The sequence below is a fragment of the Acanthochromis polyacanthus genome, chromosome 16 (genome assembly GCF_021347895.1).
Source record: "Acanthochromis polyacanthus isolate Apoly-LR-REF ecotype Palm Island chromosome 16, KAUST_Apoly_ChrSc, whole genome shotgun sequence".
In the NCBI taxonomy this organism is placed as follows: Eukaryota; Metazoa; Chordata; class Actinopteri; family Pomacentridae; genus Acanthochromis; species Acanthochromis polyacanthus.
The window spans coordinates 37,119,638-37,262,649 of NC_067128.1; the positions used below are offsets into that span (position 1 = coordinate 37,119,638).

A 143,012-nucleotide genomic window follows, 5' to 3' on the forward strand; every position below is an offset into this window, starting at 1 on the left:
AAAAAGTGTTAATTCTATTTTTGTTTTTTACAGTGTAAATGTGACTTTTTAAAATAAATAATATCAGTAATTTAACCAAACAGGTAAGATCTGGATTTTAAAAAAGCCTTAATAAAGATTTTTATTTTTTTTAACGATAATTTGTGAAAAACAAAAAAAAAGCAAAATAATTCATGACTATTCATAAATATACAGACTTTTTGATTTTTTCTTTTGGTCAACATATAAGTAAAATAATTTTTAAACCATTATTTTATTAATTATTTTAATTTAACAAAAATGGGAAAATCTGTTAAAAATATATTTGACTGATTTTTTTAATCTTTAAAAGGATGTCCAGCTGCAAAATCATGGAGAAAGTGCAAATAACATGAAGTATAACATAAGTTTTAACTGTTTCCATAAATCACGGTTTGTTATTGGAATTAAGCAGATTTTTCACTACAGATGATTCTAAGCAGCTGCAGTCCTTTGGTTTTCTGAAGCTTTAATTTTACTCCAATGTTCTCTTTCTGCTCTTCTTTCTGTCTGGTCGGCTGATTGGAGCTTTAATTTGACTCTAATGTTCTCTTTCTGGAGGCTTCCAGAGGTGCAGGTTTTGCATTTTCCTCCTTGTCGTGCAGAGCCTCCATTATGTAAAACATGAGCTCATCTCTGCAGCTTTGTCTTCTCCAGGATTAATCACGTTTCCATGCTGTTGTCCTCTCATTTGCAACCTTCCGCCTTCACCGGGGTCCACAGCTGTCGTCGTTTGTTTGCAGAGTTGAGCTCCAGAGTTGAGCTCGGTTCATCTGCAGAACAACGTGACTCAGATGTTTGAGACAAAGCAGCAGCGATGGCCTCATTCTGCTCCAATCTGTCCGTCCATCTGCTTCTTCTCCTCTAATGAGCTGAACACTTTCTCTCTGATTCATTGACGAGACGCTTCGTGAAACTCTGCGGCAGCGTCTTCGACACAGATTTGACCAAAGCGACCTCCAGCAGAGGAAACCAGCGCTCAGATCCTGTGTGAAGGTGTGAAAATCACACCCCAGCCTCTCTGCAGCTCATTTTAACCTTTAATCATGTCTGAATGCAGAGAGGCTTCAGAAATCAGGAAATCGGGTCCTGCTGTCAGATTCTTGGTACATTTTTAAATATTTTATTATTTCTTCATTTAAAATGCTTTTTTTTAGAGATTTTTTGTAATATTTTTTATATGATGAAAGATTTTTTGTGGGATGTTTTTAAAGTAGCCCAGTAGACCCACCGTCTACAGGGCAGGAAATGAGGGCCGGGTGCTACGCCAGCCAGGCAGTAAGGGGGTGTCTAAGAGGGTAAAGGTTAGGGTTAACCCTACCGGTTAGAAGGCTAGATATAGTTGGACTCACCTCCACAGCACTGGTTTCAGAACCAGAACCCTGGAGAGGGGTTGGACACTCTCCTTTTCCAGAGCTGTCCAGGGTGGAGGCGTTGGTGGGTGTGGGTAAACTCATGAGCATCCGTCTGAGCAGCGCTTTGTTGGAGAACCAGAGGGTCATAAACTCTGACTGCTGTCTGTTCTTAGCAACTCAGAGTATTGGGCCTTCTTGGAGTCTCTGGGTGGTTCCCGGAAAGGGGACCACCTGGAGACAGTTCTCCTGGAGGACTTCAATGCTCATGTGGGCAATGATGGAGAAACCTGGAGGAGATGATTGGGAGGAAAGGCCTGATCTGAACCTGAGTGGTGTTTAGTTATTGGACTTCTCTGCTAGTCATATATTGTCCATAACAAACACCATGATGGAGCAGAAGGTTGCTCATAAGGTTACCTGGTACCAGAACACCTTAGACCAAAGGCCCATGATGGACTTCATAGTTGTATCATCAGACCTGCAGTCGAATGTCTCGGACACTCGGGTGAAGAGAGGAGCAGAGCTGTCAGCTGATCTCCACCTGATGGTGAGTTGATCTGATGGAAGGCTGCTGGACAGACCTGGAAAACCCAAACCTGGAGTGAGGGTGAACTGGGAACATCTGGAGGAGGACCCTGTCTGTGGGGTTTTAAACTCCCGCCTCCAGGAGAGTTTCTCCTGCATCCTGGGGGAGGTTGGGGACATGGAGTCTGAGTGGTCCATGTTCAAAGCCTCCATTGCAGAAGCAGCTGTTAGGAGCTGTGGTCTGAAGGTCACTGGTGAATGTTGTGGTGGAAACCCAAAAACCCGCTGATGGACACCAGCAGTGAGGGAAGCTGTCAGGCTGAAGAAGGAGGCTTTGTAGGCCTGGTGGGCTCAGGGGTCCCCTGAAGCAGCTGACAGGTGCCGGTCAGCAAAAAGGGCGGAAGCAGTGGCAGTTGTGGAAGCTAAAACTTGGGTGTGGGAGGAGTTCAGAGAGGCTTTAGAGAAAGACTTTCATTTGGCCTCAAGGAGGTTCTGGCAAACCGTCCAACACCTCAGGAAGGGGAGGCATCGCTTTGCTCAGTCTGGTGGAGAACTGTTGACCCGTACTGGGGACATTGTCTAGTGTGGAAAGAGAACTTTGAGGAACTCCTGAACCCGGTAAACATGTCCTCTGTGGAGGAGGCAGAACCTGAAGACTTGGGGGGGATCTACATCCATATCTATGGTAGAGGTTGCTGAGGTAGTTAAGAAACTCCTCGGTATGGATGAGATCCTCCCTGAGATGCTGATGGTTCATGACATTGTTGGACTGTCTTGGCTGACACGTCTCTCTAATGTGGCCATCGGGTATGGTACCTGTGGAGTGGCAGACCGGAGTGGTGGTTCCCATTTCCAATTACCGGGGTATCACACTTCTCGGCCTTCCCTGGAAAGTTTACTCTAGGGTGCTGGAAGGGAGCCTCTGACCGACTGTAGAACCTCAGATTCAGGAGGAGCAATGATTCCATCCTGGTTGTGGAACGGTGGATCAGATCTTTACTCTTGCAGAGCTGCTGAGGGAGTTCAACCTGCCAGTCTACATGTGGTTTGTGGATCTGGAGAAGTCCTACAACCGTGTCTCCTGAGGTTCTCTGTGGGGGTTCTGAGGTACCAGGGTCTCTGATAGAAGCCACTCGGTCCCTCTAGAACTAAAGTCCTCATGCTAAAGTCAGACTGGTTTCCAGTGGGTGTTGAACTCCTCCAAGGCTTGTGGCACCTCCAAGTCCGAGTCCATGGTTCTCGTATATATATATATATATATATATATATATATATATATATATATATAAATGGTTGTATTTATATAGCGCTTTTATCCAAAGCGCTTTACATGATACGTCACATTCACCCATTCACACACTGATGGTGGAAGCTGCCATGCAAGGTGCTAATCACGACCCACCAGGAGCCTTTAGGGGTTAGGTGTCTTGCTCAGGGACACCTCGACATGAGCACGACGGGCCGAGGATCGAACCGCAACCCTCTGGTTGCGAGACGGCCACTCTACCCACGAAAAATACTTTGTAAAAACAAGAAGTTGGTTGCAGCTTTCATTTTTTCTTACAACTTTTTGGTGGCCCCCCCCAAAGTATCTGTTGTACCACCTGTGGCCCCTCACTAAGAATCATCTAGATTCACTCCTGGGAAACCTGTGCTCAGATCCGGTGTGAAGGTGTGAAAATCTCCCCTCAGCCTCTCTGCAGCTCACTTAACGTTTAAAAGACTTTCAGAAATCCTGTCCTGGTGTCAAACTGAGTTTCACACTCGGTTTGTCTGCAGGAGAAAAGCTGCAGACTGTTTCAGAGTGTGTTCCAGATGTTTTCTTCTTGTTCCATTGGTTTAAATCGTCCCAGAAACCTTCAGGTGAAGCTCCTCTCTGTCACCTGTGTGACCCGTAAAGCCTCTCCGTTCCTCGTTGTTTATTTTGACGTTCAGCTCACACTTCTAAAGGCAGGAAGTGGAATATTGGAGGGGAAACCTCCACCCACTGAGGCTGAGAAGCTGCAGGTAAATAAAGCAGCCGTGCAATGAATGGGGTTCCTGATCTCACTAACTGCAGCTGCAACTCGAGACATTCATTGTGAAAAGGTCTGACAGTGACCTGAGAGGGAATCTTTCTCTGCTCGGCTCTATTTTTAGTTTGGGGAGACACACAAACCCTCAGATTTCATTTCACTCCATCTGCAGCATCAGATCGTCGTCTGACATTTCCATCGTCTTCTCTTTCATTTGGAGATGACATCAAGTCGACGCAGCATCAAAGAACATCCGGAAAAACAACATTTTAAACTCCATTTCTCATGTTATTTTTTACACAATTTACCTGGTTTGTTTCCTTGTTTTGTATTAATTAACACGTTAATGAAAAAAAGACTAAAACTTGAAAGGAATCTTTTTTTTTTACAAATGGTAATTTGTTCTTTTTCAGTGTTTGAACCCACACTAGTTTTATTGCATTTAAATATATCATTACTTTACAGATATTTCCCATCATTTTCCCATTTTTTAAAATATATATATAGATATAATCACAGACATGTCTTTTATTTTTCCTCTGACAGGCCTCAGCTTGTTGTTGATGTCAGATGAGTTTTTGAAAATATTTTTAGACATTTTGTGTAAATTCTTTAATTTTATGTAATAATATTTTGATATTTTACATTTTTTTAAATATTTTTTTGTTCAGTATATTTTTGATATTTGAATGCTGTTTGTTTAAAAAAATCTTTTTTAATTTGTTGATCAAAAAGCTTTTTTAAAAAGGGATTTTTCATATTTTTTTATAATATGATAATTTTTTGTATATTTTAAAACTATTTTTACATTTGTTGATAAAAAAGTTTTGTTTTTTTATTTTTACATTTTTTCACATTATGATAGATTTTTGTATATTTAAAAAATGTATTTTTAATTTGTTGATTAAAATATATTTTTGAGATTTTTAATATTTTTTCATTTTATGACAGACTGTTAGATTGCAAAATATTTCTTCATTTGTTGATTTCCAAATTTCTTTAGAGATTTTTTCACATCATGATATTTTTTGGTATGTTTGTTTTTGTTTGTTGTTTTATTTTTTGTTGTTGATGTTTTTACTCCAGCGTTCACTCGCTCATATTTCAGACGTCGATCTGAACTTGTCACTAAACACTGAGGCCAGGTTACTGCATCTTTTCCTCTTTTCTCTGCTGTTATTAATGATGACACCAGACCTCCCCCGGCCTCCTCCCTCCTCCTGCAGCATCAGATCATTGTTTGACATTTGCTGCTTCGTCTTCTCTTTCTTTTGGAGATGAGATCAGGCGAGCGCAGCATCAAAACCACGTGAAGCGCTAAAGTTCACGCTGCAGACCGGCTCTCAGATAAACACTCGGCTCTTTCCTCTCTGTGGTCGACATTCTGCTTCACACATAGTAGGAAAAAGTGATGTCAGCGCTGGGCGTGCTCAGTGTGGGCTACATGGGCTGGTCCCTAACCATAGGGCATAACCTTTACAGCCTTTACAGAACACCACACTCTCCTGGGTTGTTTTCAGTCTCCACCTCATGCTGGTTTCTGCAGGTGTTGAACAGACAGTAAAGCTTTTAAACTGCTTTTACATCGAGCTTTTCCTTCACATTAATGACACATAATCATTAATGCAGATTGTTTTTGCTCACTTATATAAATTAAATTTTTATGGTCATAATCAGGCATCAATATAAGAACAAGAACTAAACTTCTGACAGATTCAACCAGCTCTTGGCTTCTATTCTGCTCTTTGCTGATGAAACCAGAGCTGGAAAGTACCCGATACTCTAATACTAAACTCTACTACTAATTAAGGTAGTCCTACTTTTATTTAGCATTTCCATGCTGTGCTACTTTTATTTAGTCTTTTTAGTCTTTAAAAGTCTGTCTAACTTACAATAATACATTTATTAATGATGTTTGTTTTCCCATCAGTAAAACAGACATTTTCGTTCAAATATCTGTATTTTTGCAATTTAGAAAATGTGCAGAATTCCTGTGGAAACTTAAGACGGTGGTTTTAAATATTATATTATGATTGTTTTAAGAATTCTAATACATTTTTATATTTGTTTGGTATTTCTACTATATTTTAATATGTTTGATTTTTCTTAAATATATGTATTTTTAATATTTGCGACTTTTATTTATTTTAGATTATTTAAAATATGTCTTGATAAAATGATTTGTTATTGAAAATATTTTTGGATATTTTATGTTTGATTTTTCTTAATTATATGTATTTTTAATATTTGAGATTTTTATTTTGTTTTGTAGATGACTTAAAATGTGTTTTATGAAACCTTTTGTTTTTTAAAAATATTTTTTATATTTTAACATTTGATTTTAAAAACTTTTCTTTGAAGGTATTGATTAGTGTATTGATTTAATATCAGGATACACAAATTGAAACTGCAGCCGGAAATTACGTCACAAAGCTTGTCTGAAAGCAATTTTTTTTTAATTTAACGATTTTATTGTTTAAAGCCTGTGAAACACCTGAATAAAGCTAATGTAAGACTTTTTACATATGTTTCATTCTTTTTGAAATTAAATGAAAGCTAGCTGATGGAGGCTAACTTCGCCCAGCGAGAGGCTAACCTCAGTAGCGGCAGCAGTCGTGATGGCAGCCGGGCGGTGAGACACATGTAGCCGCAGCAGCAGCAGCAGCAGCAGCAGCAGCCTGGGAGCCCTAAAACAGTGACCCCGGGGCGGACAGACGACACACAAGCACCATGTCTCGCCACAGAAATGTTCGTGGTTACAACTACGATGAAGGTAGTTAACTTAAACTAGTTGTTATTGTCAGTTTACGGCAAGGCCTCATTAGCTAGTTAGCCGCTAAACCCGCTAGCCGCTGAGCTAAAACTCACTGTTGAGCTAAAACTCACTGTTGGTTGTAGCTAAACCAGCTAGCGGCTAACGCTAGCTGGTTTAGGTGCTGGTGTGGCACTGAGTCCAAAATAAATGATTGTCTGCTTGTTGACAGCAGCTGTCAGTGTAATGTTGCTATGCTAATCCTGCACGTGACGTGTCAGTAATTAACAGTGAAGCTAATGTTTACTATAGCTCAGGACAGCTACCCAGCTAGCATGCTAACTATCCAGTATTACAATCTATGACTTTATTATCTAAAGGCTACATCGGGCTACACTGGTATTTCCTGAGCTCACTGGCCTCTTCAGTCTCAGTTAATTAGTTAAATAATTGTATCAATAACCTCACAGCTGATCTACAGTTTGTTGTGTTTGTAAAGTCGCTGACAGGGCAGAGTGGCAGCTGTCACAGAACTCCACTGTTTTCCACGTGTGTGTTTGTTCGGGTGAAACAAAACAACCAGCTGAAATGATTTATTTATTCCAGACTTCGAGGATGATGACATGTATGGACAGTCTGTGGAGGACGACTACTGCTGCATTTCACCAGCAACAGGTTGGTCATCGGCCGGATCCATGGAGGCCAGTTTAAACATTAACAATCTGTGTTTATTTATTATTTAGATGTCATTAGAGCTCTAATCCATTCTAGTCCAGGTTCCACCTTCAGTCCAGTCTGATCTCCAGTAAAACCAGTAAAACCACAGCATAATAACCTCTAAATAACCACAACTCCTCATGGTTCCTAATGTTCACATTTAAGGAATTATATTTTTACTAAACATGAACAACCTGAGGGCTGCACAGTGGGCTAGTGGTTAGCACTGTTGCCTTGCAGCAAGAAGATCCCCGGTTCAAATCCCAGCCTGGGCCTGGGATCTTTCTGCATGGAGTTTGCATGTTCTCCCTGTGCATGCGTGGGTTTTCTCCGGGTACTCCGGCTTCCTCCCACAGTCCAAAAACATGCTGAGGTTAATTGGTTATTCTAAATTGTCCGTAGGTGTGAATGTGAGTGTGATTGTTTGTCTGTATATGTAGCCCTGTGACAGACTGGTGACCTGTCCAGGGTGTCCCCTGCCTTCACCCGAGTCAGCTGGGATAGACTCCAGCACCCCCCATGACCCTAGTGAGAATAAAGCGGTGGATAGAGAATGGATGGATGGATGGATGAACAACCTGAAATTTATGAAAAAAAATAAATTCAGTTTCATCAACATTCAGCCTCAGTTTATTATTTCCACATTACAACTTCCAGATCACAGAGTGTCTACAAAGGAACACAACATTTAGTCACCTGGAACTGAACCAGGTGACGAAGATAAAAAATCAGACAGAAAAAGACAAAAACAAGAGAAAAATATTACAAAAATGAGATGCAATATGACAGAAATGAGACACATAGCGACAAAAAATGAGACAAATGACAAAACAAAAAAGATTTTAAAAAATGAAACAAAAATTTTACATAGTGACAAAAAATGGAATAATGACAAAAATGAGACAAAAAATGAGAAATTGACTGAAAAGTAGATGAACGACAAACAATACACAAAACAATGAATTAAACAAAACATAAATTGACAATAACAAGAAAAATTGAATTTGTTGATGATAATTTTTTTTTAGATTTTAATCTTTATTTCATATTATGATAGACTTTAGGCATATTTTTATTTTTTGTAATTTATTGATAAAAAATATTTTTAGAAATTAAGATTTTTCATATGAGATTTTTTGATAGATTTTTCAAATAATTTTTTAATTTGTTGATTAAAAAATAGTTGTTATTTTTTAGAGAATTGTAATCTTTTTTCATTTTATAATAGATTTTTTGTTATATTTTAAAAATATTTTTTGAGTTTGTTGATTAATTTTTCAGATTTTGAATCTTTTTTCATATTAGGATAGGTTTTTGGTATATTTTTGATATATGTTTTATTTGTTGATTAAAAACATTTTTTTTAGAGATTTTTAATATTTTTTGTATTATGATAGATTTTTTTAATAGATTTTCCAATAATATTTTAAGTTGTTGATTAAAAAAATCGTTGTCTTTTGTTGTTGTTTTTTTTCTAGAGATTCTTAAAATATTTTTCGGATTGTGATAAATGTTTGGTATTTATTTAACATATATTTAAATTTATTGATTGAAAATATATTTTTAGAGATTTTTTAAAATGTTTTTTTTCATATTCTTACAGATTTTGTGGTATATGTTTAATATACGTTTTTAATTTGTTTATTAGAAAATCTATTTTTGGAGATTTTTAATATTTTTAATATGTTAGTAGTAAATAAAGACGTGTTTGGTTTTTGCAGCGAATCAGTTCATCTACTCTCGTCAGGAGAGACAAACGCCGAAGGAGCAGCCTCTGGAGGAGGAAGAATACGAGGATGAAGATGTTCCCATGTCTCCCACCGTCAGCCTCCACCTGGACCCTCTGGATCAAGGTACGAATGTTTTCTTTATAATTTACAGATGAGACGATCGGCTCCTGGATGCTGAAATTTGATCAGGTTTCACTTACTTCCTGTCCAACATCATCGGTTGGGTTTGTACGAATAAAAGCTGAGCAACCCACACTATTTCTGCTGTATTTAAATCTGCAAAAAAATCTTTATTTTACAGATATTTTCCATCATTTTCTATGTTTTCACAGTTTATCAGCGTATAAAATCACCTACATGTCTTTTTTTTTTCCTCTCCAGCTGACAGGCCTCAGTTTGTTGTTGTGGAAATTTTTTTAGACATTTTGTGTAAAATCATTTATGTTTTGTAATAATCTTTTGGTAATTTTCATGCTTTTTATTAGTTTATTTTTACATACGGTTGGTTTAATATTTCTTAGATATTTTAATGTTGTCTTATATTTTTTTGGAAATTTTAAAAAATATTTGTAATTGATTGATTTAAAAAAAATCTTTTTTAGACATTTGTAAATAATTTTTGCATATTATGATGGCTTTTGGTGTATTTTTAAAATATTTTTTAACTTGTTGATTAAGAATGTTTTTATTTTAGAGATTTTAATGTTTTCATATTATGATAGAGTTGTAATTTTTTAAAATATTTGTTCATTAAAAATATATTTTTATTTAGAGATTTTTTATATGTTTTAATATTATCCTAGATTTTTTGGTATATTTTAAAAATGTTTTTTATTTGTGGATTAAAAAATGTCTTTATTATAGAGAGTTCTTCAATATAATTTTTCGTATTATGATAGATTTTTTGGTATATTTAACAAATATTTTTTAATTTGTTGTTTTCAAAAAGATTTTTAGAGATTTTTATATTTATTCATATTATTATATAGGATTATATAATGTTAGATTTTTAAGCACATTTTAAATAAATATTTTTGTATATTATTTGATTTTAAAGCAAATATAATTTTTTTTACTGTTAATGTGTTTTACTCCAGTTGTCTTCCAACATGTTTCTGATTCTTTTTGATTCTTGTGCTTCAAGACGTCCTATTGAATTAGAAATGGATTCATTCTCTGTTTAATCTGTATTTTTCTTAAATCTTCCTCCAGCCAAACTGTACTCCTGTCTGGACCACATGCGGGCCGTGCTGGGAGACGCCGTTCCGGACTCGGTTCTGACTCAGGCCGCCATCAGATGTGGCTTCGACCCTCAGAGGGCTCTGGATGTGGTTCTGTCTGAAGACTCTAAAACGGCTCCGGTCACCAGGACCACGACCGAGGAGAAAACTCCAGCAGCGAAGGAGAAAACGCAGCTTCCTCAGAGAACCAAACCGGAGCCTGAGAAAGGTGCGCTGAGACCCACATAGATGGAACATGTCAGCTGTAGGAACAACCACCGCAACCAAGAGAGCAAAACATTCATTTCAACATTTTTTTAATCGGCGTAATAGTTTAAATAATAATTATTGTTCATGGAATGTTTCCCACAACATGTTAGCAGAACCTGTACGTGATGTTTTTGTCTTTTCTCGTCTCATTTTTGTCATTTTGTGTCTCATTTTTGTTGTTTTCCGTCTTGTTTTTGTCATTTTGTGTCTCGTTTTTGTTGTTTTCTGTCTTGTTTTTGTCATTTTGTGTCTCGTTTTTGTTGTTTTCTGTCTTGTTTTTGTTTGTTGTGTCTCATTTTTGTCATTTTCTGTCTTGTTTTTGTCGTTTCCATCCTCCAACAGTGTTCCTAAAGAACGGGTAGATCAAAGCTGTGTCCTCTCTTCTATTTTCCATCTTTCCTGATTGAATGTCTCTCTCTACCTCATATTATCAGGATCAAACTCATTCTTTGGACTGTTTTCCATCAGTCAGCAGTAACAGCTAGCTAAATATCTAGCTTCTACTGCTGAGAAAAAGGTTAGAAAACAACAATAAAACATGGAATAACAAGCTGATTATTGATCAATATGCAGCATTTTTTAAGCATTTTGAAACCCAGATGTCCTCCAGTTCTGGAATGATTCAAAAACATTTTGTTACTCTGCCAAGGAACGGCGGTGAGGTGGAGTTATGTGACGATCGGCGTTGGCTTATCTGTGTGTCTCTGTTAGAAAAATTAATCTAAAACGGAGTAATAGATTTGGATGAAATTTCCAGGGAAGGTCAGAAATGACACAAGGACCACCTCATTAGATTCTGGCAGTGATGCAGCTTATAGTCTGGATTAGTTACAGATTTCTGTATCATTGCCAGATAGCGGCACGGCGTCACCGTAACCATGACAACCAGTGAACACGACATCAGCTGATTGTGATCCTACTACAAATCCACCTCTGAGGACTTATCAGGACTTATCCATCAGAAATGATCCAAGGAACAGCTGATTAAATATTTATTTAGGTCACGTGATCCGGTATCTGTACATAACATACACATGCAGAACACACGCCTGTGGTTTAGTTTGTGGGTACATCTATATTAAAAGGACACGTTCTATGGTTTCTGATCATCAATAAACAAATGCTGCATATATATATATATATATATATATATATATATATATATATATATATATATATATATATATATAAAGCCGCGTTTCCGACAATGCCACATTGGGGAATGAGCAGCCTTGGAGGAGGACTGCCTCTCAAAATGACTTGAAAATGATCCAGTATTACAAAAGATATTCCTGAAATGATCTAAAGCGATTAAAATTTGCTCAGAGTGACATAAAAATAGTCTAAAATGACTGGAAAATGATCCAAAATCAGTCAGAATTTTAGCCTAGCCACACTAGACAACCCACGGCAACGAATTTAATTCTCTGCCAGGGTGGGTCTAGTTACCCTCCATAAGGCTCAAGGTTGGATGCTCCTAAAAGTGGCCGATGAATCACCATGAAGTGTAGAATCAGAAGGCGGGCGTAACTAAGTGACGACAGAGGCGTGACGATTCTGACAGAAACAACCGGAAACAACTAGCCTAGCCGCGCTAGACAACCCACGGCAACGAATTTAATTCTCTGCCAGGATCGACAACAAAAACGACAACAGTCGTTGAGCTCCATTAGCACCGACTCTGAATAATCTTTCTGTTAACATGTCTGTAATATACTTGAGCTTCACCCATTGACTGTATAAATAAGGCTTCACCGAACTACCGCATCCTCTGATTTCCGGCGCTCTAGGAGCCTATTCGTTGCGCTGATTGGTTGTATACCTACCCAATTGCTGCAGAGTGATTTGATAGACAACCTTTTAGCCCGCCTCCCTCCCTGTCGAGCGTGCCTAGACCCTTGTGTCTTCAGAACATGGGTCTAGCGTGGCTAGGCTATCAGAATCTCTCTCAAATTATTAAAAATTAGCCAGAATGACTGAAAATTTGCAGAATGCCACTGAATTTGTCCAAGATGCTGTAAAAATCATAGGTAAATGCCTTGAAAATGATCCAGAATCGCAGAAAATTTTTCCAGAGTTACACAAAAGTTGTCAGAAATGACAAAAATCCTTCCCAAAATGACTCAAAAATTGACTGAAATTACTGAAGTCTGTTCAGAAGGAACTGAAAAAGATTAAAAGTGACTGAAAACTAAATGGTGCCGTGGTTTCTGATTATCAGTAACTAATAAACAAATGCTGCATTTATAGAAACAAATGCTGAATTTCTGACACATGGGGGAATGAGCAGCCTTGGAGGAGGACTGATCTCTGAGGGCTTTTCCTGTTCTTATTGTTGCTTTGTTCTGGAACAGGTTCTCAGTTTCACTGCATGAATCTGGAGCTGTTTCCTCCAGAGGACACTGAACAAAGCTGATGTTTATTCCTGTTGATTAGTGATGTTGTACATGTGTGACAGCACTTTCAGGTTCAGTGTTTTAACAAAATGCCTTCTCTCTGCTCTTCTGTTTACGGCTGATCCGTCTGGTTTCTGATCTTCCTCCTCATCATCCTCGCCTGGCTTTCGTAAGGTAAGGAGCCTTCCTGTCACACAACGCAACACTCAACTTATCTGACCTTTTATCAGCACGTAACGCAGTTAGCAGCCGTACCGGTCTAGATTTAAACCCTGCAGGTGTGAGTCCAGTTAGTGGTCTAAAGTTAAACCCTACAGGTGTGAGTCCAGTTAGTGGTCTAAAGTTAAACCCTACAGGTGTGAGTCCAGTTAGTGGTCTAAAGTTAAACCCTACAGGTGTGAGTCCAGTTAGTGGTCTAAAGTTAAACCCTACAGGTGTGAGTCCAGGTGCCGGGCCTAATTTAAACCGTACAGGTGTGAGTCCAGGTATCGGTATCGGTACCAGTCTGGCCCAGCTCATGTCTGAGCACGAGCAGAAGGGTAAAGTGGGTGGAGCCAGCTGTCCTCCATCCCTGCTGAGTCGTCTGTCTCTGGGGACGCTGGCGTCTCTAAACGGTTCTCAGACTTCGGCTCCCTCCAAACTTTCGGTTTCTCTCAGTAACCTGCAGCTGAGCAGCCCTAATGTCCAGACCCTGAGTCCTCCTCCTCCCGGGTTTGGACTTGGATCAATCCTGCAGAACTCTCAGCCGTCAGCTGATCCCAAGGGAAGCCTGTCATTGGCTGATCTGATCCAGGAGCACTCCCAGTCCAGCAGCGTCTCTCCTGTCCAGAACCAGACCCTGTCCCTGTCCGATCTGGCCTCTCAGCACCAGAACCAGAGGGACCAGGGGACCCAGAAGACCCCGGCGTCCTCGGCTCGGCCTCAGAAACCCCCACCTGGCGTCTCTGCAGAATCCTCTGGCAGCTCATCTGGGTCACCACTGTGCCTCGCCTCGCTGCTTTCACCAGTGAAACCAGAGCACAGCGAGGCGGGAAGTACAGCTCCACGCCACAAACCAAACCACCGAGGCCCCAAACCAGGTCAGAGCATGGATCTGAGCGCGCTCATGGCCCGGCAGACGGACGGAGACCTCCCCTCCCCGACCTCCCATGCTCCCCTCCGCCTCACGTCTTCTGTTTTTGCTCCACCGTCGGTGTTTGCCGTCAGTTTGTCGATTCAGAGCCGCAGACGGCCAAGGAGGACGAAGCTGAAGGTCCAGGAGACGGGCTTCCAAAGATCACAGGAGCAGCTCGGCCCGCTGTCACCCATCCAGCCTTTCTGCTTCGACACACCGTCACCTGACGACGTCGTTCGAGCGAATCAGAGCAAAGCTTTCACCAGGTAGACTGATTAACGTCGCTTCATTCTGAGCGAATCAGAGCAAAGCTTTCACCAGGTAGACTGATTAACGTCGCTTCATTCTGAGCGAATCAGAGCAAAGCTTTCACCAGGTAGACTGATTAACGTCGCTTCATTCTGAGCGAATCAGAGCAAAGTTTTCACCAGGTAGACGGACTAACGTCGCTTCATTCAGCAGCAGCATCAAAACACTTTCAGGAGAAGATTTTACTGAGAATTTCGTCTTTTTTCCAGCCGAAACATAAAAATAATGCCATGTTTTTTGCCTTTACTGCTGCAGGACGTTGTTTTTGGTAGCTTTGGTTTTAACGGGCGGTTCTGGCTGACTTTGATAATATTTCAGTGAACTCCATCGACCCGTTGGATTGATCACACATCACTGACGGTTTGGTTCGTAGAAAGAAAACCCTGCCGTGTTCGGTTTAGGAACTTTTCTGTGATGGGACGAAGCTGAAGGTCCAGGAGACGGGTTCCTGAACCTTCGTTCGGACGTCTTTGTCACATCCAAGCTTGTTGCTTCGACACGCCGTCGCCCAAAGCAGATCAGCGAATCGGAGTGAAGCTTTCACAGGTAGACGGGTTAAAGGACAGACTGTTGTCGCTTCATTCAGCAGCAGCATCAAAACACGTTCAGAAACTCAATGAAAGCAGGTTTTACAGCACGAGTCGAGTTTTACGAAGAATTTCTTCCATTTCTAGTTTTTTTTCAGCCGAGACATAAAATTAATGACGTGTTTTTTGCCTTCTGTTTTTTTTTAGTCTCTTCGTTTTTAATGGACGATTCTGGATCATTTGGATCATATTTCAGTGAACTCCTTCTCCATCACACGTCACTGACGGTTTGTTGTTTCTGCCTGAAATTAAACCATATAGTCATGTTTTAGGGGAGGATCTGGCTCATCCAGTATTCAGTCTGTCTTGAACTCTTAAACCTCTGGGTCCTGGCTTCGCTCTGAGTTTACAGACTCGTCTCTGCTGCTTTTACTTTTCTTTTTAAACTTCCGTCCATCCAGCGTCATGCCGGCTGCCTCTCTGGTGAATCTCTGGTCCTGCAGATGAGCTTTATCTCCACCGTTTGGGTTTTTATTGCAGCTCGATCCGGTTCTCCACCAGCACCGACGTGTTAAACCTTCTTCTTAGTCGGACGTTTTCAGAGCTTCGGTCGCTGCTTGGAGGTTGTTTTAAAAATGAAAACGCACAGAAAGCTGAGGCAGAAAAGTCAGGATTGTAACCGATATGTACGTCTGATACAGCTGAGAATAGAAAAAAAGACCGAAAGAATCGCATGAAAGTCCAGCTTAAATTTTCAGTTTATGATAAAAAAGGTTAAGAGTCCATAGATCAGGAGGCTGCTGAAGATTTTAGGTGGGATAATTACAGAACCTTTGTGGACCAACAGAACGACAGCGTTTCTACAGTATTTCTGTTTATTTTTGACTCACACTCAGTATTTAGTTGCTCTGCTGTTCAGTCTGGCAGCTTGGAATCGACTGACAGTATTTTAGGAACTTTTTAAGGTATTTTTGCTGTTTTTTTTTTTTTACTTTTTAAACTTTTGTACGCTCCGACTGCCTGTGACTTTTTAATTTTTCTACGACCGCAGAGTAACGCGATCACAGCAGGGAAATTTAAAGTGTGAGTCTCTCTTCTTTCTTTTTTCTGTGTTTTTTGGCGTGGCCTCTTTTCTGCGCCGACATAATCGAGGTTGTCGGCGTGCAGGTGTTCTGCAGCGATTGGAATATGGATCAGTTTAACCATTGTGCTGGTTTCTCTGCTGCCTCAGTTTGAGGTCGACCCTCTGGTTTGGAGGACACCTGGAGATTTTCCCATGAAGGGAACCAGAGCATGCAAACAGACGCTCAAATGCACCGACAAGTGGCTGCTTTTAGCTCTTTCATACTGAAGGAAAGGGTTTAGTTTGATGAATAAAGCTGTACTGAAGGGAAAACTGTGGATGTGATTTACGCTGGGTGTGTATTTGACACTGCCAGACGTTCATTTGTAGATTTTCAAATAAAGATGGTTGAATTTATGTGCTCTGAATGTGCATCTGTTTAGGCGTCTCCTCTGGTTTGTGTGTGCAGAAACATATTTTCAGGTTTGTCGTGTTATAATACAAAGCAGCTCTATTCCTTATTGTATATTAAAAAATGTGCACGTCTGTTTAGTGAGACAAAGATGCTAAAATGCTGCATAAAGGTGCTAAAAAACAAAAAACATGCTAAAATGACAGAAAAGATACTAAAACAATACAAAAACATGCTAAAATGACAAAAATTACACAAAAAGATACGAAATGATGCCAAAATGCTAAAATGACACAAAAAGACGCTAAAATGGAACAAAAAGACGCTAAACTGACACAAAAAGACGCTAAAATGACACAAATAGATGCTAAAATGGAACAAAAACACGCTAAAATGACATAAATAGATGCTAAAATGACTCAAAAAGACGCTAAAATGACTCAGACGCTAAAAATGACACAAAAAGACGCTAAAAGGCCTAAAAAAATATGTTAAAATGACTCAAAAAGATGCTAAAATGACTCAGACACTAAAAATGACACAAAAAGACGCTAAAATGACACGCTAAAATGACACGCTAAAATGACACAAAAAGATGCTAAAATGACACAAAAAAATGCTAAAAATGACACAAAAAGATGCTAAAATGACACAAAGGCTTGCAAACTACACGTTGCACACGTTGCGTTCGAGGACCGTAGGAAAGTTAATAAATCAACACTCCTTCCTGCTGTTTACAATTACAAATGACCAAATTAAGACAAAATACAAGTGAGAAAAAGGAAACACAAAACGTCAGAAGTCAGAAAAAAACAAGACAAAAAAACAGTACAGTATATTACAAAAACGAGACAAAACAACAAAAATGTGAAACAAAATGACAAAAACATGAGACAAACGACAAAAACAGACAATAAATCTGAGAAAACAAGAAAAAATATATAAGAGGCACAAAATGGCAGAAACGAGACAAAATATTACAAAAATGAGATAAAACAGAAGACAGTTTTTCTGTTAAAGTTACACGACATACGACAAAAAATGTACAAAAACGAGTCAACACTTAACAAAAAGGAACAAAACGACCAAAAACAACAAATAAAATGAAACAGTGACAAAAATGACAAAACATGAGACCAACGACAAAAATCAGACAGTAAACAAGAAAAATTAATACAAAAATAAGATGTAAAACATTGAAAATGAAACAAGCGACGCAAAACAAAAAGACAAAATTTGACAAAAAAGGTACAAAGCGACACAAAAGAAAAAACTACAAAAATAACCAACAAATAAAGCGAAACACAAAACAAGTCAGACAAATAAGACAGCGAAAACAAGACAATATAATACAAAAACCAGACACAAAACAACAAAAAGGAGAAAAAAACAAGTGTCAAAGAAACACGAACGATGAAAATATAAGAAACAAAATGACAAAAGTCAGACAAAAAACAAAAGTAAGACATGACATGACCAAAATGACACGAACAATATGAAACAAAACAGACATAAAGTTAGATAAAGTTACAAAGGGACAAAAACGAGTCAAAACTTGACAAAGAAGGACCAAAACGACAAAAAATAAACAATAAAACACAAGCAAGATAAAAAGGAAACAAAATGACAAAACGAACAAGACGACATGGTCATCAATATCCCCCCCCACATGTGATGTCTATGAGTCTATATCCAAAATATTGATCAAGGGCCATAACTCTGTTAAATATTATCGCACAGGTCTCAGTTTCGAACTTGATCAAGGTGTCCATGGTGTGAAGCTACACACTAAATTTTGTAATCCTAGCTGTAATAGTTTCCGAGAAAAGCTGTCCCCTTCATCTCGGACGGACGGACGGACGGACGGACGGACGGACGGACGGACGGACCTATATCCCCCTTTTCCACTTCGTGGAGGCGGTGGATAATAAACTGAAACACAAAATGAAAAAACAAGGAAAAAAACCAACACACAGACAAAAATTTAACACAAAATGATGAAAACGTCTAACGGCAAAAAAACAAAACGACAAATTATCACAAAAACGAGACGCAAAACGACAAAAATGAGACAAACGACACGAAACAAAACAAAAAAAGACAAAAAATTTGACAAAGTTTCAAAGTGATAAGACACAAAACTACAAAAATTAGAAAAAAAAAGCAAGAGACAAAGAAACACAAACAACTAAAATATAAGAAACAAAACAACAAAAATCAGAAGAAAAAATGACAAAACCAAGTCATAAAATATGACAAAAATGAGACACAAAATGGCAAAAGAACAAAGAACAATCCAGTATTTTACTTTCTGATCAAAACAACTTGTCATGGTCTGGAAATGATTTTAAATTTATAGTTTTACTAATTTACAATCTGCAGTTAATGTCTTCTCTGTAATTTTCCACTTTGAGGGCCGGAGTGGACCCTCTAGAGGACCACTTTTGGCCTCATGTTGGACACCTCTGGTCCAGCAGCAGCTCTTGGTCCTCCAGCGCTACTGAAGCCACTGTGTGGGTTTGAGCAGGAAGCTGCAGTCTTGGAGAAAATGTCAGCCGATCGTGTCGGTGTGACACCACCTACGTAGGAAAATCTGATCATGTCTCTCAACTTTCACAGCTTTTTGTCAAAGGCTGCCACAGATCAAGTCGTTTGTCTGCAGAGCTGCATTTACATGTTGCACAAACACTGTTGTGTTGTCAGACGGTACCAACACTGGAAAATACTGTGTTTTCTTATCATGGTCCAGAGGCAGCAGGTGCATGAGCAGGCACTGTGTTAAAGGATTCCACAAGGGAAAATTTGACTTTAGTGGAAAAAAACAAGTCTGTACTGCCTTTAAAGGCAGGTTACATCCTAAAAAGGCTTTAAGAATCAGTGATAAGGCAGTAAGACACACAACTGACACAAAGAGATGCTAAAATGACACAGACAAAAAAGATGCTGAAAAGATGGGAAAATGACAAAACAGACTAAAAAGATGCTAAAATGACAAAACAAATGCTGAAATGACACAATGAGACACAAAACTGACTAAAAAGATGCTAAAATGAAACAAAAAGATGCTAAAATGACAAATGAGTAAAATTCAAGAGTCTGTGCTGCTTTTGAAGACAGTTTGCATTGGAAAATGCTTCAAAAAGCAGTGCTCGGACAGTAAGACACAAAATTGCCAAAAAAGATATTAAAATCACAAAAGATGCTAAAATGACACAAAAATGGAACAAAAAAATTATGTTGTAGGTTGTATATATTAGTAGTGTCTTTATATAACTTATATTGTCTTTATGGCTGAAACCGGGACCAGTGTCCAATTTCGTATTGTTGCATGTGCAAATGTGGAATGATATTACAATAAAGAACCTTTGACCTTTAAAAATTGAAGAAAAAGATGCTGAAATCACACAAAAGATGCTAAAATGACACAGAATGACACAAAATATGCTAAATGTTAAGATGCCAAACTGACAAAATTGATGCCACCACCGTGCTTCACATCATGATGCCGCCACCACCGTGCTTCACTGTGGGGACGACATGTTGCATGTGCAACAGACATCACGTTTTTCTCGATGGCTGAACAGTTGACCCCTTAAACTTCAGTGTAATTTGCATAGGAATTTCAAGAATGTCCGACGGCTGCAAACGCGATTATACAAACACTATACGCCGATGGAAAGCTTAGATTCTCATGAATCCGCCGGTATAAACCACTTTCAGATGTGATTACCACAGCGGGTGAGAAAAACACATTTGTCCGACAAAAACAAATATTCATCCATCCGTTCTCTACACACGACTTCAACGCACACAGCGCGACTCACATTTCCGGGTTCATTATTACACACAAAAAAAAAAGATTCCACAAAAAACGGCCATAATCCAACCTTTTACTTCCAGATGACACAAGCCAGTAAACTATTTTGTCCAAAACATGTCCTGAAGTCGGTATAAAATCCCCGAATCGGTCGTTTTCAAGGAAATGCACCTCGCGATGCCCGTCCAATATTCCCTGTATTTTTCGTCACTTTTTAATTAAAAATAGAATATTAGCGATTTTTTTGTACTGAAAATGGCTGGAATTGACTGCAGCTTAAAGGGTTAAACTTCAGTCTCATCTGACCAGAGCTCCTTCCTCCATACATTCTGGGAGTCTTCCACAGCTTTTTGCAGACTCCAAACACGTCTTTTTATTTTTCGCTGAAAGTAATGTCTTCTTCTGGCCACTCCTACATAAAGGCCAGCTCATGTTGTGGTCCTATGGACAGATCCTCCAGCTTCTCCTTCAGGGTTTCCTCTGGTCTCTGTGTGTTGTGGTGCCGTGTTATTTCCATTTGACTATGATGAATTTGATGGTGCTCCTGGGAATCATCAAACATTTGGACATTTTTATAACCCAACCCTGACTTGTTAGGAGAGTTCCTTGGTCTTCATGGTGGTGTTTGGTTAGCGGTTTGCTGAGGTGTTGCAGCCTCTGGAACCTTTCAGAAAAGGTGTGTACCTACTGACGGGTCATGTGACAGGTGGACGTCATTCCACTGATTATGGGACTTCTGAAGCTACAGGGTCCTCATTTTACGATGTCCTCAACCTACGGCGTTTTGTTGTTCCGTCAACTGGTTACGTGGAACTAGTTGACGAGCAGAGCGGATGAATACGTCATCATGCAGCGCTATCAGACGGCTTTGTTTCCATTCTCTGGTTGTACTCCACCTTGGATCGTGCTACTTTCACCAACTTTTGTCCTTCATTATGGCTCCCAGCATAAGTCAGACTCTTCTGATGCACGGAAGAAAAGGAAAGCCGTCCCCATGGAAGTAAAATTAGATTTGGCAGTGGAACATATTCTGATATCTTCTCATAAAATGACTCATGCATGCATGAAAGTCATTGTTAATCATGACTTCTCTGAAGAACTGATATTGTGATAAACGGCTTTGGTTACGTTTTCACCGGAATTCTGACTTAAAAAGGACCTCCTGTGTTTGGTTCCGTCAGAGCTTTTGAGGGCCTTCATAACAAAGGTTTTTTAAAAATTATATAGAGATTATTTTAAAAACTGAGACTGTTTTGTGCAGATCCATCAAATCAAATTCAGATAAAAATCATTTAAATTAGAGGTTGTAAAAGTCAAGCGTGGGTGGATACTTCTGGTAGGCCTATATTTAGACAGAAAACATCCAACTCCACTTTATTTTCCACCGTTTTCAGATCAAACTGTTCATCCAGAAAATAATCAGCAGTGAAATCAACCGTTAACAATTTGACCAAAAGCTGAGCAGAGCTTTGAGGGATTTTTATCATGAAGCATCACAGCTCTTGTTTTTCAAGTTTTACATAAAATTCTGTTGAGACTTTGAGCTGTAAAGGTTAGATCTGATCTATGGAATTTATTTATTTATATCCACAGTTTCTGCTCTAAAAACTGGAGGTCAATCCTCTTTATCCTTTATCCTCTTTCTTGTTGTTTTTTGGTCTTGTTTTGATACATTTTTTGTCAGTTTGTCTTGTTTTGGTCAAGTTTTAGTCTTTTTTGGTCATATTTGTCTATTTTTTTGTGTATTTTGTCTAGTTTGGGTCATTTCTGTCTGTTTTAAGTCACTTTGGGCTGTCCTTCGTCATGTTTGTGCTCTTCTTCTTGTTTTCTGTTCTTGTTTTGATCTAATTTTGGTCGTTTTTGTTCGTATTTCACAGTTTGTGCTGTAAAAACTTGAGTTAAATCCGAGGCGTATGATCAGAAAATGTAGTTCTGTTTAAAGTGTAAATCAGGTCGACTGTCTGCTGAGTAGGTGGAGCTCAGGAGGATTTTAGGGTCTGAGTCATCCTGAAAACAGGTCAGGACATCCTTCACACACTTTCATTCATCACTCAGCTTGCAACCCAAACAAAGCTCCATCAGGGCTTTATCTTCTCCTCAGGATGGACCTGAACCACACCTGGGTCATTCCATCATTTCAACCAGTGGTCCCCACCTGACCCTCTGAGATTTTGCTAAGTTTTTACATACATTTAGTACATTTATATGATGGGAAAATCCAAAGTTTGAATGCTTTATTGTCATTAGTTTCAAAGTTATGGCCATTTGAAGTAGGTAGGGGGTACCCTATTATTGCAGCCAAAATTAAGACTTGAAATTTTTGACCATTTTCAGACTTCTATAACTTCTGAACAACAAAAGATAGAGATCTGACATTTTCAGAATCATTTCACAGTGACCTATAGTCCTCAGAAATGTGAAAATATTTACTTTATATTTATAATTGCATGTTACAGAGAATGACAAAGTTGCAATTTTATCCATCATGAACTTCTAAACTGCTACATTTGTCCACCCATTACACAAAAACTAATCATCATATCCATTAGAGATTTTATGTGGTATCATTTGGCTCTCTAAGGATTGGATCTGTGTAAAATGAAAGTGCTATGGTATGTAATGCATGAAATATGAAGAGCTAAAGATCACAAATATCTGTCCGACCTTCGGATTCAAAGGTCAATATCAGCATGTGGGATAGGTGTTGTCAAAAAATAAGACATCATGTGAAATTACAGGAATTTCCCTAAATTTTGACACCAAGCACAACTTGCTTCTATAAACCGTTTTATGTATAATGTTGACCTTTGAACCCGAAGGTCAGACAGATATTCTAGATTTTTAGCTGTTCATATTTAATGCATTACGTACGGCTTGTGACGGAGACGGCCCGAATATTTGGATCCATTCGTCTGGTCTCCCGGGTCCAAAATTTGCCTTTGTTTTGTCTTCAGTTAAACTGAAGAATTCCCAAACAGAGGAGGTCTTCAGCCTCTTGTCTTGTGTTTATGCAACGAAGTGAAGCGTGACGTCAGAGTCGGCAGCACCCCGGCCATTCAGGTGGTGGTAAGAAACAGGAATGGAGGAGCCGAGATGAGCTGAAGTGGGCCGAAGGGGAAGGAAAGACAGTAACGCTGCATATTCAGTGACGTCCGAAGGGGCGGGTTGGTGGGGGGGTATGTGGATATCAAAATTAATATCCGGATACCGCCGTAGCGAACGAATATTCATATATTCGGGATATTCGGGTCCAGCCCTAGTTCGAACAAGCACTTTTAAACAGACATAAATTGAAATTAAATTTCCTGATGAAGCTGCACGATTCTTACGGTGCGTTCAAGGTCTGTAGGAAAGTTAAAAATCCATTCATTTTCCCAGCTTTTATAGTTTCTGGCTGGTAAATGATGCCACTTTGGAGACTTTCAGAGAGAAACCATGACTTTGAGACTCATTGTTTTTGGACTCAGATGGTGAAACAGGATTTCTCTTCTATTTTATGACTCATCCAGTTATTCAGCCACAGCCGGCTCGTCCTGCTGCCGATTATCTGCAGAGAATTCATCCACCAGCAGCTACTTTTTAAAATCATTTCTGTCTTTGCAGCATGAAGGATGCCAGTTTGTAACTTCAAACCCAGTCTTTGGTTGCAAAAGTGAAACTGAATCTTGAGTGTTTTCCCCTTTTTTTCCCCACCACATCTTCAGATGTTTCTCGTCTTTTACAGCCTTTAGCGGCCTCAAGTGGCAACAAGACTGTCGATCCAGTCGAGTTTGGTTGTTCTGATGACTTTATGAAGTCTTAAATTAGGTTTTTTATGCATTAATCCTTCTTGATGCAGTTTGTTGGTGTCTCTCTGTCAGAAATGAAGTCGGTTAAACTCTGCAGACACACAAAAGGATGCAGAATGACTTTAAATTGAGACAAGACCAAAAAATAGATGCTAACTACAAGAAGATCCAGAAATACAGTTAAATATAACAAAAAGCGACTAAAGTATCTCAAATAGAGGGAGAATAAAAACATATTAATGGAAAATAGACAGAATCTGCATAAAAAGATGCAAATCAGTCTAATAAACACGTGAAGACCAAAAAATAGATGCAAAACATTTCACTAAATGCAAAATTAGGGCTGCAAATAGCAGTAATGTTCACTGCAGGTTATTTTCTGGATGAATTGATCTGTTTTATGGACTCTTAACATGTCAGAAAATGTCTAAAAATGTGGATCAGAGTTCCCTCAAATGTCTGGTTTAGTCCAAAGATCTTCAGTTTACTGTCACAGAGGACAGAAACCAGAAAATATTCACATTTAAGGAGCTGGAATCACAGAATTTAGACTGATTTTAATCCAAAAATGACTCAGACTGATGATTAAAATAGCTGCTGATTAACTGAACTGAGTTTTGTGACCAGCAGTTGAACAAAAACTCGTTTTAAAGTCATCTCCTTTGACTTCAACACTCTTCCCCCCCCCCCCCCCTCCTGCTGTATATGGGTGTGTTTGGACAGGGGAGGGTTCTGTTTGCATATCCGGGCTGACGCCTCTGATCCGGGCCCCAGTTGGGCCCTCGGGCCGATCAGTCCTGGTAAGTCCCTGGATGAGAGGACGCCTGGTGTTTACATGACAGTCCAAACAGAGTGAACAGATCCTGCTCAGCGGGTCTCTTGTTGCCCCGAGGCTCGACTGCCAGGAGAAGGATTGTTTGCTGAACTATTAGAGCAGCGTGTCCGGTAGTTCCAGGAGCTGTTAGACCTCAGGTTAGATCTGATAGAACCATCCAGGTTAGATCTGATAGAACCATCCAGGTTACAGGGTTCTCACCAGGATTTTTTTACAGCGTAATGGCAGGTCCTCCTGCATGAGCAATAGCCTTCATTAAATCTCGCGAGCGGCCATCCCAGATGTCAGCCAATGAGCATCACGCAGGTGCTCCAAATGCTCGTGATTTAGGTCACTATTCACCATACATGGCATCACGGAAACAACCGAGACATGCTAATTGTAACCCCGAGATTGGAAGAGACTCTTAATTTTAGACGGGAACGGGTCAATGGACAGGAAAGTACGGCTGAGGTGGAGAGACATAAATTAACCTAGATAGGCACCCAGTTGATAAAAACAAACGCACATGGCGTTATGTCAAAATAACTCTTTCACAGCGCCAACTGCCCTAATAAAGAAGTTTTCTCACATAAATATGTAAATATTACACAAGCAAATGTGCTCAAAACACAATACCACAACTTGAAAGGCAGCGTAACGGCCCTAATCACAGCGTAATCTTTTAAACTGACATGCGCTGGCGAGAATCCTGGGTTGGATCTGGTAGAAATATCCAGCTTAGATCTGACAGGAACCGTCAGTTTACAATGCTGCCACCACCGTGCTTCACATCATGATGCTGCCACCACCGTGCTTCACATCATGATGCTGCCTCCACCGTGCTTCATCATGATGCCGCCTCCACCATGCTTCACGTCATGATGCTGCCTCCACCGTGCTTCACATCATGATGCTGCCTCCACCGTGCTTCATCATGATGCCGCCTCCACCATGCTTCACGTCATGATGCTGCCTCCACCGTGCTTCACATCATGATGCTGCCACCACCGTGCTTCACATCATGATGCTGCCTCCACCGTGCTTCACATCATGATGCTGCCTCCACCGTGCTTCATCATGATGCCGCCTCCACCATGCTTCACGTCATGATGCCGCCACTACCGTGCTTCACGTCATGATGCTACCTCCACCGTGCTTCACATCATGATGCTGCTTCCACCGTGCTTCACGTCATGATGCTGCCACCACTGTGCTTCACGTCATGATGCTGCCTCCACCGTGCTTCACATCATGATGCTGCCTCCACCGTGCTTCACACCATGATGCTGCCTCCACTGTGCTTCATGATGCTGCCTCCACCGTGCTTCACATCATGATGCTGCCTCCACCGTGCTTCACATCATGATGCTGCCTCCACCGTGCTTCACATCATGATGCTGCCTCCACCGTGCTTCACATCATGATGCTGCCTCCACCGTGCTTCACATCATGATGCTGCCACCACCGTGCTTCACATCATGATGCCGCCTCCACCGTGCTTCACATCATGATGCCGCCTCCACCGTGCTTCACATCATGATGCCGCCTCCACCGTGCTTCACATCATGATGCCGCCTCCACCGTGCTTCACATCATGATGCCGCCTCCACCGTGCTTCACATCATGATGCCGCCTCCACCGTGCTTGACATCATGATGCCGCCTCCACCGTGCTTCACATCATGATGCCGCCACCACCGTGCTTCACGTCATGATGCCGCCTCCACCGTGCTTCACGTCATGATGCCGCCTCCACCGTGCTTCACGTCATGATGCCGCCTCCACCGTGCTTCACGTCATGATGCCGCCTCCACCGTGCTTCACGTCATGATGCCGCCTCCACCGTGCTTCACGTCATGATGCCGCCACCACCGTGCTTCACGTCATGATGCCGCCTCCACCGTGCTTCACGTCATGATGCCGCCTCCACCGTGCTTGACGTCATGATGCTGCCTCCACCGTGCTTGACATCATGATGCTGCCTCCACCGTGCTTGACATCATGATGCTGCCTCCACCGTGCTTGACATCATGATGCTGCCTCCACCGTGCTTGACATCATGATGCTGCCTCCACCGTGCTTGACATCATGATGCCGCCTCACCGTGCTTCACATCATGATGCCGCCACCACCATGCTTCATCATGATGCCGCCTCCACCGTGCTTGACATCATGATGCTGCCTCCACCGTGCTTCACAGTGTGGATGGTGTGTTTCTCATAATGTGGAATGTGTAGAGTCTTTTTTTAAATAATTCTTGTATGAAACCAGATAAACTGACCATGATTCAGTGTTCTGAAGCAGTAAAGCTTCCTAGATGTCGGTGAATACTGCTTCTGGGGGCTCTAGATCTGATTGGTCTTCCTGACGTCTGGTTTCACAGCTGATGTTCCACATAAACGAAGTGTTTGAAGCAGGTGGTAGAAACCTCCACATCACTGTTCAAGAACCAAAAAAAAAACCCCCCACAGCTGCAGGAAGCACCGAAACTCCCCAGAGAGAAGTTTTCCATCTCATGTTGCTGCAGGACGGATGAAATATGTGATGGTTGGACTCAGCAAAACATTCTGTGTAGATTAGATTTCTAATTCACAGACAGCTGTTTTCATGAGTTGTAGTTTTTTTAATTAGAGTATCTGATGCAGCAGGTTGAGTCGATAAAACATCTTTAAATAGTGAAAATTGTGAATCAGAGTTTCCTCAAAAGAAAGAAACCAGAAAATATTCACATTTAAGAAGCTGTAATCACAGAATTTAAGCTGTTATCTTATTTACACTCAAACTGATACATCAATTGCAAAATGGTTGACAGCTGTTTGAAAAAAGGCAATATTTGCAGCTTGACTAAATCAATACATAAAAATCACTTTAAATAAACACAAGAAGATCCAGAAATACAGTCAAATATAACAAAAAGAGACTAAATTAACTCAAATAGAGGCTGAATAGAAACATATTGATGGCAAATACACCGAATGTGCACAAAAAGATGCAAAAACCACTTTAATTAAACACAAGAAGACCAAAAATAGATTGACTAGTGCAAAATAAGGGCTGCAAATATCCATAATGTTCACTGTGGATTATTTTCTGGGTTAATTCATCAGTTGTTTGATTCCACAATGTCAGAAAATGTCTAAAATGTGGATCAGAGTTTCTTCAAATGTCTGGTTTAGTCTAAAGATCTTCAATTTACCGTCACAGAGGAAAGAAATCTGAAAATATTCACATTTAAGAAGCTGAAATCACTGAATGAAAGTATTATTTTAATAAAAAACCTGATGAATGGATCATGAGACTGTCTGAGGATGAACTAAATAAGTTTAGATTCTGCAGATGTGAATGAACGTGAAGGAAAAGCCTGATCAGAGCTGAGCTGTTTCACAATGACAGGGACTTTTTCCTGCAGTCATTCAGAGAATCCTTGGTTAGAGAAAGTCCATTAATAATTCTGTTGAATCTCACGCTTCCCTCGGGTGTTTTTTATGATGAATAATCTTTCAGTTTAAACTCTGGAGCCTGCAGCGGCTCACACCGGTCTAATAATCACATAAAATATGCGTTTAACACCATCTCTGTGGTGTTTTTAGAAGCATTCTGTGACTAAAACTGTGCAGTGAAATAACGAGGACATCGTGTGGGCATTGATCTGTTTCGGTTTTTATCAAAAATGTGAAAGAAACGGCAGATAATAAAATTAATTAGCATAGTTGTCATATTTCACCTTCAGCTGACGAACGGACGAAATTTAAAATTCAAATATATTTTAAAAATAACAAATATTAAAACAACTCTAAAATATTAAAATAAAAATCTAAATTATATTTTTAAATAATTTAACAGCAAATAAGTGCTGCATAGAAGTTAGAAAAAAAATCAGTTTTAAGTTTGAAAAATTTGAAGAAATTAAAGAAATGGGAATTTTTTTTGTCAACAAATAGGAAAAATGTCTAAAAGAATCTACAGATATTTAAAATAAAAGTTCCTGGGATTAAAACCTTACAGTTAAATCAGTAATTTAACCGCACTGTACCAGTCTAAATGAATATGAACAATATAAATAAAGATATATTATTAAAAAATAGTAAAAAAAATAGCCACAATTTAGTTCAAAAAATGTTAAAAGAAAATCTGAACAAATCGAAACAATTGCAAAAATATTTTAAGAAAAATTTCTAATCATTTAGAATTATAATTTAAAAATTTACAACAAAACATAAATACAAAATGAGATCAACAAATGGCAGAAATCTTGAAAATGTCCACAAATATCTTCTAAAACCTTTACTGTACCACTCTATAAACAATATAAATAAATGAAAGATATATTAAGAAAAATTAAATCACAGTTTCTTTTCAAACATGTTAAAAAATCCAGAATATCAAAACAACTGCAAAATGTAAAATCCCCAGTTAAAGCTGCAGTTAAATGAGAACATGAGTGGGAGTGGATCTGATTCAGTATCAATAAAAATGTGGAAAGATGGCACATCTAAACGTGTATTTTCTGTTTGGATAAAGACACTAAGGAAGTATTAAAAACTGCTTTTAAATATGAAAAAATATGGACACATAGGTTTAAAAATGTGATATCAGAACAAACATATGGACTATCTAAATACATCAAAGTAAAATATTTTTTAAAATCACACATTTTATCAATTATCAAAGTTTCAAAAAAATAAAAAAAGGAACTGTTAAAAATATTCTGAACAAATGTCTAAAATATCCAGAAACATTTAAAGAATTCTAAAAATCCCCTGTGCGTTAAATGAGGAGGCCAGCGTGTGGGAGCTGATCTGATGTGACATTATTTTAAAGGATAACCGATAAAAACGTGTTTTCTGAGCCGCCTGCTTCTTTGTGAGGCTGTAGAAGGATCTTCCTGTCAGATAGTTGTCCTCCAGCTCTGCTCTGCTGCTGCTGAGGTGACACCTTTTCTGGAGATTCATTCTGCGAAACGCTGTGTCACCCTCATCTATTTACGTGGAGCCAACGGCCACTTGTGAAATTAACCCCTGCTGCTCCAGGATGTCGGCTGCAGTGTGCAGCAGCTCAGCAGAGCTAAATGAATCAGAGCCGGGCTGAGATGACTGGACCCGGGGCCTCCAGGGCCGCGATGACGAGGCGCTGACCTCAGCAGCCTCACCGTGCACTCTCACTACTATGAGCAACGTGCACGTAGATAAACGGAGATTATCATCAGGTGTATCTGGGTTAGACTTTACAGAGAGGTACAACTGAAACCTCACGTTTACTGATCCTTCCTGCAGGAAAAGTACCACTAGAGCAGAATAAAAGTACTCTGTTAGTCAGAAACCTGCAGGAAAAGTACCACTAGAGCAGAATAAAAGTACTCTGTTAGTCAGAAACCTGCAGTAAAAGTACCACTAGAACAGAATAAAAGTACTGTTAGTCAGAAACCTGCAGGAAAAGTACCACTAGAGCAGAATAAAAGTACTCTGTTAGTCAGAAACCTGCAGTAAAAGTACCACTAGAACAGAATAAAAGTACTCTGTTAGTCAGAAACCTGCAGGAAAAGTACCACTAGAGCAGAATAAAAGTACTGTTAGTCAGAAACCTGCAGGAAAAGTACCACTAGAGCAGAATAAAAGTACTGTTAGTCAGAAACCTGCAGGAAAAGTACCACTAGAACAGAATAAAACTACTGTTAGTCAGAAACCTGCAGTAAAAGTACCACTAGAACAGAATAAAAGTACTGTTAGTCAGAAACCTGCAGTAAAAGTACCACTAGAACAGAATAAAAGTACTCTGTTAGTCAGAAACCTGCAGGAAAAGTACCACTAGAACAGAATAAAAGTACTGTTAGTCAGAAACCTGCAGTAAAAGTACCACTAGAGCAGAATAAAAGTACTGTTAGTCAGAAACCTGCAGGAAAAGTACCACTAGAACAGAATAAAAGTACTGTTAGTCAGAAACCTGCAGGAAAAGTACCACTAGAACAGAATAAAAGTACTGTTAGTCAGAAACCTGCAGTAAAAGTACCACTAGAGCAGAATAAAAGTACTGTTAGTCAGAAACCTGCAGTAAAAGTACCACTAGAGCAGAATAAAAGTACTCTGTTAGTCAGAAACCTGCAGGAAAAGTACCACTAGAACAGAATAAAAGTACTCTGTTAGTCAGAAACCTGCAGGAAAAGTACCACTAGAACAGAATAAAAGTACTCTGTTAGTCGGAAACCTGCAGGAAAAGTACCACTAGAACAGAATAAAAGTACTCTGTTAGTCAGAAACCTGCAGGAAAAGTACCACTAGAACAGAATAAAAGTACTGTTAGTCAGAAACCTGCAGTAAAAGTACCAGTAGAACAGAATAAAAGTACTCTGTTAGTCAGAAACCTGCAGGAAAAGTACCACTAGAGCAGAATAAAAGTACTGTTAGTCAGAAACCTGCAGGAAAAGTACCACTAGAACAGAATAAAAGTACTGTTAGTCAGAAACCTGCAGGAAAAGTACCACTAGAACAGAATAAAAGTACTGTTAGTCAGAAACCTGCAGTAAAAGTACCACTAGAGCAGAATAAAAGTACTGTTAGTCAGAAACCTGCAGTAAAAGTACCACTAGAACAGAATAAAAGTACTCTGTTAGTCAGAAACCTGCAGGAAAAGTACCACTAGAACAGAATAAAAGTACTCTGTTAGTCAGAAACCTGCAGGAAAAGTACCACTAGAACAGAATAAAAGTACTGTTAGTCAGAAACCTGCAGTAAAAGTACCAGTAGAATAAAATAAAAGTACTCTGTTAGTCAGAAACCTGCAGGAAAAGTACCACTAGAGCAGAATAAAAGTACTCTGTTAGTCAGAAACCTGCAGGAAAAGTACCACTAGAACAGAATAAAAGTACTGTTAGTCAGAAACCTGCAGTAAAAGTACCAGTAGAGCAGAATAAAAGTACTCTGTTAGTCAGAAACCTGCAGGAAAAGTACCACTAGAACAGAATAAAAGTACTCTGTTAGTCAGAAACCTGCAGGAAAAGTACCACTAGAACAGAATAAAAGTACTGTTAGTCAGAAACCTGCAGTAAAAGTACCAGTAGAATAAAATAAAAGTACTCTGTTAGTCAGAAACCTGCAGGAAAAGTACCACTAGAGCAGAATAAAAGTACTCTGTTAGTCAGAAACCTGCAGGAAAAGTACCACTAGAACAGAATAAAAGTACTGTTAGTCAGAAACCTGCAGGAAAAGTACCACTAGAACAGAATAAAAGTACTGTTAGTCAGAAACCTGCAGTAAAAGTACCACTAGAACAGAATAAAAGTACTCTGTTAGTCAGAAACCTGCAGGAAAAGTACCACTAGAGCAGAATAAAAGTACTCTGTTAGTCAGAAACCTGCAGGAAAAGTACCACTAGAACAGAATAAAAGTACTGTTAGTCAGAAACCTGCAGTAAAAGTACCACTAGAACAGAATAAAAGTACTCTGTTAGTCAGAAACCTGCAGGAAAAGTACCACTAGAGCAGAATAAAAGTACTGTTAGTCAGAAACCTGCAGGAAAAGTACCACTAGAACAGAATAAAAGTACTGTTAGTCAGAAACCTGCAGGAAAAGTACCACTAGAACAGAATAAAAGTACTCTGTTAGTCAGAAACCTGCAGTAAAAGTACCACTAGAACAGAATAAAAGTACTGTTAGTCAGAAACCTGCAGTAAAAGTACCAGTAGAGCAGAATAAAAGTACTCTGTTAGTCAGAAACCTGCAGGAAAAGTACCACTAGAACAGAATAAAAGTACTGTTAGTCAGAAACCTGCAGTAAAAGTACCACTAGAACAGAATAAAAGTACTGTTAGTCAGAAACCTGCAGTAAAAGTACCAGTAGAACAGAATAAAAGTACTCTGTTAGTCAGAAACCTGCAGGAAAAGTACCACTAGAGCAGAATAAAAGTACTGTTAGTCAGAAACCTGCAGGAAAAGTACCACTAGAACAGAATAAAAGTACTGTTAGTCAGAAACCTGCAGGAAAAGTACCACTAGAACAGAATAAAAGTACTGTTAGTCAGAAACCTGCAGTAAAAGTACCACTAGAGCAGAATAAAAGTACTGTTAGTCAGAAACCTGCAGTAAAAGTACCACTAGAACAGAATAAAAGTACTCTGTTAGTCAGAAACCTGCAGGAAAAGTACCACTAGAACAGAATAAAAGTACTCTGTTAGTCAGAAACCTGCAGGAAAAGTACCACTAGAACAGAATAAAAGTACTGTTAGTCAGAAACCTGCAGTAAAAGTACCAGTAGAATAAAATAAAAGTACTCTGTTAGTCAGAAACCTGCAGGAAAAGTACCACTAGAGCAGAATAAAAGTACTCTGTTAGTCAGAAACCTGCAGGAAAAGTACCACTAGAACAGAATAAAAGTACTGTTAGTCAGAAACCTGCAGTAAAAGTACCAGTAGAGCAGAATAAAAGTACTCTGTTAGTCAGAAACCTGCAGGAAAAGTACCACTAGAACAGAATAAAAGTACTCTGTTAGTCAGAAACCTGCAGGAAAAGTACCACTAGAACAGAATAAAAGTACTGTTAGTCAGAAACCTGCAGTAAAAGTACCAGTAGAATAAAATAAAAGTACTCTGTTAGTCAGAAACCTGCAGGAAAAGTACCACTAGAGCAGAATAAAAGTACTCTGTTAGTCAGAAACCTGCAGGAAAAGTACCACTAGAACAGAATAAAAGTACTGTTAGTCAGAAACCTGCAGGAAAAGTACCACTAGAACAGAATAAAAGTACTGTTAGTCAGAAACCTGCAGTAAAAGTACCACTAGAACAGAATAAAAGTACTCTGTTAGTCAGAAACCTGCAGGAAAAGTACCACTAGAGCAGAATAAAAGTACTCTGTTAGTCAGAAACCTGCAGGAAAAGTACCACTAGAACAGAATAAAAGTACTGTTAGTCAGAAACCTGCAGTAAAAGTACCACTAGAACAGAATAAAAGTACTCTGTTAGTCAGAAACCTGCAGGAAAAGTACCACTAGAGCAGAATAAAAGTACTGTTAGTCAGAAACCTGCAGGAAAAGTACCACTAGAACAGAATAAAAGTACTGTTAGTCAGAAACCTGCAGGAAAAGTACCACTAGAACAGAATAAAAGTACTCTGTTAGTCAGAAACCTGCAGTAAAAGTACCACTAGAACAGAATAAAAGTACTGTTAGTCAGAAACCTGCAGTAAAAGTACCAGTAGAGCAGAATAAAAGTACTCTGTTAGTCAGAAACCTGCAGGAAAAGTACCACTAGAACAGAATAAAAGTACTGTTAGTCAGAAACCTGCAGTAAAAGTACCACTAGAGCAGAATAAAAGTACTCTGTTAGTCAGAAACCTGCAGGAAAAGTACCACTAGAACAGAATAAAAGTACTGTTAGTCAGAAACCTGCAGTAAAAGTACCACTAGAACAGAATAAAAGTACTCTGTTAGTCAGAAACCTGCAGGAAAAGTACCACTAGAACAGAATAAAAGTACTGTTAGTCAGAAACCTGCAGTAAAAGTACCAGTAGAATAAAATAAAAGTACTCTGTTAGTCAGAAACCTGCAGGAAAAGTACCACTAGAGCAGAATAAAAGTACTCTGTTAGTCAGAAACCTGCAGGAAAAGTACCACTAGAACAGAATAAAAGTACTGTTAGTCAGAAACCTGCAGTAAAAGTACCAGTAGAGCAGAATAAAAGTACTCTGTTAGTCAGAAACCTGCAGGAAAAGTACCACTAGAACAGAATAAAAGTACTCTGTTAGTCAGAAACCTGCAGGAAAAGTACCAGTAGAATAAAATAAAAGTACTCTGTTAGTCAGAAACCTGCAGGAAAAGTACCACTAGAGCAGAATAAAAGTACTCTGTTAGTCAGAAACCTGCAGGAAAAGTACCACTAGAACAGAATAAAAGTACTGTTAGTCAGAAACCTGCAGTAAAAGTACCACTAGAACAGAATAAAAGTACTCTGTTAGTCAGAAACCTGCAGGAAAAGTACCACTAGAGCAGAATAAAAGTACTCTGTTAGTCAGAAACCTGCAGTAAAAGTACCACTAGAGCAGAATAAAAGTACTGTTAGTCAGAAACCTGCAGGAAAAGTACCACTAGAACAGAATAAAAGTACTGTTAGTCAGAAACCTGCAGGAAAAGTACCACTAGAACAGAATAAAAGTACTGTTAGTCAGAAACCTGCAGTAAAAGTACCACTAGAGCAGAATAAAAGTACTGTTAGTCAGAAACCTGCAGGAAAAGTACCACTAGAACAGAATAAAACTACTGTTAGTCAGAAACCTGCAGTAAAAGTACCACTAGAACAGAATAAAAGTACTGTTAGTCAGAAACCTGCAGTAAAAGTACCACTAGAACAGAATAAAAGTACTCTGTTAGTCAGAAACCTGCAGTAAAAGTACCACTAGAGCAGAATAAAAGTACTGTTAGTCAGAAACCTGCAGGAAAAGTACCACTAGAACAGAATAAAAGTACTGTTAGTCAGAAACCTGCAGTAAAAGTACCAGTAGAATAAAATAAAAGTACTCTGTTAGTCAGAAACCTGCAGGAAAAGTACCACTAGAGCAGAATAAAAGTACTTTGTTAGTCAGAAACCTGCAGGAAAAGTACCACTAGAACAGAATAAAAGTACTGTTAGTCAGAAACCTGCAGTAAAAGTACCACTAGAACAGAATAAAAGTACTCTGTTAGTCAGAAACCTGCAGGAAAAGTACCACTAGAGCAGAATAAAAGTACTCTGTTAGTCAGAAACCTGCAGGAAAAGTACCACTAGAACAGAATAAAAGTACTGTTAGTCAGAAACCTGCAGTAAAAGTACCACTAGAGCAGAATAAAAGTACTGTTAGTCAGAAACCTGCAGGAAAAGTACCACTAGAACAGAATAAAAGTACTGTTAGTCAGAAACCTGCAGGAAAAGTACCACTAGAACAGAATAAAAGTACTGTTAGTCAGAAACCTGCAGTAAAAGTACCAGTAGAGCAGAATAAAAGTACTCTGTTAGTCAGAAACCTGCAGGAAAAGTACCACTAGAACAGAATAAAAGTACTCTGTTAGTCAGAAACCTGCAGGAAAAGTACCACTAGAACAGAATAAAAGTACTCTGTTAGTCGGAAACCTGCAGGAAAAGTACCACTAGAGCAGAATAAAAGTACTCTGTTAGTCAGAAACCTGCAGGAAAAGTACCACTAGAACAGAATAAAAGTACTGTTAGTCAGAAACCTGCAGTAAAAGTACCACTAGAACAGAATAAAAGTACTGTTAGTCAGAAACCTGCAGTAAAAGTACCACTAGAACAGAATAAAAGTACTGTTAGTCAGAAACCTGCAGTAAAAGTACCAGTAGAGCAGAATAAAAGTACTCTGTTAGTCAGAAACCTGCAGGAAAAGTACCACTAGAACAGAATAAAAGTACTGTTAGTCAGAAACCTGCAGTAAAAGTACCACTAGAACAGAATAAAAGTACTCTGTTAGTCAGAAACCTGCAGGAAAAGTACCACTAGAGCAGAATAAAAGTACTGTTAGTCAGAAACCTGCAGGAAAAGTACCACTAGAACAGAATAAAAGTACTGTTAGTCAGAAACCTGCAGGAAAAGTACCACTAGAACAGAATAAAAGTACTGTTAGTCAGAAACCTGCAGTAAAAGTACCACTAGAACAGAATAAAAGTACTGTTAGTCAGAAACCTGCAGTAAAAGTACCACTAGAGCAGAATAAAAGTACTGTTAGTCAGAAACCTGCAGTAAAAGTACCAGTAGAGCAGAATAAAAGTACTCTGTTAGTCAGAAACCTGCAGGAAAAGTACCACTAGAACAGAATAAAAGTACTGTTAGTCAGAAACCTGCAGGAAAAGTACCACTAGAGCAGAATAAAAGTACTGTTAGTCAGAAACCTGCAGGAAAAGTACCACTAGAACAGAATAAAAGTACTCTGTTAGTCGGAAACCTGCAGGAAAAGTACCACTAGAACAGAATAAAAGTACTCTGTTAGTCAGAAACCTGCAGTAAAAGTACCACTAGAACAGAATAAAAGTACTCTGTTAGTCAGAAACCTGCAGGAAAAGTACCACTAGAGCAGAATAAAAGTACTGTTAGTCAGAAACCTGCAGGAAAAGTACCACTAGAACAGAATAAAAGTACTCTGTTAGTCGGAAACCTGCAGGAAAAGTACCACTAGAGCAGAATAAAAGTACTGTCAGAAACCTCCTCCTTAATGCAGTAAAAGTACTCTGTCAGAATATCAAAATAATTTTTTTTAAAGATGTATGGAAAAAATCTTTATTTAAATCAACAAATATAAAATATTAGCTTTATCTGTGTGTTTATTTTGATTATTTTTTTCAGAATAAGCAAATATTAAAAATAATAACACAAAAACATTAAGCACAAATAAAATATAAACAACATGTCATAAGATGTCAACGAATATCAAACATTTAAAAAAACCCAGCAAATATATCAAATTTAAACATTCAAAATTAAAAAAACGTAAATTGAATTCAAAGAAAAATCTAAAAATCACAGATTTTATCCCAAAAAGACAATTAACCCCACCGCCACCATGGACCACTCCATCCACAGCACTGACATCAGAAAACCGCTCACCCACACACGCTGTCTGCCATCTGCCCTGAACAGTGTAAATCAGGATTCATCCGTGAAGAGAACACCTCTCCAACGTGCCAGACGCCATCCAATGTGAGCATTTGCCCACTCAGGTCGGTTACGACGACAAACTGGAGTCAGGTGGAGACCCCATGAGGACGACGAGCAGCAGATGAGCTTCCCTGAGACGCTTTCTGACAGTTTGTGCAGAAATTCTTTGGTTCTGCAAAGCGATTGTTTCAGCAGCTGCCCCAGTGGCTGGTCTCAGACCATCTTGGAGGTGAACATGCTGGATGTGGAGGTCCTGGGCTGCTGTGGTTACACGTGGTCTGTGGTTGTGAGGCTGGATGGACGTACTGCCAAATTCTCTGAAACGCCTTTGGAGACGGCTTATGGTAGAGAAATGAACATTCAATACACCAGCAACAGCTCTGGTTGACATTCCTGCTGTCAGTATGACAATTCCACGCTCCCTCAGATCTTTGTGCTGTGATAAAACTGCACCTTTCAGAGTGTCCTTTTATTGTGGGCAGTCTAAGGCACACCTGTGCACTAATCATGGTGTCTGATCAGCATCTTGATATGGCACACCTGTGAGGTGGGATGGATTATCTCAGCAAAGGAGAAGTGCTCACTATCACAGATTTGTGAACAATATTGGAGAGAAGTGGTGATACTGTGTATGTGGAAAAAGTTTTAGATCGTTGAGTTCATCTCATAAAAAATGGGAGCAAAAACAAAAGTGTTGTGTTTATATTTTTGTTGAGTGTAAATGCAGAGGAGGAGAAAGTTCAGATTTTTCCCCCTGAGATGTCGTTTAGTGGAAGGAAAAAGTAGAACAACATGGAAAAAAACACCCTCTGACACCATTTTGTTCCTGTGAAGTGACCAAACAGACGTTTTTCACTCGTTGAAGGTCATTTCTTTCCCCCTTTCAATCGGAAACTCCTCCTCATTCAGAAAATGTCAGTAATGTGAGTCACTGATGAGTTTTTGTGTCTCTTTTTGTTCCGTTCAGCTAAAAGCAGAGAAGCAGGAAACAAACTGGACTCTGAGGTGGTTCCTAAAGTGGCCCGAATGACCGTCTCTGGGAAGAAGCAGACGATGGGCTTCGATGTTCCCAGGTATCTGAAACCGTCTCACAAAACTGGAAAAACGTTTGTGAGGAAATCCTAATCTTAATCCTAAACCTGTTTTTATATCTAACGTCTTTTAATCTGAGGCAGTTTGAGATTCCTGTTGATGTTATGAGATATAACTTCCTGGTTCTGTTCTTGTGGTTGAATTTCCTGAGTCATGTTCTGAGATGCAACTTCCTGTAGATGAGATATAACTTCCTGTTGATGAGATGCAACTTCCTGTAGATGAGATATAACTTCCTGTTGATGAGATGCAACTTCCTGTAGATGAGATGCAACTTCCTGTAGATGAGATATAACTTCCTGTTGATGAGATATAACTTCCTGTTGATGAGATATAACTTCCTGTTGATGAGATACAACTTCCTGTTGATGAGATATAACTTCCTGGTTGTGTTCTTGTGGTTGAACTTCCTGGTTCTGTCCTCAGCTCCGGGGAGAATGGCGTCGTCGCTGCTTCTGTCCGTCGAGGCGGCAGCCCTGAAAACGCCGCCGTGACGCCTGTCCCAGACTCCGCCTCCAAGCGTCCAGAGACGCCGTCTAAAGCTTCCAATGGAGACGAAACGCCGGCGGCTCCGACTCCGGGTCGATCCTCTGGAAAAAGCCGACAGGCGATAAACGTCAAGGCGGAGCTGGAGAAGAGACAAGGAGGAAAACCTCTGCTGAACCTGGTGGTTATCGGTGGGTTCAGGTTCACAAATGCACAAAATATGGAGCAGATCAACAGATCAGTACAAATAGAGAAAAGCTGCACCAAAAACTGCAAACATTTCCACCCACATACATTTAAAATGTTCCCCCTAGGTTTGATTCAGGTTTCTTCTGGATAGAAATGACATGAACAAGAGAACATTAATGATGAATTTAAGCTCTTTGTGTTTTGGTTTGACATTTTTACCAAAAATACCATGTCCAAAATGATCAGAATCTGCTGCTCCTGGTGACGTCCATCCTGTTAGAGAAAGTTCTAATAAAACTGGAGGAAATCATCTGGACGTTTGCAGGAAAAAATGAAGAACATACAAACATTATGACAGTTTAAAAAAAGAATCCATTCAGAGTCTGTGAAGGAAGTGAAGACCAGAGTGATGGAAGCTGGAGATCAACACAAACCCAGTGGAGACACAAAATGGCCATAGAGACACATAAAACACCTACGAAGAGACACAAAATCAGCAACAAACGACGCAAAAGAGACACAAACCAACTGCAAAGAGTCAAAATGACCACAAAGAGAGACAAAGTGACGACAGAGACGCTAAACAACTGTAGAGACACAAAGTCAGATAAACAAAACTACAACAAAAAGACACATAACAACTGCAAAGAGATAAAACTACCACAAAGAGACACAAGACTACTACAGAGACCCAAAATCAGCAGGGAAAGACACAAAAGTACTACAATGAGGCACAGAACGACTACAGAGAGACACAAAAGTACTACAGTGACAGTCAACAGAAGACAAAGTATAGAGACAAAAAACAAAACAAACACAAAGAGCCGCACAAAGCTCGTCAGGAATTAGAAGAAGTGTTTTATTGACGTGGAGCCAAAGACAGACTGCAGAAAGATTTATGGATGCTTTATTTCTAGATTTTTACTAAAAATGCCACAAAAAAATCCACAGACACCAGTAAAAGCGTCTCTAACACGACGTCTGACCGTAGCTTGTAAATAAAATAAAAATATAAAATAATAAAATAAAATAAAACCTGACAGTAAATACAAACTATGCTTAATTAAAGTTAGATTTATTTAACCCTGGTGTCGTCCTGCGGGTCGTATCGATCCATTTTAAAGTTTGAAAACGTGGAAAAAAAATATTTTTACAGTGAAACTTCTGCTGTCCACATTTTCAGCGTTTTCAGTGGAATTTTTAAACACTTTGTGAAGGAAAAAAATGTTTAAAAAACAAATTCTTTAAGAACATTCACAATTTTTGTTGATTTTTATGTGAATGTTCTTAAAGATAATATTTTAGTTTTACTGATATACAGGTCCTCTAAAAAAATGATATTGTGATAAAGTTCAGTATTTTCTGTCATGTACTGATAAACATTAGACTTTCATATATGTTAGATTCATTACACACAACTGAAGTAGTTCAAGCCTTTTATTGTTTTAATATTGATGATATTGGCCAAAAAGTAAAGAAAAAACAAAAATCCCTATCTCCAAAAATGAGCATATTATGAAAAGGTTCTCTAAACGAGCTGTTAACCTAATCATCTGAATCAACGAGTTAACTCTAAACACCTGCAAAAGATTCCTGAGGCCTTTAAAAACTCCCAGCCTGGTTCATTACTCAAAACCGTAATCATGGGTAAGACTGCCGACCTGACCGCTGTCCAGAAGGACATCACTGACACCCTCAAGCAAGAGGGTAAGACACAGAAAGACATTTCTGAGCGAATAGGCTGTTCCCAGAGTGCTGTATCAAGGCACCTCAGTGGGAAGTCTGTGGGAAGGAAAAAGTGTGGCAGAAAACGCTGCACAACTACAAGAGGTGACCGGACCCTGAGGAAGACTGTGGAGAAGGGCCAATTCCAGACCTTGGGGGACCTGTGGAAGCAGTGGACTGAGTCTGGAGTAGAAACATCCAGAGCCACCGTGCACAGGCGTGTGCAGGAAATGGGCTACAGGTCAAGCCACTTTTGAACCAGAAACAGCGGCAGAAGCGCCTGACCTGGGCTACAGAGAAGCAGCACTGGACTGTTGCTCAGTGGTCCAAAGTACTTTGTTCGGATGAAAGCAAATTTTGCGTGTCATTCGGAAATCAAGGTGCCAGAGTCTGGAGGAAGACTGGGGAGAAGGAAATGCCAAAATGCCTGAAGTCCAGTGTCAAGTAGCCACAATCAGTGATGGTCGGGGGTGCCATGTCAGCTGCTGGTGGTGGTCCACTGTGTTTTATCAAGGGCAGGGTCAATGCAGCTGGCTATCAGGAGATCTTGGAGCACTTCATGCTTGCATCTGCTGAAAAGCTTTATGGAGATGAAGATTTCATTTTTCAGCACGACCTGGCACCTGCTCACAGAGCCAGAACCACTGGTAAATGGTTTACTGACCATGGTACTGCTGTGACCTGAAGCCCACAGAGAATCTGTGGGATATTGTGAAGAGGAAGTTGAGTCACCAGACCCACCACTGTGGATGAGCTTAAGGCCGCTATCGAAGCATCCTGGGCCTCCATAACACCTCAGCAGTGCCACAGGCTGATTGCCTCCATGCCACGCCGCACTGAAGCAGTCATTTCTGCTAAAGGATTCCCGACCAAGCATTGAGTGCATCAGTGAAGATAATTATTTGAAGGTTGACTTTTTTTGTCTTAAAAACACTTTTCTTTTATTGGTCGGATGGAATATGCTAATTTTTTGAGAAGGACCTGTATATGGAATCACTTCAGATATTTTTAGGATTTTTTGTAAGATTTTTACTAATTTAAAAAAAAAAAAAAAGTACAATAAGTTTCTTGCCAAATTTGGAGGATTTTTTAAAAAGTAAAACTCAAAGGATGAAAAGGAAACAGTATTTCTTGGTGCCTGTAAATGAGGAGATCAGGAGGGTTAAAGAGCTGCTTGTTGGAGGTTTAGCAGCAGGTCTGTGATCTTCTGCCCTGGTTCTTCATGGCAGTAAATAAACGATCTTAAGTTGCTCGGTCATGTCTTCTCGCTCTCAGTTGCAGCAGAAAAAGTGACTCGTTGGTTTCAGAAGTGCAGATGATCTTAGTTTCTCACAGAGAGTGAAACCTTTCGATGCCTCCTCCCCCTCCGGCTGCTTCCCATTTCTCTGCAGCCTCCTCCTGTTGTGTAATTCTTCTGATTTCCTTCTCCTGTCTGTGGTTTTATCTTGGGGCCCCAGTCGTCCCCCTTATCTCCCCCTGGTCCTGTTGCCTCCTGACTTCTGGCCTCCACTGTGTGTCTGCAGGTCACGTGGACGCAGGTAAGAGCACGCTGATGGGTCACCTGCTCTACCTGCTGGGCAACGTCAACAAGAGGACCATGCACAAGTACGAGCAGGAGTCCAAGAAGGCCGGCAAGGCTTCGTTCGCCTACGCCTGGGTCCTGGACGAGACCGGAGAGGAGAGGGACAGGTAGGCTGTACAACCAGGAAGTACTGGACACAACGTGATGCAAATACACAAAATAAACACGAAATAAAGAGAAAGATGCACAAAAAGACATGACACAACCGCAAGGAGACACAAAATCAGCAGAAAGTGACACAAACCTACAACAAGGAGACAAAAAGACACAAAGTAACCACAAAGAGACACAAAACGACCACAAAGACACACAAAACAACCACAAAGAGACAGTTTATTTCTAAATTTCTCTTAGAAGTAGATCAAACTGGGATCTCTCTTCCTCTCTAGCGTGTTTTTAACATGTTTTTAATGTGTTAGAATCTGTCACGTTGAACCAGGAGATAAAACATGTAGAATACATTCAGTGGTTGTTGTTGAAGCTGAAGAGTCAGTGGTTGTTGTCGTGGACGACGCCCTGTCCTCGTCCTCTGCTGTTTACTGACAGGAACGGAAGCGAGAAGCAGCAGAAACAGAAAGTGTCTTCAGGAGGAATCGATAAGTTCAGAAACAAACACGTAATACATGATGGAGGGCGTGTCTGCAGTACAGATTCATCCTCACATCACCACCGTTGGTCTGTTGTACAGATTCATCCTCACATCACCACCGTTGGTCTGCATGAACAGCAGCATTTCCCTCCCTCTGTCTGCTGCTTTGCTTTAAAGCTGCTGTCCGGAGTTTGAATCGCAGCGTCTCCCAAAACACTGTTGGTCCCTCCCTCTGATTTCCTTTATTTGTGCACGCGCTCAGTACATGAGAGAAGTGCCCGGAGTGCTGCAGCATCTCGCCTGTTTTGCTGTTTTCCCCTCTTCTACATTTAGTACATTTAGTAAATAATAAAGGAATTACGTTAGAATGCTGTATTGAGTCTAACTTGTCCTAATACCAAAATAACATGAATCTGCTAGGACGAACGAGTAAAGTTTCAATATGTGATTACACTCGTGTATCCCTCTGGATGACGTTGTTTATCAAACTTAGTGCATTTACGCGTGTATATGTGTTACATTGTTTATTTATTTCTATCTAGAGTTCAGAATTGCATGACTCCTCTGACGAAGAGTATGTCCCAGACGCCCCAACATCTTCCTCCAGAGGTCGGGCATCTAAACGAAGCCGTCAGGCGGGCTATGGAGGCCGTGGTCGGGGACCGACGTGAGCACCCCGAGCCAAAAAACGTCCTGCAGTCTCTTGGCCTGACAAGCCGTGGGATTGGTAACTTTTCTGGAAGTTGCTGATCCCTGATGCTCTCTCCTCCACAAGCAAAACAAATGTGCGCGCGGTTGCGTAGTGCGTAGCTCGCCCACCTCTGCATGGTCTTGCTTGCTGTGCGCGTAACCGTTGATTGACAGCATGACAAAGCTGAAGCTCGAACTTGATTGGTCGGCAGCGACCGGCGCTTTTTGGAATAACATGGGGGTCTATGAGAGGAAGGCGGAGCTCAGGAATAAATTTTCATATCGCGTCATACTAACATTATATTATAGTATCGAACTCGACTAACACATTTAAGCTTTGTTAAAAAATGATACATAGATTGAAAACAAACGGAAACTCCGGACAGCAGCTTTAATCTGCAGCTGATTCACGTTTCATCACAAAAACCAAACACAGAACGACTTTAAAGTACACAAAGCAATCAGTGAGATAAATACCAACCAGTAACTGAAATTTATTCATTTATTCAAACACAATCTCTGCACTTTTTATGTTCTAGTTCAATATTTACCCTGTAAAAGCCACTGTTAAAAAATACAATATCAGTTACATTTTTGTAGTTTTTATATATGCATATATAATAATATTTTATCGCTCATTTTTTGTATATTTGGGTCTTCCAGGATGAATTAAATTCTTCATTTTGAATTATCTTAACTGCTTTAATTCTTAAGGAGCACAAACAATCAGATTCAGTTTTATTCTCAGCTGACCTCCATAAAGCGACAATTAATCTCCTGCTGACTCTTTTTCCTCTTCTTCTTCTTATTTTTTTCTTTTTTTCTTCTTTTTCTTCATGTGATTGTTATGATGATGATTATTATTATGATTAAATCCTGTGGCGCTTCCTGAGTCTCTGATGTAATTGAACTTCCTCTAATTTATAATTTTACTCGTCACAGTGAAACAGAAACTGATCAGTATTGAGGAACTTGCATATATTTTCCCGGATATTGCAGTTATGAAGAACTCCGACCTTCTTTTTATCTGAAGTTTTAAGGATTAGTGGGACGACTGGAGCCCGATGATCGAAAATAATTCACAAAAATTCTATGACAAAGGTTTGTAGAGTGTAAACGTTTATTAAAATAAATATGAAATTGTTTTAAGAAGCAAAACAAAGCAGGATAAAAGCTTGTGCAGAACTTCAGTCTCCATCCTGGAGCGGATCTTCAGGATTCATCAGAGCTTTTGTTGGATTCTTCTTTGTGACAGATTTCAGGCTCAGTTTGGGTCATCTTACTCCTCTTTAATCCTGCCTGCTTTCTGAGTGGCCTTTAATAGCGCCTCAGGTTGTTTTTGTGTTCCTTCTGTTGGATGAAAAGGCTCAGCTGTTAAACTTTTCTGTGTTTTGTGCAGAGGAGTGACGATGGACGTGGGGATGACCAAGTTTGAGACGGACTCTAAAGTTGTGACTCTGATGGACGCTCCGGGACACAAAGACTTTATTCCCAACATGATCACTGGAGCTGCTCAGGTAGAACAAAGACAAGATACACAAAAACACCTTTACACAGCCGGCAGGACGATTATTAGTACAGCAGAGTTAAAACCTGATATGTAGGATTTTATTGAATATTTCCAGAAACCCAGTGGGAAGTTATTAAATTCTGAAATCCCAAAAAGAGAAAACTAATTAAATCCATAATATATAATAATAAATGAGACAAAAGAATAAGATGACACACAAATGACAAAAATGAGACATACAATGAAAGAAATGAGACACAAAATAAAAAACAACACAAAAATTGACAAAAATGAGAGAAAAACTCCAAAACAAGACAGAAAATTAAAAAGGAGACAAAAAATTACATAGAGACAAAAATGACAAAAATGAGATGCAAAACGACAGAAATGAGAAAAATGAGACAAAACAACAAAAACGAAACAAAAATGACAAAAATGAGACGCAGAACGACAAATGAGACACAAAACGACAAAAATGAGATGCAAAACGACAAAAATGAGACAAAAATTACTAAAATCAGACAAAACAAAAACGAGACAAAAATGAGACGCGAAAACGAGACAAAAATAACAAAAATGACACGCAAAACGATAGAAATGAGACGCAAAACGACAAATGAGACACAAAACGACAAAAATGAGACAAAAATGACAAAAATTAGACGCAAAATGACAAAAATGAGACACAAAACAACAAAAATGAGACACAAAGCAACAAAATGAGACAAAAATGAGACGCAAAACGAGAAAAAAATTACAAAAATGAGACGCAAAACGATAGAAATGAGACGTAAAACAACAAAAATGAGACAAAAATTAGACAAAACAAACAAAAATGAGACAAACGACAGAAATGAGACGCAAAACACAAAAAAACAGTTATCCTGAGTTAGACATATTGAGCAGTTAAATGTGTGTATCGATTAGTTAGTTGATACATTGATCAGATAGTAAAGGTATTGATCGGTTAAATGTGTGTATTGGTGATCAGCTCCACCCTGCAGCAGCTCTTCTGAAGCGTCTCCGTAGTTTTGATCAGTTAAATAGATGTTGATCAGATAATAGACCCATTGATCAGTTAAATAGATGTGTTGATCAGATAATAGACGTATTGAACGGTTAAATGCGTGTATTGGTGATCAGCTCCACCCTGCAGCAGCTCTTCTGAAACGTCTCCGTGGTTTTGGGTGTTTCTTTCTGCAGACTGTGGCGTCTCTGTTTTGGGAACTCGGTGTAATTTCTCTTTTATAAATGACTGTCGTCACGTTTCGCCTCCTCACACTGTTACTCAGCAGTTTCTGTTCTGATCAGATCAAGGTGTTGGTCCGTCAGCAGACAGGATACCGATTTTCACCAATAGGTTCATTCATTCACAGGAGAGACTTTATTTTGCCAAAGTACTGTTCACAACATGTATAAACTTTACCTTGTAAAAGCTCGAAATAAACTCAAACTCTTTAAACTCTATTCTCTGTGATTCAACAGCAGCAAAAAATTAGCTTAATTACGTTATAAAGCAGCAAATCTAAAGTGTAGATACAGAATCTGTTCCATTATGTTCAGTTATATTCACTGCAAGTTAATTTATGGATTAATCAATCAGCTGATTGGTTCTAAAATGTTCAAAATGTAGATCAGAATTCCCTCAAATGTCTGGTTTAGTTCAACGATCTTCCGCTTACTGTCACAGAGGAAAGAAACCAGAAAATATTCACAATTGTATGATCTAGATCTATATTATATATTCACTTCACTGTCTGTATAGTTAATATGAAGCTAACTTAGCTTAGCATAAATCTGTGAACCGTCAGACCTCTAAAATAGGGCAACAGTCTTTGCTATGCTACTGCTCAGTATGAATAAAATACAGAAATACAAACAATTATAAGAATGAAAAATAAATCATTTAAATTAATAAAAGTTCAGAAATACAAGACAATTAAAGAATAATAAAAAAGATAAAATAAAACATAATATTCAGAAATACTAGACAATTATAAAAAAAATACAAATAAATGAATAAAACTAAATACTGAAATACTGGACATTGTTAAAAATGAATAATTTCTGGACAGTTACAGAAATGGAGTAAAATACAGAAACCTGCCAGTAAAGTGTCTGAATGGTTGTTTTCTGATTGTAAAACTCCAGTTCACTGCTTCCTTTACTGTCAGAATGTTGGGTTCCACATGTGTTGAACCAGAACCAGAACCAGCCGTTCTAACCCCTGCCCCGGTTCCTCTGCAGGCCGACGTGGCGGTTCTGGTGGTCGACGCCAGCAGAGGAGAGTTCGAAGCCGGATTCGAGGCCGGAGGTCAAACCAGAGAGCACGCTCTGCTGGTCCGATCCCTGGGGGTCACCCAGCTGGCCGTGGCCGTCAACAAGATGGACCAGGTCAGAACCAGAACCTAGTAGAACCTAGTAAACAAGATGGACCAGGTCAGAACCAGAACCACAACCTAGTAGATCCTAGTAGAACCTAGTCAGCAAGATGGACCAGGTCAGAACCAGAACCTCCTCAGAACATCTGGTTCTTCAGCTGCAGTAACTTCATTAATGATCAGACTTCTACCTTCAGACTGGGAATATTTCCAGAGTTCCAGGTCCTTGAAGTCCATAGAGGAGAACATCCCCTGGAGAAAGTTCTAGAACTTTCTCCAGGGGACGGTGTCCTTTTCTGCTTCCATTCTTTAAGTTTAGTCTCACTTAGAACATTCATGGTACTTGGAGTCCACAGAGGTGGGTCCAGAAAGACCAGAAAACTATAAAAACTAATTGAAATTCATCAAAACTTTCCCTAAATTACTCCAAATGTGACCAGAGGGACAAAAACCTTTCCTTGATGATCCAAACCTTTCCTTGATGATCCAAACCTTTCCTTGATGATCCAAACCTTTCCTTGATGATCCAAACCTTTCCTTGATCCAAACCTTTCCTTGATCCAAACCTTTCCTTGACGATCCAAACCTTTCCTTGACGATCCAAACCTTTCCTTGACGATCCAAACCTTTCCTTGACGATCCAAACCTTTCCTTGATCCAAACCTTTCCTTGATCCAAACCTTTCCTTGATGATCCAAACCTTTCCTTGACGATCCAAACCTTTCCTTGATCCAAACCTTTCCTTGATGATCCAAACCTTTCCTTGATCCAAACCTTTCCTTGATCCAAACCTTTCCTTGACGATCCAAACCTTTCCTTGACGATCCAAACCTTTTCTTGACGATCCAAACCTTTTCTTGATCCAAACCTTTCCTTGATCCAAACCTTTCCTTGATCCAAACCTTTCCTTGACGATCCAAACCTTTCCTTGACGATCCAAACCTTTCCTTGACGATCCAAACCTTTCCTTGACGATCCAAACCTTTCCTTGACAATCCAAACCTTTCCTTGACAATCCAAACCTTTCCTTGATCCAAACCTTTCCTTGATCCAAACCTTTCCTTGACGATCCAAACCTTTCCTTGACGATCCAAACCTTTCCTTGATCCAAACCTTTCCTTGACGATCCAAACCTTTCCTTGACGATCCAAACCTTTCCTTGACAATCCAAACCTTTCCTTGACGATCCAAACCTTTCCTTGATCCAAACCTTTCCTTGATCCAAACCTTTCCTTGACAATCCAAACCTTTCCTTGACGATCCAAACCTTTCCTTGATGATCCAAACCTTTCCTTGACGATCCAAACCTTTCCTTGACGATCCAAACCTTTCCTTAAACCGTCTTTAATGAGTGAAACTTTGTGCCTCTTTTTATTTTTCATTTTTCAGGTAAACTGGCAACAAGAACGTTTTCAGGAAATCGTGTCCAAACTGGGACATTTTCTGAAACAGGCAGGATTCAAGGTGAGCTTAGACAGATTACTGTAATTTATATGATTTACTGCAGTTTTGTATGGTTTACTGTAGTTTTTCTTGGCCCTGTATTTAATCTGGTGTTTTTCTGCAGTTTTTTGTGTTTTGATGTAGTTTTTGTGCTGTTTTTACTGTTTGATTTTTTGTGTTTTCTATAGTTTTTCTGTAGTTCAATGTATTGTCTCTTTTATCTGACCCGATGTGTTTCCGTGCTTCTCCAGGACTCGGACGTCTTCTACATCCCCACCAGCGGTCTGTCAGGAGAGAACTTGACCTCCAGGAGTTCAGTGTCTCAGCTCACCTCCTGGTTCTCTGGACCCAGTCTGGTGGAGCAGATCGGTAGGAAATGAAGATCATTCAACTCTGGAGAAGGTTTCTGTTCCGGAGAGTAGAAGTAAATAGAAGACAGAGAGCTGCTCTGTCTCACAAGTGTACAAGTAGAAATGACACTTCAGCTTTTCTCACATTTTATTGCAGCGTCCAGCAGTTTTCAGCCTAAATATATTACTGGAATATTACCAGAATATTACTGGAGTATTACTGGAATGTTACTGTTGAGTGATTCATGACTCTCAGACACAGAAAGTGACATTTCTGCAGAACCTGAATCTACTTCAGAAAAATCTTTCATCAGACTTCTACTCCGGGTCACTACTCATTGTTTACTTCCTCTTCTCCTTCTTCTGTTTTTCCCTCCTAGATGCGTTCAAGGCCCCCCAGAGATCTGTAGATCAGCCGTTCAGACTCTGTGTCTCTGATGTGTTCAAAGGTAAAACCTCAGATGATCTAAATTCAGTTTTTATTTTCAGTTTTTCTGACGTTGAGTTTGGTTCTTCCAGATCAGGGTTCAGGTTTCTGCGTCACCGGGAAGATTGAAGCCGGTTTTATTCAGACGGGAGATAAAATCCTGGCGATGCCTCCCAACGAGACGTGCACCGTCAAAGGTCTGCTGATCAAATCATCATCATTATTATTATTATTATAATTAAGATCAGGGCAGGTTAGCTAGTTGAACAGAGCAGCTTCTAAAAGTCCTCAGAGATGATTTCAGACTGACTCAGAACACGTGAACTTCCAGACACTGATTCTGTAAAATCAGCTTTTTTCCATCCGGAGCATTTCCCAATGGATTCCAGCTAAAGACAAAAAAACATCTTTAAACATTTTTTATCCAAATTCAGCAGAAATCAGTTCAGAAAAACAAACAGCAGCTTCTCAGTCACTCAGATTAGTTCACTTCAATCTATTTACAGTCAAGATTTCACACTAAAACCATTAGAAGTCTATTTTTTTTATTATATTTTTATTTTCTCCTCATGTTTACATTTTCAGGACATATTTTCTACTCGTTTGTCTTTTTTTCTTCTGCAGCTTGAAATTATTTGCATATGAGAAAAAAGGTAGATTCTGATTTATGAATTTTAAACAAATCATTTCCAGTAGATTTGAGTCATTTTGGTCTATTTTTTTCTTTTTTTAAAAGTTAATTCTAGACAAGTTTTAAGTCATTCAGGGCAAGTTTAGATCATTTTGAGGACATTTTTCAGTCATTTTTTACATCTTTTGGACAGATTTTGAGTAATTTGGGACGATTCCCATTTTGTACATTATTCAGCCACGTTGAACGATTTTTAAATAATATCAGGAACTCTTCTGTAATTTTTCTGCATTTTTTAAAAATCATTTTGGACAAGTTTCAGGTCATTTTGTACTTCTTTTTAAATAATTTTGGATTTTTTTTCATTTACTGTAGATTTCAGTCATTTTGGTCTTTTTTCTTTTTAAAATATAGTTCTGGATGAGTTTTAGAATAGAATAGAATAGAATGCCTTTATTGTCACTATACACAAGTACAATGAGATTTAGAGCATCTCCGTTCGTGCAAGATGCATGTAATAAAAATCACAAAAAAAAAAAAGTTAAAACGGTATAAAAGAAGTCATTCAGGATAACTTTAACTGACTTTGTTACATATTAGACAGTTAAAATCAGTTAAAGTCATATAAAATACCACTTTATCCGACTTTAAAGTCAGATAAAACCAATTAAGAGACTTTAACCACCTTTAATACACATTGAAGTTGGTTAAAGTGGCTTTATTTTTCTAAAGGTGAACGCTGCCCCCTGCTGGACGTCCTGCAGGTGAACGCTGCCCCCTGGTGGACGTCCTGCAGGTGAACGCTGCCCCCTGGTGGACGTCCTGCAGGTGAACGCTGCCCCCTGCTGGACGTCCTGCAGGTGAACGCTGCCCCCTGCTGGACGTCCTGCAGGTGAACGCTGCCCCCTGGTGGACGTCCTGCAGGTGAACGCTGCCCCCTGCTGGACGTCCTGCAGGTGAACGCTGCCCCCTGCTGGACGTCCTGCAGGTGAACGCTGCCCCCTGCTGGACGTCCTGCAGGTGAACGCTGCCCCCTGGTGGTCGTTGTGACTCCTCCTCTGTGGTTGTTGTGCAGGAATCAGCCTCCATGATGAAGCTCTGGACTGGGCAGCAGCTGGAGACCACGTCAGTCTGACCGTCACCGGGATGGACATCATCAAGATCAAGTAAACCCTCAGAATATTATTAATTAGAATCTGAAAACAAACTGAAGTTATACTCCCTGTGATCTACTGCAGCTCTACGTGAAGTTAGAGTGATGGAAATGCAAATAAAAGAATGAAAAAAAACCGTCTAAAAATCATCACCACACACTTAAGATGGAAAATATTCTGTTTATGCTGTTGGATTAAAAAATCCAAAATTTGACATGCATTAGAATTATGAAATACAAACTCTGACATCAAGGATTTTAAATGTGATTTAAGAAGCCATAATTATAAAATCATGAGGCTAAAGTGGAGGTAAATGGTCATAAATTTGATTTAAACAGTCAGACTTGTGTAATTTTAGGTTAAAAAAAGAACAAAATATTTGAGTTAAAAAATAAAAATATCTAAATGTTGGTTTGCATTAAAATTGTTAAATAAAAATACTTAAAGGGTTTTAAATGTGATCTAAGAGGCCACAATTCTTAAATAGTGCTAAAGATAAATGGTCACAAGTTTAAGATAAACAGTCAAACTTGTGTAATTTTAGATCCAAAATAGAAAAAAAATTAAAAACAAAAACATTGACCTGGTCGACACTGAAGAGCTCAGGTTTTCTGTTTATGGCAGAGTATTTATTTTTATTTATTTGGTCTTGTAATTTATTTTCTTTTATGTACCGTTTGTGTTTTTCACTTCATATTTTACTATTTATTTTTATTTATTTTGTATTTTGTATTTGTTCATATTTGTATTTGTTTTGAGTGAAAGTTTTTATTTTATTTATTTTTACTTAAAGTATTTATTTATTTAATAATTTAATATTTGTTTTTCTATTTTTGTATTCATGTTTATTTGGAATTTTAGTAATTTTGTTTTCATTTAGCGTTTTAGTCATCATTTGTATTTATTTAGTATTTTAGTTTGTTATTTTTATTGATTTGATCGTATTTATTGACGGTCTGTAACTTCCTGTTTCCAGTGTGGGCTGTGTGTTCTGTGATCCCAGAGAACCAATCAGAGTTTGTTCCAGATTCAGAGCCAGAATTCTGCTCTTCAACATCGACGTTCCCATAACTCAAGGATTCCCAGTAAGTCCAGCACAAATCACCCAAAGCTTAGTTAGTAATATTTATTAAATCAGTGTGAATATTTTCTGGTTTCTTTCCTCTGTGACGGTAAACTGAAGGTCTTTGGACTAAACCAGACATTGGAGGAAACTCTGATCCACATTTTGAACATAAATTAATGTGGACTGTTTTTAAAATGCATTTATCCAGATAATGATGAATATAAACTGAACCAGCTGTTTTCATGCCTCCTTTATTTAGTTTTCAGATGTATGTTTGCTGATTAGTTTAACTGTGTGTGTGTGTTTGTTTGTTTGTTTGTTTAGGTATTGCTTCACTACCAGACGGTCAGTGAACCGGCCACCATCAAGAAACTGATCAGTGTTTTACACAAGAGCAGCGGAGAAGTTCTGAAGAAGAAACCAAAGTGAGTTCAGTCCTTTTGATTTATTTACTGTCTCAGTTTGCATTTTTATCTATTTAGGATTTCATTTTTATTTATTCAGTGTTTTAGATCTTATTTGTATTTATTTAATATTTTATTTTATTTTTTCTGTTTATTTAGTATTTATTTTTATTTATTTAGTACTTTAGTATTTATTTTATTTTTTAGTATTTGTTTTATTTGTTTAATGTTTTAGTTTTATATTTGTTTGATATTTTACTTGTTATTTTTTATTTATTGTTTTAGTTTATATTTATTTTTTGTGGTGTTTTAGTTGATATTCTTCATATTTATTAAGTGTTGTATGTTATATTTATTTTTATTTATTTAGTGGTCAATTTTTTAGTATTAAGTTTTTCTATTAGTTTTTTTACTTTTTATTTTATTTGTGTAGTATTTTAGTTTTAATTGTTTTGAATTAGAATGAATTTTTATTTATGTACTAATTTAGTTTGATATTTGTATTTGTTTATTATTTTACATGTTATATTTATTTATGTAGTGTTTTAGTATTTATTTTTATTGTTATTTTATATCCTCAGATGTTTAACTAAAGGGATGAGCGCCGTGGTGGAGGAGCTTAATATTTATTTATTGTTATTATTATTATTATTTATAGATGTCTAACTAAAGGGATGAACGCCGTGGTGGAGGAGCTTAATATTTATTTATTAATATTATTATTATTATTTATAGATGTTTAACTAAAGGGATGAACGCCGTGGTGGAGGTGCAGACCCAGAGGCCGGTTTCTCTGGAGCTCTATAAGGACTATAAGGAACTGGGACGCTTCATGCTGAGATATGTTGGATCCACCATCGCAGCCGGAGTCGTTACCGAGGTAACCAGCCGTCAGAGTTAATAAAGTGATCCATTAATCTGATAAAACAGGATTAAACCAGAATTAAACCAGGATTAAACCAGGGTTAAACCAGGATTAAACCATGAACAAACCAGGATTAAACCAGGATTAAACCAGGATTAAACCATGAACAAACCAGGATTAAACCGGGATTAAACCATGAACAAACCAGGATTAAACCAGGATTAAACCGGTATTAAACCAGTGTGAAAAACATCTCTAAACTGTTTAATCTTTCTGGACAAACTTTTTGTTATTTTTTGATCATTTTTGGATTTTTTGAGGCATTTAAGAAAAGTTTTAAGTCATTTGTTTAAAACAAAAGTTTCATCCTGGCATTCTTTTTAAAAATCATTTCAGTGACTGTTTCATCATTTTTCAGTGATTCTGGACCAGTTTCAGCTCATAGTGGACGAGTTTAAATAATTCTGGTTAAATTTTCAGTCACTGTGGACAAAGTTTGTCATTCCAGACCAGTTTTGATCATTTAGGGGATTTTAAAATCATTTCAGAAACATTTTTGTCATTTTTAGCAGTTTGACTCATTTTAAACATTTTTAAAAATAATTATGGAAAGTTTGTTTTAATTTCTGTCAGTTTTTGAATAATTCTGTTTTTTTGTGTCATTTTTTAACCACTTTATGTTGTAAATAACTAAGTGACTAATAACATCTAATAAAACAGTCATTTGTTGTGACAAACTGAACATCTGGATGAACAGAGTTCTTCCTGAACATCTGGATCCTTCAGGTTGACTTCAATCGTTTATTCTTCTCTTTCTGCTGCAGATCAAAGACTGAGGACCTCCATGGAGACTGAAGGTTTCTGAAGCTTCATCTGATCTTCCTCCATCAGAACCTAAAACGTCCACAGCTGCTCTGAACATCTGGACCTCCTGATCCTCCATCTGCTGCCAATAAACCATCGATCACTGAATGAGGCGTGGACAGACGCTGAAGCGTGTTTAAGAGTCGCATTAATAATAATGATGATGAGAACTTTTCTGTTTCTCCAGAATTAGGAGCTGAAGGGCGTCCATTTATTGATTGATTCTGTTTAAAGACAAAAGAACGAAGTGTGAGGAGATGTTTGACCGCCTGAAGCCTTCTGTTCATGAAAAATGATTAAAATTCTTCTAAAGGAGGTTTTTTCTGCACATTAATGTTGGAGGAGAAACATCTGGAAGCTCAGAGGAAACATGATACCAGGAGGACGTCATGGTTCAAGAAACAGAATGAAAACTGACAGCGTCTGGAGAGGTTTTTATTAAGAGCAAGGGCGTAGGTTTGCATAGGGACGGTAGGGACATAGCACTACCAACTTTTCAAGAGGGTCAAATTGTCCCCACCAACTTTTAAGCAACCTTATTTGCATTATATAATGAGTTCAGTTATATAGGTCATTGTGATTGTCTTCCCATATGTAGTAAGGATAGAATTGACCCTACCATTATTAAGTGAATTATTTTCATTATGTTCAGACCAGGTTCAGACTTACATTTACCCCTTTTCACTTGCTGAATGTGCCGGTCCAATCAAACGTGCGTTTGATTGGCTGATGACTTGATGATGACTTCTCTCAAGAACTTGCAGTAACTGTCCAGGTGAAGTCTCATTCTGAGAAAAGTGGGTGAACTGCATAAGTTCATCAGCAAGGGAATTGTCCAGATCTTTAGGATAAGCTGAACTCAGCTTTTCAGCTTTTTCCCGTACATCACAATCACTGCAGTCTCTCTCAAATAAACAACCAAAAAGGTCACAAACATCTGTGTAGGCATCAATCCTTCTGGAAAGGCAGGAACAGAGTCTGTCAATAATGACATAAAATGTCTCAACCTTAAATCTCTGGCTTCCATCAGGGAAAGCTGCTTCACTGTCATCAGATTCATCAGCAAACCTCTTCCTCTTTCTCAAACGTCTGATGTCAAACTGGTAGTCTTTTGTTGCACTGACAGAGCGTGCTGACTCTTCAAGCTCTGCAAACTGGTTTCTTAAGCTGCCAACATATCTGTACAATGACTGTAAAAGATCAAGAGCCGTAGCTAAATCCATATCATTTTTTTGTAGCTGATCACTTGTTGCCTTAAATCTACCAAGAATCTTGTCCCATAAAACAGTCGTCATAACTGTCTCCAGTTTGTCCAGTTTTGAAACTCGTGCAGCAGCCTCACGTTTGGTTTGGGTGTTTTCATTACAGTCTGTAGCTATTTTGGCTAATGTATCTCTGATTGGCCTGTAATTGTCTTTCAGAGCTTTTGTGGAATCTGCCCTACAACTCCACCTGGTAGAGCATAGCGACTTTACAGTGTGGCTTATGTTATGTTCAGTGTTATGGAAAACTCTGTTCCAGTGATGGGTTGATGCACTGCTAAATGAATACAGAGACTGTAGCAGTTCAAAAAAAGAGTCAACCTCCTCACAACAATTATCAATGCTGTTGACACCAACAAGGTTTAAAGAATGTGCAGCACATGGTGTGTAATGAATCAGTGGGTTCTCCTTTTTAAAGAGTGCCTGGAGTCCATTGTATTTGCCGGACAGGTTGCTCGCATTATCGTAACTTTGGCCACGACAGTTTGACAAATCCAATCCCAAATCTCGTACCATTTTAATCACACACTCTGCTAGGCTTACACCTGTGTGGCTATGGATGGGTTCAAACCCCATAAACCTCTCCACTACCCTGCCATCTGCACTCACGAAGCGGAAAACAAACGTAAGTTGATCGACGTGCTAAATCTGGTGTGGAGTCAATGATTACAGAGAAATATTTAGCCTGTTTGATTTCTTCTGCAATAGTAAGCTTAGTTTTCTCACCCATTAATGAAATGAACTCTTCACATACAGTTGAGGACAAGTAGGAGGGCTTACCTCTACCCTTATTGCCACGTTTCTCAATGTGCTCCTTTAAAAAAGGATCAAACTCCGCTATCAGTTCAACAAGTCCAAGATAGTTCCCATTGCGCGCAGAGCCCAGCAGTTCGTCATCGCCTCTGAATGGTAGTCCTCTGGCTCCCAAAAATTTAATGACCGCCACCACACGCCGAAGAACTTCTTTCCAATACTGATGTTCTGCCTCATACTGTCGAGCAAGATAGGCGTCCACTCGTCCAATATGTCTACACCTGTGTAATAAAGCGAGCATGTTTTGTCTGTGCTCTGCACTCTTTTCGTGATCACAAATCCTCTCTGGATGTTTCCAATCACAGAATCCGCTGATAAAAGCATGTCTTCTTTGCGATGACAGGAGTTTGCAGGCATAACAGTATACAGAACCAGTTGATGGTGAATAAAGCAGCCATTCCCTTGACACAAACTGGTTGTTTTGGAGACGGCAATGAAACAAGTCGTTAGTGAGAGAGCGGGTTCGACATCCTATCCCAGACTCCCTCACCGATGCGGGATATTTGGCAGCCCTGTTCTGGAAGGCTGCAGGCCCACGGTGAATCGCCTCTTCTCGTTGCTGCTCCGTTATGGATCCCCAGAGCGCAGGATCCCCGGAAAGTGTCGGCATGGTGGTGTGGAGGCCGCCGCTGACAGTCCCGGGCGAGAGTGACCGATCGCCCTCCACAACGGTCTCACTTGAACATGATACAGGAACCGGCTTGACGTTGCAAGATGCTGTTGGATGATTTTCTCCGTCCAGGTTGCTAACGTTAGCAACGTTAGCTGTTGCATCGGCAGGTGGAGAAGATGCTGCTGGATGATTTTCTCCGTCCGGGTTGCTAACGTTAGCAGCGCTAACGTTAGCTGTTGCATCGGCAGGTGGGGAAATGCTATCACTAGATGAGCTGCCCTCGTTGCTGTTAGCTTTCTCGGCAGAGCAGGTGCTAACCAAAGGGAAGAAACTACCTATTTTCGGTATATACTTTAAACATTCTGCCTTTATAAAATCTCTGTCTTTTTTTAGTTTTCGCTTCGCGCTCCCGCTTAGCTGACCTCCAGGTTTCTCCATTTTGGTAGCCTAGCCACGCTAGACAACCCACGGCAACGAATTTAATTCTCTTCCAGGGTGGGTCTAGTTACCCTCCATAAGGCTCGAGGCTGGATGCTCCTAAAACTGGCCGGACCAATCACCATGAAGTGTAGAGTCAGAAGGCGGGCGTAACTAAGTGACGACAGAGGCGTGACGATTCTGACAGAAACAACCGGCGCACAATAAACAGTTATCTTTGGACTCGGCTTTGGCCACAGCCCTTAAAGATTTGAAGCTAAAATTCAACTTGAAAGATGAACAAAGGACAGCACTTAAGTGTTTCATTGAGAAGAAAGACGTATTTGGACTTATGCCGACGGGATATGACAAATCCTTAATATACCAGTTGGCTCCGCTGGTTGGGAAGCTAATGGGACTTAGCCACAATCCGCCGGTGCTCTCGGAACTACGTCAGCCTATTCGTTGCACTGATTGGTTGTATACCTACCCAATTGCTGCAGAGGGATTTGATAGACAACCTTTTAGCCCGCCTCCCTCCCTGTCGAGCTTCCCTAGACCCTTGTGCCGTCAGAAACATGGGTGTAGCATGGCGAGGCTACCATTTTGGCATTTTTTAATCTAAATCTCGCAGACTACATCACGTTGATTGGCATCACCTTCGACCCGCCCCATGGCCGGCTGACCAATGAGGAGGCTTTGTACCTCAGCTCCCGCTTGCACTCATAAACAGCTGCAGCAACGGCTGACAGGCTGAAGGCATAGTGAGACTGGAATATTTATTTTGCTTTGCCCAGATTGCTGTGGGCCCTCTATGGATCAAGTGCCCCTGGGCAACTGCCCAGTTGCCCTAATGGTTAATCCGGCCTTGGGTGATTGTTGTCTGGCTGTGCACCACTGGCCTCATTTTCCAGTCAGAGAAAACGCAGCAACTTCTCTGCTTCAGAATGATGGATAATTATTCCTCCAAATGCAGTCCAAATAGGCGGATTGACAGTCTTGAACCTGATTACAACGTCTGAGTTTTTATGTGTGTGGTTTATGATCTGAAATGAAAATAAAGGAGTTCTAAAATTAACAAGAACAGAATAGCAGATAAATGCAGTGTTACACACAAGCAGTACCACAGAATGGTCACAAGGGGTCACCCTCTGACCACAAATGAAGCTTATGGAACAACACAGCTCCTCAGCGTATGTTCACGTGACCGGGATTAACTATCGGCATTCAGTGTGCGGTAGAGCTCAGTGCTCCGTTATGACATACGTGACACATGAGCACAACAGTTATTCACGCATACATCATATGCAACATAATTATACAGACCAGTTTCGGCATGAACAACATGCGGTAATGAGAACAGCGTTTGCACAACCATTTGGTACAGAACGGTGCATGATACAACGCAAGCTAAAGCATGCTAACAACATTCGGTATTATCTGTAGCTCCCGTAGCTAAATAGCATCATTATTACAGCAGACGTAACGTAAAGAAAGAGATGTGGAGCTGACTTACGCTATCACAGACGCACACTGTCCAACAAAACAGGTAAAACGGCAGTAGCAGCTCTGCTTGGTGAACAGAAAATATCTACGTGATAGTAGAGCAACTAGCTAGGTGTCACACGTGTGTCTGAGTCCGAGAGCTAGACAGGAAGTGGCATTGTCATCCGGATGTTTACACTCCTTCCGCAGGGAGTTTTATACACAAAATGTGCACAAAACGAACTATGCAAAACTGGTGCCTCACACTCACTGGTTACACAGTTCACAAAGACTCTAAACACAGAGCAGCTTCTTCACTAAGGTGGCAGGCTGCTAACTGGAGCCTCAGGCCCCGTCCACACGAAGACAAACCGAGGTCTAAACGCATAAGTTTCTTGCCGAATCTGCGTGTCATCCACATGAAGACGGCGTTTTGGGGGTCTGTAAACGATCATTTTTGAAACCAGGTTCCAGAGTGGAAAGATTTTGAAACGCCGTATACGCAGCTCCGTGTTTACCGGCTATCCGATACTTTTCAGATACGCTTGCGTCATAGTTTCATATCTTCATTGACACACATGCGCCACACGTGGCAATGACAATTGTTGTTGTCATTGCCACGTGTGGCAGCGTACAGTGTAGCAAATGTGCTGATGAAGCTGGTTACCCTACTATCCCTGTTGCAGCAAAATCTTCTTCTTCTCAATCACCACAGAGTTGAACAAACAATTATCGAGGACACATTACGGCACTTTATTTACTTCCCGGCTTGTTGTCTGTTTACAACTTTTGCCGCAAGTGCGCATGCCCACCGTTTTTTCTTCTGTTTGCGTGTTTCCGTCATATCGTTACAGCGCCCCTAGAGGTCTGACGTGTTTTACAGCGTTTCCATGCGTATCGAGTGCATTCATGTAGACGCACACATTTTCTGAGACGCCTTCATCTTTATGGCGATCGGTTTTGAAACTGTTAAGCGTTTTGTCTTCGTGTGCATGGGGCCTCAGTCTCCACTTGAGACAGTAGGCTCCACACCAAAGTAGCAGCCGCCAACAGAAACCCAAAGTGTCGGCAGAACCCACCACGAGAATCTACAGACCGAAGTGTCTGTGGTACCCACCAACCCACCACCAGTACCTACAGACCGAAACACATCGAAATACAAACAAATTTTCACACACAAAGAGGCACCAGGGTGGACTGGTCACTGCTACCAGCCACCCAGACTAATGACATGGTGGCAGCTATATAGCCTTCAGGTTACTTAGGGTCAACAGTCCAGAGCAATGGAGAGTGTGGAAAAGAGGTGAAGAAGCGTGTACAGGCAGGCTGGAACGGCTGGAGAAAAGTGTCAGGTGTGATGTGTGATAGAAGAGTTTCAGCTAAAATGAAAGGAAAGGTTTACAAAACTGTGGTGAGACCAGCCATGTTGTTTGGTCTGGAGACAGTGTCCCTGAGGAAAAGACAGGAGGCAGAGCTGGAGGTAGCAGAACTGAAGATGCTGAGGTTCTCTTTGGGAGTGACCAGGATGGATAGGATCAGGAATGAGGACATCAGAGGGACAGCACATGTTAGAGGCTTTGGAGATAAAGTCAGAGAGGCCAGACTGAGATGGTTCAGACATGTCCAGAGGAGAGAGAGTGAATATATTGGTAGAAGGATGCTGAGTTTCCCACTGCCAGGCAGGAGGCCTAGAGGAAGACCAAAGAGGAGGTTTATGGATGTGGTTAAAGAGGACATGAAGGTAGTTGGTGTGAGAGAAGAGGATGCAGCAGACAGGGTTAGATGGAAGCAACTGATTCACTGTGGAGACCCCTGAAGGGAAAGCCGAAAGAAAAAGAAGAAGAGGTATATAGCCTGCAGGTGTGGTGGTGCTGGCTTTATCTGGTTGGTCAGAGGTGGAGGGGAGCTGGAGGGTGGCCAATCAGGAAGGTCGGAGGGCGGGGAGAACCGGATTGCAGTGCAGGTCGTCATCTCTGGTGTCATCAGCTGGAATGGCTGACAGCTGGGGTTGTAGAGACTGAAACAGCCACAGCTGAACCCACACATGTGATTCCCCCCCACACACAAAGGCCCAACAGGACATCACCCCAGAAACCAGACGGCACACCAACACAGGAGGCCGTGACATGAAGTAATAAAATAAATCCAAGTTTTCAGGAGGAAAAAAACAATTAAATGCTCAAAAATTATTAAATATATAAAATAAATGTTTATATTTAGGTTTTCCAAGTTTAGATTTTTGAACTTCATATTTTATAAAAATAAACTTCATTATTATATATTTTAGATATTTTTTTGAAAGAACCTCTTTGATATTTTTTCATTTTAAATATGTTTTAAAATGTGTTTTATGCAGTAATGGAGTGCTTTTACTCTGATAGATTACTTCCTGTCCTCTGTAGGAGGACCAGTGAACTTGAGTACTTTTATTGTGAATATTTTCCTCTGAGTACTTCCTGTCCTCAGACCAGTGGATCACTGAGCTCCAGTGAACTTTATTCTGCTGCTGCGTCTGAAGGGGTTCCTGCTGCAGTTCTTTAATTAAGTGTAATTAGTTCACCTCTAATCATGTCTGAAGGTTCTAAAGGTTCTCTTCTGGTTCTGGAGAACTTCATCGGAGGGAAGTTCGTCTCCTGTCAGAAGCACATCGAGTCCTTCGATCCGTCCACTGGAGAAGTTTACTGTCTGATCCCAGACAGCGGACCACAGGAGGTCAGTGATTCTCTAATTAAATATTCATGTCTTTTTAGCACTTTGTTTCTATTTTTCTGCTTCTAGTTTGGGAATAATTCTGATGTTTGTTCAGACTTTTATTATTATTGAAATAAATGTGCAGAAATTAATGAAAACATGAGAAAAAATGTTTTTTATTGTTGATTTTGAGGCTGCAGTTTGACAGAGAACCACCTTTGATCTGTCAGGATTCAGTCTTTATTAATCATTAAACACGAGTCAACAAAGTGTGAAAGCTTCTGCAGGAACTAAAGTGTAGAAAGACAGGATTCACTCATTTTTCATTAAAATAAATGTTTAACGATGTTAAACATCGATGTTAACACTACTGTGTAGTTGTTATTATGTTCAGTATTTATTATCTTGTTCTTGCACTTTCGTGACTTTTGCACTCCTTTGTTTTTTGTTCCTAAGAGCTCTGTAACAGTAAATTTCTCCTTTGTGAGATCAATAAAGTCTATCTTATCTTATCTTAAAGGACTCTGGAACGACCTGCAGATGAAACAAAACTGTTGAACATGACGCAGATTTTTTTATTTTACTTTACATTTGGATTTTTTTCTTTGTGTGGAATAGATTAAATTAAACACGTCGTCTGTTCAAATGGTTGTATTTGTATTTATATAGCGCTTCAGAGTCCAGATTTATTGATTCATTTATTTACAATCTGTTTTCTGCTCAGATATCAGACCATAGAACGGTTCATCCATCAATCAGTTTATTTTTACAGCCTAAAGGCGACCAAAGAGCTTCACAGTGAAACAAAAGAAATTTATTTAAAAAAAAGAAAATATCCAAAACATGTAAGAAAAAAATAAGAACACATGCAAAAATATTTTAGAAAGTCATTAAAATGTCACCAAGTAGTTTTTTTTAAAAAAGATAAAATTCTCAAAGCTGAAGAAATAATTCAAACATTAATAAATGTACGAAATTAATGTAATTTTTAAAAACTGGACTTTTTCAAATGCCCTAAATTATTAATAAAATGTCAGAAAAGAAAAAAATTAAAATCAATCGCACATATAAAAGCATTTATATTAATATTTAAGATCAAATTCACTTTTTATTATTTATTATAAATGTACTATTTTTAAAGATAAAGATTTTGGTTTTTGGACTTTAATTACAGTTTTGGCCTTTTTTTAAAAAAAAGAGTCCACATCTTTCCTCCCTCCTCTCGTCTTCAGGTGGACGTTGCCGTGGCAGCAGCTAAAGACGCCTTCCCTGATTGGTCGAGTCGCAGCCCTGAAGCCAGAGCTCAGATCCTGAACAAGCTGGCCGACCTGCTGGAGAAAAACCTGGAGGAGCTGGCCAAGGCCGAGTCCAGAGACCAGGGTACCATCAATAATCAATAATCAATAAAAACCTGGAGGAGCTGGCCAAGGCCGAGTCCAGAGACCAGGGTACCATCAATAATCAATAATCAATAAAAACCTGGAGGAGCTGGCCAAGGCCGAGTCCAGAGACCAGGGTACCATCAATAATCAATAATCAATAATCAATAAAAACCTGGAGGAGCTGGCCAAGGCCGAGTCCAGAGACCAGGGTACCATCAATAATCAATAATCAATAAAAACCTGGAGGAGCTGGCCAAGGCCGAGTCCAGAGACCAGGGTACCATCAATAATCAATAATCAATAATCAATAAAAACCTGGAGGAGCTGGCCAAGGCCGAGTCCAGAGACCAGGGTACCATCAATAATCAATAATCAATAAAAACCTGGAGGAGCTGGCCAAGGCCGAGTCCAGAGACCAGGGTACCATCAATAATCAATAATCAATAATCAATAAAAACCTGGAGGAGCTGGCCAAGGCCGAGTCCAGAGACCAGGGTACCATCAATAATCAATAATCAATAATCAATAAAAACCTGGAGGAGCTGGCCAAGGCCGAGTCCAGAGACCAGGGTACCATCAATAATCAATAATCAATAAAAACCTGGAGGAGCTGGCCAAGGCCGAGTCCAGAGACCAGGGTACCATCAATAATCAATAATCAATAAAAACCTGGAGGAGCTGGCCAAGGCCGAGTCCAGAGACCAGGGTACCATCAATAATCAATAATCAATAATCAATAATCAATAAAAACCTGGAGGAGCTGGCCAAGGCCGAGTCCAGAGACCAGGGTACCATCAATAATCAATAATCAATAAAAACCTGGAGGAGCTGGCCAAGGCCGAGTCCAGAGACCAGGGTACCATCAATAATCAATAATCAATAATCAATAAAAACCTGGAGGAGCTGGCCAAGGCCGAGTCCAGAGACCAGGGTACCATCAATAATCAATAATCAATGATCAATATGGTCAATGATCAAAATGATCAATAATCAATATGATTATTGATCATATTGACCTATAATCAATAAAGCAGTCAGACGGTGACTCTGATGGAGGTTTAACAGAAATGAAAACTATTCAATCCAGTTTATTGATCACTGATTAAAGTATTGATCCGCTCACTGGAAAATAAATAAATATTTTTAAATCTATTTGCTGTTATTTTACATTTTTTCCTGTTTAAATTACAGAAAATAACAAAAATATAAATATCTAAATAAGTAAATAAACAATCACAGAAAGAATTGATAATTTACATGTTTACTGTAAAAACAAACAAACATAAATAAACATAAATAACACATCAGAAATGTGCCGTTTTTAAAAAAGATAAACCATAAATTTACAGTTTTATTGTGTTTATTATTATTATTATTTTTCAGATATTTATTAAAAAGTAACATTCTGTGTTCCAGACTGAAAATGATGAAAAGATTTTAGATTTTTATTTTAAATATTTTTCCAGTTTTTCTAAATTAATTAAAGTTACTGAACAAAGAAATAAATTTATATGTTGAAAAAAGGTCCAAGATTGTACACAATGTTAAAATATTTTTATTTTTACAATTAATATGTATGTTTTCCAAATATTTACGTTTACAGTACATGACTGTAAAAATACAATCAATACATACAAAATCTATAACTTTTACAGGTATTTGCTGTTGTTGTCTCTGTTTTTCTGGTTTTGTTTTCTACAATCTTCCACAGTTTTTAATGTGTTTTGTTCCAGCTTGGATGTCTGCTTTGTCTTTTTTTGTTCTTTTGTTTTTTACAGTGTAGACATAAACATTGTGGGTTTAAAAGCTTAAAAATAAATTCTGATTCTAGAAATGTGCAGAATGTGGATTGTATCTGAGAAATATGAGTTTATATGAAGAACTGTAGTTAAACGATGCTTTTATGTCATCAAAATGCGATTATTTTCTTCAAATTGATCCGTTTTAAAGTTTGAAAATGTGGAAGAAAGTTTATTTTCACGGTGAAACTTCTGATGTCCACATTTTCTACATTTTTGGAAAATCTTTGAACATTTTTTGGTGGAAGAAAAGAAATGTTAAAAAGAACATTCACATAAAAATCAACCAAAATCCAGCGAATTTCTCTGGATTTTGGTTGATTTTTATTTGAATGTTCTTAAAGAAGTTTTACTGATAAATATGGAATCACTTTAGATATTTTTAGGATTTTTTGGAAGATTTTTAATATTTTTTGAAAATATTTACAAGAATTTTCTTGCCAAATTTGGAGGATTTTTAATAAAACTTTTAAGGGAAACTTTTAAGGAATTATTGGAATTTTCTTCCTGAAGGTTCTGAAATTTTTCTGAATTTTGGGGATTTTTTTGCTGAATTTTTGGATTTTTTTCAGACAGGAAACAGTATTTTTTGGTGTCGGTGAATGAGGACAACAGGAGGGTTAAATATTTCCTGCTGCTGTGTTTTCCTCTCCTCCAGGTAAACCCGTCTCCTTGGCTCGTTCTCTGGACATCCCTCGCTCGGCGTATAACTTCCGTTTCTTCTCGTCTTCCATGCTCCACCACCTGAACGACTGCAGCCCAATGAACCACCTGAGCTCCCTGAGCTACACCCAGCGCTGCCCGGTGGGCGTCGGTGAGCTCCAGAGTCCTTCAGCTTGTGTTTGAGGTGTTTGTGTGTCTGTTGTTCACCTGCTGTGTGTTTGTGTAGCCGGCCTGATCAGCCCCTGGAACTTCCCCCTCCACCTACTCACCTGGAAGATCGCACCTGCCATCGCCGCCGGCAACACGGTGGTGGCCAAACCCAGCGAGATGACGTCAGTGACGGCCTGGATGATGTGCAAGCTGATGCAGGAGGCCGGTAAGAAGCTACAACTACCATGAAAAACTACAGGTTCAACAATAAACTACAACTACAACAATAAACTACAACTACGATGAAAAACTACCACTACCACAATAAACTACAGCTCCCAGAATGCACCGCACTCCCCCGAATAAACTTCCACTGCCACAATAAACTACAGCCCCCATAACAAACTACAGCTCCCACCATGCACCTCTCAGGTGACATCAGCAGCCCTACAGCTGATTGGTTCTCTGTCCAGGTGTTCCTCCAGGTGTGGTCAACATCGTGTTCGGTTCCGGTCCCAGAGCTGGTGAAGCCCTGGTCGGTCATCCCGACGTCCCATTGATCTCCTTCACCGGCTCCACAGTAACGGCCCAGCGAATCACGGAGCGCAGCGCCCCCTACTGTAAGAAGCTCAGCCTGGAGCTGGGAGGGAAAAACCCGGCGGTCATCTTCGCTGACGCAGACCTGGAGCGATGCATCGAGACCACGGTCCGGTCCAGCTTCTCCAACCAGGTCAGGACAGGAAACAGGAAGTAGAATCACTTCTATAGGTATTATTATTATTTAGACATGAGGCTGATCAGAAAGTAGAACATTCCAGGATCAAGTGAGTCTCCAACTGATCAGCAGAAACTCTAAGAACTCACAGCTTCTGTTGTCCAGGAAATAGTTGGAATTCCTGCAGAAAAACTCCATGAACATGAACACTGGATATGAATCAGAGATCTGTTCAGATTGTAGGTCTGCTCCAGAACTTTCTCTAGGTATCAGTAGGTCTACTCTAGAACTTTCTCCAGGTGTCGGTAGGTCTACTCTAGAACTTTCTCCAGTTGTCAATAGGTCTACTCTAGAACTTTCTCCAGTTGTCGGTAGGTCTACTCTAGAACTTTCTCTAGGTGTCAGTAGGTCTACTCTAGAACTTTCTCCAGTTGTCAGTAGGTCTACTCTAGAACTTTCTCCAGGTGTCGGTAGGTCTACTCTAGAACTTTCTCTAGGTATCAGTAGGTCTACTCTAGAACTTTCTCTCGTTGTCAGTAGGTCTACTCTAGAACTTTCTCCAGTTGTCAATAGGTCTACTCTAGAACTTTCTCTAGGTGTCGGTAGGTCTACTCTCGAACTTTCTCTCGTTGTCAGTAGGTCTACTCTAGAACTTTCTCCAGTTGGCAGTAGGTCTACTCTAGAACTTTCTCTCGTTGTCAGTAGGTCTGCTCTAAAACTTTCTCCAGTTGTCGGTAGGTCTACTCTAGAAGTTTCTCCAGTTGTCGGTAGGTCTACTCTAGAACTTTCTCTAGGTGTCGGTAGGTCTACTCTAGAACTTTCTCTCGTTGTCAGTAGGTCTACTCTAGAACTTTCTCTAGGTGTCGGTAGGTCTACTCTAGAACTTTCTCTCGTTGTCAGTAGGTCTACTCTAGAACTTTCTCCAGTTGTCAGTAGGTCTACTCTAGAACTTTCTCTCGTTGTCAGTAGGTCTGCTCTAGAACTTTCTCCAGGTGTCGGTAGGTCTACTCTAAAACTTTCTCCGGTTGTCAGTAGGTCTGCTCTAGAACTTTCTTTGATTAAGTAGTAGTTTTTGATGAAGTAAGTTCAGGGTTTTGTCATTTTGATGTCATTTGAGGAAACTTTTGAGTCACTGAATAAATTTCTTGTCATTTTGAACAAATTTTTAGATCATTTTGGACAAAATTTGAGTCATTGTGGACATGTTTTGGTCAACACTTTGGTCTTTTTGGTATTTTTAAACAACTGTGGACTAGATTTTATCAGTTTGGTTCCACACAGTTGTGAGTGATAGTGAACATTTTCCGTGTCTTTCTGGACGGGTTGTGAACGTTCCTGGACAGAGTTTGCACGTTTTTTTCTAACGTCAGAATGTTTATGTGCTCATGTTCATTTTACGTCTATTCATATTTTTTGCTTCATATTTCAGTCTTTTAAATAATTTGGGGGTTATTTTGTCTCCCATTGTTGTTTTACATCTTTCTGTGAAACATTTGAGCTGTTTTTTGTCACAGTTTGGTTGTTTTATATAATTTCTCGTGCTGTTGTGCGTCACATTCTGACAGACATGAGATGCTCACAGATCAGTTTAAATCCGTCCACAGTCTGAACACTGAACCTTTTTTTTGGTCCAAAATGAGATAAAACTACACAAATGAGACTCAAAACTACAGAAAGGAGACACATCTTTCTGACATAGACGTGAAACAACATGAACAAGACACAAAATAACAGAAACTCCAACAGAAATCTGTTTTAGCTCCTCTCTACAGACTGTTTGGTCAGAACAACTACAGACGATCAAAGGATCATTTTGGGCTTTAAAACCTTTGAAGAATTTCACCATCTGAACACTAGAACTCTCCTTGTGACACCTGGATGGATGTAAAACTGATCTGGTGTCAGTTTTTAACACTTAAATAAATTAAGTTACTGTGGATAAAGAACTTTGTTCAGATTTGGCTGATTGAATGGTTCTATGAAGATGCAGTACCTGGGTTTGTCCACATGGAGGCGATCTGAGCTCATGTTTGGTCTTCAGGTGTGTCGATAGAAGCTCTCTCTCAACCTTCATCTCTCCATGTTTTCTTTTCCTTCAGGGAGAAATCTGTTTGTGCACCAGCAGGATCTACGTAGAACGAAGTCTTTACCCCGAGTTCCTGCAGAGGTTTGTGGCTGCAGCTAAGAAATGGAAAACCGGCGTTCCATCCGACCCGAGCAGCAACAACGGAGCTCTGATCAGCAAAGAACACCTGGAGAAGGTAGTTAGAGGACATTTATTCTCTGTTTTCTCTCCTCACATGGTTCTGTTTGACATATCTGTTTCAGGTTCACAGATTTGTGTCCAATAACTTGAAACTCGTCCAAAACAACCAATAACTGTCCAGAAATACTCAAAATATTTCCAAAATGACTTGAGACTTTCTCTAAACAAACAAACTTCTCGAAAATAGTCCAAATTGTTAAAATGACTTAAATTTAGTTCAAAATTTGGCTAAAATGTTTGAAGACTCCTGCAAAATGTCTCAAAATCTGTCCCACATAACGTTTGTGTAAATAAGCAAAAATTGTCCAAAATTACTGAAAATGTTTAAAAAAGGACTCAAAATAATCCAAAATTTGTCTAAATGTTTAGAAAACTTGTTTAAAATCGCGAAAACTCTTTCCAAAAAACTGAAAACACGTCAGAAATGGCTCAGATGTGTCCGAGGTGACGTTTCAGTTAAACCTGTTTCATTTAAACCCGTTTCATTTTAACCCGTTTCAGGTCCGTGGTTTCGTGTCTCTGGCTAAGTCTGAAGGCGCTGTGATCCACTGTGGTGAAGGCGTCGACCGGCTGGATCTACCGGAACCCAACCGCTCCGGGTACTTCATGCCGACCACCGTGATCTCCGGGGTTTCCGACACATCCAGGGTCATGCAGGAGGAGATCTTCGGTCCGGTCACCTGCATCAGTCCCTTCGACTCCGAGGAAGAAGCCGTCTCCAGAGCTAACGGCGTCCGCTACGGCCTCTCCGCCACCGTCTGGTCCAGAGACGTGGAGAAGGTCCACCGAGTGGCCCAGAAGATCCAGGCCGGTGTGGTCTGGACCAACTGCTGGCTGATCGGAGACCCGAACCTGCCCTTTGGAGGCATGAAGAACTCCGGAGTGGGACGGGAAGGAGGGAAGGATTCATATCACTTCTTCACTGAGGTCAAGACCATCACCATCAAACACTGAAGGAACATCTGGAGAACAAAAAAACGCAGCAAAGAAAAATGATTTAACTTTAATCTCAATCAGTGTCTGAGCTGCTCCTGAAACACCTGAAGACCTGCAAACTAGAAGAAGAAGAAGATCCAGAGGGGGGGATGGAGGCGTTTGTTGTGGACAGAATGTGTTGATCATCTGAGACTGTTGGAGCAGAAACATGAACCACAGTTCACATGTTTGAAAGTTCTCAGGATGTTTCTGTAGAACGCTGTGCAGAAGAAAACCAATAAACATGAATAAAAAGATAAAACCCCTCACCAAAACGACTTCAGTTTGTACAAAATGACTTCAAACTCTTCCAAAAACGTGTCTTAAAGGGAAACGACTTGTCCTCAGTGACAAAGTCATTGTGCAAAATGACATTTGATCCATAATGAGTTAGAATATGTCCAAGATGACAGACTCTGTAGTAACTGACAAAAAAAATCCAAAATGAGTGGAAACTTGGACTAAATAACTCAAAATTTGGATGAAAATCATTCATAATGTGTCCAAAATAACACAAATCTGGCTCAGAATAACTCTAAACTTCTCCAAAACATGCTTAGAATGATGATAAAAACACGTCATACATGATAAAAACAATACAGGTTTTCCAGAGTTACTTAAAACTTCCACAAAATATCTTTCTTTTCCCCAATATTACTCTAAATTTATTCAAAATACCTCAGAACTTCTCTAAAAACGGTCCAAAATGACCTGAAGCAAAATAAGAAAAGGACGTCTTAAATGACAAAATCATCGTCCAGAATGACTTTTTTTTTTCAGAATTGCTTAAAGTTTGTCCAGAACCACAGACTTTGTATAAATTGAGCAAAAAATCCCAAAATAACCTGAATCTTGCTCAGTTACTCAAAAATTTGATAATAAGACTTCAATTCTTTCCAAAATAACTGTAAACTTTTCCAAAAATGTGCTTAAGGATTACCGTGCTTCATCACGATGCTGCCTCCACCGTGCTTCATCATGATGCTGCCTCCACCGTGCTTCACGTCATGATGCTGCCTCCACCGTGCTTCATCATGATGCTGCCTCCACCGTGCTTCACATCATGATGCTGCCTCCACCGTGCTTCATCATGATGCCGCCTCCACCATGCTTCATCATGATCCTGCCTCCACCGTGCTTCACGTCATGATGCTGCCTCCACCGTGCTTCATCATGATGCTGCCTCCACCGTGCTTCACATCATGATGCTGCCTCCACCGTGCTTCATCATGATGCCGCCTCCACCATGCTTCATCATGATGCTGCCTCCACCATGCTTCATCATGATGCCGCCTCCACCGTGCTTCATCATGATGCTGCCTCCACCGTGCTTCAGTGGGGATGCTGTATTTCTGATAGCTTTGAGAAGAGAAAAAGTCTGTTTCTTCTAACTCAGTACAGTTTTTTGGTTGAAAAGAATTCCCTTACCAGTTGTCACATTAAAAGATTTAGTTTTAGTTTTTCTTTTTTCTGTTTTTTCTGTGGCTCAAACATGAATTTTTCTAATTTTTTCAGCTTCAGTACTTGAGCTGCTGAACCTCGGCTGAGATGAACTGACTTTACAAACTTATTTTTTCTTTTTTCTTTTCTGTGGCGTTAAACTTTAACCTTCCATCTGTTTTCTTTAATCCAGATTCAGTCTGAGGGCAGCAGATTATTCCAGACGTTCCTGAGGTGTTCCCGGGTCAGATGAGATACATCTGTCTCTCCAGAAAACTGAATGTAAATCACATTTGTTCTAATCTGAGGACATGCTGGCCTGGATCTGCTCTCCACAAACTGATTATGGATGAATTATAGCTTCCTGCTTGCTTTATATTTACCCAGTAAAGTGATGAAACTCAGCCAAAGTCTTCTGAACCCAGATGTTCTTCTGGTCTAAATAAAACTCTGGGGCTTTTTCCACTGATGATGATGAGGGCAAACCTTTATCAGTTTATTTCCGTTTTATTTCTGTTCCAGTGACTCAGCAGAAACTCAGCCATGATGGTTTTATTTGAGCGGTTCAGACGGCCGTCAGGAAGGTAAAGGTCATGAAATCATCACAACAAGCCGCTGAAAAGGTTAAAGATTTACCGATTCATCTGCAGAACAAAGTGAGCTGGAACATTTACAGCCAAATTAAGTTTTATTTTTTAAACAGCACATTTAGATAAAGACAAAAATGTGCAAAAAGAAAAAGAAAAAACAGGATTTAAGAAACAAATTATATGAAATACAAAAAGATAAGAAGTTTCTGAAATAAAATAAATCCAACCACCCTCTAGAAAATAATGTTTGGCCTCAACAGAAAATCTCTGACAGCTTTGAATGAAACTGTTGAAGCAGAATGAGCTTTTCCTCTTAGATGTATTTTAATTATTTACTGATTTGTAGCAGAAACATGTTTTTAAAACTGATTATTCACAAAAATAAGTCATATTTCCACATTATTTATGAGTATTTTTAAAACATCTATTTACCATAAATATGAAAACAAATTTGAAAAATATTGTTTTAAATTCTGAACTTAAAATTCTCACCTCAAAGTAAAGAAGCCAATGAAGTTCATAATAATAATAATTATTAATTTATTCAGTCTTCTTCTTTTCCCTTCAGGGGTCACCACAGCGAATCAATTGCCTCCATCTAACCCTGTCTGCTGCATCCTCTTCTCTCACACCAACTACCTTCATGTCCTCTTTAACCACATCCATAAACCTCCTCTTTGGTCTTCCTCTAGGCCTCCTGCCTGGCAGTGGGAAACTCAGCATCCTTCTACCAATATATTCACTCTCTCTCCTCTGGACATGTCTGAACCATCTCAGTCTGGCCTCTCTGACTTTATCTCCAAAGCCTCTAACATGTGCTGTCCCTCTGATGATGACAGTAAGACACAAAATTGCCAAAAAAGATATTAAAATCACAAAAGATGCTAAAATGACACAAAAATGACACAAAGATGCTAAAATTTATGTTGTAGGTTGTATATATTAGTAGTGTCTTTATATAACTTATATTGTCTTTATGGCTGAAACCGGGACCAGTGTCCAATTTCGTATTGTTGCATGTGCAAATGTGGAATGACATGACAATAAAGAACATTTGACCTTTAAAAATTGAAGAAAAAGATGCTGAAATCACACAAAAGATGCTAAAATGACACAGAATGACACAAAATATGCTGCCTCCACCGTGCTTCTTATAATGATGCTGCCTCCACCGTGCTTCACATCATGATGCTGCCTCCACCATGCTTCACATCATGATGCCTCCACCGTGCTTCACATCATGATGCCTCCACCATGCTTCATCATGATGCTGCCTCCACCGTGCTTCACATCATGATGCCTCCACCATGCTTCACATCATGATGGTGCCTCCACCGTGCTTCACGTCATGATGCTGCCTCCACCATGCTTCACGTCATGATGCCGCCTCCACCGTGCTTCACATCATGATGCTGCCTCCACCGTGCTTCACATCATGATGCCTCCACCATGCTTCACATCATGATGCCTCCACCGTGCTTCACATCATGATGCTGCCTCCACCGTGCTTCACATCATGATGCCTCCACCATGCTTCACATCATGATGCCTCCACCATGCTTCACGTCATGATGCCGCCTCCACCGTGCTTCACATCATGATGCCTCCACCATGCTTCACATCATGATGCCTCCACCATGCTTCACATCATGATGCTGCCTCCACCGTGCTTCACATCATGATGCTGCCTCCACCGTGCTTCACATCATGATGCCTCCACCATGCTTCACATCACGATGCCTCCACCATGCTTCACATCATGATGCTGCCTCCACCGTGCTTCACGTCATGATGCTGCCTCCACCGTGCTTCACATCATGATGCCTCCACCATGCTTCACATCATGATGCCTCCACCATGCTTCACATCATGATGCTGCCTCCACCGTGCTTCACATCATGATGACTCCACCATGCTTCACATCATGATGCCTCCACCATGCTTCACATCATGATGCCTCCACCATGCTTCACATCATGATGCTGCCTCCACCGTGCTTCACATCATGATGCCTCCACCATGCTTCACATCATGATGCTGCCTCCACCGTGCTTCACGTCATGATGCTGCCTCCACCATGCTTCACATCATGATGCCTCCACCATGCTTCACATCATGATGCCTCCACCATGCTTCACATCATGATGCTGCCTCCACCGTGCTTCACATCATGATGCTGCCTCCACCGTGCTTCACGTCATGATGCTGCCTCCACCATGCTTCACATCATGATGCCTCCACCATGCTTCACATCATGATGCCTCCACCATGCTTCACATCATGATGCTGCCTCCACCATGCTTCACATCATGATGCTGCCTCCACCGTGCTTCACATCATGATGCCTCCACCATGCTTCACGTCATGATGCTGCCTCCACCGTGCTTCACTGTGGGGACGACATGTTGCATGTTAATGTAGAGTTAATGTTTTAGTTTTTTATTTGTTTGATATTTTACTTGTTGTTATTTTTTAAATTTATTGTTTTAGTTTATATTTATTTTTGTGGTGTTTTAGTTGATATTCATATTTATATATTAAGTGTTGTATGTTATATTTATTTTTATTTATTTAGTGGTCAATTTTTTAGAATTAAGTTTTTCTATTTCTTTAGTTTTTTACTTTTTATTTTATTTGTGTAGTATTTTAGTTTTAATTGTTTTGAATTAGAATGAATTTTTATTTATCGACTAATTTACATTGATGTTTGTATTTGTTTATTATTTTACATGTTATATTTATTTATGTAGTGTTTTAGTATTTATTTTTATTGTTATTTTATATCTTCAGATGCCTAACTAAAGGGATGAGCGCCGTGGTGGAGGAGCTTAATATTTATTTATTAATATTATTATTATTATTATTTATAGATGTTTAACTAAAGGGATGAGCGCCGTGGTGGAGGAGCTTAATATTTATTTATTAATATTATTATTATTATTATTTATAGATGTTTAACTAAAGGGATGAACGCCGTGGTAGAGGAGCTTAATATTTATTTATTGTTATTATTATTATTATTTATAGATGTCTAACTAAGGGGATGAACGCCGTGGTGGAGGTGCAGACCCAGAGGCCGGTTTCTCTGGAGCTCTATAAGGACTATAAGGAACTGGGACGCTTCATGCTGAGATATGTTGGATCCACCATCGCAGCCGGAGTCGTTACCGAGGTAACCAGCCATCAGAGTTAATAAAGTGATCCATTAATCTGATAAACCAGGATTAAACCAGGATTAAACCAGGATTAAACCAGGGTTAAACCGGGATTAAACCATGAACAAACCAGGATTAAACCAGGATTAAACCATGAACAAACCAGGATTAAACCAGGGTTAAACCAGGATTAAACCGGGATTAAACCATGAACAAACCAGGATTAAACCATGAACAAACCAGGATTAAACCAGGATTAAACCAGGATTAAACCATGAACAAACCAGGATTAAATCAGTGTGAAACCAGTGTGAGGAACGTCTCTAAGCTGTTTAATCTTTCTGGACGAACTTTTTGTCATTTTTTGATCATTTTTGGATTTTTTTGAGGCATTTAAGAAAAGTTTTAAGTCACTTGTTTAAAACAAAAGTTTCATCCTGGCATTCTTTTTAAAAATCATTTCAGTGACTGTTTCATCATTTTTCAGTGATTCTGGACCAGTTTCAGCTCATAGTGGACGAGTTTAAATAATTCTGGTTAAATTTTCAGTCACTGTGGACAAAGTTTGTCATTCCAGACCAGTTTTGATCATTTAGGGGATTTTAAAATCATTTCAGAAACATTTTTGTCATTTTTAGCAGTTTGACTCATTTTAAACATTTTTAAAAATAATTATGGAAAGTTTGTTTTAATTTCTGTCAGTTTTTGAATAATTCTGTTTTTTTTGTGTCATTTTTTAACCACTTTATGTTGTAAATAACTAAGTGACTAATAACATCTAATAAAACAGTCATTTGTTTTGACAAACTGAACATCTGGATGAACAGAGTTCTTCCTGAACATCTGGATCCTTCAGGTTGACTTCAATCGTTTATTCTTCTCTTTCTGCTGCAGATCAAAGACTGAGGACCTCCATGGAGACTGAAGGTTTCTGAAGCTTCATCTGATCTTCCTCCATCAGAACCTAAAACGTCCACAGCTGCTCTGAACATCTGGACCTCCTGATCCTCCATCTGCTGCCAATAAACCATCGATCACTGAATGAGGCGTGGACAGACGCTGAAGCGTGTTTAAGAGTCAGGAAGTGGCATTGTCATCCGGATGTTTACGCTCCTTCCGCAGGGAGTTTTATACACAAAATGTGCACAAAACGAACTATGCAAAACTGGTGCCTCACACTCACTGGTTACACAGTTCACAAAGACTCTAAACACAGAGCAGCTTCTTCACTAAGGTGGCAGGCTGCTAACTGGAGCCTCAGGCCCCGTCCACACGAAGACAAACCGAGGTCTAAACGCATAAGTTTCTTGCCGAATCTGCGTATCATCCACATGAAGACGGCGTTTTGGGGGTCTGTAAACGATCATTTTTGAAACCAGGTTCCAGAGTGGAAAGATTTTGAAACGCCGTATACCCAGCTCCGTGTTTACCGGCTATCCGATACTTTTCAGATACGCTTGCGTCATAGTTTCGTATCTTCATTGACACACATGCGTCACACGTGGCAATGACAACAACAATGGCAGCGTACAGTGTAGCAAATGTGCTGATGAAGCTGGTTACCCTACTATCCCTGTTGCAGCAAAATCTCCTTCTTCTCAATCACCACAGAGTTGAACAAACAATTATCGAGGACACATTACGGCACTTTATTTACTTCCCGGCTTGTTGTCTGTTTACAACTTTTGCCGCAAGTGCGCATGCCCACCGTTTTTTCTTCTGTTTGCGTGTTTCCGTCATATCGCTACAGCGCCCCTAGAGGTCTGACGTGTTTTACAGCGTTTCCATGCGTATCGAGTGCATTCATGTAGACGCACACATTTTCTGAGACGCCTTCGTCTTTATGGCGATCGGTTTGAAACTGTTAAGCGTTTTGTCTTCGTGTGCATGGGGCCTCAGTCTCCACTTGAGACAGTAGGCTCCACACCAAAGTAGCAGCCGCCAACAGAAACCCAAAGTGTCGGCAGAACCCACCACGAGAATCTACAGACCGAAGTGTCTGTGGTACCCACCAACCCACCACCAGTACCTACAGACCGAAACACATCGAAATACAAACAAATTTTCACACACAAAGAGGCACCAGGGTGGACTGGTCACTGCTACCAGCCACCCAGACTAATGACATGGTGGCAGCTATATAGCCTTCAGGTTACTTAGGGTCAACAGTCCAGAGCAATGGAGAGTGTGGAAAAGAGGTGAAGAAGCGTGTACAGGCAGGCTGGAACGGCTGGAGAAAAGTGTCAGGTGTGATGTGTGATAGAAGAGTTTCAGCTAAAATGAAAGGAAAGGTTTACAAAACTGTGGTGAGACCAGCCATGTTGTTTGGTCTGGAGACAGTGTCCCTGAGGAAAAGACAGGAGGCAGAGCTGGAGGTAGCAGAACTGAAGATGCTGAGGTTCTCTTTGGGAGTGACCAGGATGGATAGGATCAGGAATGAGGACATCAGAGGGACAGCACATGTTAGAGGCTTTGGAGATAAAGTCAGAGAGGCCAGACTGAGATGGTTCAGACATGTCCAGAGGAGAGAGAGTGAATATATTGGTAGAAGGATGCTGAGTTTCCCACTGCCAGGCAGGAGGCCTAGAGGAAGACCAAAGAGGAGGTTTATGGATGTGGTTAAAGAGGACATGAAGGTAGTTGGTGTGAGAGAAGAGGATGCAGCAGACAGGGTTAGATGGAGGCAACTGATTCGCTGTGGCGACCCCTGAAGGGAAAGCCGAAAGAAAAAGAAGAAGAGGTATATAGCCTGCAGGTGTGGTGGTGCTGGCTGTATCTGGTTGGTCAGAGGTGGAGGGGAGCTGGAGGGTGGCCAATCAGGAAGGTCGGAGGGCGGGGAGAACCGGATTGCAGTGCAGGTCGTCATCTCTGGTGTCATCAGCTGGAATGGCTGACAGCTGGGGTTGTAGAGACTGAAACAGCCACAGCTGAACCCACACATGTGATTCCCCCCCCACACAAAGGCCCAACAGGACATCACCCCAGAAACCAGACGGCACACCAACACAGGAGGCCGTGACATGAAGTAATAAAATAAATCCAAGTTTTCAGGAGGAAAAAAACAATTAAATGCTCAAAAATTATTAAATATATAAAATAAATGTTTATATTTAGGTTTTCCAAGTTTAGATTTTTGAACTTCATATTTTATAAAAATAAACTTCATTATTATATATTTTAGATATTTTTTTGAAAGAACCTCTTTGATATTTTTTCATTTTAAATATGTTTTAAAATGTGTTTTATGCAGTAATGGAGTGCTTTTACTCTGATAGATTACTTCCTGTCCTCTGTAGGAGGACCAGTGAACTTGAGTACTTTTATTGTGAATATTTTCCTCTGAGTACTTCCTGTCCTCAGACCAGTGGATCACTGAGCTCCAGTGAACTTTATTCTGCTGCTGCGTCTGAAGGGGTTCCTGCTGCAGTTCTTTAATTAAGTTTAATTAGTTCACCTCTAATCATGTCTGAAGGTTCTAAAGGTTCTCTTCTGGTTCTGGAGAACTTCATCGGAGGGAAGTTCGTCTCCTGTCAGAAGCACATCGAGTCCTTCGATCCGTCCACTGGAGAAGTTTACTGTCTGATCCCAGACAGCGGACCACAGGAGGTCAGTGATTCTCTAATTAAATATTCATGTCTTTTTAGCACTTTGTTTCTATTTTTCTGCTTCTAGTTTGGGAATAATTCTGATGTTTGTTCAGACTTTTATTATTATTGAAATAAATGTGCAGAAATTAATGAAAACATGAGAAAAAATGTTTTTTATTGTTGATTTTGAGGCTGCAGTTTGACAGAGAACCACCTTTGATCTGTCAGGATTCAGTCTTTATTAATCATTAAACACGAGTCAACAAAGTGTGAAAGCTTCTGCAGGAACTAAAGTGTAGAAAGACAGGATTCACTCATTTTTCATTAAAATAAATGTTTAACGATGTTAAAGGACTCTGGAACGACCTGCAGATAAAACAAAACTGTTGAACATGACGCAGATTTTTTTTATTTTACTTTACATTTGGATTTTTTTCTTTGTGTGGAATAGATTAAATTAAACACGTCGTCTGTTCAAATGGTTGTATTTGTATTTATATAGCGCTTCAGAGTCCAGATTTATTGATTCATTTATTTACAATCTGTTTTCTGCTCAGATATCAGACCATAGAACGGTTCATCCATCAATCAGTTTATTTTTACAGCCTAAAGGCGACCAAAGAGCTTCACAGTGAAACAAAAGAAATTTATTTAAAAAAAAGAAATATCCAAAACATGTAAGAAAAAAATAAGAACACATGCAAAAATATTTTAGAAAGTCATTAAAATGTCACCAAGTAGTTTTTTAAAAGGATAAAATTCTCAAAGCTGAAGAAATAATTCAAACATTAATAAATGTACGAAATTAATGTAATTTTTTAAAAACTGGACTAAAATCAATCGCACATATAAAAGCATTTATATTAATATTTAAGATCAAATTCACTTTTTATTATTTATTATAAATGTACTATTTTTAAAGATAAAGATTTGGTTTTTGGACTTTAATTACAATTTTGGCCTTTAAAAAAAAAAAAAAAAAAAGAGTCCACATCTTTCCTCCCTCCTCTCGTCTTCAGGTGGACGTTGCCGTGGCAGCAGCTAAAGACGCCTTCCCTGATTGGTCGAGTCGCAGCCCTGAAGCCAGAGCTCAGATCCTGAACAAGCTGGCCGACCTGCTGGAGAAAAACCTGGAGGAGCTGGCCAAGGCCGAGTCCAGAGACCAGGGTACCATCAATAATCAATAATCAATAATCAATAAAAACCTGGAGGAGCTGGCCAAGGCCGAGTCCAGAGACCAGGGTACCATCAATAATCAATCATTAGTAATCAATATGATCAATAATCAATATGATTATTGATCATTTTGACCTATAATCAATAAAGCAGTCAGACGGTGACTCTGATGGAGGTTTAACAGAAATGAAAACTATTCAATCCAGTTTATTGATCACTGATTAAAGTATTGATCCGCTCACTGGAAAATAAATAAACATTTTAAATCTATTTGCTGTTATTTTACATTTTTTCCTGTTTAAATTACAGAAAATAACAAAAATATAAATATCTAAATAAGTAAATAAACAATCACAGAAAGAATTGATAATTTACATGTTTACTGTAAAAACAAACAAACATAAATAAACATAAATAACACATCAGAAATGTGCCGTTTTTAAAAAAGATAAACCATAAATTTACAGTATTATTGTGTTCAATATTCTTATTATTTTACAGATATTTATTAAAAAATAACATTCTGTGTTCCAGACTAAAAATGATGAAAAGATTTTAGATTTTTATTTTAAATATTTTTCCAGTTTTTCTAAATTTCAAAAAATATTTAATTAAAGTTGCTGAACAACGAAATAAATTTATATGTTGAAAAAAGGTCCAAAATTGTACAGAATGTTAAAATATTTTTACTAATAATATGCATGTTTTCCAAATATATATATTTACAATGCATGACTGTAAAAATACAATCAATACAATACAAAATCTATAATTTTTACAGGTATTTGCTGTTGTTGTCCCTGTGTTTATGGTTTTGTTTTCTACAATCTTCCACAGTTTTTAAATGTGTTTTGTTGCACCTTGGATATTTGGTTTGTATAGCTGCTGTGTTTTCCTCTCCTCCAGGTAAACCCGTCTCCTTGGCTCGTTCTCTGGACATCCCTCGCTCGGCGTATAACTTCCGTTTCTTCTCGTCTTCCATGCTCCACCACCTGAACGACTGCAGCCCCATGAACCACCTGAGCTCCCTGAGCTACACCCAGCGCTGCCCGGTGGGCGTCGGTGAGCTCCAGAGACCTTCAGCGTGTGTTTGAGGTGTTTGTGTGTCTGTTGTTCACCTGCTGTGTGTTTGTGTAGCCGGCCTGATCAGCCCCTGGAACCTCCCCCTCTACCTGCTCACCTGGAAGATCGCACCTGCCATCGCCGCCGGCAACACGGTGGTGGCCAAACCCAGCGAGATGACGTCAGTGACGGCCTGGATGATGTGCAAGCTGATGCAGGAGGCCGGTAAGAAGCTACAACTACCATGAAAAAACTACAGGTTCAACAATAAACTACAACTACAACAATAAACTACAACTACCATGAAAAACTGCAGGTTCAATAATAAACTACAACTATAAACAATAAACTACAACTACCATGAAAAAACTACCACAATAAACTACAGCTCCCAGAATGCACCGCAGTACCCTAATAAACTTCCACTGCCACAATAAACTACAGCTCCCAGAATGCACCGCAGTCCCCCGAATAAACTTCCACTGCCACAATAAACTACAGCCCCCATAACAAACTACAGCTCCCACCATGCACCTCTCAGGTGACATCAGCAGCCCTACAGCTGATTGGTTCTCTGTCCAGGTGTTCCTCCAGGTGTGGTCAACATCGTGTTCGGTTCCGGTCCCAGAGCCGGTGAAGCCCTGGTCGGTCATCCCGACGTCCCATTGATCTCCTTCACCGGCTCCACAGTAACGGCCCAGCGAATCACGGAGCGCAGCGCCCCCTACTGTAAGAAGCTCAGCCTGGAGCTGGGAGGGAAAAACCCGGCGGTCATCTTCGCTGACGCAGACCTGGAGCGATGCATTGAGACCACGGTCCGGTCCAGCTTCTCCAACCAGGTCAGGACAGGAACAGGAAGTAGAATCACTTCTATAGGTATTATTATTATTTAGACATGAGGCTGATCAGAAAGTAGAACATTCCAGGATCAAGTGAGTCTCCAACTGATCAGCAGAAACTCTAAGAACTCACAGCTTCTGTTGTCCAGGAAATAGTTGGAATTCCTGCAGAAAAACTCCATGAACCTGAACACTGGATATGAATCAGAGATCTGTTCAGATTGTAGGTCTGCTCTAAAACTTTCTCCAGTTGTCGGTAGGTCTACTCTAGATAAATGGTAAATGGTCTGTATTTATAGAGCGCTTTACTATACCTACAAGGTACCAAAGCGCTGTACATGATACGTCACATTCACCCATTCACACACACATTTACACACTGATGGCGGAAGCTGCCATGCAAGGCGCTAACCACGACCCACCAGGAGCAATTAGGGGGTTCAGTGCCTTGCGCAGGGACACCTCGACATGAGCACGACGGGCCGAGTATCGAACCTCCGGTTGCAAGACGGCCACTCTACCCACTGAGCCATGCCGCCCCACAGAGCTAGAACTTTCTGCAGCTGTCAGTAGGTCTACTCTAGAACTTTCTCCAGCTGTCGGTAGGTCTACTCTAAAACTTTCTCCAGTTGTCAGTAGGTCTACTCTAGAACTTTCTCCAGCTGTCGGTAGGTCTACTCTAAAACTTTCTCCAGTTGTCGGTAGGTCTACTCTAGAACTTTCTCCGGGTGTCACTAGGTCTACTCTAAAACTTTCTCCAGTTGGCAGTAGGTCTACTCTAAAACTTTCTCCAGTTGGCAGTAGGTCTACTCTAGAACTTTCTCCAGTTGTCAGTAGGTCGACTCTAGAACTTTCTCCAGTTTTCAGTGGGTCTACTCTAGAACTTTCTCCAGTTGTTGGTAGGTCTACTCTAAAACTTTCTCCGGTTGTCAGTAGGTCTACTCTAGAACTTTCTCCGGTTGTCAGTAGGTCTACTCTAGAACTTTCTCCAGTTGTCAGTAGGTCTACTCTAGAACTTTCTCCAGGTGTCAGTAGGTCTACTCTAGAACTTTCTCCGGTTGTCAGTAGGTCTACTCTAAAACTTTCTCAGTTGTCAGTAGCTCTACTCTAGAACTTTCTCCAGTGTCAGTAGTTCTACTCTAAACTTTCTCCAGTTGTCAGTCGGTCTACTCTAGAACTTTCTCCAGTTGTTGGTAGGTCTACTCTAAAGTTTCTCCAGTTGTCAGTAGTTCTACTCTAGAACTTTCTCCAGGTGTCAGTAGGTCTACTCTAGAACTTTCTCCAGTTGTCGGTAGGTCTGCTCTAGAACTTTCTCCAGTTTGTCAGTAGGTCTACTCTAGAACTTTCTCCAGGTGTCAGTAGATCTACTCTAGAACTTTCTTCAGGTGTCGGTAGGTCTACTCCAGAACTTTCTTTGATTAAGTAGTAGTTTTGATGTAGTAAGTTCAGGGTTTTTGTCATTTGATGTCATTTGAGGAAACTTTGAGTCACTGAATAAATTTCTTGTCATTTTGAACAAATTTTTAGATCATTTTGGACAAAATTCGAGTCATTGTGGACATGTTTTGGTCAACACTTTTGGTCTTTTGGTATTTTTAAACAACTGTGGACTAGATTTTATCAGTTTGGTTCCACACAGTGTGGAGTGATAGTGAACATTTTCCGTGTCTTTTCTGGACGGCTGTGAACGTTCCTGGACAGAGTTTGAACATTGTTTTCTAACGTCAGAATGTTTATGTGCTCATGTTCATTTTACGTCTATTCATATTTTTTGCTTCATATTTCAGTCTTTTAAATTAATTTGGGGGTTATTTTGTCTCCCATTGTTGTTTTACATCTTTCTGTGAAACATTTGAGCTGTTTTTTGTCACAGTTTGGTTGCTTTATATAATTTCTCGTGCTGTGTGCGTCACATTCTGAGAGACATGAGATGCTCACAGATCAGTTTAAATCCGTCCACAGTCTGAACACTGAACCTTTTTTTGGTCCAAAATGAGATAAAAACTACACAAATGAGACTCAAAACTACAGAAAGGAGACACATCTTTCTGACATAGACGTGAAACAACATGAACAAGACACAAAATAACAGAAACTCAACAGAAATCTGTTTTAGCTCCTCTCTACAGACTGTTTGGTCAGAACAACTACAGCGATCAAAGGATCATTTTGGGCTTTAAAACCTTTGAAGAATTTCACCATCTGAACGCTAGAACTCTCTTGTGACACCTGCATGGATGTAAAACTGATCTGGTGTCAGTTTTTAACACTTAAATAAAGTTACTGTGGATAAAGAACTTTGTTCAGATTTGGCTGATTGAATGGTTCTATGAAGATGCAGTACCTGGGTTTGTCCACATGGAGGCGATCTGAGCTCATGTTTGGTCTTCAGGTGTGTCGATAGAAGCTGTCTCTCAACCTTCATCTCTCCATGTTTTCTTTTCCTTCAGGGAGAAATCTGTTTGTGCACCAGCAGGATCTACGTAGAACGAAGTCTTTACCCCGAGTTCCTGCAGAGGTTTGTGGCTGCAGCTAAGAAATGGAAAACCGGCGTTCCATCCGACCCGAGCAGCAACAACGGAGCTCTGATCAGCAAAGAACACCTGGAGAAGGTAGTTAGAGGACATTTATTCTCTGTTTTCTCTCCTCACATGGTTCTGTTTGACATATCTGTTTCAGGTTCACAGATTTGTGTCCAATAACTTGAAACTCGTCCAAAACAACCAATAACTGTCCAGAAATACTCAAAATATTTCCAAAATGACTTGAGACTTTCTCTAAACAAACAAACTTCTCGAAAATAGTCCAAATTGTTAAAATGACTTAAATTTAGTTCAAAATTTGGCTAAAATGTTTGAAGACTCCTGCAAAATGTCTCAAAATCTGTCCCACATAACGTTTGTGTAAATAAGCAAAAATTGTCCAAAGTTACTGAAAATGTTTAAAAAAGGACTCAAAATAATCCAAAATTTGTCTAAATGTTTAGAAAACTTGTTTAAAATCGCGAAAACTCTTTCCAAAAAACTGAAAACACGTCAGAAATGGCTCAGATGTGTCCGAGGTGACGTTTCAGTTAAACCTGTTTCATTTAAACCCGTTTCATTTTAACCCGTTTCAGGTCCGTGGTTTCGTGTCTCTGGCTAAGTCTGAAGGCGCTGTGATCCACTGTGGTGAAGGCGTCGACCGGCTGGATCTACCGGAACCCAACCGCTCCGGGTACTTCATGCCGACCACCGTGATCTCCGGGGTTTCCGACACATCCAGGGTCATGCAGGAGGAGATCTTCGGTCCGGTCACCTGCATCAGTCCCTTCGACTCCGAGGAAGAAGCCGTCTCCAGAGCTAACGGCGTCCGCTACGGCCTCTCCGCCACCGTCTGGTCCAGAGACGTGGAGAAGGTCCACCGAGTGGCCCAGAAGATCCAGGCTGGTCTGGTCTGGACCAACTGCTGGCTGATCCGAGACCTGAACCTGCCCTTTGGAGGCATGAAGAACTCCGGAGTGGGACGGGAAGGAGGGAAGGATTCGTATCACTTCTTCACCGAGGTCAAGACCATCACCATCAAACACTGAAGGAACATCTGGAGAACCAAAAACACAGCAAAAAGAAAAATGATTTAACTTTAATCTCAATCAGTGTCTGAGCTGCTCCTGAAACACCTGAAGACCTGCAAACTAGAAGAAGAAGAAGATCCAGAGGGGGGGATGGAGGCGTTTGTTGTGGACAGAATGTGTTGATCATCTGAGACTGTTGGAGCAGAAACATGAACCACAGTTCACATGTTTGAAAGTTCTCAGGATGTTTCTGTAGAACGCTGTGCAGAAGAAAACCAATAAACATGAATAAAAAGATAAAACCCCTCACCAAAACGACTTCAGTTTGTACAAAATGACTTCAAGCTCTTCCAAAAACGTGTCTTAAAGGGAAACGACTTGTCCTCAGTGACAAAGTCATTGTGCAAAATGACATTTGATCCATAATGAGTTAGAATATGTCCAAGATGACAGACTCTGTAGTAACTGACAAAAAAAATCCAAAATGAGTGGAAACTTGGACTAAATAACTCAAAATTTGGATGAAAATCATTCATAATGTGTCCAAAATAACACAAATCTGGCTCAGAATAACTCTAAACTTCTCCAAAACATGCTTAGAATGATGATAAAAACACGTCATACATGATAAAAACAATACAGGTTTTCCAGAGTTACTGAAAACTTCCACAAAATATCTTTCTTTTCCCCAATATTACTCTAAATTTATTCAAAATACCTCAGAACTTCTCCAAAATGACCTGAAGCAAAATAAGAAAAGGACGTCTTAAATGACAAAATCATCGTCCAGAATGACTTTTTTTTTTCAGAATTGCTTAAAGTTTGTCCAGAACCACAGACTTTGTATAAATTGAGCCAAAAAATCCCAAAATAACCTGAATCTTGCTCAGTTACTCAAAACTTTTATAATAAGACTTCAATTCTTTCCAAAATAACTCTAAACTTTTCCAAAAATGTGCTTAAGGATTACCGTGCTTCACATCATGATGCTGCCTCCACCGTGCTTCACGTCATGATGCTGCCTCCACCGTGCTTCACATCATGATGCTGCCTCCACCGTGCTTCATCATGATGCTGCCTCCACCGTGCTTCACGTCATGATGCTGCCTCCACCGTGCTCCACATCATGATGCTGCCTCCACCGTGCTTCACATCATGATGCTGCCTCCACCGTGCTTCACATCATGATGCTGCCTCCACCGTGCTTCACATCATGATGCTGCCTCCACCGTGCTTCATCATGATGCTGCCTCCACCGTGCTTCACATCATGATGCTGCCTCCACCGTGCTTCATCATGATGCTGCCTCCACCGTGCTTCACATCATGATGCTGCCTCCACCGTGCTTCATCATGATGCTGCCTCCACCGTGCTTCACATCATGATGCTGCCTCCACCATGCTTCATCATGATGCTGCCTCCACCATGCTTCATCATGATGCTGCCTCCACCGTGCTTCAGTGGGGATGCTGTATTTCTGATAGCTTTGAGAGAGAAAAAGTCTGTTTCTTCTAACTCAGTACAGTTTTTTGGTTGAAAAGAATTCCCTTACCAGTTGTCACACTAAAAGATTTAGTTTTAGTTTTTCTTTTTTCTGTTTTTTCTGTGGCTCAAACATGAATTTTTCTAATTTTTTCAGCTTCAGTACTTGAGCTGCTGAACCTCGGCTGAGATGAACTGACTTTACAAACTTATTTTTTCTTTTTTCTTTTCTGTGGCGTTAAACTTTAACCTTCCATCTGTTTTCTTTAATCCAGATTCAGTCTGAGGGCAGCAGATTATTCCAGACGTTCCTGAGGTGTTCCCGGGTCAGATGAGATACATCTGTCTCTCCAGAAAACTGAATGTAAATCACATTTGTTCTAATCTGAGGACATGCTGGCCTGGATCTGCTCTCCACAAACTGATTATGGATGAATTATAGCTTCCTGCTTGCTTTATATTTACCCAGTAAAGTGATGAAACTCAGCCAAAGTCTTCTGAACCCAGATGTTCTTCTGGTCTAAATAAAACTCTGGGGCTTTTTCCACTGATGATGATGAGGGCAAACCTTTATCAGTTTATTTCCGTTTTATTTCTGTTCCAGTGACTCAGCAGAAACTCAGCCATGATGGTTTTATTTGAGCGGTTCAGACGGCCGTCAGGAAGGTAAAGGTCATGAAATCATCACAACAAGCCGCTGAAAAGGTTAAAGATTTACCGATTCATCTGCAGACAAAGTGAGCTGGAACATTTACAGCCAAATTAAGTTTTATTTTTTAAACAGCACATTTAGATAAAGACAAAAATGTGCAAAAAGAAAAAGAAAAAAACAGGATTTAAGAAACAAATTATATGAAATACAAAAAGATAAGAAGTTTCTGAAATAAAATAAATCCAACCACCCTCTAGAAAATAATGTTTGGCCTCAACAGAAAAATCTCTGACAGCTTTGAATGAAACTGTTGAAGCAGAATGGCTTTCCTCTTAGATGTATTTAATTATTTACTGATTTGTAGCAGAAACATGTTTTTTAAAACTGATTATTCACAAAAATAAGTCATATTTCCACATTATTTATGAGTTTTTAAAACATCTATTTACCATAAATATGAAAACAAATTTGAAAAATATTGTTTTAAATTCTGAACTTAAAATTCTCACCTCAAAGTAAAGAAGCCAATGAAGTCATAATAATAATAATTATTAATTTATTCAGTCTTCTTCTTTTCCCTTCAGGGGTCACCACAGCGAATCAATTGCCTCCATCTAACCCTGTCTGCTGCATCCTCTTCTCTCACACCAACTACCTTCATGTCCTCTTTAACCACATCCATAAACCTCCTCTTTGGTCTTTCCTCTAGGCTCCTGCCTGGCAGTGGGAACTCAGCATCCTGTCTACCAATATATTCCACTCTCTCTCCTCTGGACATGTCTGGAACCATCTCAGTCTGGCCTCTCTGACTTTATCTCCAAAGCCTCTAACATGTGCTGTCCCTCTGATGATGACAGTAAGACACAAAAATTGCCAAAAAAAGATATTAAAATCACAAAAGATGCTAAAATGACACAAAAAATGACACAAAGATGCTAAAATTTATGTTGTAGGTTGTATATATTAGTAGTTGTCTTTATATAACTTATATGTCTTTATGGCTGAAACCGGGGACCAGTGTCCAATTTCGTATTGTTTGCATGTGGCAAAATGTGGAATGACATGACAATAAAGAACATTTGACCTTTAAAATTGAAGAAAAAGATGCTGAAATCACACAAAAGATGCTAAAATGACACAGAATGACACAAAATATGCTGCCTCCACCGTGCTTCTTATAATGATGCTGCCTCCACCGTGCTTCACATCATGATGCTGCCTCCACCATGCTTCACATCATGATGCCTCCACCGTGCTTCACATCATGATGCCTCCACATGCTTCATCATGATGCTGCCTCCACCGTGCTTCACATCATGATGCCTCCACCATGCTTCACATCATGATGGTGCCTCCACCGTGCTTCACGTCATGATGCTGCCTCCACCATGCTTCACGTCATGATGCCGCCTCCACCGTGCTTCACATCATGATGCTGCCTCCACCGTGCTTCACATCATGATGCCTCCACCATGCTTCACATCATGATGCCTCCACCGTGCTTCACATCATGATGCTGCCTCCACCGTGCTTCACATCATGATGCCTCCACCATGCTTCACATCATGATGCCTCCACCATGCTTCACGTCATGATGCCGCCTCCACCGTGCTTCACATCATGATGCCTCCACCATGCTTCACATCATGATGCCTCCACCATGCTTCACATCATGATGCTGCCTCCACCGTGCTTCACATCATGATGCTGCCTCCACCGTGCTTCACATCATGATGCCTCCACCATGCTTCACATCACGATGCCTCCACCATGCTTCACATCATGATGCTGCCTCCACCGTGCTTCACGTCATGATGCTGCCTCCACCGTGCTTCACATCATGATGCCTCCACCATGCTTCACATCATGATGCCTCCACCATGCTTCACATCATGATGCTGCCTCCACCGTGCTTCACATCATGATGACTCCACCATGCTTCACATCATGATGCCTCCACCATGCTTCACATCATGATGCCTCCACCATGCTTCACATCATGATGCTGCCTCCACCGTGCTTCACATCATGATGCCTCCACCATGCTTCACATCATGATGCTGCCTCCACCGTGCTTCACGTCATGATGCTGCCTCCACCATGCTTCACATCATGATGCCTCCACCATGCTTCACATCATGATGCCTCCACCATGCTTCACATCATGATGCTGCCTCCACCGTGCTTCACATCATGATGCTGCCTCCACCGTGCTTCACGTCATGATGCTGCCTCCACCATGCTTCACATCATGATGCCTCCACCATGCTTCACATCATGATGCCTCCACCATGCTTCACATCATGATGCTGCCTCCACCATGCTTCACATCATGATGCTGCCTCCACCGTGCTTCACATCATGATGCCTCCACCATGCTTCACGTCATGATGCTGCCTCCACCGTGCTTCACTGTGGGGACGACATGTTGCATGTTAATGTAGAGTTAATGTTTTAGTTTTTTATTTGTTTGATATTTTACTTGTTGTTATTTTTTAAATTTATTGTTTTAGTTTATATTTATTTTTGTGGTGTTTTAGTTGATATTCATATTTATATATTAAGTGTTGTATGTTATATTTATTTTTATTTATTTAGTGGTCAATTTTTTTAGAATTAAGTTTTTCTATTTCTTTAGTTTTTTTACTTTTATTTTATTTGTGTAGTATTTTAGTTTTAATTGTTTTGAATTAGAATGAATTTTTATTTATCGACTAATTTACATTGATGTTTGTATTTGTTTATTATTTTACATGTTATATTTATTTATGTAGTGTTTTAGTATTTATTTTATTGTTATTTTATATCTTCAGATGCCTAACTAAAGGGATGAGCGCCGTGGTGGAGGAGCTTAATATTTATTTATTAATATTATTATTATTATTATTTATAGATGTTTAACTAAAGGGATGAGCGCCGTGGTGGAGGAGCTTAATATTTATTTATTAATATTATTATTATTATTATTTATAGATGTTTAACTAAAGGGATGAACGCCGTGGTAGAGGAGCTTAATATTTATTTATTGTTATTATTATTATTATTTATAGATGTCTAACTAAGGGGATGAACGCCGTGGTGGAGGTGCAGACCCAGAGGCCGGTTTCTCTGGAGCTCTATAAGGACTATAAGGAACTGGGACGCTTCATGCTGAGATATGTTGGATCCACCATCGCAGCCGGAGTCGTTACCGAGGTAACCAGCCATCAGAGTTAATAAAGTGATCCATTAATCTGATAAACCAGGATTAAACCAGGATTAAACCAGGATTAAACCAGGGTTAAACCGGGATTAAACCATGAACAAACCAGGATTAAACCAGGATTAAACCATGAACAAACCAGGATTAAACCAGGGTTAAACCAGGATTAAACCGGGATTAAACCATGAACAAACCAGGATTAAACCATGAACAAACCAGGATTAAACCAGGATTAAACCAGGATTAAACCATGAACAAACCAGGATTAAATCAGTGTGAAACCAGTGTGAGGAACGTCTCTAAGCTGTTTAATCTTTCTGGACGAACTTTTTGTCATTTTTTGATCATTTTTGGATTTTTTGAGGCATTTAAGAAAAGTTTTAAGTCACTTGTTTAAAACAAAAGTTTCATCCTGGCATTCTTTTTAAAAATCATTTCAGTGACTGTTTCATCATTTTTCAGTGATTCTGGACCAGTTTCAGCTCATAGTGGACGAGTTTAAATAATTCTGGTTAAATTTTCAGTCACTGTGGACAAAGTTTGTCATTCCAGACCAGTTTTGATCATTTAGGGGATTTTAAAATCATTTCAGAAACATTTTTGTCATTTTTAGCAGTTTGACTCATTTTAAACATTTTTAAAAATAATTATGGAAAGTTTGTTTTAATTTCTGTCAGTTTTTGAATAATTCTGTTTTTTTTGTGTCATTTTTTAACCACTTTATGTTGTAAATAACTAAGTGACTAATAACATCTAATAAAACAGTCATTTGTTTTGACAAACTGAACATCTGGATGAACAGAGTTCTTCCTGAACATCTGGATCCTTCAGGTTGACTTCAATCGTTTATTCTTCTCTTTCTGCTGCAGATCAAAGACTGAGGACCTCCATGGAGACTGAAGGTTTCTGAAGCTTCATCTGATCTTCCTCCATCAGAACCTAAAACGTCCACAGCTGCTCTGAACATCTGGACCTCCTGATCCTCCATCTGCTGCCAATAAACCATCGATCACTGAATGAGGCGTGGACAGACGCTGAAGCGTGTTTAAGAGTCAGGAAGTGGCATTGTCATCCGGATGTTTACGCTCCTTCCGCAGGGAGTTTTATACACAAAATGTGCACAAAACGAACTATGCAAAACTGGTGCCTCACACTCACTGGTTACACAGTTCACAAAGACTCTAAACACAGAGCAGCTTCTTCACTAAGGTGGCAGGCTGCTAACTGGAGCCTCAGGCCCCGTCCACACGAAGACAAACCGAGGTCTAAACGCATAAGTTTCTTGCCGAATCTGCGTATCATCCACATGAAGACGGCGTTTTGGGGGTCTGTAAACGATCATTTTTGAAACCAGGTTCCAGAGTGGAAAGATTTTGAAACGCCGTATACCCAGCTCCGTGTTTACCGGCTATCCGATACTTTTCAGATACGCTTGCGTCATAGTTTCGTATCTTCATTGACACACATGCGTCACACGTGGCAATGACAACAACAATGGCAGCGTACAGTGTAGCAAATGTGCTGATGAAGCTGGTTACCCTACTATCCCTGTTGCAGCAAAATCTCCTTCTTCTCAATCACCACAGAGTTGAACAAACAATTATCGAGGACACATTACGGCACTTTATTTACTTCCCGGCTTGTTGTCTGTTTACAACTTTTGCCGCAAGTGCGCATGCCCACCGTTTTTTCTTCTGTTTGCGTGTTTCCGTCATATCGCTACAGCGCCCCTAGAGGTCTGACGTGTTTTACAGCGTTTCCATGCGTATCGAGTGCATTCATGTAGACGCACACATTTTCTGAGACGCCTTCGTCTTTATGGCGATCGGTTTGAAACTGTTAAGCGTTTTGTCTTCGTGTGCATGGGGCCTCAGTCTCCACTTGAGACAGTAGGCTCCACACCAAAGTAGCAGCCGCCAACAGAAACCCAAAGTGTCGGCAGAACCCACCACGAGAATCTACAGACCGAAGTGTCTGTGGTACCCACCAACCCACCACCAGTACCTACAGACCGAAACACATCGAAATACAAACAAATTTTCACACACAAAGAGGCACCAGGGTGGACTGGTCACTGCTACCAGCCACCCAGACTAATGACATGGTGGCAGCTATATAGCCTTCAGGTTACTTAGGGTCAACAGTCCAGAGCAATGGAGAGTGTGGAAAAGAGGTGAAGAAGCGTGTACAGGCAGGCTGGAACGGCTGGAGAAAAGTGTCAGGTGTGATGTGTGATAGAAGAGTTTCAGCTAAAATGAAAGGAAAGGTTTACAAAACTGTGGTGAGACCAGCCATGTTGTTTGGTCTGGAGACAGTGTCCCTGAGGAAAAGACAGGAGGCAGAGCTGGAGGTAGCAGAACTGAAGATGCTGAGGTTCTCTTTGGGAGTGACCAGGATGGATAGGATCAGGAATGAGGACATCAGAGGGACAGCACATGTTAGAGGCTTTGGAGATAAAGTCAGAGAGGCCAGACTGAGATGGTTCAGACATGTCCAGAGGAGAGAGAGTGAATATATTGGTAGAAGGATGCTGAGTTTCCCACTGCCAGGCAGGAGGCCTAGAGGAAGACCAAAGAGGAGGTTTATGGATGTGGTTAAAGAGGACATGAAGGTAGTTGGTGTGAGAGAAGAGGATGCAGCAGACAGGGTTAGATGGAGGCAACTGATTCGCTGTGGCGACCCCTGAAGGGAAAGCCGAAAGAAAAAGAAGAAGAGGTATATAGCCTGCAGGTGTGGTGGTGCTGGCTGTATCTGGTTGGTCAGAGGTGGAGGGGAGCTGGAGGGTGGCCAATCAGGAAGGTCGGAGGGCGGGGAGAACCGGATTGCAGTGCAGGTCGTCATCTCTGGTGTCATCAGCTGGAATGGCTGACAGCTGGGGTTGTAGAGACTGAAACAGCCACAGCTGAACCCACACATGTGATTCCCCCCCCACACAAAGGCCCAACAGGACATCACCCCAGAAACCAGACGGCACACCAACACAGGAGGCCGTGACATGAAGTAATAAAATAAATCCAAGTTTTCAGGAGGAAAAAAACAATTAAATGCTCAAAAATTATTAAATATATAAAATAAATGTTTATATTTAGGTTTTCCAAGTTTAGATTTTTGAACTTCATATTTTATAAAAATAAACTTCATTATTATATATTTTAGATATTTTTTTGAAAGAACCTCTTTGATATTTTTTCATTTTAAATATGTTTTAAAATGTGTTTTATGCAGTAATGGAGTGCTTTTACTCTGATAGATTACTTCCTGTCCTCTGTAGGAGGACCAGTGAACTTGAGTACTTTTATTGTGAATATTTTCCTCTGAGTACTTCCTGTCCTCAGACCAGTGGATCACTGAGCTCCAGTGAACTTTATTCTGCTGCTGCGTCTGAAGGGGTTCCTGCTGCAGTTCTTTAATTAAGTTTAATTAGTTCACCTCTAATCATGTCTGAAGGTTCTAAAGGTTCTCTTCTGGTTCTGGAGAACTTCATCGGAGGGAAGTTCGTCTCCTGTCAGAAGCACATCGAGTCCTTCGATCCGTCCACTGGAGAAGTTTACTGTCTGATCCCAGACAGCGGACCACAGGAGGTCAGTGATTCTCTAATTAAATATTCATGTCTTTTTAGCACTTTGTTTCTATTTTTCTGCTTCTAGTTTGGGAATAATTCTGATGTTTGTTCAGACTTTTATTATTATTGAAATAAATGTGCAGAAATTAATGAAAACATGAGAAAAAATGTTTTTTATTGTTGATTTTGAGGCTGCAGTTTGACAGAGAACCACCTTTGATCTGTCAGGATTCAGTCTTTATTAATCATTAAACACGAGTCAACAAAGTGTGAAAGCTTCTGCAGGAACTAAAGTGTAGAAAGACAGGATTCACTCATTTTTCATTAAAATAAATGTTTAACGATGTTAAAGGACTCTGGAACGACCTGCAGATAAAACAAAACTGTTGAACATGACGCAGATTTTTTTTATTTTACTTTACATTTGGATTTTTTCTTTGTGTGGAATAGATTAAATTAAACACGTCGTCTGTTCAAATGGTTGTATTTGTATTTATATAGCGCTTCAGAGTCCAGATTTATTGATTCATTTATTTACAATCTGTTTTCTGCTCAGATATCAGACCATAGAACGGTTCATCCATCAATCAGTTTATTTTTACAGCCTAAAGGCGACCAAAGAGCTTCACAGTGAAACAAAAGAAATTTATTTAAAAAAAAGAAAATATCCAAAACATGTAAGAAAAAAATAAGAACACATGCAAAAATATTTTAGAAAGTCATTAAAATGTCACCAAGTAGTTTTTTAAAAGGATAAAATTCTCAAAGCTGAAGAAATAATTCAAACATTAATAAATGTACGAAATTAATGTAATTTTTTAAAAACTGGACTAAAATCAATCGCACATATAAAAGCATTTATATTAATATTTAAGATCAAATTCACTTTTTATTATTTATTATAAATGTACTATTTTTAAAGATAAAGATTTTGGTTTTTGGACTTTAATTACAATTTTGGCCTTTAAAAAAAAAAAAAAAAAAAGAGTCCACATCTTTCCTCCCTCCTCTCGTCTTCAGGTGGACGTTGCCGTGGCAGCAGCTAAAGACGCCTTCCCTGATTGGTCGAGTCGCAGCCCTGAAGCCAGAGCTCAGATCCTGAACAAGCTGGCCGACCTGCTGGAGAAAAACCTGGAGGAGCTGGCCAAGGCCGAGTCCAGAGACCAGGGTACCATCAATAATCAATAATCAATAATCAATAAAAACCTGGAGGAGCTGGCCAAGGCCGAGTCCAGAGACCAGGGTACCATCAATAATCAATCATTAGTAATCAATATGATCAATAATCAATATGATTATTGATCATTTTGACCTATAATCAATAAAGCAGTCAGACGGTGACTCTGATGGAGGTTTAACAGAAATGAAAACTATTCAATCCAGTTTATTGATCACTGATTAAAGTATTGATCCGCTCACTGGAAAATAAATAAACATTTTTAAATCTATTTGCTGTTATTTTACATTTTTTCCTGTTTAAATTACAGAAAATAACAAAAATATAAATATCTAAATAAGTAAATAAACAATCACAGAAAGAATTGATAATTTACATGTTTACTGTAAAAACAAACAAACATAAATAAACATAAATAACACATCAGAAATGTGCCGTTTTTAAAAAAGATAAACCATAAATTTACAGTATTATTGTGTTCAATATTCTTATTATTTTACAGATATTTATTAAAAAATAACATTCTGTGTTCCAGACTAAAAATGATGAAAAGATTTTAGATTTTTATTTTAAATATTTTTCCAGTTTTTCTAAATTTCAAAAAATATTTAATTAAAGTTGCTGAACAACGAAATAAATTTATATGTTGAAAAAAGGTCCAAAATTGTACAGAATGTTAAAATATTTTTACTAATAATATGCATGTTTTCCAAATATATATATTTACAATGCATGACTGTAAAAATACAATCAATACATACAAAATCTATAATTTTTACAGGTATTTGCTGTTGTTGTCCCTGTGTTTATGGTTTTGTTTTCTACAATCTTCCACAGTTTTTAAATGTGTTTTGTTGCACCTTGGATATTTGGTTTGTATAGCTGCTGTGTTTTCCTCTCCTCCAGGTAAACCCGTCTCCTTGGCTCGTTCTCTGGACATCCCTCGCTCGGCGTATAACTTCCGTTTCTTCTCGTCTTCCATGCTCCACCACCTGAACGACTGCAGCCCCATGAACCACCTGAGCTCCCTGAGCTACACCCAGCGCTGCCCGGTGGGCGTCGGTGAGCTCCAGAGACCTTCAGCGTGTGTTTGAGGTGTTTGTGTGTCTGTTGTTCACCTGCTGTGTGTTTGTGTAGCCGGCCTGATCAGCCCCTGGAACCTCCCCCTCTACCTGCTCACCTGGAAGATCGCACCTGCCATCGCCGCCGGCAACACGGTGGTGGCCAAACCCAGCGAGATGACGTCAGTGACGGCCTGGATGATGTGCAAGCTGATGCAGGAGGCCGGTAAGAAGCTACAACTACCATGAAAAACTACAGGTTCAACAATAAACTACAACTACAACAATAAACTACAACTACCATGAAAAACTGCAGGTTCAATAATAAACTACAACTATAAACAATAAACTACAACTACCATGAAAAACTACCACAATAAACTACAGCTCCCAGAATGCACCGCAGTACCCCTAATAAACTTCCACTGCCACAATAAACTACAGCTCCCAGAATGCACCGCAGTCCCCCGAATAAACTTCCACTGCCACAATAAACTACAGCCCCCATAACAAACTACAGCTCCCACCATGCACCTCTCAGGTGACATCAGCAGCCCTACAGCTGATTGGTTCTCTGTCCAGGTGTTCCTCCAGGTGTGGTCAACATCGTGTTCGGTTCCGGTCCCAGAGCCGGTGAAGCCCTGGTCGGTCATCCCGACGTCCCATTGATCTCCTTCACCGGCTCCACAGTAACGGCCCAGCGAATCACGGAGCGCAGCGCCCCCTACTGTAAGAAGCTCAGCCTGGAGCTGGGAGGGAAAAACCCGGCGGTCATCTTCGCTGACGCAGACCTGGAGCGATGCATTGAGACCACGGTCCGGTCCAGCTTCTCCAACCAGGTCAGGACAGGAAACAGGAAGTAGAATCACTTCTATAGGTATTATTATTATTTAGACATGAGGCTGATCAGAAAGTAGAACATTCCAGGATCAAGTGAGTCTCCAACTGATCAGCAGAAACTCTAAGAACTCACAGCTTCTGTTGTCCAGGAAATAGTTGGAATTCCTGCAGAAAAACTCCATGAACCTGAACACTGGATATGAATCAGAGATCTGTTCAGATTGTAGGTCTGCTCTAAAACTTTCTCCAGTTGTCGGTAGGTCTACTCTAGATAAATGGTAAATGGTCTGTATTTATAGAGCGCTTTACTATACCTACAAGGTACCCAAAGCGCTGTACATGATACGTCACATTCACCCATTCACACACACATTTACACACTGATGGCGGAAGCTGCCATGCAAGGCGCTAACCACGACCCACCAGGAGCAATTAGGGGTTCAGTGCCTTGCGCAGGGACACCTCGACATGAGCACGACGGGCCGAGTATCGAACCCTCCGGTTGCAAGACGGCCACTCTACCCACTGAGCCATGCCGCCCCACAGAGCTAGAACTTTCTGCAGCTGTCAGTAGGTCTACTCTAGAACTTTCTCCAGCTGTCGGTAGGTCTACTCTAAAACTTTCTCCAGTTGTCAGTAGGTCTACTCTAGAACTTTCTCCAGCTGTCGGTAGGTCTACTCTAAAACTTTCTCCAGTTGTCGGTAGGTCTACTCTAGAACTTTCTCCGGGTGTCACTAGGTCTACTCTAAAACTTTCTCCAGTTGGCAGTAGGTCTACTCTAAAACTTTCTCCAGTTGGCAGTAGGTCTACTCTAGAACTTTCTCCAGTTGTCAGTAGGTCGACTCTAGAACTTTCTCCAGTTTTCAGTGGGTCTACTCTAGAACTTTCTCCAGTTGTTGGTAGGTCTACTCTAAAACTTTCTCCGGTTGTCAGTAGGTCTACTCTAGAACTTTCTCCGGTTGTCAGTAGGTCTACTCTAGAACTTTCTCCAGTTGTCAGTAGGTCTACTCTAGAACTTTCTCCAGGTGTCAGTAGGTCTACTCTAGAACTTTCTCCGGTTGTCAGTAGGTCTACTCTAAAACTTTCTCCAGTTGTCAGTAGCTCTACTCTAGAACTTTCTCCAGGTGTCAGTAGTTCTACTCTAAAACTTTCTCCAGTTGTCAGTCGGTCTACTCTAGAACTTTCTCCAGTTGTTGGTAGGTCTACTCTAAAAGTTTCTCCAGTTGTCAGTAGTTCTACTCTAGAACTTTCTCCAGGTGTCAGTAGGTCTACTCTAGAACTTTCTCCAGTTGTCGGTAGGTCTGCTCTAGAACTTTCTCCAGTTGTCAGTAGGTCTACTCTAGAACTTTCTCCAGGTGTCAGTAGATCTACTCTAGAACTTTCTTCAGGTGTCGGTAGGTCTACTCCAGAACTTTCTTTGATTAAGTAGTAGTTTTTGATGTAGTAAGTTCAGGGTTTTGTCATTTTGATGTCATTTGAGGAAACTTTTGAGTCACTGAATAAATTTCTTGTCATTTTGAACAAATTTTTAGATCATTTTGGACAAAATTCGAGTCATTGTGGACATGTTTTGGTCAACACTTTGGTCTTTTTGGTATTTTTAAACAACTGTGGACTAGATTTTATCAGTTTGGTTCCACACAGTTGTGAGTGATAGTGAACATTTTCCGTGTCTTTCTGGACGGGCTGTGAACGTTCCTGGACAGAGTTTGAACATTGTTTTCTAACGTCAGAATGTTTATGTGCTCATGTTCATTTTACGTCTATTCATATTTTTTGCTTCATATTTCAGTCTTTTAAATAATTTGGGGGTTATTTTGTCTCCCATTGTTGTTTTACATCTTTCTGTGAAACATTTGAGCTGTTTTTTGTCACAGTTTGGTTGCTTTATATAATTTCTCGTGCTGTTGTGCGTCACATTCTGAGAGACATGAGATGCTCACAGATCAGTTTAAATCCGTCCACAGTCTGAACACTGAACCTTTTTTTTGGTCCAAAATGAGATAAAACTACACAAATGAGACTCAAAACTACAGAAAGGAGACACATCTTTCTGACATAGACGTGAAACAACATGAACAAGACACAAAATAACAGAAACTCCAACAGAAATCTGTTTTAGCTCCTCTCTACAGACTGTTTGGTCAGAACAACTACAGACGATCAAAGGATCATTTTGGGCTTTAAAACCTTTGAAGAATTTCACCATCTGAACGCTAGAACTCTCCTTGTGACACCTGCATGGATGTAAAACTGATCTGGTGTCAGTTTTTAACACTTAAATAAATTAAGTTACTGTGGATAAAGAACTTTGTTCAGATTTGGCTGATTGAATGGTTCTATGAAGATGCAGTACCTGGGTTTGTCCACATGGAGGCGATCTGAGCTCATGTTTGGTCTTCAGGTGTGTCGATAGAAGCTGTCTCTCAACCTTCATCTCTCCATGTTTTCTTTTCCTTCAGGGAGAAATCTGTTTGTGCACCAGCAGGATCTACGTAGAACGAAGTCTTTACCCCGAGTTCCTGCAGAGGTTTGTGGCTGCAGCTAAGAAATGGAAAACCGGCGTTCCATCCGACCCGAGCAGCAACAACGGAGCTCTGATCAGCAAAGAACACCTGGAGAAGGTAGTTAGAGGACATTTATTCTCTGTTTTCTCTCCTCACATGGTTCTGTTTGACATATCTGTTTCAGGTTCACAGATTTGTGTCCAATAACTTGAAACTCGTCCAAAACAACCAATAACTGTCCAGAAATACTCAAAATATTTCCAAAATGACTTGAGACTTTCTCTAAACAAACAAACTTCTCGAAAATAGTCCAAATTGTTAAAATGACTTAAATTTAGTTCAAAATTTGGCTAAAATGTTTGAAGACTCCTGCAAAATGTCTCAAAATCTGTCCCACATAACGTTTGTGTAAATAAGCAAAAATTGTCCAAAGTTACTGAAAATGTTTAAAAAAGGACTCAAAATAATCCAAAATTTGTCTAAATGTTTAGAAAACTTGTTTAAAATCGCGAAAACTCTTTCCAAAAAACTGAAAACACGTCAGAAATGGCTCAGATGTGTCCGAGGTGACGTTTCAGTTAAACCTGTTTCATTTAAACCCGTTTCATTTTAACCCGTTTCAGGTCCGTGGTTTCGTGTCTCTGGCTAAGTCTGAAGGCGCTGTGATCCACTGTGGTGAAGGCGTCGACCGGCTGGATCTACCGGAACCCAACCGCTCCGGGTACTTCATGCCGACCACCGTGATCTCCGGGGTTTCCGACACATCCAGGGTCATGCAGGAGGAGATCTTCGGTCCGGTCACCTGCATCAGTCCCTTCGACTCCGAGGAAGAAGCCGTCTCCAGAGCTAACGGCGTCCGCTACGGCCTCTCCGCCACCGTCTGGTCCAGAGACGTGGAGAAGGTCCACCGAGTGGCCCAGAAGATCCAGGCTGGTCTGGTCTGGACCAACTGCTGGCTGATCCGAGACCTGAACCTGCCCTTTGGAGGCATGAAGAACTCCGGAGTGGGACGGGAAGGAGGGAAGGATTCGTATCACTTCTTCACCGAGGTCAAGACCATCACCATCAAACACTGAAGGAACATCTGGAGAACCAAAAACACAGCAAAGAAAAATGATTTAACTTTAATCTCAATCAGTGTCTGAGCTGCTCCTGAAACACCTGAAGACCTGCAAACTAGAAGAAGAAGAAGATCCAGAGGGGGGGATGGAGGCGTTTGTTGTGGACAGAATGTGTTGATCATCTGAGACTGTTGGAGCAGAAACATGAACCACAGTTCACATGTTTGAAAGTTCTCAGGATGTTTCTGTAGAACGCTGTGCAGAAGAAAACCAATAAACATGAATAAAAAGATAAAACCCCTCACCAAAACGACTTCAGTTTGTACAAAATGACTTCAAGCTCTTCCAAAAACGTGTCTTAAAGGGAAACGACTTGTCCTCAGTGACAAAGTCATTGTGCAAAATGACATTTGATCCATAATGAGTTAGAATATGTCCAAGATGACAGACTCTGTAGTAACTGACAAAAAAAATCCAAAATGAGTGGAAACTTGGACTAAATAACTCAAAATTTGGATGAAAATCATTCATAATGTGTCCAAAATAACACAAATCTGGCTCAGAATAACTCTAAACTTCTCCAAAACATGCTTAGAATGATGATAAAAACACGTCATACATGATAAAAACAATACAGGTTTTCCAGAGTTACTGAAAACTTCCACAAAATATCTTTCTTTTCCCCAATATTACTCTAAATTTATTCAAAATACCTCAGAACTTCTCCAAAATGACCTGAAGCAAAATAAGAAAAGGACGTCTTAAATGACAAAATCATCGTCCAGAATGACTTTTTTTTTCAGAATTGCTTAAAGTTTGTCCAGAACCACAGACTTTGTATAAATTGAGCCAAAAAATCCCAAAATAACCTGAATCTTGCTCAGTTACTCAAAACTTTTATAATAAGACTTCAATTCTTTCCAAAATAACTCTAAACTTTTCCAAAAATGTGCTTAAGGATTACCGTGCTTCACATCATGATGCTGCCTCCACCGTGCTTCACGTCATGATGCTGCCTCCACCGTGCTTCACATCATGATGCTGCCTCCACCGTGCTTCATCATGATGCTGCCTCCACCGTGCTTCACGTCATGATGCTGCCTCCACCGTGCTCCACATCATGATGCTGCCTCCACCGTGCTTCACATCATGATGCTGCCTCCACCGTGCTTCACATCATGATGCTGCCTCCACCGTGCTTCACATCATGATGCTGCCTCCACCGTGCTTCATCATGATGCTGCCTCCACCGTGCTTCACATCATGATGCTGCCTCCACCGTGCTTCATCATGATGCTGCCTCCACCGTGCTTCACATCATGATGCTGCCTCCACCGTGCTTCATCATGATGCTGCCTCCACCGTGCTTCACATCATGATGCTGCCTCCACCATGCTTCATCATGATGCTGCCTCCACCATGCTTCATCATGATGCTGCCTCCACCGTGCTTCAGTGGGGATGCTGTATTTCTGATAGCTTTGAGAAGAGAAAAAGTCTGTTTCTTCTAACTCAGTACAGTTTTTTGGTTGAAAAGAATTCCCTTACCAGTTGTCACACTAAAAGATTTAGTTTTAGTTTTTCTTTTTTCTGTTTTTTCTGTGGCTCAAACATGAATTTTTCTAATTTTTTCAGCTTCAGTACTTGAGCTGCTGAACCTCGGCTGAGATGAACTGACTTTACAAACTTATTTTTTCTTTTTTCTTTTCTGTGGCGTTAAACTTTAACCTTCCATCTGTTTTCTTTAATCCAGATTCAGTCTGAGGGCAGCAGATTATTCCAGACGTTCCTGAGGTGTTCCCGGGTCAGATGAGATACATCTGTCTCTCCAGAAAACTGAATGTAAATCACATTTGTTCTAATCTGAGGACATGCTGGCCTGGATCTGCTCTCCACAAACTGATTATGGATGAATTATAGCTTCCTGCTTGCTTTATATTTACCCAGTAAAGTGATGAAACTCAGCCAAAGTCCTCTGAACCCAGATGTTCTTCTGGTCTAAATAAAACTCTGGGGCTTTTTCCACTGATGATGATGAGGGCAAACCTTTATCATTTTATTTCCGTTTTATTTCTGTTCCAGTGACTCAGCAGAAACTCAGCCATGATGGTTTTATTTGAGTGGTTCAGACGGCCGTCAGGAAGGTAAAGGTCATGAAATCATCACAACAAGCCGCTGAAAAGGTTAAAGATTTACCGATTCATCTGCAGAACAAAGTGAGCTGGAACATTTACAGCCAAATTAAGTTTTATTTTTTAAACAGCACATTTAGATAAAGACAAAAATGTGCAAAAAGCAAAAGAAAAAACAGGATTTAAGAAACAAATTATATGAAATACAAAAAGATAAGAAGTTTTTGAAATAAAATAAATCCAACCACCCTCTAGAAAATAATGTTTGGCCTCAACAGAAAATCTCTGACAGCTTTGAATGAAACTGTTGAAGCAGAATGAGCTTTTCCTCTTAGATGTATTTTAATTATTTACTGATTTGTAGCAGAAACATGTTTTTAAAACTGATTATTCACAAAAATAAGTCATATTTCCACATTATTTATGAGTATTTTTAAAACATCTATTTACCATAAATATGAAAACAAATTTGAAAAATATTGTTTTAAATTCTGAACTTAAAATTCTCACCTCAAAGTAAAGAAGCCAATGAAGTTAATAATAATAATAATTATTAATTTATTCAGTGTTCTTCTTTTCCCTTCAGGGGTCTCCACAGTGAATCCATTGCCTCCATCTAACCCTGTCTGCTGCATCCTCTTCTCTCACACCAACTACCTTCATGTCCTCTTTAACCACATCCATAAACCTCCTCTTTGGTCTTCCTATAGGCCTCCTGCCTGGCAGTGGGAAACTCAGCATCCTTCTACCAATATATTCACTCTCTCTCCTCTGGACATGTCTGAACCATCTCAGTCTGGCCTCTCTGACTTTATCTCCAAAGCCTCTAACATGTGCTGTCCCTCTGATGTACTCATTCCTGATCCTATCCATCCTGGTCAATCTCAAAGAGAACCTCAGCATCTTCAGTTCTACTACCTCCAGCTCTGCCTCCTGTCTTTTCCTCAGGGACACTGTCTCCAGACCAAACAACATGGCTGGTCTCACCACAGTTTTGTAAACCTTTCCTTTCATTTTAGCTGAAACTCTTCTATCACACATCACACCTGACACTTTTCTCCAGCCGTTCCAGCCTGCCTGTACACGCTTCTTCACCTCTTTTCCACACTCTCCATTGCTCTGGTCTGTTGACCCTAAGTACTTAAAATCCTCCACCTTCTTGATCTCTTCTCCCTGTAACCTCACTCTTCCACTTGGGTCCCTCTCATTCACACACAGATACTCCGTCTTGCTGCGACTAACCTTCATTCCTCTCCTTTCCAGGGCAAACCTCCACGCCTCTAGCTTCTCCTCCACCTGTTCCCTGCTCTCACTACAGATCACAATGTCATCTGCAAACATCATAGTCCATGGAGACTCCTGTCTAACCTCGTCTGTCATCCTGTCCATCACCATAGCAAACAAGAAGGGGCTCAGAGCTGATCCCTGATGTACTCCCACCTCCACCTTGAACTCCTCTGTTACTCCTACAGCACACCTCACCACTGTCTTACAGTCCTCATACATGTCCTGCACCACTCTAACATACTTCTCTGCCACTCCAGACTTCCTCATACAAAACCACAGTTCCTCTCTGGGCACCCTGTCAGAAGCTTTCTCCAGATCTACGAAGACACAATGCAGCTCCTTCTGACCTTCTCTGTACTGATAGAAGCCACTGAAGAAATAACCAATGCACTAGATCAGAAAAAAATTGCAGTTGGAGTCTTTATCGACCTCAAGAAAGCTTTTGATACAATCAATCATGATATCCTATCAAAGAAACTGGAATTATATGGAATCCGAGGTGTACCCGGGGACTGGATTAAAAGTTACTTAATAGGAAGGGTACAATATGTAAAAATCGGACAGTGTCAATCTGAACACCTTGGCATTGTTTGCGGTGTCCCCCAGGGGTCCGTTTTAGGACCAAAACTGTTCAACTTGTATATAAATGATATCTTCAATGTTTCTCAATCACTAAAACTAATTCTTTTTGCTGACGACACAAACATAATCTATAGCAGTAATGATTATAAGGAGCTAGTCCGTACTTTGAATAGGGAACTCAATGAAATTAAAAGATGGATGGATATAAATAAATTATCTCTAAATGTAAATAAAACTAAAGTGATGACCTTCGGAAACCTTTCAGCAAACTCAGAGTTGCGGATAAGTATTGATGATATTGAGATCGAAAATGTTTGTGAAAATAAATTCCTAGGTGTCATAATTGATAACAAGTTATCTTGGAAAGCTCACATCCGACAAATAAAAACAAAAATTTCCAAATGCCTCTATATAATAAATAAAGTGAAACGATGTCTTGATGCAAATGCTCTACGTACCCTGTATTGCACTCTTGTACTCCCATACCTCACATATTGTGTGGAGGTGTGGGGGAACACTTACCAGTGCACAATACATCCTTTAGTCATATTACAGAAAAGAGCTGTACGGATCATTCATAAGGCTGGTTTTCTTGAACATACCCACAATCTTTTTATCCAATCAAAGTTGCTAAAATTTAAAGATCTTGTAATATACAATACATTATTAATCTTATACAAAGCATTCAATAATTTTTTGCCACATAACGTACAACAGTTTTTCAGAATAAAAGAAACAGTTCATAATTTAAGAGGATTTGGAAACTTTATCATACCAAGTACTAAAAACACTCGTAAATGGTTTTGTGTGTCTGTATGTGGAGTGAAGCTGTGGAACAGCCTGGAAACTCAGCACAAGCAATGCCAAAGTATTCATAGTTTCAAACGACAATTTAAACATAAAGTCTGGTCACAGTATATTGAAAAAGGGTCTTGATTCTTTACCTGTGTTATCAAGTGTGTCTTGTTGTTTCCTTACTGTCGTTGGTATATTGTCCATTGTTGGCATACATGTGTGTATATATGGATATGTAGATGTATGCATGTATGTATGCGTATGTATGCATTTTTCATACAATTACTACTCTAAATCCTGTGCCATACCTTTTGGTATGTATAATTCCTTACCATCGTTGGTATGAAATTGTTGTCGCTATTTAACTGTTGTTGCTATTATCTATGGTTAATCTCACTAAGTTTTAATACTTGTCATGCATTGCCTATTTAATGAATAACTTATGTTTATAGATAACTAGTTTATTTTGAATTCCTTGTCTTTATTTATAGGAAGTGAAAAATTTGAATTTAAGTAAAGGGGACGGGGGTGGGATTAAATAAGTTTTCTTCCTCCCACTCCCTTTCAGGCATCAGATCCTACTGTATGTAACACCTACTGTAGCTTTGCAGCTGCTGTATGGAAATAATTATATCTGTATGCATAAAATGCGATTCTACTGTATATACTTGCCTGAAATGAAATAATAAATACAAAATACAATACAAAATACTTCTCTATCAACATCCTCAAAGCAAATATTGCATCTGTTGTACTCTTTCTTGGCATGAAACCATAGTGCTGCTCACAGATGTTCACCTCTGCCCTTAGTCCAGCTTCAACTACTCTTTCCCATAGCTTCATCGTGTGGCTCATCAGCTTTATTCCTCTGTAGTTGCCACAACTCTGCACATCTCCCTTGTTCTTAAAGATGGGCACCAGCACACTTCTCCTCCATTCCTCGGGCATCTTCTCACTATCTAAGATCCTGTTGAACAACCCAGTCAGAAACTCTACTGCTACCTCTCCGAGACACTTCCATACCTCCACAGGTATATCATCAGGACCAAGTGCCTTTCCACTCTTCATCCTCTTCAATGCCCTCCTCACTTCATCCTTACTAATCTTTGCTACTTCCTGGTCCACAACAGTCACCTCTTCTACTCTTCGTTCTCTCTCATCTTCCTCATTCATCAACTCTTCAAAGTACTCTTTCCATCTTCCCATCACACTATTGGCACCTGTCAACACACTTCCATCCTTATCCTTTATCACCCTAACCTGCTGCACGTCCTTCCCATCTCTGTCTCTGCCTTGCCAACCTGTACAGATCAGTCTCTCCCTCCTTACTGTCCAACCTAGCATACAAGTCATCGTAAGCCCCTTGTTTGGCCTTTGCCACCTCTACTTTCACCTTACGCTGCATCTCCCTGTACTCCTGTCTACTCTCTTCAGTCCTCTCAGTGTCCCACTTCTTCTTAGCTAACCTCTTTCTCTGGATCCACTCCTGCACCTCCTCATTCCACCACCAAGTCTCCTTATCTCCTTTCCTTCCAGATGACACACCAAGTACTCTCCGACCTGTCTCCCTGATCACATTTGCTGTAGTTGTCCAGTCATCTGGAAGCACCTCCTGACCATCCAAAGCCTGCCTCAACTCTTTCCTGAAAGTCATACAACACTCTTCCTTTTTCAGCTTCCACCATTATTAATTCATTCAGTAAGGTAACTTCATTTTTAATTCACTGCATTTGGACTGAAATGAACTGATTCAACAATCTGAGCTTAAATTACACAAAATATAGAAAATAGAATAAAAAATAATATTCACAAATTAAAAGGTTTTTCTAAGTCAGTAAAACAGATTTTTTAAATATATTTTTTATTTCATTAAATTGTGGCAATATTTACCTTAGATTACTTTAACTTACTGCTGAGTGTACTTTTATTTTTATTATTTTCCTAGATTTTTCTATTTTCTGATTATATTTTATGTTCATTATTTAAGACACATTTTCTACTTATGTTAATATTTTAAGATATATTTTCTGTTTTTGTTCATATTTTAAGACACATTTTCTACTTATGTTAATATTTTAAGATATATTTTCTGTTTTTGTTCATATTTTAAGACACATTTTCTATTCACGTTCATATTTTACAACATATTTTCCACTTATGTTCATATTTCATGACATATTTTCTGCTTTAGTTCTTGAAATGATCCTAAATGTGGACAGTAATCTGAAGCGATGACAGACGGAGGCGGTGAATCTAAACTCTGTCTTCATGCTCTAAATCAGGCCGGGGATATGAGCACGTTTCAGGTTTAGTGTTTCATCTCCTTTCAGCTAAACAAAGCCTTCCTTTATGTTCAGGCTCTTTGTGTCTTCGCTGTTTTGAATCCTCCTCCCCTGAAGACAAGCTGTTTGTAAGTTCACATTAAACTGAGCTCCACCAATAAAACCAAATCTGTTTCCATGACGGACGTTTGCACAGCGTTGTGTAACCGGCAGACACCAGAGGACACAACGGTGTGGGTCAACCACAGCAGAGCAAACAGAAGGAAAGCAGGTCAGCGTGGAAATATTAGATGTTTACTGACGCTGTTTACTGTGGAAAAAAACTTTTAAAAAAGTCTGAAACACAAGAAGAGACACACGAGAGTTCACACAGTGTAAAAAAACTAAAAAAAAAAGTCTGAAACACAAGAAGAGACACACGAGAGTTCACACAGTGTGGAAAAGCTAAAAGAGACAGAAAAGAACACCTCATAGATAAACCCAAGTAAACATCCACACTGCAAAAACTCTTACCAGGTCTGTTTGTCTGATTTTTAGTCTAAATGTCTCATCCCACTTGATTTCAGATAAATTCACTGAACAAGAGACATTTCAGATGGAGGGACTTGTTTTAAGACAACGCATCTTAAATACACACGTGGACAAAATTGTTGGTACCCCTCAGTTAAAGAAGGAAAAACCCACAATTCTCACTGAAATCACTTGAAACTCACAAAAGTAACAATAAATAAAAATTTATTGAAAATTAAATAATCAAAATCAGCCATCACTTTTGAATTGTTGATTAACATAATTATTAAAAAAAAAAAAACTAATGAAATAGGGTTGGACAAAAATGATGGTTTAGTTTCATACATTTTTCCAGTTAGCATGCTTTTTAAAAAATCAGTGGTTTTAATCAATATTGTCTTTAATTTAGTAAAACAACATTTTAAAAAATATTTACCATTTTTCTCGTGTTAATATTCTTCAAATAACATCAAATATCTGTAAATTACCAATATGTCTCTGACTTAAATACGGTAAAATAAAATGGTGTAATTTTATAGCTAAAAAATTTAAAACTATGAATTCCCATTTATATTTCTGTAAAATAACTGGTAATTATGTAAAATAATCCCAGTTAAAACCCATCATGATGCTGCCTCCACCGTGCTTCATCATGATGCTGCCTCCACCGTGCTTCACATCATGATGCTGCCTCCACCGTGCTTCATCATGATGCTGCCTCCACCGTGCTTCACATCATGATGCTGCCTCCACCATGCTTCATCATGATGCTGCCTCCACCGTGCTTCATCATGATGCTGCCTCCACCGTGCTTCACATCATGATGCTGCCTCCACCGTGCTTCATCATGATGCTGCCTCCACCGTGCTTCACATCATGATGCTGCCACCACCGTGCTTCATCATGATGCTGCCTCCACCATGCTTCACATCATGATGCTGCCACCACCGTGCTTCATCATGATGCTGCCTCCACCATGCTTCACATCATGATGCTGCCACCACCATGCTTCACATCATGATGCTGCCACCACCGTGCTTCATCATGATGCTGCCTCCACCATGCTTCACATCATGATGCTGCCTCCACCATGCTTCATCATGATGCTGCCTCCACCATGCTTCACATCATGATGCTGCCACCACCGTGCTTCATCATGATGCTGCCTCCACCATGCTTCACATCATGATGCTGCCACCACCGTGCTTCACATCATGATGCTGCCTCCACCATGCTTCACATCATGATGCTGCCTCCACCGTGCTTCACATCATGATGCTGCCTCCACCGTGCTTCACATCATGATGCTGCCTCCACCGTGCTTCATCATGATGCTGCCTCCACCGTGCTTCACATCATGATGCCGCCACCACCGTGCTTCACATCATGATGCTGCCTCCACCATGCTTCATCTTGATGCTGCCTCCACCATGCTTCACATCATGATGCTGCCTCCACCATGCTTCATCATGATGCTGCCTCCACCATGCTTCACATCATGATGCTGCCACCACCATGCTTCATCATGATGCTGCCACCACCGTGCTTCATCATGATGCTGCCTCCACCGTGCTTCACATCATGATGCTGCCTCCACCGTGCTTCACATCATGATGCTGCCTCCACCATGCTTCATATCATGATGCTGCCACCACCATGCTTCACATCATGATGCTGCCTCCACCGTGCTTCATCATGATGCTGCCTCCACCGTGCTTCATCATGATGCTGTCTCCACCGTGCTTCACGTCATGATGCTGCCTCCACCGTGCTTCACGTCATGATGCTGCCTCCACCGTGCTTCATCATGATGCTGTCTCCACCGTGCTTCACGTCATGATGCTTCCACCACCGTGCTTCACATCATGATGCTGCCTCCACCGTGCTTCACATCATGATGCTGCCTCCACCGTGCTTCACATCATGATGCTGCCACCACCGTGCTTCACATCATGATGCTGCCTCCACCGTGCTTCACGTCATGATGCTGCCTCCACCGTGCTTCATCATGATGCTGCCTCCACCGTGCTTCATCATGATGCTGTCTCCACCGTGCTTCATCATGATGCTGCCTCCACCGTGCTTCACATCATGATGCTGCCTCCACCATGCTTCACATCATGATGCTCCCTCCACCATGCTTCACATCATGATGCTCCCTCCACCGTGCTTCACATCATGATGCTGCCTCCACCGTGCTTCACATCATGATGCTGCCTCCACCGTGCTTCACATCATGATGCTGCCACCACCGTGCTTCACATCATGATGCTGCCTCCACCGTGCTTCACGTCATGATGCTGCCTCCACCGTGCTTCATCATGATGCTGCCTCCACCGTGCTTCATCATGATGCTGTCTCCACCGTGCTTCATCATGATGCTGCCTCCACCGTGCTTCACATCATGATGCTGCCTCCACCGTGCTTCATCATGATGCCGCCTCCACCGTGTTTCACATTTTACTACTTTCAGCAGAGATTCAGGAGCAGTTTTATTTCTGGAAGGATTTTAGATAAACATCATCATATTGGCTTTGAACTTCATTTTTCACTGCAGGCAGCTCAAAGAAAACATCTTCAGAACACAAAATATTCCTTGTTTTACCACCTAAAAGTCTCATATTTTATTGCTAGTTAGCATCTCTGAGGTTCTGTTGGTACAGCAGGATTCAGCAGCTTCACTTTAACTGATTCAGGATTCGTTTCTTCTTCCTGTAAAGCGTCGACCTGAGCAGCCGCTGATGAATCCATAGACCTGAATCCTCTCCTCTCTGTGAAGTGATTCTGCAGCTCAACGCCAGAGGAAGGAGGAAGCATCAGTGTGGGAGGAGGTGGATGCTGACCGACCAGATGGCTCCGTTTGGCCTCCCGTCCTCCGGTCCTGCAGGTGAACCTCCATCTGTGGACACAAATAGAAGCTGAGCGCTCTGCTTTCAGGCTTCATCCACCTCCTGTCTCCTGAGAGTCGATGTCTGGTCGTCCTGTGGGTCAAATTAACCGAATTAAAGTTTGAAAATGTGGGGAAAAAAGAATTTCCACAGTGAAACTTCTGATGTCCACATTTGCAACATTTTTGGGAAATTTTTGGTGGAAAAAAGGTATGTTAAAAATTTTTTTATCAAAATGGAATCACTTTAGATATTTTTAGTATTTTTTCGAAGATTTTTACTCATTTTTGTTTTAAATATTTATAAAAATTTTCCTGCCAAATTTGGAGGATTTTTAAAATAAAACTTTTAAGGGACATTCATCAGGAATTATTGGAATTTTCTTCCTGAAGGTTTTGCAAATTTCTGTACATTTAGGGAACTTTTTTTGCTGAATTTTTGGATTTTTTTGAGACAAGGAAACAGGATTTTTTGATGCCCATAACTGAGGAAAACAGGAAGGTTAATGAAGGTTTATCTTTGTCCCTTACTGCTTTATATAATGACAAAGAAGTAACATTAACTTAAATTAAATGCTTGTTTTCCTTTATTAGCTAACAGTAAATCATTTCTATTCATCAGTTAAACACCTGATATATCCATTCATTATTTTCAGCTTTAACTCCAACAAACAGTCCTGTCAGATCAGAGTTCACGTTTATTTACCTTTTCTCTCTCTTTGTTTTTGAGGCTTGTACCTTTTCCTGCCGTCTGATTGGTCGGCCGCTGACACACCACCTGGAAACATCAAACAAAGCAAACAAACAAACTTCCTGTCAGATGACCGAGCAGACGCCATGTGACCTCTGACTGTTCACCTTCACTTCCTGCTTTGACCCACAGACAGACTATTGATTTCTAATATATGATTTATAATCCTGAAGCATCTTATCGTATATTTACCTGTAAAAATTATTTCAACACACACAGTAACAGTAATAATTTACTGATTTAGACAAAGCTTTAGGTTGCAAACATCATTTAAAGGGTTGGCAGAATAACGTTGGATCAACTTAATATAATGTCTGAATTAAACTAAACTTTCTGTGTTTGTTGATTTAAAACTGAATGAAATAACGTCATTAAATCCACTTGAAAACTTCCTTTTTCTTCACTGTGAGTTGAGGATTTCTACCTCCTAAACCCACCTGGACGTTTCAGATCGTGTCTGAAAACCTGCAGCTAAAACTAAAATGACATAAAGAACATTTCAAGATGGATAATTCTTATATTAGTGAACATTTCCACTGTGATCCGACCAGCAGTCGACTCACGATCACGTTCTGTAGCTAATGCTAATGCTAGTGCTAGTCATATTTAGCAGAGAAGCTGTTCAGTTTAATAACCTGGTGGATTGTTCAGGACAGAGACGTAAAACCAGGAGTCGTTTATTAAGAGACAAACAGAGAATCAAACCGGACCTGCGGGTCTAAAACCAACAAACCAACCAGGACCGACTTTGTTCCAACTTGTCCAGAAAACTACAAAAGGAAACAAACTGCAAACATGGCCGCCACACCCAGACAGCTGTGGGGATGCTGCAACCTGACTGGAGGACAGGGCAGGGCAACGGTCCAATCAGGATGGTAGTTGGGGGAGGAGCTTAACTTTAATTTGACAAATCTGCCCGGATACAGACGAGTTTCTACGTCTGTTTATAATCTGTGGTGAAATTATGTTTATGATAAAACACAGTCAATTAGAGACAGTTTTCCTGTTGGAATAATTAATTTCCTAAAAGCTACTGCCTGAATAAACACATTAAAAGCAAAAACTGATGAAGAAACCCAAGTTCAGTTTTCATAATTCTGATAATAAACATACATGAGACACAGAAATGTAACTTAAATACTGTTAGAAAACCAGTTGGAACATGATGCTGCCTCCACCATGCTTCACAGTGTGTTTGCCATAGCTTTAACTGAGGAGGAAAGTTTAATATTTCCAACTCAGTATAGTTTGTTGGTTGAATATAATTTCCTTAGTATTTGTTTGAACTGAAAAAGATGTAAACTGTTAATTAATTTATCTTTTGTTGAATCCAAACATCATTTTTTGAGTCTAAAAGATCACTGAGGAACCTGTTCCACCACTTCATTAAATGCACGGATGCTAAATGTAATTTACTGATGGAGGAAAATCTAAAGTTGCAAACATTATTTTAATGCTTGACACAATAATGATAATAATATGAATAATATTCATTTAAACTTAAATGGCTGCATTAGCTGATTTAAAACTAAATTTAACTTCATGAAATTGGCTTAAAAATTAAAGTTTTCTTCCCCCTGACTTCAAGTTTTCTTCTACCTGCTAAACATGGAGTGTCTTTACTTATTTTGTCGAGTCTAAATGTCATTTTTTTGCCATATCATGTTTGGACATGTGCCTGTTTCATAACAGATCCAATATTTACCTGTAGAACCAGTTCAAGGCCGTAAATCAGCTGCTCTGCCAACCTACATTCAGTCTGACAGTCATGTTAGAGGGCGTTGACCTCTGAGACACACACACACACACACACACACACACACACACACACACACACACACACACACAAACACACTAACAATGGCCTCTTGTCTTGTATTTCCTGATTCTGAGCAGAGAAAAGGGAAACTTTCCAGGGATTCTTCTTCTTCTTCCTCTTCTTCTTCTTCTTCTTCTAAGGGAGACACTTTGTGCACAGATGTGCGTGCACAGATGTGTGTGTGCACGAAACACACTCGTTCACACACACACATCTGTGCACAAAGTGTCTCCTGATTTTATTTGCTTCACTAATCCAGCAGATCCTGTTTTATTTCCACTTTTGTCTTTTACTCACACGAGCGTGCACGAGTCTGTTTCCTGCCTCATGCACGCTCGCTTTAGTGCACGTTGTGCCTCCCACCAGAGAATGAAAGCTGTGATTGAAGAGCTCTGATAGGATCAAAGCTGGAACTGCTTCACTCTGGGACAATAGAAGTTTGTTTCCTCTGAATGGAACGACAGAACAGAAACTGAATTAGTTCGTTTCCTTCAGAAGCAGAAACAATGGAAGCCTGGAGGAGCTAAAGTGGACCTAAAGTCACTCTTTATTTATATTAATCATGTAAAATAAAACGTTTTTATCACTAAATGTTATACACTGTAAACAAAATAAACTGACGAAAAAAATCAGTTCAGAGCAACTTTAAAAATAGTTTTCATAATTATGATAAATAACGTGAGTGAGACACAAACCACGCTTCTTATAATGATGCTGCCTCCACCGTGCTTCTAATAATGTGGCGCCTCCACCGTGCTTCTATAATGATGCTGCCTCCACCGTGCTTCTATAATGATGCTGCCTCCACCGTGCTTCTAATAATGATGCAGCCTCCACCGTGCTTCTATAATGCCCCTTACTGGCCTGCCTCCACCGTGCTTCTTATAATGATGCTGCCTCCACCGTGCTTCTTATAATGATGCTGCCTCCCACCGTGCTTCTAATAATGATGCAGCCTCACCGTGCTTCTATAATGATGCTGCTCCACCGTGCTTCTTATAAATGATGCTTGCCTCCACCGTGCTTCTAATAATGATGCAGCCTCCACCGTGCTTCTAATAATGATTGCTGCTCCACCGTGCTTCTATAATGATGCAGCCTCCACCGTGCTTCTAATAATGATGCTGCCTCCACCGTGCTTCTTATAATGATGCTGCCTCACCGTGCTTCTAATAATGATGCAGCCTCACCGTGCTTCTAATATGATGCTGCCTCCACCGTGGCTTCTAATAATGATGCTGCTCCACCGTGCTTCTTATAATGATGCTGCCTCCACCGTGCCTTCTAATAATGATGCTGCCTCCACCGTGCCTTCATAATGTTGCTGCGTCACCCGTGCTTCTATAATGATGCTGCCTCCACCGTGCTTCTAATAATGATGCTGCCTCCACCGTGCTTCTTATAAATGATGCTGCCTCCACCGTGCTTCTAATAATGATGCAGCTCCACCGTGCTTCTTATAATGATGCAGCCTCCACCGTGCTTCTAATAATGATGCAGCCTCCACCGTGCTTCTTATAATGATGCTGCCTCCACCGTGCTTCTAATAATGATGCAGCCTCCACCGTGCTTCTTATAATGATGCTGCCTCCACCGTGCTTCTTATAATGATGCAGCCTCCACCGTGCTTCTTATAATGATGCTGCCTCCACCGTGCTTCTAATAATGATGCTGCCTCCACCGTGCTTCTAATAATGATGCTGCCTCCACCGTGCTTCTAATAATGATGCAGCCTCCACCGTGCTTCTTATAATGATGCAGCCTCCACCGTGCTTCTTATAATGATGCTGCCTCCACCGTGCTTCTAATAATGATGCAGCCTCCACCGTGCTTCTTATAATGATGCTGCCTCCACCGTGCTTCTTATAATGATGCTGCCTCCACCGTGCTTCTAATAATGATGCAGCCTCCACCGTGCTTCTTATAATAATGCTGCCTCCACCGTGCTTCTAATAATGATGCTGCCTCCACCGTGCTTCTAATAATGATGCAGCCTCCACCGTGCTTCTTATAATGATGCAGCCTCCACCGTGCTTCTAATAATGATGCAGCCTCCACCGTGCTTCTTATAATGATGCTGCCTCCACCGTGCTTCTTATAATGATGCTGCCTCCACCGTGCTTTTTATAATGATGCTGCCTCCACCGTGCTTCTAATAATGATGCAGCCTCCACCGTGCTTCTTATAATGATGCTGCCTCGACCGTGCTTCTTATAATTATGCAGCCTCCACCGTGCTTCTAATAATGATGCTGCCTCCACCGTGCTTCTTATAATGATGCTGCCTCCACCGTGCTTCTTATAATTATGCAGCCTCCACCGTGCTTCTTATAATGATGCTGCCTCCACCATGCTTCTTATAATGATGCTGCCTCCACCGTGCTTCTAATAATGATGCAGCCTCCACCATGCTTCACATCATGATGCAAAACAAAAAAAGACACATAAAAACTCCAAAAAAACACAATAACAACATATTATTCTATCACAATGGTGCAGAACCATCAAATATCTGTAAAATAATTAGAATTTTTAGTAGTAGAACAGGGTAATTTTATGGTAACATGTTGTCAAATAAAAGCTAAAACCTAATGATTTTAGACGAGTCTTTGCTTAAAGCAAACGTTTATTTCTCTGTGTAATTCTGAAAGCTAATGTTGCTAATTGGTTCTATCGTAATAGAAAAGTACAGAATTGAAAAGAATAATCACCCCCTAATTAAACTTCTTCCTCACTGGATGATTCATGTGGACTTTGGTTGTCAGATATTCAGCTGCTGCTTTGGTGTTCACCCACAAATGTACAGATTTCTTTCATTTGGTTTCATTATTGTTGTTTGTCCTTCAGATCTTTTCGTCTGCGCTCAGTAATTAGACGGATCGGCAGGAAGTCTCACTGTGTGTTGTTGTGTTGTTGTGTATTGTTGTGTCGTTGTGTGGTTGTGTGGTTGTGTGTTTGTGTTGCGTAACTCCCAGTGTGAGTCGCCTGCAGAGGAAGCCGGTGAATCTCTGAGGATTCAGTCGGTCGTGTCTGTGAAACTTGCTGAGGGATTAAATCAAGACAGAAACAGAAGAAGAAGCTGAGAGGATCAGAACCAGCAGGAAGGTTCTGATCCTCATAGATGAAGTCCAGAACGTCACTTTATGTCCACAAGAACACAATCATCTCTTCAGCATCTAGAGATGAACCCTGTGACTTCTTCCTCTTCTTCTGGTTGTTTTGTGTCTCTTTGTGGTTGTTTTGCGTCTCTTTGTGGTTGTTTTGTGTCTCTTTGTGGATGTTTTGTGTCTCTTTGTGGTTGTTTTGTGTCTCTTTGTGGTTGTTTTGTGTCTCTTTGTGGTTGTTTTGTGTGTCTTTGTGGTTGTTTTGTGTGTCTTTGTGGTTGTTTTGTGTCTCTTTGTGGTTGTTTTGTGTGTCTTTGTGGTTGTTTTGTGTCTCTTTGTGGTTGTTTTGTGTGTCTTTGTGGATGTTTTGTGTCTCTTTGTGGTTGTTTTGTGTGTCTTTGTGGTTGTTTTGTGTCTCTTTGTGGTTGTTTTGTGTCTCTTTGTGGATGTTTTGTGTCTCTTTGTGGTTGTTTTGTGTCTCTTTGTGGATGTTTTGTGTCTCTTTGTGGTTGTTTTGTGTCTCTTTGTGGTTGTTTTGTGTCTCTTTGTGGTTGTTTTGTGTCTCTTTGTGGTTGTTTTGTGTCTCTTTGTGGTTGTTTTGTGTCTCTTTGTGGATGTTTTGTGTCTCTTTGTGGTTGTTTTGTGTCTCTTTGTGGTTGTTTTGTGTCTCTTTTTGGCCGTTTTGTGTGTCTTTGTGGTCATTTTGTGTCTCTTTGTGGTCATTTTGTGTCTCTCTGTGGTTGTTTTGTTTCTCTGTGGTTGTTTTGTGTCTCTTTTAGGACTGCAGTAAAAGTCACAAACCTGATTACATGATATCCATGAAACTGTGTCACTGAACCTGTTTTTTCTCCTCTGTGTTGCATCATTCTTATCGTTCTAACATACGTGTGTGTATTCTAGTAACCTCCGTGCTGGTCTGGACCTTCTACATACGTGTGTGTATTGTAGTACCCTCCGTGTTCCTTCTTATCATTCTACATACGTGTGTGTATTGTAGTACCCTCTGTGCTGGGTGTGCAGGGCGTCTGCATCGTAGTTTCCTGCTGTTCATTCGGAGGCTCCACTCTGGCTCAGACTTTACTCACGCTCGTGGTGGTCGTGCTGAAGCCTCCCAAACTTGGGCGTCTCGTCGGGCTCCTCCCTGTTCCTCTCACGTTAAACACACAAACATCTGGAACGTCACAGCTGGAAGTTAAGGATACGTTCATGAACCTTCACCGTCTGAAAACACAAACAGTCAGAGGTCAGAGTGGACCTTTATCTGCAGCTACACTTCTGCATCTGGGTTGTCAAATAGTTCAGTTATTAAAGTACAGTATTTAATGTGCAAATACTTAATCGTGTAAATATTCCAACTCCATGTGCAATATTCTAATTTAAGGTGCAATGTTTCATGTGTGATGTTGCTGCCTCTCCTTGAGGTCATTTTGTGTGTGTGTGTGTGTGTGTGTGTGTGTGTGTGTGTGTGTGTGTGTGTGTGTGTGTGTGTGTGTGTGTGTGTGTGTGTGTGTGTGTGTGTGTGGTTGTTTTGTGTCTCTTTACGGTCAGTTTAGCCTCTTTGTGGTCATTTTCTGTGTCTATGTTTCTCTACATTATGTATCTCTATTGTGTCTCTATATTGTATGTGTCTATATTTGTGTGTCTCCACATTGAGGATCTTCTTCCGTCCATCATTCTTCTGGTTTCCTGACCTGAGGCCGGTGAACGGTTGGCTTTTATCACCGTTTTATCGCCGTCTATGGCTGCGTCTCTAAAATATTTGTGTGAATCTGCTCCCATTCTCCTGCAGCTCATTGTTCTCAGAGCGTTTCCTGGATCACCGTCCTGTCAGGATTCAGCAGCACGAGACCAGGAGGACTGATGGAGGAGGAGGAGGTCTGAGTCTGAGCAGCAGGAAGCCTCTGAATAGCTGCTCATCTATTGTCTGAGAGCTGCAGCGTCTTCCTCCTGTAGAACCCGACCGAGCCCAGGAGACTGTACGGCACCAGGAGGGAAGGAGGAGGAGGAGGAGGAGGTCTGATGGAGGAGGTCTGATGGACGAGGTCTGATGGAGGAGGTCTGATGGAGGAGGTCTGATGGAGGAGGTCTGATGGAGGAGGTCTGAATGGAGGAGGAGGAGGAGGAGGTCTGATGGAGGAGGAGGAGGAGGAGGTCTGATGGAGGAAGGTCTGATGGAGGAGGTCTGATGGAGGAGGTCTGATGGAGGAGGAGGAGGAGGAGGTTCTGATGGAGGAGTCTGATGGAGGAGGTCTGATGGAGGAGGTCTGATGGAGGAGGAGGAGGAGGAGGTCTGATGGAGGAGGAGGAGGTCTGATGGAGGGAGGTCTGATGGAGGAGGTCTGATGGAGGAGGTCTGATGGAGGAGGAGGAGGAGGAGGTCTGATGGAGGAGGTCTGATGGAGGAGGTCTGATGGAGGAGGTCTGATGGAGGAGGAGGAGGAGGAGGTCTGATGGAGGAGGAGGAGGAGGAGGTCTGATGGAGGAGGTCTGATGGAGGAGGTCTGATGGAGGAGGTATGATGGAGGAGGTCTGGATGGAGGAGGTATGATGGAGGAGGAGGAGGAGGAGCGTCTATGGAGGAGGTCTGATGAGGAGGAGGAGGAGGAGGTCTGATGGAGGAGGAGGAGGAGGAGGTCTGATGGAGGAGGTCTGATGGAGGAGGCTATGATGAGGAGGTATGATGGAGGAGTCTGATGGAGGAGGTCTGATGGAGAGAGGAGGAGGAGGTCTGATGGAGGAGGGTATGATGGAGGAGGTATGATGGAGGAGGTCTGATGGAGGAGGTCTGATGGAGGAGGAGAGGAGGAGGAGGTCTGATGGAGGAGGTATGATGGAGGAGGTATGATGGAGGAGGTATGATGCGAGGAGGAGGAGGAGGAGGTCTGATGGAGGAGGTCTGATGGAGGAGGTCTGATGGAGGAGGTATGATGGAGGAGGTATGATGGAGGAGGATGGTCTGATGGAGGAGGTCTGATGGAGGGAGGTCTGATGGAGGAGGAGGAGGAGGAGGAGAGAGGAGGTCTGATGGAGGGAGGTATTGATGGAGGGAGTATGATGGAGGAAGGTATGATGGAGGAGGAGGAGGAGAGGTCTGATGGAGGAGGTCTGATGGAGGAGGTCTGATGGAGGAGGTATGATGGAGGAGGTATGAAATGGATAGGAGGAGGGTCTGATGGAGGAGGTCTGATGGAGGAGGTCTGATGGAGGAGGAGGAGGAGGAGGTCTGATGGAGGAGGAGGAGGAGGAGGTCTGATGGAGGAGGTCTGATGGAGGAGGTATGATGGAGGAGGTCTGATGGAGGAGGTCTGATGGAGGAGGAGGAGGAGGAGGTCTGATGGAGGAGGAGGAGAGGAGGTCTGATGGAGGAGGTCTGATGGAGGAGGTATGATGGAGGAGGTCTGATGGAGGAGGTCTGATGGAGGAGGAGGAGGAGGAGGTCTGATGGAGGGAGGTATGATGGAGGAGGTCTGATGGAGGAGGTCTGATGGAGGAGGAGGAGGAGGAGGTCTGATGGAGGAGGAGGAGGAGAGTCTGATGAGGAGGTCTGATGGAGGAGGTCTGATGGAGGAGGTATGATGGAGGAGGGTCTGATGGAGGAGGTATGATGGAGGAGGAGGAGGAGGAGGTCTGATTGGAGGAGGTCTGATGGAGGAGGAGGAGGAGGAGGTCTGATGGAGGAGGAGGAGGAGGAGGTCCTGATGGAGGAGGTCTGATGGAGGAGGTATGATGGAGGAGGTATGATGGAGGAGGTCTGATGGAGGCGGTCTGATGGAGGAGGAGGAGGAGGAGGTCTGATGGAGGAGGTAGATGGAGGAGGTATGATGGAGGAGGTCTGATGGAGGAGGTCTGATGGAGGAGGAGGAGGAGGAGGAGGTCTGATGGAGGAGGTATGATGGAGGAGGTTGATGGAGGAGGTATGATGGAGGAGGAGGAGGAGGAGGTCTGATGGAGGAGGTCTGATGGAGGAGGTCTGATGGAGGAGGTATGATGGAGGAGGTATGATGGAGGAGGAGGTCTGATGGAGGAGGTCTGATGGAGGAGGTTTCTGATGGAGGAGGTCTGATGGAGGAGGAGAGGAGGAGGTCTGATGGAGGAGGAGGAGGAGGAAGGTCTGATGGAGGAGGTCTGATGGAGGAGGTCTGATGGAGGAGGTATGAATGGAGGAGGTCTGATGGAGGAGGTATGATGGAGGAGGAGGAGGAGGAGGTCTGATGGAGGAGGTCTGATGGAGGAGGAGGAGGAGATGGTCTGATGGAGGGAGGTCTGATGGAGGAGGTCTGATGGAGGAGGAGGAGGAGGAGGTCTGATGGAGGAGGTATGATGGAGGAGGTATGATGGAGGAGGTCTGATGGAGGAGGAGGAGGAGGAGGTCTGATGGAGGAGGTCTGATGGAGGGAGGTATGATGGAGGAGGTCTGATGGAGGAGGAGGAGGAGGAGGTCTGATGGAGGAGGTCTGATGGAGGAGGTATGATGGAGGAGGTCTGATGGAGGAGGAGGAGGAGGAGGTCTGATGGAGGAGGTCTGATGGAGGAGGTATGATGGAGGAGGTCTGATGGAGGAGGAGGAGGAGGAGGTCTGATGGAGGAGGTCTGATGGAGGAGGTATGATGGAGGAGGAAGGAGGAGGAGGTCTGATGGAGGAGGAGGAGGAGGAGGTCTGATGGAGGAGGTCTGATGGAGGAGGTATGATGGAGGGAAGCTGCTGCTGATGTTCTGGAGGAGGAGCTGACAGGAGAAACCAACATTTATTCCCGTACGTCTGAGATTACGTCCAAATCTAGAAGAAAAACCTGCAGACTGAACTCTGACAGTCATTTAATAAACGTTTATCCGCTGATTAATTAAAGGACGGATTCACTGAAGTTCAAAACAATAAAAGTTAAAATCATTAATATCCTAAAACAACTCCATGAACAAAAGCATTAAAACTCTGAGCAGCTTTAAAAAGCTGAGTAATGGTTTTAACTGCAGTTAAACGAAGTTCACGAGACACAAAAAATAAAGTCAGAAAACTGTTTCTACTGAACTTTTATTAGTAATCAACTTTAAAAAGCTGCCGATCAATAAATAATTACAAATATGTTTGATTGTAAAACAGAATTCCTCTAACCGGTTAAATATTTATTTATGTATTTATTCATAAAATTTGCTCAAAAGTTATTCCTTTTATTTTATTTCAAGTTATTTATTTATTCGTGGTCATCAATTTAATTATTTATTTAAAATAATAAACTTTTATTTATTTAATTTATTTAAAGTCACATATTTACATATTTTTATTTTCTTTAAAATGTATTTATTTTCTTTCTTCAAAATAATCTTTTACTTATTTGGTTATTTTATTTAAAGTAATCTATTTATTTATTTTATTTTAAATTATTTATTTATTTGTTTATTTATTTTATTTAAAATAATCTATTTATTCATGTAATGTAATTTATTTTTATTCATTTATTTATTTCATTTAAAGTAATCTTTTTTTTTAACAAATGAAACAATTCAACAAAGTTTTTATTATAATTTAACAAAACTGGAAAAGTTTACACAGTAAATAATAATAATAATATAATGTTTTTTTGAACATTTGAATTATTATTAATTTCTTAATAGTTTACAGCAAATAAAGCAGCAGGAAAAGACATGAATGTTTATTATAACATACGTGATTTAACGGTGTCTCATTAGTTCAGTGAAGTAGATCAGAATTAAAGTTCTTTGATCCAAACTGAACCGTTTGAAGCTTTTTCAACTGCAGAATCAGAAGTTCCTCCTTAGAGCCTCTCAGCGTTTCAGACTGAAGCATCTTTACGTAACGGAGGATTTATATCAGCAGAGAGCTGCAGAAAAAAGCATCAGAAATAATAAATATATATATATATCTAGAGTAGAACAGAACAGGAATACAGATTTAACCTGCAGCAGAATAAATCAGGAATAAAAAATAAAAACCGTCAGAACTAAAGAATTCAAGTCCAGCAGCTAAATAAAAGATGAAAGCCTCTCAGCCCTGAAATACCTCCTTTCCTCTGAACAAAGACTCGACACAGCGACTCTAGAAAACTTTCCTGTGATTGTTTGAACTTCATGACTCAGAATCCGTCCTAACAGAGGAACAATAGAGAACAAGGACTGTCTGCAGGCGGAAATAAATCATAAATCTGCTGATTAAATATGAAAATTAAAGGTTTCAAAGACAATAAATCATAAATCTGCTGATTAAATATGAGAATAAAACGTTATAATAAGTCATGTAGGAGTTCTAACTGATGCAGCATCTTTAATAATGAGGATTGATGTCGTCAGATGTCAGAGAACACAACAGAGGAGAACCTGGAGACACCTGTAGTTACCATGGCAACAGGTAAGGTCTTAAATTTGGCAGCAGCCAGAATCCAGTTTATTTTCAGTTTTATTCACTGTAGCTGGAGTTAATAAAATCTATAAACTGTGAAATTAACCCACAATTACTCTGAGAATTTTCTGAATTTCGTAAGTCCTCCACCATGAACAAAACAAACAAAAATGAAAGATTTCAGAAGAAATTAGTGAATATAAATCAAGATTTACAGTAATTCTTCATTAATCTGCTCTGATCCTCGTCCTTCATCTGATGTAACAGCAGAGAAACTGCAGATTCACTCTGATCAAACTTTAATGAACGTTCTCAGCTGCTGCATGGACGTCTGCTTCCTCAGCTTCAGGCTCAGAAGCTCTCAGAGGAACCAGATCAGGAGATCATCAGCAGAAGATGGAAAATCCTGAAGGACAACGAGAGAAAAACAACAGAGAGGGGATAAATAAGGGAAGAAACATGGAGGAAAAACAGACAAGAAGAAAGAGAAGAGGTCAATACACTGTAAAAAATATTATCAGGTCAATACACTGTAAAAATATTATCAGGTCAATACACTGTAAAAAATATTATCAGGTCAATACACTGTAAAAAAATATCAACAGGTCAACACACTAAAAATATCAACAGGTCAATACACTGTAAAAAATATCATCAGGTTAATACACTGGCTGTGTCCGAAATGGCATACTAACGTACTACAGACTACATTCTCAATGAGTATATACTGTATACTACGTACTATAAGTATGATTAGAATGCCGACCGTTCACACTGTAGTATACTACTACGTTTCCCATAATGCATTTCAAACCTCCGACGACAAAAACCGGAAGTACGGCTATCTAATATCTCGGCTGAATGCCGGCTTCAGGTCGATTTTACGCTAACAGTCACATAATTAATGTGGCAATTTCAAGCCGGCACTCCTCATGCAGTTATTAGCCAGATTATCGTTTCAATTGTAGCTGCAGGCTACTGGAGGTAGCTGCTACTTGTTCTGTATGCAAAGCGAGCTGCTGCAACTAGCTGCTAGCATTCAGTAGCACGTTGTGAGGCGTCTGACAAATTTAAAACGTTGGTCAGAAAACGCCGATTTCTCAAATCTGTGGGGTGATTAGGATGACTACTTAACCACATAAAATAAAATAAAAATCACCGCGGTCCGGCCACAGATCCCACGGAGGTTTGCATTTCGGTGGATAGCTCGCAAAGCATTATGGGGCGGTTGAGTATGACTAGTGTGGTCACCTCGCATACTTAAAAAATTTCCGGATATACACACGTGGACAAAATTGTTGGTACCCCTCAGTTAAAGAAGGAAAAACCCACAATTCTCACTGAAATCACTTGAAACTCACAAAAGTAACAATAAATAAAAATTTATTGAAAATTAAATAATCAAAAACAGCCATCACTTTTGAATTGTTGATTAACATAATTATTTAAAAAAACAAACTAATGAAACAGGCCTGGACAAAAATGATGGTACCTCTATAAAAGATTGAAAACTATTTGACCAGAGTGACATGATTAACTCAGGTGTGTCATTTAATTGACATCACAGGTGTTTCCAAACTCATAATCAGTCAGTCTGCCTATTTAAAGGGAGACAAGTAGTCACCCTGCTGTTTGGTGAAAAGGTGTGTACCACACTGAACATGGACAACAGAAAGCGAAGGAGAGAATTGTCCCAGGACATCCGAAAAAAAATTATAGACAAACATCTTAAAGGTGAAGGCTATAAGACCATCTCTAAACAGCTTGAAGTTCCTGTGACAACAGTGGCTCATATTATTCAGAAGTTCAAGACCCACGGGACAGTAGCCAACCTCCCTGGACGTGGCCGCAAGAGGAAAATTGATGACAAATTGAAGAGACGGATCGTTGGAATTGTATCCAAAGAGCCCAGAGCAACCTCCAAAGAAATTAAAGGTGAACTCCAAGGCCAAGGTACATCAGTGTCAGATCGCACCATTCGTCGTTGTTTGAGCCAAAGTGGACTTCATGGGAGACGACCAAGGAGGACACCACTGCTGAAAAAAACTCATAAAAAAGCCAGACTGGAATTTGCAAAAATGCATGTTGACAAGCCACAAAGCTTCTGGGAGAATGTCCTTTGGACAGATGAGACCAAACTGGAGCTTTTTGGTAAGGCACATCAACTCTATGTTCATAGACTCAAAAACCAAGCATACGAAGAAAAGAACACTGTCCCTACGGTGAAACATGGAGGAGGCTCAGTAATGTTTTGGGGCTGCTTTGCTGCATCTGGCACAGGGTGTCTTGAAAGTGTGCAAGGTACGATGAAATCTGAAGACTATCAAGGCATTCTGGAGAGAAATGTGCTGCCTAGTGTCAGAAAGCTTGGTCTCAGTCGCAGGTCATGGGTCTTCCAACAGGACAACGATCCAAAACACACAGCCAAAAACACCCAAGAATGGCTGAGAGAAAAGCGTTGGACTATTCTAAAGTGGCCTTCTATGAGCCCAGATCTGAATCCCATTGAACATATGTGGAAGGAGCTGAAACATGCCATTTGGAGAAGACACCCATCAAACCTGAGACAACTGGAGCTGTTTGCTCATGAGGAGTGGGCCAAAATACCTGTTGACAGCTGCAGAACGCTCATTGACAAATACAGAAATCGTTTAATTGCAGTGATTGCCTCAAAAGGTTGTGCAACAAAATATTAAGTTATGGGTACCATCATTTTTGTCCAGCCCTATTTCATTAGTTTGTTTTTTTAAATAATTATGTTAATCAACAATTCAAAAGTGATGGCTGATTTTGATTATTTAATTTTCAATAAATTTTTATTTATTGTTACTTTTGTGAGTTTCAAGTGATTTCAGTGAGAATTGTGGGTTTTTCCTTCTTTAACTGAGGGGTACCAACAATTTTGTCCACGTGTGTAGTATACATCCGGGTATTTCTCACGTACTCAATCTTTTCATACTATCTAATGTGAACGCACTACATACTTATTTTGACGTCACACTTAGTATGAGTAGTACGGTAGTATGCCATTTCGGACACAGCCACTGTAAAAAAATCAGCAGGTTAACACACTGTAAAAAAATATCATCAGGTCAACACACTGTAAAAATATCAACAGGTCAATACACTGTAAAATATATCAACAAGTTAATACACTGTAAAAATATTATCAGGTTAACGCACTGTAAAAAATATCAACAAGTTAACACACTGTAAAAATATCAACAGGTCAATACACTGTAAAAAATATCAACAAGTTAATACACTGTAAAAATATTATCAGGTTAACGTACTGTAAAAAAATATCAACAAGTTAACACACTGTAAAATATATCAACAGGTCAACACACTGTAAAAAATATCAACAGGTCAACACACTGTAAAAAATATCAATAGGTCAATACACTGTAAAAAATATCAACAAGTTAATGCACTGTAAAAATATTATCAGGTTAACGTACTGTAAAAAATATCAACAAGTTAACACACAGTAAAAATATCAACAGGTCAATACACTGTAAAAAATATCAACAAGTTAATACACTGTAAAAATATTATCAGGTTAACGTACTGTAAAAAAATATCAACAAGTTAACACACTGTAAAAATATCAACAGGTCAACACACTGTAAAAAATATCAATAGGTCAATACACTGTAAAAAATATCAACAAGTTAATACACTGTAAAAATATTATCAGGTTAACGTACTGTAAAAAAATATCAACAAGTTAACACACTGTAAAAATATCAACAGGTCAACACACTGTAAAAAATATCAATAGGTCAATACACTGTAAAAAATATCAACAAGTTAATACACTGTAAAAATATTATCAGGTTAACGTACTGTAAAAAAATATCAACAAGTTAACACACTGTAAAAATATCACCAGGTCAATACACTGTAAAAAATATCAACAAGTTAACACACTGTAAAAATATCACCAGGTCAACACACTGTAAAAATATCACCAGGTCAATACACTGTAAAAAATATCAACAAGTTAATACACTGTAAAAATATTATCAGGTTAACGCACTGTAAAAAAATATCAACAAGTTAACACACTGTAAAAATATCACCAGGTCAACACACTGTAAAAAATATCAACAGGTCAATACACTGTAAAAAATATCAACAAGTTAACACACTGTAAAAAATATCATCAGGTCAATACACTGTAAAAAATATCAACAAGTTAACACACTGTAAAAAATATCATCAGGTCAATACATTGTAAAAAATATCAACAAGTTAACACACTGTAAAAAATATCATCAGGTCAATACATTGTAAAAAATATCAACAAGTTAACACACTGTAAAAAATCAACAACTTAATACACTGTAAAAATATCATCAGGTTAATGCAGTGTAAAAATATCAACAAGTTAATACACTAAAAAACAGGTTAATACACTGTAAAAATATCAACAGGTTGATACACTGTAAAAATTGTTTTTTATTCTAAAATATACTGTTAATTTAATGATTTTATTGGTTTTAACTCAAAAAATATTAACTAAAATGTTAACCATAAAACACCATGAGTCATTTCTGCTTCACATCATCATGCTGCCACATTTTCCAACAGTCTAAGTCAGTTTTCTTTTTTTTTTCTCCATGAAAATCACAGTTTAATGATGAAACAATAAACTCAGCTCATTGTTTTAAATCTATATCTTAAAATAAAAACATTTCAGGGACTTTATGGAGAATATTTCCTATAAAAAGATGACATCTTCCCTGTAGGTTTTGAATCCAGGTCACAGAGATGAAGGTGATTCATTCAAACATCAGCTCATCTTTATTTCATCACTTCAGTCGCTGCTGGGAAAGATTCTCTTTTCTATTCCGTCAGATCTTCTGCTGCAGGTTCAGACTCTGTTTCTCTCACAGGAATAATCATCTAAGCTTTCATTTAAACAAAGAAAAGCTCCAATAAACAGAAACATATTCATCAGAATTCTGTTTTCTTCCTGATTCAGGCTTTAGTTTTAATTTTCTGTCATCTGGAATCAGAAAACCCACATTAATGAGCGATGAGCTGGGGAACAGAGAGAATGAGGTGAAAAATAAAACCAGAATAAAACAGTAAAATAATCAAATAGTTGAGTAATAAAATAATAAACCAGCGGCTGAGAGATGAAACAGAACGTCAGGAGGCTGCAGCTCAGCTTCTCCTCAACAACTTTATTCTTATTTTTAGAACATTTCACTTTTTCCTCAACAAAAATATAAAGTTTGTGTTGAAATGTCATCGTCTGTCTGCAGTGTACAGATAAATATACTGTGAAACATGCATTAAACACAAATCTTTGAACATTTTTACTGTTATTTTACAGATTTCACTTCTTTCTAAATGATAAATCACCTTTAAAATCAAATTACTAGTTTATTATTGTAGTAGTTTGAAAACGGGCATCTAGAAGTTTGAAAATAATTATAATAAACTGATTAAGTTAGATTAGAACTATTTCTGACTATTTTAAGAAAATCCATTAATTTCAGAGGTGAACAGACTTTAAAATTATAAATCTGTCAAATTATAGGAGATATTTCTGTAAAGTTTGGTGATATAACCTCAAATTAACAGCTTATTATTGTAATTAACTGGATTTCCATCTTATTTGCAGAGCAGCAGGACTTTAGACTGAAAACTGAACCACAGTGAGTGAAAACGAGGCACAAACATTCAGAATCTGCAGCTTTTATCTCATTAATTGATCACAATTAACGTCTGATGAGTTTTAAAATAATAAAACCAGTAAAAGTTCAATAAAGAAGCTTTTTTAGCTCCTCCACCTCTGAAACAATGATCCACCGCCTGACTCCTGATCTTCTCTCTTCTTCTTCTTCTTCTTTGTGCTCCACTTCCTGTGCGGCCGTCAGCTGCTTCCTGTCTGGCGCCAAACCAGCGACCGGCCGCCGCACCCGTCGCCATGGAAACAATATGATCAGGGACAGGAAGAAGAAGAAGAAATGGGACGAATCCTGAGTGAAGAATGAAGTTCAGCAAACGGTGATGAAGAAACTGAACAAACCATTCTACCCAGAAATGATCTTAATACAGAAAAAAATCTATACAAAGATGATTTCTGATAGAATCCAGTGGTTTTATTCAGTATAAAGATGATTTGTTGGTAGAATCCAGTGGTTTTATTCAGTACAAAGATGATTTCTGATAGAATCCAGTGGTTTTATTTAGTATAAAGTTGATTTGTTGGTAGAATCCAGTGGTTTTATTCAGCATAAAGATGATTTCTGATAGAATCCAGTGGTTTTATTCAGTATAAAGTTGATTTGTTGGTAGAATCCAGTGGTTTTATTCAGCATAAAGATGATTTCTGATAGAATCCAGTGGTTTTATTCAGTATACAGATAATTTCTGGGCGTATTTCAGCTGCTTCAAAGTGAAACTGTGATGATCCAGAGTCCATGGAGGCAGCAGATGTGAGAGAAGATGAATGTGAAGATCTGATGGAGAGACGAGTTCAGCAGAAACAGAATCAGAGATGAGCTTCAGTCGGACTCCCCAGACGATAAATCCTGATTCTGAACTGAAAGTGAACACAGGAAGCTAACGATGCTAACAGCTAATGTTCAGTGCAGAGAATCCTGATGAGAGAGGAGCAGAGAGGAGATTCAGGTAAAAAACAAACCACGAGGAATAAAATAATTCATCCTGAAACATGAAGAACACATCAGTTTTTAAATGTGGTGAGACGATAACGAGTGAAAGCACAGAGAGATATGAATAAAAATATACACAACAGGAAAAACTGTAAATGTTGACATGAAAAATAAATGAATTTATTGTCATAAAAAAGTGCATATTAAGGTTTGAAATAGGTAAATGAATGTCTATTTTATAGATATTTGCTACAGTAAATATAGATTTGTTTTTTCCCTCTATTTCATGTTTAGATAAGTAAATAAATTAATTCATACATAAATAATCAATCAGGCCAACACTGTAAATAATGTTCAAATCTGTATTTTTTTAAAAATACTGTATAAAAACTGACACTACTGTACACGTGCTTTTACTGTTGTTAAATTGGAAGAAAATGTTTTTACAGATATTTGTTGTCATTTGAAAGGAAAATAATTTGTTTAAAAATTCAAATTTGCAATAGATTTTAAAACTTTTTATTGATTTATTTATTCTACTGATTTTTAATGTTTTGTTAAACTACAGATAATATTTAGTAAAAAATATATATAAAAAATGCAAATTTACATGTTTAGTTAAGAAATGTCAGAATTTTACACATTTATGTCAAAATTACAGATTTATGTCAAAATTACAGATTTATGTCAGAATTTTACAGATTTCTGTCAGAATTTTACAGATTTCTGTCAGAATTTTACAGGTTAAGTCAGTGGATGGTTGAACCTCCAGTTGTTTCATGTTCACTATAAAAGAACTCATTTACTCGTTTTTGTTCTGGACATTCTGCACGGTTTTATACTGTTTATTATTCATTTTTTTAAAAATATGTGACTTAAAATTCTACACTTTTACTGAATTTAAATCAACATAAATGTTGTTATTTCACAGAAATGTGCTGCTAGATTCACAGCTGTATGATTTTAACGTAATAATGTTCCAGTGTTTTCTCTTGTTCTACCAGAATCAGGTCAGGATGAGGAATGAAGGAATGAAGGAGGAGAATCTCCGGTCCTCCGAGGCTTCAGGTAAATATCATCTGAGCTGCTTCCCGTCAATCATCAGCCTCAGACTGAATCTGAGAAAAGGTCACGGAGCTCCGAGGAGAAAATTTAGAGACGAGTCGATGAAAAGACGACAAAAGAAGAAAGAAAAGAGAATGTGTTTAAAGCTCCAACATGTGACTGAAGGTCAGGAGGTCGCTGCTCCACATTCCTCCTCCTCCTTCAGGACTCGATGTTCTGCAGCTTCTCACCAAACCTGCTGACGACTCACCTGCCCAGGTATGCAGCAGCAGCCAATCAGAGGCCTCGGAGCTGCAGGTAAACAGGACGAGTCACGAGGAGGAAACAGCTGGAGGTCAGAGAGATTAGAGATAAACATCAGCTCACATGAAACTACACCAGTAATCTGGAGCAAAGATAAATAGAATAGATCAAATAAACTGGAGATCCAGCAGCAAGGAGCAGAAAATATAAATAACACAAGAAAACGTGATTTAAAATAGCATTTATGTGGATTTAAAGTCAGTACAATTTTAAGTCACATATTTAAAAAACATTGAAAATAAAAGAAACAAGACAAAACCGTTCATAATGTCCACATCAGAACTGTTTATATTTGCTCTGTCAGTGTGTTTATATGAACTAAATGGAATTATTCTATAAGCAGATGTTAAATATGTTTGGTTGAATTAATCAGAACCCACAGGTTCATTATTTATCTCATTTAAAATGCAGAGCCTTTAAATGTGGAAATATGTTATGTTTCATTCACCAAACAGCTGGAATGATTTCATGTTTTTATTATTTATTCTTTCAGTGAAATCTCACCTGACTGATGAACGTCTCTGATTGGCTGGAAACACCTGACTGCAGGAAAGAAGCTGATTGGTCGACAGACTCCACATTCCTGAGCTGCACCTGGTGAGTACAACAGGTATGTCTGACATGATGCACACAGTAACGCACACAACGTGATAGACCAACAAAAACATGAAAATAAGTTCAGTAATTACATCTGCACCTTTCTGTGGCAGTCGTGCATGCTTTGGGGGTGATTTTGTGTGTTTTTGTGGTGATTTTATACATAATTGTGGTGAACTCCACAGTCCTCAGCTGCACCTGGTGATGATGACATCACACCATGTGACCTTGTTTACCTGGACACAGGTGAGTTCAACATGTGTGTCTGACGTAACACACACTCTAACACACACTCTAACACACACAATGTGATGCATGAACAAAAGCATAAACAAATTAAACCAATAATTACTGAAGATAATTGGATGAAGTGAATTATGTCGATTTGAAAAATAATATTTATCTAATTATGGTCATTAAATAAATATTTGTGAATAAATTGCTCCAATCATAAAATAATTAAAACCTCTGACTAGTTTGTAGGTCGAACGTAATTATAAAATGTTTTTCTGGTGTTTTTTCATCTTCTTGTGGTGATTTTGTGCATTTTTCTGGTGTTTTTCATCTTCCTGTGCTGATTTAAAGTTCTGCAGTTAAACTGAACCATCAGATATTTTCATCTGCTAACAGAAAATGAAACGCTGAACGGCTGGACTGGTTTTCTTTGTGGACTGAAGCAGGTAGGACGGTTATATAACACACAGCAGCAGTTTAAAGAGTTTATCTGATACACGCCTCTGTTTCTGCTCTTTGTCTGCAGAGATTAAAACAAAAACACAACCTGCAGCGAATACAACAAATATGGAAACATTCCCTTTTATTTTTTCAACTTTTTGTGATGATTTTACACCTTTGCATGGTGATTTAACATCTTTTTGTGATGATTTTACACCTTCCATGGTGATTTAACATCTTTTTGTGATGATTTTACACCTTTACACATCTTTTTGTGATGATTTTACACCTTTACATGGTGATTTAACATCTTTTTGTGATGATTTTACACCTTTACACGGTGATTTAACATCTTTTTGTGATGATTTTACACCTTTACATGGTGATTTAGCATCTTTTTGTGTTGATTTTACACCTTTACACGGTGATTTAACATCTTATTGTGATGATTTTACACCTTTACATGGTGATTTAACATCTTTTTGTGATGATTTTACACCTTTGCACAGTGATTTAGCATCTTTTTGTGATTTTACACCTTTACACGGTGATTTAGCATCTTTTTGTGATGATTTTACACCTTTGCACGGTGATTTAGCATCTTTTTGTGATGATTTTACACCTTTGCATGGTGATTTAACATCTTTTTGTGATTTTACACCTTTGCACGGTGATTTAACATCTTTTTGTGATGATTTTACACCTTTGCATGGTGATTTAACATCTTTTTGTGATGATTTTACACCTTTACACGGTGATTTAGCATCTTTTTGTGATGATTTTACACCTTTACATGGTGATTTAACATCTTTTTGTGATGATTTTACACCTTTACTTGGTGATTTAGCATCTTTTTGTGAGGATTTTACACCTTTACATGGTGATTTAGCATCTTTTTGTGATGATTTTACGCCTTTACACGGTGATTTAGCATCTTTTTGTGATGATTTTACACCTTTACATGGTGATTTAGCATCTTTTTGTGATGATTTTGCACCTTTACACGGTGATTTAGCATCTTTTTGTGAGGATTTTACACCTTTACATGGTGATTTAGCATCTTTTTGTGATGATTTTACACCTTTACATGGTGATTTAGCATCTTTTTGTGATGATTTTACACCTTTACATGGTGATTTAACATCTTTTTGTGATGATTTTCCACCTTTGCATGGTGATTTAGCATCTTTTTGAGATTATTTTACACCTTTGCACGGTGATTTAACATCTTGTTGTGATGATTTTACACCTTTACACGGTGATTTAGCATCTTTTTGTGATGATTTCACACCTTTACATGGTGATTTTAGCATCTTCTTGTGATGATTTCACACCTTTACACTGTGATTTAACATCTTTTTGTGATGATTTTACACCTTTACATGGTGATTTAGCATCTTTTTGTGATGATTTTGCACCTTTACATGGTGATTTAGCATCTTTTTGTGATGATTTTCCACCTTCCATGGTGATTTAACATCTTTTTGTGATGATTTTACACCTTTGCATGGTGATTTAACATCTTTTAGTGAGGATTTTTCACCTTTACACGGTGATTTAACATCTTTTTGTGATGATTTTACACCTTTGCATGGTGATTTAACATCTTTTAGTGAGGATTTTACACCTTCCATGGTGATTTAACATCTTTTTGTGATGATTTTACACCTTCACATGGTGATTTAGCATCTTTTTGTGATGATTTTACACCTTTACATGGTGATTTAACATCTTTTTGTGAGGATTTTACACCTTCACATGGTGATTTAGCAGCTTTTTGTGATGATTTTACACCTTTACTTGGTGATTTAGCATCTTTTTGTGATGATTTTACACCTTTACATGGTGATTTTGTGGTCGTTTTGTGCCTTGTTGTGGTGATTTGGTTCGTTAGAATCAAGAAAGTTTGTTGGGTTTTATTTCTGATCTCTGAGTTGAACTGAGTGAAGTTTAAGATGCTGAGCTGCTTGTTTACTTGCAGATATTTTAGGTCATTCTACAATACTATTATTAACTATTCTGAAAAAGCTGCATTTGTGACTCCAAGTTTGATCTAAATGAGTAAATATAAACATTTTTATTTATTATTTTGCAGTCAGTGGTTTGAACCAGTTCCTCCTCAGAGTTCGTCGTTGTTTTAGATTTTATTCCTGAATTTGAAATGATTTAAATCTGAATACACTTAGTCAGAAGAAGAACAATAGAAAAACAGTTTTCTCTGCTGTCTTACATAACAGATCTATAATCAATAATCTATAACCTCTATCTCTATCATCAGTAACTCTCCAGAGATCAGATCTTCTCTCCTGGTGATTCTGGAATCTGCTGAATAATTAATTAGAGTTTCTAAACTCTCCAGAGAATAACTGATGAAGAAATGCAGCTCCAGGAGAAGAGACGTATGAAATAAAAGCGTTGCTTCTTATTTATTTATTTATTGAATAATTGGATCCCGCTGGAGGTTTGAGGCGGTCGGATCAGAAGACAGAAATCTGCTCTAATGAGCTCCACTGAGTCGATTTCATCTCAGCCTGAACCAGAAACAGAGTAACGCTGAATAAAAATGGTTTCAGAGCTCACATTTATGTCACAGAATGACACTTAGTAAAACCACTTCCTGTCCCCTGATTTTCCTTCTTTCTGAGGTCATTCTGCAGGTTTTCATGGTGATTTTGCACCTTTATGTGGTGATTTTGTGTCATTTTCTGGTCAGTTTGAGTCTCTTTGTGATAATTTTGCATCTTCAGTTTTGAGTTGTTTTGATTTTTTTGATCATTTATATCACCTTTTTGTAAGTTCACACAAATATGAAGTCATTTTGGACAAATTCTGGCTCATAAGCAGAGTCATTTGGACACATTTGGAGCCATTTTGGATCATTTTCATGTAATCCTGGATAAGTTTCTGTAAGTTCATACAAGCTTTAAGTCATTTCGAGGCAGATTTGAAGTCATTCTGGACACATTTTTTTGGCATTTTGGACAGTTTTTCCTGATTTTTTAACAGAAATCTTTAACATCCACCTGATTGTTCATGACCTAATGAGTTAATTTGGACAATTTTTTATACCTCATTTTGGAGAAAAAATAGTTATGAAGACATTTTGAACAAATTTGGCCCCATTTAGACCATTTTAGTGTCATTTTTGACACATTTCTGTTATTTCATACAAGCTTTAAGTCATTTCGAGGCAGATTTCAAGTCATTCTGGACACATTTTTGTCTTTTTGGACAGTTTTTCCTCATGTGTGCCCATGTTTTCGCTATATTGTGGGGACCAAATATCCTCACAACTGTAGGAAAACCGAAAACTATGTCACTTGTGGGGACCTCATTTTGGTCCCCACAAGTTTAAACAGTGTTTTCTTGGCCATGTTGTTGTGACTGAAAAAAGTAAAAGTGCAAAAACGTTTCTTTAGGGTTAGCCATTGTTTTGGTCTGGGTTAAGGTTAGGGTTAGGGTTAGGGTAAGGTATGAATGGGAGTCAATGGTAAGTCCCCACAATGATAGCAAGACACACACACGTGTGTGTGTACACTTGTATTTGCTACATTGTGAGGACCATTTTCTGCATTTAACTATCAAAGTGAGGACATTTTGGCCGGTCCTCACTTTGAAACAGCCATGTTTGAGGGTGAAGACTTGTTTTTAGAGAACAGCTATGAATTGAGGTTTGGTTAGGGTTAGGGTAAGGATTAAGTTTAGGCAATCAGTTGTGATGGTTAAGGTTAGGGTAAGGCTCTAGGAAATGCATTACGCCTATGGATGTCCTCACTAAGATAGAAGTACAAACATGTGTGTGTGTGTGTGTGTGTGTTGCGTGGGAGTTATCAGAGACACTGCCTCCAAACACAGGGAGGATTGTGAGAATTTGTGCTTCTACATCTCCACGTGCCAACGACAGCGTGAGGCTGTTTGTGTAGCGGTGCAGTGCGTGCGTTTGTTTCAGTGTGTGTTGTAGTGTGTGTGTGTGTGTGTGTGTGTGTGTGTGTGTGTGTGTGTGTGTGTGTGTGTGTGTGTGTGTGTGTGTGTGTTGTAGTGTGTGTTGTAGTGCGTGCGTTTGTTTCAGTGTGTGTTGTAGTGTGTGTGTGTGTGTGTGTGTGTGTGTGTGTGTGTGTGTGTTGTAGTGTGTGTTGTAGTGTGTGTGTGTGTGTGTGTGTGTGTTTGTGTGTTGTAGTGTGTGTTGTAGTGTGTGCGTTTGTTTCAGTGTGTGTTGTAGTGTGTGTGTGTGTGTGTGTGTGTGTGTGTGTGTGTGTGTGTGTGTGTGTGTGTGTGTGTGTGTGTGTGTTGTAGTGTGTGTTGTAGTGTGTTTTTTCAGTGTGTGTTTTAATGCGTGGGAGGCTGGATCTCCCGGTGGGACCGACTGCTGCTGCAGCACTGAGGAAGAAGAGGCGAAAACACTGAGATAAAACCTGAACAGGAGCTGCAGCTGATTTTAAATCCAACATTTAATGGTGAGAAACTAAGAAAACTACATAAAAACACACAGATTTATGACAAGAACACGTCTGAGTGCAGAAACCTGAAATAGCTGGCACACAGATACAGTGAATAAACCAGAACAGAAACTATCAACCTTCAGACTGGGAACATTCATGTCATCCATGCAGTCTCACTGAGAACATTCCAGGTCCTTCAGGTCCACAGAGGGGGGTCCAGATTTGTTACTTTTTGATGGACTTTTTCAGAACTCCGTCAGTCCAGCAGACAGAACCATGACATTTAGGAGGACAAACATCTGAGTGACTCCAGATCAGTTAGAATCCATCCAGAAGATCAGGAGACAAATAAAATAGAAAAATCCACAGAAACTGTTGATAGGATGCAGATTATTCTGTGTAGAAATCCAGATAATGCAGAGATTCTGTTAATATCAGACAGGAGTCCTCTATATTTAGCAGTAACTCATATTTTACAGAATCTGAACATGCAGATGTTGCACCAGATGTTTGCTCCATTGATGTCACACATATTATTTATGTAGAAACAATTTGATATCAAACATCAGAGCAGATGTGGATGCAGTGATGCTGCACCATGATGAAACATGACGGTTATCTTTCAGGTTATTGAGCTTCTCAGTTTCATTTTTTTTTTTTTTTTTGCAGATGCATGGATTCATAAACAGATGAAAACAGGAAGTGAAGCTGCTGCAGAAACGTGCACGCTAACATGGATAGTGCACGGTTCCTGTGGATGTGATACTTTCTGTTTATGTAGAAAACAAAAAGAAAAGGGATTCCAGAATATGTAAATGCACATTGTATTTTACAGGCTTTAATATAGAAAGTATCAGAGAAGGTAGAGGTCTGAATGAGCTGATTTTATTCAGGAGAGGAATTTGACGGTTATTGTTCAGGTTACTGAGCTTTAAAGTTTTTTGCTGCTCACATGTGACAAAAATGCTCCCAAAATGGCTCAAAATTTGTCTATAATGATACGAAAATGATCCAAAATTACAGAAAATTTGTCCAGAATTACATAACAGCTGTCAATTTTCCCAAAGTGACTCAAATTGTCCAAAATGACTTCAGTCTGTTCCAGAAATGACCTAAAATGACTTGAATTTGTTCAGAATGACATCAAAGTGATCTAAAATTACTGGAAAATGATCCAAAATCAGTCAGAATTTCTCTCAAATGAGTGAAAATGATCCAGAATGACTGAAAATTGCACTAAATCTGTCTAAAATAACTTGAAAGTGATCCAAAATTGCAGAAAATGTCTACAGAGTCACACAAAATGACCTAAATCTGTCCAGAATGAACTGAAAATGTCTGAAAATTTGCAGAATGACGCGAAATTTGTCCAAGATGCTCCAAAAATGATCCGAAATGATTCAAAATGTGTCTAAAATAATTTGAAAAGGATCCAAAATTGCAGAAAATTTCCCAGAAATTATTTAAGATGACAAAGATGTGTTCAGAATGACATGAAAATGGTGTAAAAACATAAAAAATCAGACAGAATTTCTCTGATGAGTAAAAATGATCCAGAAAGACTGAAAACTTTCAGAATGAACCAAATGTGTCCAAGAGGCTTCAAAAATGATCCAAAATTACACAAAAGTTGTCAGAAAAAGCAAGAAATTGTTTATTTTTAAAGCAGGAGAGCAGCGCTTTGGTTTTCACATGACATTTATGCATTCATAGACATCAGAACAGGAAATTAAACTGCTGCAGAAACGTGCACGCTGATGCTGCCCGTGCACAGATTCTTCTCCATGTAGACACGACTGAGAACACAGAGGCTGAATGAGGGGATTGTAGGGAAACGTGGAGGTGGTTTTTAAGGCAGTAGAGCTTTTTATTTTTGAGTTATTTTTTATTCTTGCAGCTCACAGGAAGTGCACGGATTCATGCACGAGTGTCACATCAGGATAAATATCACTGCTGCTGTCTGGAGGTGCAGAGACGTGCACGTTAATGCTGGTAGTGCACGGATTCCTAAACATGTAGAAATGAAGATTCTGCACAGATTCCTCTGGATGAGTCGTTCTGCACGTAGAAACACGTTCATATTCCTAAAAAACAGACAGAAAATAAATATAAAATAAAGGTTGAGTGTTATCTTTAATTATTAATAACGTACATATCGATGAATGTCTACTGTGATCTTTATATATTAATATAATAGCATTTATATATATAGATAGATGAATGTTTTCTTTAAGAATACAGATGTTTATTTGTGTGTTTCAGCTGCAGAGTGGAGCTTCATGATGCTGAAGATGCTAAACATAAATCCTCATAGAGGAGGAGGAGGAGGAGGAGGTGAGTGATGGAGGAGGGAGGGGGAGAGAAAGGGGGCGGAGCCTCCAACTGCAGCAGAATAATGAGGGCGAGGGAGAGACGGGGGAGAGAGAGGGAGGCAGCATCACTGCAGAACCTCTCATTGATAAAGTAGCAGCAGTGAGAGCCGAAGGACTCAATCACAGGATTCTGTCAGACACACACACACACACGCTGAAACACACTCTGACATGAACACCTCCTTCCTCTGGGATTCTGGCTTTAGTTCAGAGAAACACCTGTAACTGCTGCTGCACCACAGAGACTGCAGCAGAACCAGGACCAGGACTAAGACCAGGACCAGGACCAGGGTTAAAACCAGAACTAAAACCAGGACCAGGACCAAAACAGGGACTAAAACCAGGACCAGGATTAAAACCAGGACTAAAACCAGGACCAGGACCAGCAGCATCATAGAGAAGCAGCTGATGGATGCAGATACAAACTTAAACAGCAACAGGAGCTGCTGTCCTCCTCCTCCTCTCTGTGACTGTTGATGCTCCAGTGATCTGTTTCATCGCCTCCTGTCTCCTCCTGTCTCCTCCCTCCTCCTCTCAGCTCCTCTCATCTCTCCTCTTCGTGCTCAGCTGTCCGTCATCCTGGGATCCACGGAGGTGACCGGAACGCCGCCGTCGGCCATGAAGACCGGAGGAGGAGGAGGAGGAGGAGGAGGGGAGAAGACGGCCTCCTTCTCCTTTAAGAAGTGCTCAGCGTTTCAGTTCGTAAAGAGGAAGGTGAGTCTGGAGATGATGTCATCATGGAGCTTTAACCAGTTAGTGTGTTTGCAGTGTGTTTGCAGTGTGTGTTTACAGTGTGTGTTTGCAGTGTGTGTTTACGGTGTGTTTACAGTGTGTTTGCAGTGTGTTTACGGTGTGTGTTTGCAGTGTGTGTTTACAGTGTGTGTTTATGGTGTGTTTACAGTGTGTTTATGGTGTGTTTACGGTGTGTTTACAGTGTGTTTATGGTGTGTTTACGGTGTGTTTACAGTGTGTTTGCAGTGTGTGTTTACAGTGTGAATTTACAGTGTGTGTGTTTACAGTGTGTTTACAGTGTGTTTGCAGTGTGTGTTTGCAGTGTGTGTTTACAGTGAGTTTACAGTGTGTTTGCAGTGTGTTTGCAGTGTCTGTGTTTACAGTGTGTTTATGGTGTGTTCACATTGTGTTTGTTGTGTGTTTACAGTGTGTTTGCAGTGTCTGTGTTTACAGTGTGTTTACAGTGTGTTTACAGTGTGTTTGCAGTGTGTTTACAATGTGTTTACAGTGAGTTTACAGTGTGTTTACAGTGTGTGTTTACAGTGTGTTTGCAGTGTCTGTGTTTACAGTGTGTTTATGGTGTGTTCACATTGTGTTTGTTGTGTGTTTGAAGTGTGTTTGCAGTGTGATTACGGTGTGATTACAGTGTGTGTTTGCAGTGTGTTTGCAGTGTGATTACGGTGTGATTACAGTGTGTTTGCAGTGTGTTTGCAGTGTGTGATTACAGTGTGTTTGCAGTGTGTGTTTACAGTCTGTTTACAGTGTGTTTACAGTGTGTTTGCAGTGTTTTTTTGCAGTCTGTTTGCAGTCTGTTTACAGTGTGTTTGCAGTGTGTGTTTACAGGGTGTCTGCAGTGTGTGTTTACAGTGTGTCTGCAGTGTGTGTTTACAGTGTGTTTACAGTTTGTTTGCAGTGTGATTGCAGTGTGTGTTTACAGTGTGTCTGCAGTGTGTGTTTACAGTGTGTTTACAGTTTGTTTGCAGTGTGTTTGCAGTGTGTTTACAGTGTGTGTGTTTACGGTGTGTTTACAGTGTGTTTGCAGTGTGTGTTTACAGTGTTTGCAGTGTGTTTGCAGTGTGTGTTTACAGTGTGTTTGCAGTGTGTTTGCAGTGTGTTTGGACTGTGTGTTTACAGTGTGTTTGCAGTGTGTGTTTACAATGTGTTTGCAGTGTGTGTTTACAATGTGTTTGCAGTGTGTGTTTGCAGTGTGAATTTGCAGTGTGTGTGTTTACAGTGTGTTTGCAGAGTGTGTTTACAGTGTGATTGCAGTGTGTGTTTGCAGTGTGTGTTTACAGTGTGTTTGCAGTGTGTTTGGAGTGTGTGTTTACAGTGTGTTTGCAGTGTGTGTTTGTAGTGTGAATTTGCAGTGTGTGTGTTTACAGTGTGTTTGCAGTGTGTGTTTACAGTGTGTTTGCAGTGTGTGTTTACAATGTGTTTGCAGTGTGTGTTTACAATGTGTTTGCAGTGTGTGTTTGCAGTGTGAATTTGCAGTGTGTGTGTTTACAGTGTGTTTGCAGTGTGTGTTTACAGTGTGTGTTTGCAGTGTGTTTACAGTGTGTGTTTACAGTGTGTTTGCAGTGTCTGTGTTTACAGTGTGTTTATGGTGTGTTCACATTGTGTTTGTTGTGTGTTTGAAGTGTGTTTGCAGTGTGATTACGGTGTGATTACAGTGTGTGTTTACAGTGTGGTTGCAGTGGTTTTTTGCAGTCTGTTTGCAGTCTGTTTACAGTGTGTTTGCAGTGTGTGTTTACAGTGTGTCTGCAGTGTGTGTTTACAGTGTGTTTACAGTTTGTTTGCAGTGTGTGTTTACAGTGTGTTTACAGTTTGTTTGCAGTGTGTGTTTACAGTGTGTTTGCAGTGTGTGTTTACAGTGTGTTCTCAGTGTGTGTTTGCAGTGTGTGTGTTTACGGTGTGTTTACAGTGTGTTTGCAGTGTGTGTTTGCAGTGTGTGTTTACAGTGTGTTTGCAGTGTGTTTGGACTGTGTGTTTACAGTGTGTTTGCAGTGTGTGTTTACAATGTGTTTGCAGTGTGTGTTTACAGTGTGAATTTACAGTGTGTGTGTTTACAGTGTGTTTATGGTGTGTTTACAGTGTGTTTATGGTGTGTTCACATTGTGTTTGTTGTGTGTTTACAGTGTGTTTGCAGTGTGATTACGGTGTGTTTACAGTGTGTGTTTACAGTGTGTTTGCAGTGTGATTACGGTGTGATTACAGTGTGTGTTTACAGTGTGTTTGCAGTGTGTGATTACAGTGTGTTTGCAGTGTGTGTTTACAGTCTGTTTACAGTGTGTTTACAGTGTGTTTGCAGTGTGTGTTTACAGTGTGTCTGCAGTGTGTGTTTACGGTGTGTTTACAGTGTGTTTGCAGTGTGTGTTTACGGTGTGTTTACAGTGTGTTTGCAGTGTGTGTTTACGGTGTGTTTACAGTGTGTTTGCAGTGTGTGTTTGCAGTGTGTTTGGAGTGTCTGTGTTTACAGTGTGTTTATGGTGTGTTCACATTGTGTTTGTTGTGTGTTTACAGTGTGTTTGCAGTGTGTGTTTGCAGTGTGTGTTTACAGTGTGTTTGCAGTGTGTTTGGACTGTGTGTTTACAGTGTGTTTG

The 143,012-nt window shown here is 39.9% G+C and overlaps 7 protein-coding genes and 4 long non-coding RNA genes across 69 annotated transcripts in view; 8 read left to right on the plus strand and 3 right to left on the minus strand.

Moving 5' to 3' along the window:
• Positions 1-6,410: 6,410 nt before the first annotated feature.
• Positions 6,411-91,967, plus strand: hbs1l (HBS1-like translational GTPase). 6 transcript variants are annotated; one of them, XM_051936711.1, is made up of 19 exons: positions 6,411-6,686; positions 7,272-7,340; positions 9,104-9,235; positions 10,325-10,561; positions 13,178-13,276; positions 38,437-38,542; positions 38,988-39,238; positions 42,485-42,650; positions 45,222-45,339; positions 47,580-47,726; positions 49,103-49,177; positions 49,408-49,525; positions 49,887-49,955; positions 50,026-50,130; positions 51,640-51,730; positions 52,695-52,803; positions 53,109-53,209; positions 75,206-75,350; positions 91,756-91,967. In XM_051936711.1, the coding sequence occupies exons 1-19, from the start codon at positions 6,644-6,646 to the stop codon at positions 91,765-91,767; spliced, it is 2,193 nt and encodes a 730-aa protein (XP_051792671.1). In that variant the 5' UTR covers positions 6,411-6,643; the 3' UTR covers positions 91,768-91,967. The 6 variants fall into 6 exon arrangements, with proteins under 6 accessions (XP_051792671.1, XP_051792668.1, XP_051792670.1 ...); XM_051936708.1 differs by lacking the exon at positions 91,756-91,967 and adding an exon at positions 76,228-76,438 and having other exon boundaries at positions 6,414-6,686; XM_051936710.1 differs by lacking the exon at positions 75,206-75,350 and adding an exon at positions 53,924-54,068 and having other exon boundaries at positions 6,417-6,686.
• On the plus strand, positions 13,283-16,428 carry LOC110965670 (uncharacterized). 3 transcript variants are annotated; one of them, XM_051936729.1, is made up of 2 exons: positions 13,283-14,488; positions 14,544-16,428. In XM_051936729.1, the coding sequence occupies exon 1, from the start codon at positions 13,516-13,518 to the stop codon at positions 14,380-14,382; it is 867 nt and encodes a 288-aa protein (XP_051792689.1). In that variant the 5' UTR covers positions 13,283-13,515; the 3' UTR covers positions 14,383-14,488; positions 14,544-16,428. The 3 variants fall into 3 exon arrangements, with proteins under 3 accessions (XP_051792689.1, XP_051792690.1, XP_051792691.1); XM_051936730.1 differs by having other exon boundaries at positions 13,283-14,433; XM_051936731.1 differs by having other exon boundaries at positions 13,283-14,378.
• Positions 30,197-36,886, minus strand: LOC127530299 (uncharacterized). The gene is made up of 13 exons (XR_007936835.1): positions 36,760-36,886; positions 36,605-36,706; positions 36,450-36,551; positions 35,622-36,347; positions 35,414-35,570; positions 35,153-35,307; positions 34,690-35,050; positions 33,803-34,530; positions 32,657-33,698; positions 32,296-32,605; positions 31,203-32,191; positions 30,683-30,992; positions 30,197-30,476 (listed from the first exon to the last, which is right to left on the minus strand). It is a non-coding gene; the product is annotated as an uncharacterized LOC127530299 (long non-coding RNA).
• LOC127530297 (uncharacterized) lies at positions 48,081-49,110 on the minus strand. 50 transcript variants are annotated; one of them, XR_007936813.1, is made up of 6 exons: positions 48,941-49,096; positions 48,827-48,886; positions 48,753-48,789; positions 48,599-48,655; positions 48,434-48,544; positions 48,103-48,262 (listed from the first exon to the last, which is right to left on the minus strand). XR_007936813.1 is itself a non-coding variant. In XM_051936719.1 (2 exons), the coding sequence occupies exons 1-2, from the start codon at positions 49,093-49,095 to the stop codon at positions 48,135-48,137; spliced, it is 924 nt and encodes a 307-aa protein (XP_051792679.1). In that variant the 5' UTR covers position 49,096; the 3' UTR covers positions 48,087-48,134. The 50 variants fall into 50 exon arrangements, 9 of the variants coding, with proteins under 9 accessions (XP_051792679.1, XP_051792681.1, XP_051792680.1 ...); XR_007936831.1 differs by lacking the exons at positions 48,434-48,544; positions 48,599-48,655 and adding an exon at positions 48,360-48,413 and having other exon boundaries at positions 48,081-48,205; positions 48,736-48,789; XR_007936832.1 differs by lacking the exons at positions 48,434-48,544; positions 48,753-48,789 and adding an exon at positions 48,360-48,413 and having other exon boundaries at positions 48,081-48,205; positions 48,582-48,615; positions 48,810-48,886.
• LOC127530300 (uncharacterized) lies at positions 50,145-51,633 on the plus strand. 2 transcript variants are annotated; one of them, XR_007936837.1, is made up of 3 exons: positions 50,145-51,328; positions 51,393-51,456; positions 51,489-51,633. It is a non-coding gene; the product is annotated as an uncharacterized LOC127530300 (long non-coding RNA). The 2 variants fall into 2 exon arrangements; XR_007936838.1 differs by having other exon boundaries at positions 50,145-51,296.
• LOC110947694 (2-aminomuconic semialdehyde dehydrogenase-like) lies at positions 61,985-70,423 on the plus strand. Its single transcript, XM_051936717.1, has 7 exons — positions 61,985-62,219; positions 63,431-63,578; positions 66,038-66,193; positions 66,269-66,418; positions 66,666-66,922; positions 69,007-69,168; positions 69,675-70,423. Exons 1-7 carry the CDS (start codon positions 62,076-62,078, stop codon positions 70,125-70,127), a joined length of 1,470 nt encoding a protein of 489 aa, XP_051792677.1. The 5' UTR covers positions 61,985-62,075; the 3' UTR covers positions 70,128-70,423.
• On the minus strand, positions 69,951-101,228 carry LOC127530298 (uncharacterized). Of its 2 annotated transcripts, none has more exons than XR_007936834.1 (2): positions 101,009-101,228; positions 69,951-70,025 (listed from the first exon to the last, which is right to left on the minus strand). It is a non-coding gene; the product is annotated as an uncharacterized LOC127530298 (long non-coding RNA). The 2 variants fall into 2 exon arrangements; XR_007936833.1 differs by lacking the exon at positions 101,009-101,228 and adding an exon at positions 85,467-85,606.
• Positions 78,689-85,865, plus strand: LOC110972343 (2-aminomuconic semialdehyde dehydrogenase-like). Its single transcript, XM_051936715.1, has 7 exons — positions 78,689-78,939; positions 79,940-80,087; positions 81,003-81,158; positions 81,234-81,383; positions 81,741-81,997; positions 84,448-84,609; positions 85,116-85,865. The coding sequence occupies exons 1-7, from the start codon at positions 78,796-78,798 to the stop codon at positions 85,566-85,568; spliced, it is 1,470 nt and encodes a 489-aa protein (XP_051792675.1). The 5' UTR covers positions 78,689-78,795; the 3' UTR covers positions 85,569-85,865.
• On the plus strand, positions 94,219-101,405 carry LOC110945546 (2-aminomuconic semialdehyde dehydrogenase-like). Its single transcript, XM_051936714.1, has 7 exons — positions 94,219-94,467; positions 95,469-95,616; positions 96,532-96,687; positions 96,763-96,912; positions 97,269-97,525; positions 99,990-100,151; positions 100,658-101,405. The coding sequence occupies exons 1-7, from the start codon at positions 94,324-94,326 to the stop codon at positions 101,108-101,110; spliced, it is 1,470 nt and encodes a 489-aa protein (XP_051792674.1). The 5' UTR covers positions 94,219-94,323; the 3' UTR covers positions 101,111-101,405.
• A 10,174-nt stretch (positions 101,406-111,579) lies between these two features.
• Positions 111,580-112,712, plus strand: LOC127530394 (uncharacterized). The gene is made up of 2 exons (XR_007937001.1): positions 111,580-111,780; positions 112,300-112,712. It is a non-coding gene; the product is annotated as an uncharacterized LOC127530394 (long non-coding RNA).
• A 27,009-nt stretch (positions 112,713-139,721) lies between these two features.
• sgk1 (serum/glucocorticoid regulated kinase 1) overlaps positions 139,722-143,012 on the plus strand; it is a 53,265-nt gene continuing 49,974 nt past the window's right edge. The window contains exon 1 of the mRNA XM_022220045.2: positions 139,722-140,394. Within this exon, the coding sequence (XP_022075737.1) occupies positions 140,299-140,394 (96 nt within the window). The 5' untranslated portion in view covers positions 139,722-140,298. The remainder of the gene's footprint in view (positions 140,395-143,012) is intronic.

Bases quoted from the DNA above. Each gene is read 5' to 3' on its own strand.
- hbs1l (XM_051936711.1), top strand. From the start codon at position 6,644: ATGTCTCGCCACAGAAATGTTCGTGGTTACAACTACGATGAAG. The intron at 42,651-45,221 runs GTAGGCTGTACA...TGTTTTGTGCAG, and splicing joins ACCGGAGAGGAGAGGGACAG to AGGAGTGACGATGGACGTGG. The intron at 49,526-49,886 runs GTAGGAAATGAA...TTTCCCTCCTAG, and splicing joins CAGTCTGGTGGAGCAGATCG to ATGCGTTCAAGGCCCCCCAG.
- LOC110965670 (XM_051936729.1), top strand. From the start codon at position 13,516: ATGTCTGAGCACGAGCAGAAGGGTAAAGTGGGTGGAGCCAGCTGTCCT.
- LOC110972343 (XM_051936715.1), top strand. From the start codon at position 78,796: ATGTCTGAAGGTTCTAAAGGTTCTCTTCTGGTTCTGGAGAACTTCATC. The intron at 80,088-81,002 runs GTACCATCAATA...CCTCTCCTCCAG, and splicing joins GGCCGAGTCCAGAGACCAGG to GTAAACCCGTCTCCTTGGCT. The intron at 81,998-84,447 runs GTCAGGACAGGA...CTTTTCCTTCAG, and splicing joins GGTCCAGCTTCTCCAACCAG to GGAGAAATCTGTTTGTGCAC.
- LOC110945546 (XM_051936714.1), top strand. From the start codon at position 94,324: ATGTCTGAAGGTTCTAAAGGTTCTCTTCTGGTTCTGGAGAACTTCATC. The intron at 95,617-96,531 runs GTACCATCAATA...CCTCTCCTCCAG, and splicing joins GGCCGAGTCCAGAGACCAGG to GTAAACCCGTCTCCTTGGCT. The intron at 96,688-96,762 runs GTGAGCTCCAGA...GTGTTTGTGTAG, and splicing joins GCGCTGCCCGGTGGGCGTCG to CCGGCCTGATCAGCCCCTGG.
- LOC127530297 (XM_051936719.1), bottom strand. From the start codon at position 49,095: ATGAAAAATAAAAAGAGGCACAAAGTTTCACTCATTAAAGACGGTTTA. The intron at 48,790-48,826 runs GTTTGGATCAAG...CGTCAAGGAAAG, and splicing joins GTTTGGATCGTCAAGGAAAG to GTTTGGATCGTCAAGGAAAG.
- LOC110947694 (XM_051936717.1), top strand. From the start codon at position 62,076: ATGTCTGAAGGTTCTAAAGGTTCTCTTCTGGTTCTGGAGAACTTCATC. The intron at 63,579-66,037 runs GTACCATCAATA...CCTCTCCTCCAG, and splicing joins GGCCGAGTCCAGAGACCAGG to GTAAACCCGTCTCCTTGGCT. The intron at 66,923-69,006 runs GTCAGGACAGGA...CTTTTCCTTCAG, and splicing joins GGTCCAGCTTCTCCAACCAG to GGAGAAATCTGTTTGTGCAC.